Raw genomic sequence first — 144,179 nt, forward strand, 5'->3', positions numbered from 1 at the left:
AGAAGATGTGAAATTTATATACAATGGAATTTTACAAAAAGAATGAAATTTTATCATTTTTAGGTAACTTGAGAACATCATCTTAAGTGGAGTTATCCAGGTTCTGGAAGACAAAAGTCACGTTTTCTCTCATATGTGGAATATAGACCTAATATAAATACAGGAATATTATGAAAAATAGGTTACATTAAGGGGAGGTCACATACGAAAGAGGTCGCATATAAAAGAATGTAGTTAAGATGGTGAATATGGTTGATGTACTCTCTATACAAGAATGAATAAAGAGTTTTTAAACCTGTTGAAATCACTATAAGAAGGGGACTAAAGTAGAAAGAAGAAAATAAAGGAGATGAACCAATTTGGGCTTTAATACATATATATGTGGAAATGTCGTGAGGAAATTCCCTGTATAGTTATCTTAAACAAACAAGAATGCCATTTTTTTTTCTTTTTGAAAATCAGAGGACAGGAGGGTGGAACAGGTTTTGTCAGGGGTGGGGGGGTTGATACCAGTGGGAGAGGGGAGGGTGTGGGGAAAGGGTGTAGGAAGGTTAATATGGTCCAAATACTGTGTGTATATGTAAACAAATGGAAAAATAAGAGCTGTTGAAAATATTCTTGGAATGGGGGAGAGCAGGATAAAGGAGGGTGATGAAGGTAGTAAATTTAAGTATGATATATTTGCTGTATTATAAGAACTTTTGTAAAAGCTACAATGTATACCCAGCACAATATTAAAAATGAAACTAATAAAAAGATACTTCTATAGTTTGTTATTCTTTTTTGTAATATACATGCATTTATACATATATACATATATAATTATATATAAAATATGTATATATAATTATATATAAATATGTATATATAATTGCACATATTGTTGAGTATTTTAAATTTTAATTTGAAGTTAGCATTCATCAAAATGCATATAATAATATATTCTGGATATCAATCCTTTATCCCTTGAATAGCTGGTGAAGATTTTATCCAATTTTGTGTATTGTCTCTTGATTCTGGTAATTATTTCTTTTCATTTTCAGAAACTTTTTATCTTGTTGTGATCTCCTTAGTCAATTCCTGCTCTTATTTCCTGAAAATTGTAACACTATTTAGAAACTAACTACTCACACTTATATCTTCCCCTGTTTTCCCTAAGTTGTCCTACAGAAATTTGAAAGTTTTAGATCTTACATTAAAAGCTTTCATCCATTTCGAATTGTTTTTTGTACAGGATGAGACATAAGGATTTTATTTTATCCTTCTACATGTGGATAGCTAGTTTTCCCAGAACCAATCATTGAAAGTACTGTCTTTTCTCCAGTATGTATTTTTGCATTCTTTTTCAGAAATCAGATGGCTGATACTGGGTGTTTTTTTTTTTCTAGGTCTTCTATTTTTGCTCCATTTGTCTTTGAGTCTGTTTTAATGCCAACATCATGATGTTTTAGCTACCGTGGCTCTGTAATATAATTTGAAGTTTAGTTTAGTTTTTCTCAGTTAAGTATAATGCTAGCTGTAGGTTTGTCATACATAGCTTTTATAATGCTGAGGTACTTTCCTTCTATTCCTAGTTTTCTTAGAGCTTTTATCATAAAATGGTGTTGGATCTTATCAAAGGCTTTTTTTGCATCTATTGAAATGATCAAGTAGTTTTTGTCTTTGCTTCTGTTAATGTGGTTTATTACCTTTATTGATTTCGTGTGTTGAACCACCCCTGCATCCCTGGCATGAAGCCTACTTGGTCATGGTGAATAATCTTTTTGATGTGTTGTTGAATTCGGTTTGCCATTATTTAATGAGGATTTTTGTATCAATGTTCATTAAGGAGATTGGCCTATTCTCCTTTTTAGAGGTGTCCTTGCCTGGTTTTGGGATAAGTGTAATACTGGTTTCATAAAATGTGTTAGGCAGTTTTCCTTCCCTTTCTATTTTGTGGAACAGTTTAAAGAGGGTTGATATCAGTTCTTCTTTAAAGGTCTGATAAAATTCAGCAGAGAATCCATCAGGTCCTGGACTTTTCTTTTTGGCGAGACTCTTGATTGCTGCTTCAATTTCATTTTGTGTTATAAATCTATTCAGGTAATTAATATCCTCTTGGTTCAGTTTTGGATGATCATACGTATCTAGAAATCTGTCCATTTCTTTAAGATTTTCAAATTTATTTGAATATAGGTTCTCAAAGTAGTTTCTGATGATTTCCTGGACTTCCATGGTGTTTCTTGTTATCCCCCCTTTTGTGTTCCCGATTCTACTAATTTGGGTTTTTTCTCTCCTCATTTTAGTCTGGTTTGCCAGGGATCTGTCAATCTTGTTTATTTTTTCAAGGAACCAACTTTTTGTTTCATTGATTCTTTGTATGGTTTTTTTGGTTTCTATTTCATTGATTTCAGTCTTATTTTTATTATTTCTCTCCTATTTGTTTTGGGATTTGCTTGTTCTTGTTTTTCTAGGAGTTTGAGATGTATCCTCTTTAATGTTGTCTGTTTTTGTCCTGAGTTTTTTTTATCCCTTTATCAGTTGTGTTCTTTTTTTCACTTTGGTGTTTATATAGTGCTTCTATGGTTTCTTTTATTTCTTCTTGCACTTTTTCAAATTCTCTATTTTTGTTGTCTTGGAATTTCTTGAGTGTCTCCTGTACATTTTGGTTGACCCTATCCAGTATCATCTCTATAAAATTCTCATTGAGTACTTGTAGTATGTCTTCTTTTAAATTATTCTTGTGGGCTTCATTGGGTTCTTTGGCATAGTTTATCTTCATTTTGTTAGAGTCTGAATCTGAGTATCTGTTTTCTTCATTCCCCTCTGGTGTCTGTACTAATTGTTTGCTGTGGGGAAACTGGTTTCTCTGTTTTTTCTGTCTTCCCGTCATTGCCCTTGGTGTTGTTATTGTCCCTGTCCTGTGTGCAATTAAGTATTTTCTAGCTTGTAATAATAAAAATGGTAATATTTGGAATGGAAGGGTGAGAGGAGATGGGAAGCAAAGAAGTTAAGGAAAAAGGGAAAAACAAACAAGTAGAAAAAACAAAACAACAACAAAAAAGTTTCAAAGACATAAACAGGGAGAGATAGTGTACTAGTCAATAGTAAGCTGAACAGGCGTTAGAGAGACAGAGAGAAGATTGAAAATAAAAAATAAAAAAAAGATAAAAATTAAAAAATTAAAAAATATATAATATCTCCAAGTTCAAATGCAATAAAGTTTCAGTCTTAATAATTTTGGTGTTCGTCCCTCAGCCTGCAATCCTGGAGATGGTGTCTCAGAAGTAGTTCTATCATTGTCTCATCAAAGGGGAACAAAAATTAAACAAAAAAAAGCACAAAACAAAAAAAAAACCCACAAAGTGCCCCAATTTCAAGTGTAATACAGTTTCCGTAAGTTTTTTAGCATGCAGGTGTGGTTCAGTTGTTGTCTCATCAAAGGTAGGGAGAGAGGAAAAAAAAGAGTCTGGAGACTTCTGTAAATGGCTATCTGTGGCTGTGGCTCATCTGCCCGCTGCTGTCAACCTGCTGTTGCCGGAGGCTTTATTTATGCAGATCTCAGGAGTGAGCTTAACACTCACCTGGCCCCGCAGGCTTTGTTTACTCAGAGTTATCCTGGACGTGAGCTACTGCTACAAGCTTTCCCCTTTCCAAGCATACTGGGGAAGGTGACACTGCACCAGCTTTCTCAGGCTGGTGTGTTTATTTACAGTTCATGTGGGAAGTGTCCCTTCCCCCCTCTCCTGTGGAGTTTTCCTCCCACTGCCACTTTACAAGCTTTCCTGCTCCTGGTTGCTGGGCATGTGCTGCTGCTCCTGCCTTTTCCAGCCAGCTTGTGAGGGATTTCCCCTGCCCCCCATTCAGCGCTTGGGGCACCCCATCCTCTTTGCTACATGTCTTTTTTGTTGTTATTGCTTATTATTCAGTTTCTCTTTTTTCCCTGGGTGGGGGTCAGTCTGTCCAGGGGTATAAGATGATCTGGCCCAGGGTTGTCTGTGGGAGTACCATGTACCACTTAGCTCACCTTGTAGTCTGCATCTTCCCAAGCCATCTGGGTGCTAGTGTCTGGCGGCTGCCTATTGCTGCATTTGTTTTAGGTCTACATTCCACATATGAGAGAGCACATGCTGCTTTTGGCCTTCTGAGCCTGACTAACTTTGCTTAAGATGTTCTCCAGTTCCATCCACTTAACAGAAAGATCAACATTTCATTCTTGTTTGTGGTTGAGTAAAACTCCATTGTGTACAAATAGCACATTTTCTTAATCTATTCATCAATAATGGGACATCTTGGTTGTTTCCATAGCTTATCTATTGTGAATAATGCTGCAATAAACCTGAGTGTGCAGGTGACTTTGTAGTAACCTAAGTCACATTCTTTTGAATATATCCATAGGAGTGAGATTGCTGGATGGTATGGAAGATCTATGCTTAGTTTTTTAAGAAGATATTGTTTTCAGTATATACTAGCTTACATTTCCACCAGCAGTGTATCAGGGATGTTTTTCTCTGCATCCTTGCCAACATTTGTTATTGGTGATTTTCTTGATGGTAGCTGTTCTAACAGGAGTTAGGTGGAATCTTAGTGTGGTTTTGATTTTCATTTCCCTTATGGCCAGGGATGGTGAGCATTTCTTCTTTTTTCTTTTTCTTTTTTTTTTTTTTTTTTTTAGCCATTTGGACTTCTTCCTTTGAAAAAGTTCTATTCAATTCAGTTGCACATTTCTTTATTGGGTCATTGGTTTTTTTGGGAATTAAGCGTTTTGAGCTCCCTGTATATTCTGGTTATGTAGTCTGTTGTATAGCTAGCAATGATTTTCTCCCATTCTGTGAATGGCCTCTTGAATTTAGACACCATTTCTTTAGTTGTATGGAGCTTTTTAATTTCATGGAGTCCTATTTTTCAATCCTTTCTCTTAGCTGCTGAGACAACTGAGCTCTGCTGAGGAAGTCCTTGCTTATGCCTATTGCTTCCAGTGTATTCTTTGCTCTTTCATGCACTGCCTTCAAGGTTTCAGGTCTAATATTAAGGTCTTCATCCACTTTGAGTTGAAACTTGAACATGGTGGCAAATATGGATCTAATTTAGTACTCTACAGGCAGATACTTAGTTTTCCCAGCAACATTTGTTGAAGAGGCTGTCGATTCTCCATCACATGTTTTTGGCACCTTTGTCAAAAATAAGGCATAGCTGCATGGATTCATATCCAGATTCTCTATTCTGTTTTACTGCTCTTTGTGTCTGTTTTTGTGCCAGTGCCATGCTGTTTTTATTGCTATTGTTCTGTAGTATTGTTTGAAGTTGTATATTGTGATACCTCCAGCATTGCTCTTTTTGTTCAGTATTGCTTTGGCTATTCTTGGTCTTTGTGTTTCCAAATGAACTTTAAGGTTGATTTTTCAATCTCTGTGAATATAATTTTCACACTTCATCCACAGCAAATTTTGAACTTGTAATATTTTGTCTTAGCCCTCATTTCATTTGTTTTATATTTTATTCTGGCACTTTAACACAGAGCTTACCCTTGCTAGGTAGTTTTTCTACTACTTGAACCACTCTACCAGCCCTTTTTGCTGGGTTATTTTGAAGATATGGTGTCTTTCTATTTGCCCAGGCTTTCTGGGACCATTATCCTTTTTTCTTTTATATTTCTTCTTTTGAGATGGATTATTGGTAACTTTTTTCCTTCATTGTTCTACAACTGTGATTGTACTGATCTCAGCTTCACAAATAACTGGGATTATAGGTGGGAACTTCTGTGCCTGCACCTGTCCTTTTGAATATGGGCATTTCACTCTCTGGTGAAGCAGACCTTTCTTCTTTTTTTCATTTTAGAAATTTGAAAATGTAAATATCAATCTAAGAACTGTTTTCTCATTAGTTTATATAGATTTTAAAGTTCTTAAATTATCTCATAATCATCTTTAAAAAAAATTTCACTGATTTGTTCTTTTGAGTAACAAAAATTTCTTTACATAATTGTTTTCAATTTCATTAGTTTGTGGTGCTAGCACTTATTTTGATTATCTTTACTCAAGGAATAATCTAATAAAAATGGGTAGATGAACAGAATGGACATTTCTCAAAAGAATAAGTGCAAATGATCAACAAATATTGGAAAAATGTTAAATTTCTTTATCACGGAAATGCAAGTCAAAGTTACATTGGGATTCCATCTCACCACAGTTAAACTGTTTATTCTTAAAACATTAAAAAATATGGAACCCAAAGAAAATTTACACTGTGTTAGTGGGAAGGCAATTTAGTATAGTTACGAAGGAAAATCATATGGAGGTTCAACATAAGGAAAGCATGAAGGAGGCTGAATGTAATGGAAATATTGTGTATTCATGTATGAAAATGGAAAAATGAGACATGTCGAAACTACTCTGGAATGGGAGGAAGGGATGAAATAGAAGAATGATGGAAGGTCAAAATTCAACTATGATATAAGAACTTTTGATAATGTCACATTGCATCCTAAATATTGCAATAATATAATAGAAAAGAAAAAATATCTGTAGATAGAACTAATTTCTGATCCAGCTACACTACTCCTGGATATATATATTTGAAAGAAATGGTATCAGGTCCCAAAACACACACCCACACACTATATTTATTGCAAAATTATTTGCAATATATATATATAAATTAATTTTGTTTATAGAGAAGTTGAAGGAACTGTAGACTATCATGTGAAATAAAATAAAGCAGACACACAAAGATAAATATTGCACACTTGTCTCACTGAACAAATGATGTGAAATTATAAGAGGGACTTTTAGAGAATGGTAGAGGGGTGGAGACAAAATGTAGAGAGAAGTATGAGAAATTGTAGTAGGGAGGGAGGACATGATCAATGGGCACATACACAAATTTCACAGTAAAACCAATTAACTTTTACAACTAATAAATGTCAATGAAGAAACAAGTGTATCAGGTTATGGACATATTAACTTCCTTTAGTCATGCCATAATTTAAACATAAATCAAACTATTGTATATCATAAATATGTAGAAATATAATTTGACAATTAAAAATAAATACAAATTTAGAAAAAATTAAAAACATAATTTTTAAGAATACAGGATGACACTAAAATTAGTAATATAATATCAAATAGTATTTCTTGAAGCAGTATGTTCAGTGGAATAACTCATTATTTTTCCTTGTATGGTGGGACACACCAGTAATCTCAGTTACTCAGGAGGTGAGGATTTGTAGAGTCATAGTTCAAGTCCACTCCAGCCAAAATGTTAATGAGACCACATCTCAACAATCAAGCTCCACATGAAATCTCATTTGCAAAGGAGGTGGAGGTAGGCATATCATGTTCCAAGGCCACCTCTAAACATAAAATAACTCAAGCAAGAAAGTTGTGTGGGTGATTCAAGTGGTAGATTGCCTACAAAGCAAGCACAAGGCACTGAAATCTACCAGTACCTCAAAGTTTCAAAACAACCTAATTTTAAAGCACATAATCCATGAAAATATCACTTTGGAAGATCAATCACGTTAAGATTACTATTACTGTTCATTAAGATACTTTTTGTTGAAGTCTGTGTATTCTCCATAATTTTTTCTGTGTTTGTATAACTTCACAAATTTTTTTCCTGAAAAGCATTTTTCATCATAGTTCGGGATCTTTTTATTTAACTGTGGGATAATGAGTACCTTAAACAATATTGCCTGTTATCACTCATTCTCCTTAATGTCCATATATCTTATAGTTTTTCTTTGAGGTGTGTTCATTGCTGGTAGTCATTTAAGACCTAAAAAGAACATCTTACACATAAATATGTTTATATGAAACTATTTCTACATGATAGGTTCCTCAATGTAGACTGGCTGAATAAAGTAGAATGTTTTGATTTTATTTGAACGATTTAGTCTTCATTATATTCCCTCAGATAGTCTTCTTAGATTCAGTTAGGTTAAATCCTCTATAGGAAATAAATTTTTGCCCTAATTTTACTTCGTATGTACCATTGATACCACATTGTACTTGTTTTTGTTTATTTCCTCTGTCAAATGCTTCTTCATTGCTTTCATACTTTTCATATTGCACTATTGATATTCTTGATTGATGATTCAGTGTATTTACCAATATACGATAGATATCAATCTTTTTGCTTCCATGTGTTGCATGACAGATGTGATTAAAATTAAGTTAGGGTTTGTAATTGATTTTGTAACATTTTATTTACAGTGCACTGTATTGGTTCTATTTTACTTTAAAATGTATCAATTTTACTTAAGTTACATGCAGAATTCTGCTTTACACTTCAGTATAATTCTTCTAACTTACTAAAACAAGTTTTAAATTTTTAATGAATTCACAGCTTTGGATAGGAGACTTGGATGAAGGTCTTCTCCAAAAGACAAATAGACAATTTTTAAAATTTGTACCATGGTGATTATGAGGTGCATTCCTGTTGTGTACTTCACAGCAGAGCTTAGAAGAAATTGTGACTTGATGCAAAGATGTGTCTTTGCATAGTGATGAATATATTTTCTAATATTTTGATATCTATTAATTATGGTCAGTCACTATTATACTGTGACTAGGCTTAAAGAAAAATGATGGTTATTATTTTTAGCCATGCTAATTGATTTAATTTTTCCTGGTTAGGGTTACGGAAGATTAAGGCTACAGGATACCATGGAAAGAGGAAAATTTGACTTGAAATTTGCAAAGTAGGATATATAGAAAAATAATTATCATTTAAAATTTTACCACAAACTCAGCAATTTTACAACATATCTGTAAGGACTTAGTGATATTATGTCTTTTATTAAAAGAAGAATGAGCATATATGTGCACATGTACACTTGGAGAGAGAGAAATTAAACAATCGAGATTTTATGTCTATTCCTAAGGCTGAAATAAGGGTGAGAGAATGCAGGTCAACTGTTAAAAGGGCTAAAAGAAGACAATGAATCCATCCAAAAACACTTTTCCACACAGTTTAATTTTATAGTAGAAAGCAGATGGAACAAATTATTTTTGTAATTCTATTGAGGAATGACCTTGCTAGGAGGAAGATAAACATCTGTACAGGACCTTCAGAAAAGAAGACATGCTGACACTGGAGGACCAGAGAACATAAGCTGCACTCCTTGTTTCACAAGTATAAAAAGAAAAGTTAATTTTTTTTGCACAAGTCTAACTATTGACTATTTCTTTAGAAAGAGTAAAACTACAAAATTCTACACCAAAAATTTAAAGCAGGCTGAGGTTTTACAAAATCTATTGATACCGAGTGGATTTTTCACTGGTATTCCATCCATGTAAAACTAGTGAAACTCAGTTAAGTATATTGTTGAGGGAATAACATGAATTTCACCCATAAATTTCAAGTAAACACACATAGGTTTATTTCTCTTTTCCCCGCATTTTTTCTTTGCTTTGAAATGTTTGATGTCGTAAATGTTTTCCTTTAAAAACAAAACTTTACTGGACAACATCAATTGTGAAATGTGTTGTCATGGCAGGAAGGATTCTCACGTCACAGTCTGTTCTTTACTAGACAATGTCAATTGTAAAATGTGTTGTCATGGCAGGAAGGATTCTCACGTCACAGTCTCTTCTTGCTGGCATTAGCAGCATTCCCTATTCCAGGTTTAGATACAACCATTTCCCTTTCTTCTTTTTTTCTCATTTTAGAAAACTTCTGGCAACAAACAGAAAACACCTTGTGATGATGAACATCTAGTCATCACAGAAGCCATCAGGAATCCAATCATGTTCACAGAGTGGTTATAGAACAAGAAGAGATCATGGTGAGCTGGGCGAAGATGCTTGGCTCCTCTATGGTGCATAACAAACTCGATCCAGAAGATGGCTTGATCCAGAGGCTTCACTGGCTACTTGTGGTGAATTCTTGATAACTTCATAGCGTTCTCTTTGTAGTTTAAGGAGAAGCATAGAGACACCAACATTTAAGGGAAGTTAGTTTGCCTGAGCTTATTAAGTCAAGGAAAGTTTCTGAAAAGTGCTCTACAGTGATTCAAACCAAATGTCTTAGAGTTGCCTTATAAGTGCTCTACTTTTGCTTTTGTCCACATATGTTTCATTTCTAATTAGAAACTTATGGATGGCAAATATTTCCCAAAGTAGAAATGGTAGTGAGTGATTCCAAGTCCCATGACTGAAGCAATAGAGTTGCAATTTGAGAATGATTGGAGGCTTTTAAACAGGAATTGTGTCATGGTAGGTGAAATGCTATGTTTTCTATCTCTCACTTTCACTGTACATTTCTGCCTTCTATTTTTTTATTTTCCAGTTGGTAGCCTGAATGATTATTTAATGCCAACCACTCAAACATGATACTGCCTTCCTCAAAATATGCATGCACTTCTCATGAAAGTTATAAAAATCCCAATTTTGTTCTTGGACTTGAAGACTCTGAATTGTTGGAATTAGCAAACTTTTCATCTGTCACTATGCATTTCTCTCAGTACATCTGTGTTCTAGCTGTTTCTTGAACTGTTCTTTTTCAAACTTTATAAGATATTTGATTTTATCTTTCCCTTTACTTGCACATTTTTCCATCATACACTATGAATCTTGCTTTTACCTCATTATTGAGGACTTAGCATGAATGACAACCAACAAAAGGCTTTTCTTATCAGTGTTAGCATAACAACCCTAAACATGGGAAACGATTGTGATACCAAGTCACATTTTTATTGGTATATAAAAAAACTCCTTGAAATATATTATGCAAGAATTTCATAACTGCTAAAATATAGTATATGTGTGTGTGTGTGTTTTCTAAAGTACACTGGTAAATTTTATTGTATGCATTATATATTACTAATTAAATTATTAATAATGACAATTAAACTCAACTATTTAGCAAAAAATTCATGAAATTGAGATATATAATTAAAACACTTTCTTATTTAAGTTCACCATTTTTTCTTATGGAAAATTAGTAATATCTATAAAGTATTACCCTTATTATGAATAAATATGTGCATGCAAAATTATTAGTGTATAATAAAATCACTGCAGTAATTTATGAGCCATTAAGTCTTTGAGGTCAAATATAGCTTTAAAATAACTTTCTTCCTGAAAACAAAACAAATTTCAGATGGATAAAATAAATTCTTTTAAAGTAATCCTCCTTCAAATGGAATGAAATTAGTATTCACTGATGATGTGATCATTTCTATAAATACTAGTTAATAAAGAATAAAGGTAAGAAAGGATCATTAATGACTATCTCCAAGGCATTGTGGGGGTCTGTGTACTTAACATTGTTGTAAAGTTCACTTTAACAGCTGCTTCCTTGGCCTTTACATGAACAATTTTATCAGGCTGATCCACAAACAAAGGAATACCTACCTCAGGGATCCAATGATGGATTCCTTCATAGATTCCATTGTTTCTACTATGAGTTATAAAGCTTTAGTTTTTGTATGACCTACAACTGGGGGAATTTCCACAAAATTATTAATTGTAAGCATTAGGAATAAAATAAGAAAGGTGAAATACGACTTTACAATACATAAGAAGCAGCACTTTCTATAAAAAGTGGTTATTATTGAATTGAAATTGCTTTGAAATTTTGAACAGAAAGTATGTCAAGTCCACTGGAGAGTTAAATGAAGGCTATGAAGAGCAGCTTCTTTGTAGCTTTCATCTTGAAAAATGAAAAATGGTAAGAGGAGGAAAAACACCAGTTTTTATAAATACATAGCATGTGCCAATTTAACAAATTCAGAGAGGAACCTTTTGGAGTATTTTCTGATAAATAAATAGTTAAGTCAATGATTCTGATAAGAAGGGTGTCCAAGGCAGCAGAAAGTAGGACAGTTGTGGTGCTACAGTGAGAAAAATCACAGTGATTCATCATGAGATGCATTATTACCTCATAATAAAGTGTGAATATTGATTTTGATGGAAAATGTGCAGTTCCTAGTAATATAAGACAGGTTATTTTTTGTTGCTTTTGAAATTTCCATGTAGTAGGGGAAAAGAAAATGAAAGCTTCGGGAATATGAGATGAGACAATGAAGGAAGCAACTGAAAAATTCTCAGAGAGGGAATTACACTTGAACTAAAGATACTTTGATTCTGCCATAGAGAAAATGATTGGATACTTTAAAATCACAATTTGCAGTTTATTTTTCATTTCTTTAACTCAAAAAATATGAAGACATTAGTTTTATTTTTTTAGCTTTAAAATACTATATACTCAACTGACTTGTTTTTTATTGAAGGATCATCTTACTGACTGGCTGTTTCTCACATTCTCAATGTATATTTCCCAGAGTATTACCAAGAAGGTCATTCTGGAGGATCCACTTGTATTTTTGAGTGTTGGATCTCAAAGTGTCTGGCTTTTTGCCATCATATCTTCATAGAACCTGCTGATACAGAAAATATTACATGACTAAAATTTTAAGGTATATTAGGTTAGAATTTACAGAAATGAAAAGATCATTTTATTGACCACTTTACACATGACAGACAAGGAAATTAAGATAGGACATTTAATGTAGCAAGAGTTACTAAAAGAAGTGAAGAAAACACAATATTTACATTTCTTATACATATCTTTGTAGTCAACTGAGGATGATGTAGTCATAATTACACTAACTTACAAAAATGTAATAAATGACAAATTCAATAATTTTTAAAATTTTAAGCTATTTATATTACTTTAGTTGGAAAACTGTACCTAATTAAGATAGAAATGGCTACATATTTATGGTGATTTTGTATTTCATTCTAATTCTCATTTTACAAATTTGATATGATCTTGTTATTTTTCACTTTGAGTGACATGGTAAGAAATTTTCTTATGCCTTCCTGTTCCTTATGTTATTTATTAAAGTTAGCTTTCTTTCTATATGCACAAGAAACAAAATGATGTGGATAGCTGTTTGTGAGAAATGACTTCCTTAATGCTAAGTAGTACATACGACTTGCTTTAGATTACAAATAAAGTAATCTATTCCCAAGAAAATTTGAACTGGAAATTTTTATATTAACCCAGAATTTACAATACAGCCAGGTTTGTCTCTTCTTTAAATGTTGAAGAGAATAACAATATGGAAGGTGAAAAAACTCAAAATTGTGATTTTTGATTAATTTTGTTCAACTTTCTGTTAATTCCTTGATAGTAATATTGAGTTTTGAAGACTACAAAGTCTTGAGAATATCTCCTATAAATTAAGATCCTTTTTACACCTACTAAAATAAGGAACTAATTTTTGAATTGACAAGCAAGCCTCCTAAACTAGAATATAAGGGTTATCTTTCAACATTATGTGAATGGTAAAGTAGCTGTGTTTTTAGAAAAAAAATTATCCTTACGTGAGGTACAGAAGTCCACATCACACAGGAAACTAAGACTTAGTTCACAATTACATGCATACCACAAGTGTACGGAAGTGTACTTTTTGTACTAGAGAATAAGTCATTAACACACTTTATGGAGTTGGGGATTTCTGAATTTCTTCTTCTATAAGATTTGCTTTTTCTTGGCTCTTTCCTTGACCTCCTTCATCAAGGAAAAAGAAAAATCATCTAATGTGTTAGAAGCAGAGCTCTTGGGTGGAACACTTTAATGTGCAGGGTATACTTCACAGCCAAGACCAGTCTCCACTTTTCTTGTATATTTCTCTGCTTTAGACATTGGCCAGGTCCTGTTCTTCAAAACAAGCTGTTATATATAGTTATTGCCTCAGGGGTGGTGATCTCTGGCTTAATTTTCTCTAAATAGCCCCTGAACAGTTAGTTGAATCAGCCTATTCTAAAAATTATGGGGAGTATGGAGCTGGGCTTACATTGGACACCTAAACTGCATGATGAAATTCAGCCTGCTTTCAATACCTGCTTAAGGTTATTTGCTGCTCCCATAACTTATTAACATTTGGTTACTTTCTGATAACAACTGTAATATCAAAAGTGCTTTCAAGAATCCTGCATAGGAAAAGAAGCAAGAATAGTGCAAAATTTTATCAAAACTGTGAAGCTGCCTGCAGTTCCATTCTGATACCAACTTCTCACTGCACCTGTGAAATATAATCATTCTATCACAATAATAATGCTCAAATGATCTTCAATAACATATCCTCTGCACTGTTTTATCATCTGTCATATATTTTTCTATTTAAAAGTGACTTATAAGATGAATTAGAGATTTATAACAATTCACTTTTTTTCCTTTTATTGGTAGTAGGGTTTGAAGTCAGTACCTTGTACATAGAAGGCAAGCACTCTACCACTTAAACTGCATCTTCAACCCAACCATTCACTATGGAGACACACAAAGTTTCTGTATTCAAGCCCTTTTCAGAGTTTAACAAATTATGTTAGTATCCAGCAAACAAGCACTTTATCTTACCTTTTGTGGATCTGTGTAAGGGCTAAGTATATTACATTAACCTTTTTTTCTGTAATATTATTGGCTACTGACAGAGATGAAACACCACATCACCATATTCTCCAGAATTCTGAAGAAAGTCTTCCATTTCCTATGAAGAAAGAATTTGCTCCATCACAAAAGATGTTTCTCATAGCAGTCACTTTTGAAAGGATTGCTATAAAAATTAAGTGGACAAATCAAGTATTATTAGGCCATTTTCAATGACTCAGTAACACATGTCCTTTGGAAGGAGATGTATAATATGATATAATGACCTCTCATATGTATTTGTATAAACAAGTGCATATGTTTATGTTTCTGTGTTTTAGAAAGAAAACAAAATTCTCACACACTGATTGCAGTGGATGACCTTTGAAATTATTCTACCCAGATTCTCAGATTATGGTTGTACTAATTGTTAATGTAGGTTCTTTGTTCTAGGAACTAGTTCCTGCTTGTTACTTTGCTTTATCTATAATTCTTACAATTGTACTAAATTACCTTGGATGATTCAGGTAAGATATCTGAAGAATCACTTTTATGTAGCATGATTAGTATTTTACTTCCCTCATAGTTGAGTACTCAGGAAAAGTGATACATTTGTTTTACATGTATAAATACTCATCTCTGGAATACTTTAATCCTTATACTATAATTTCTGAGAGTTTTCACAAATTTGTCCTTTATCGTCCCCTCATTCATGGAGATTAAGAGTCACCAACATTTAAAAAACTGGAAATATGACTGGGATTTTACATAAAATGCTCATAAAAATTCTGCTTATGTCCAGAACTATACATGTCCATATTAGAACTATTCATTACCTCAATTAACATTTTTAACTGCATTGGAACTCTCTGGATTTGTGTGAACGTACTTCTGGGTTTCCCTGATATCATGCTACAAAACTGATATGCCAGTAGAATGAATTCTGTATAACTTGATATGACACTCATCATAGCCTCACTGTGTCTCCAAGGGAGCTTTTGAAACTCGGTGGGATATGTGTTCCATGACTTTGTCCAGTGGAGTACTGATTTACCGAGGAAGATATGTGTATGTGGAAGATTTGAGATTATTATGACTTGTCATTTCCATTCTAGTCCAATTTTAAAAATTCATGTCTTTATAAATAAAAATAATTCCAGATTTGTCAGTTTCCTAACCTACCTTGGAAAAGAAAAATAGAGGAGACAAAGTTTCTATAATTTTTTTCAAGTCTGTAAAATCATCTTTTTCCCATCCTTTTGTTTTGTTCATTATTTTTTTTCTTTGTTTAAAATAAGGCTGAACTTATTCCAATCTAAAAGCTGTAGTTTGTAACCCTAAATGTTATCATACAACAAGTTTTCATAAAAAATAGAAATTTCTGATGCATAATTTTGAATGGAAAAAATCAATCTTAATAGAACAACCACTGCACTATTATTATTCTGAGGAATCTCTGGTGCATCCAAGAATTTTTATAATATTTACTAATAATGGGAATTTATGTATTATCTTCCTTCTGACAGCATCCTTCCTCTGTCTGCTGGAGAATGTTTTCTTCCACTACTATTGTAAAATAAAACATCCATTTAATATGAATCAGTGGCATTTGCAAGCCATTTCCTTTTTGCAATATTCTGTTGTAAATTGGATGGGTTATTGACTAACTATAATATTCTTTTGTAAATTAAAAAAATTCTCCTATTAAGAAAACTCAGAAAGACAATAAATACAAAACTGGATATTTGACCCATAATTTCCATACAGGTACTTCTTTGGTTCCAAATTTGGTTGTTTTCATTTTGCTGTTTTTCTACTCATACACTAAATGTATATTTGTAGCATATATAGAAAATTGCAATATTATTGTATATCCCTTTACTTCTTATAAATATAGTGATATTTTTGTATTGATTATTTTGTTTATCAGTTGCCAACTAAACTCTAGTTATGGCTTAAGTTTTTGGTCAAGGATTGCTACACATTTCTTAACAAATACAAAAAATTTTAATCATGATTAGAATTAGATTAAAAAAATCATGAGTTTTCATATATCCCTCACTCTACTTCAACCATTACAAGCATATGGGGCAGTTTTACTTCATTTGTTTTTCTTCCTAATCTCCTCATGGTTACTTCCATCCATCCTTCCTACCTTCCCTTCTTCCTTCTTTCCTTTGTTTTCCTTCTTTCTTTCCTTTTTTCTTTCTTTTGTTTCTTTGTTTCTTTCTTTTACTACCATATAATTGTTGTACATGGAGGGTACATTGTGACAGTTACCTGTGTGCTTATGATATATCTTAATTAGCATCACCCCCTTGATTGTTCTTCCTCATTCAGCCTCCCCATCTCTTAGAACAATTTCAACAGGTCTCATTGTTCTATTTTCATACATAGATACAAAATACATTCCCCATATTACCCCTCATTGGTCTTTTCTTTTTACCCTCTCCTTTTCACTAGTACCCATCAGCAGACAGGATGTATTTTATCTTCTTGCTTTCACTTGCTAAAGTGCATTATTGATTGTTCAAGGTGATTTCACATTGTCAATTCATACATGTATATATTGTGCTTTAATGAGATTAACCCCCTCTATCACTTACATTTTCTCCATAGCTCTGCTCCTCTATTGTTCCAAGTTTTCAGTGTATTGTGTTATATTATCTTCATATGCAGATGCAAAGTGTTTCACTCTCTAACATTCTCTTTCCCTCTCCCACCTCTCTTTAATCCCCTCAGAAGGACACATTAACACAATCATGTTCCATCATTGACTCTCTCTCTACATAATATATATATGCATGTATATATATGTATATATATATGTGTATATATGTATATATACATGTCTGTATATGTGTGTGTGTGTGTGTGAGTGTATGTGTACATGGAGGATACTGGGGTTTGAATTTAGGGCTTCTCTCTTTCTAGGCAGGTGCTCAACCACTTTAGCCATGCCTCCAGTCCTTTTTTCTTTGGTTATTTGGAAATAGGGTTTTGCTTTTTTGCCTAGGCCAGCCTCCATTTGCTCATTGTATTTTAAGCTTCCCTACGTTGCTAGCATGACAGGTGCACACCACCATATTCAGCTTTTTTCATTGAGATGCAGTGTCAATAACTCTTTGCCTAGAGTGTCCTGGAGCCATGATCCTCTGGATCGCAGACTCCCACATAGATTGGGATTCTACTGTACATATAATTGGGATTGCCACTGTACCTGGCTATTTACTGAAATGGTGTTTTGCAAAGCTTTTCCCAAGACTGGCCTTGAAATGTAATCCTTCTTATCTTCACCTGCCAAATAACTAGGATTATAGATGTGAGCCAAGAGGGCCTAACTACATTCCATAATTTTAGAGAAAATAGTTACCAACCCATATTACTATTCTGAAAATTAACCAACCAGAATCAAAGGACAAATAAAGATCTTCCAAGATAATGAAAAAAAAAAGGTATTCATACCACTAAGTTAGCATTAGAGAAGATACTTCAGGTAAACTTGAACTAAGAAGCGGAATCAAAATAAATAAAATCAAAAGACCCCACCCCCAAGAAACAATTTTCACTAAGAAAGTAGATAATCAGTGAGAATTAAAAATTCAAATATTATTAATTCAGTAAACCATCAAAGTTCTAAGATGAATAAGGGAGAAAGACATGAACATAGATTATTCAGAACAGTGAGAAGAAAAACAAATTGCTGGAAAATAGCATATGCCTTTCAATAATATTCCTGAATGTATATGTTCTTAATTTCTGAATTAAATGAGATAGTCTGCCTAATTGGATTAAAACACAAGATACAACGGGTTTTTTGCCTTCAAAAATCCACCTGACTGGCAAAAACATAAAAAAATGAAAGTGGAAGGATGGAAATTGATATTCCAAGTAAAGATATTCAAAAACAATCAGGAGAAGCTATACTCATACTTGAGAAAGTAGACTAAAAACCAAAATCTTTCAGAAGTGACAAATAACATTACTACAGATAAGGAAAACATCTATAGAGAAGATAAAATTATTACAAATATGTGCACATCAAATGACAGAGCACACATCTGTCTAAAATATACACTACTTTATATAAGAGAGAAATACCCCCTGAAATAACTATTGTGAGTAACTTCAATATCCCATTCTCACCAATAAAGAAATTATTAAGACCAAAAATACAACAAAAGTGAGAGTTTAATAAAACTATACATCATATGGACTTAACAGACATGTACATAGTGTTCCATACAATAGCATATAAGGACATTCTTTTTATGAACACATGTAATATTTTTCAAAATAGATCACATATTATTGTTGTACTAGGGGTACATTCTGACATTTATAAAAATGCTTACACAATATCTTAGTAAAATTCATCACCTCCAACATTCTCCTTTGCCCCCTTACCATCCTCCATTTTAGAATAATTTCAGTAGGTCTTATTTTCCCATTTTCATAGTTGAGTACATAATGATCCCACCATATTCACCCTCCTTCACCCTTTGGTATATCCTCTCCCCTCACACTGGTGACAGTCCCCAGGCAGGACATGTTTCCTTCCTGTCCCTTTTTTTGAAAAATAGACCTTTGTATTTGTTGAAGAAAACTACACAAAGAGTTTAACTATGACATCTCCATGTATTTGTGTATTGTATCCTGAATAGTTTCATTCCCTACATTTTTCTCCTTTCTACCTTAGTCCCCCTCTTATGGTGCTTTTGACAGGATTAAATATTCTATATTCATCCTTATATAGAAATTACATCAAATATAATCACCTTCTTTACTTCCTTCTTTAACCATCTCCCTCTGATTAGTGCCCTCCCCTTAGCAAGACCTGATTTTCATTCTTGTCTGTCATTGTTTAGGTGTCTATTTCTTGTTAAGTCGACCTTTTGCCTTGATGTTGCACCTGCATATGCATTGTGCTTAAGGTGATATGACCTCCTTTCCACTACACTTCTTCACTCTTTGCCCCCATTTGGTGTTGTTTAAAAGTTTGCAGTGTGTTTTTTCCTACACTAGTGCAATGTACTTCATTATTATTTGCTATCTTTCTTTCCTTCTTTTTTTCCTCCCTTGGTCTCCTCTGCCAGTCCCACTTGGTAGAGTATCTGCCTAGAAAGTCTGAGGTCCTGATTTGAAATCTCAGTACTGCAATCAAAAACTCCACATAGATCAAATACCTTAATGTAAGATCCCAAACATAAATGTACTAGAGAAAAACAGGGAAAACAGTTCAAGACCTTGTCACAGTTATTGATTTTTTATGGATGTGGTTCCAATAACTCATTAAACAAAAATAAGAATAGAAAAATGGGTACAATGAAAATATAAAGCATCTGAAGAACAAAGGAAGCAATACAGTGAAGAGAAAACATACAGAATGGAGAAAATCTTTTATAGCTAATCATCTGATGTGATTAATATCCAGTACACATACAGAATTAAAAAGAAAAACTATTATCCAAAAAACAAGTAATCCAATGAAAATAGGCAAATGATCTGCATGGATAACTTTTTCAAAAGAAGAATAAATGGCTAATAAATATATGAAAAATATTAAGTATCTTTATCCATCATGGAAATGCAAATCAAAATTCCACTGAATTATATCTCACTTTAGTTATGATGGCTTTTACTAAAAAACAAGTAATAACAATTATTCCAAGGATGTGGGAAAGCTTGAACACTTCAGAACTGTTGTTGCAAAATTAATAGCACCATTATGAAAAACAGTATAAAGTTTCCTCAAAAAACTAAATGTTGAACAAATATTATTGAGAATATCAGTTCTGGAAATATATTCAAAGGAAATTAAGTCAGCATGCAATAGAGATATTTGTATAAATACATTCATTACACCACTTTTAACAATATCTAAGCTATGGGATCTACCAACAAATGGATAAAGAAAATACGATATGTGTCCAAAATGGAGTATTATTTAGTCATAAATAAGAATATTATGTTGTGTGAAGAAAAATTACTGGAACTTGAAGGCATCGTGTTAAGCAAAATTATTCACAAACAGAAAGGCAGGTATTGCATGTTTTCTCTCACAGAAAAAAATCAAAACAACAAGAAGAATAACAAAATTCTGAATGTAGAAGAGGATAAGGGGACAGGGACTGGGGGTTGGGTGGTGTTAGGGTAAGAGAAGGTGAGGGATGGTGGACATGACCTAAGTATGATATTTATGTGTAAAAATGTCCTGGTGAAACATAATTTGTACATTGATGTATGTTAACAGATATAGTGAAAATGATACTTTAAAAATTCTTCTTTTCTACAAATTCTTAAAAGTATGATGCTAGTTTGCTATTTTTAGCTTTCTCATGAAAATACTAAGCTATTTGCTGACAGAATACTTTTGTACTTGAAAAATTAAATGTTTATTTTCAGAAACATGGTAGAATCTGTTATGTCTGAATTTCACATACTTTATGAAATTTCTCGGGGCTCATTTTGTCAGGATGCTGCGATGCTGAGATCCAAGTTACCCAAGGGAGTGTCACTGAGGTGTCCTATAGGATTGGTATATGTAGAATCACCACTCTGCTAGGGAAAACAATCCTTTTCATTCTCTTAGGTGTAATACCTCATTTTGCACATTCTTGATGTGTCACCTTAATTACTTAAGTACTGCAGGATATTTTCTGTGATCTCTGTAGGATTTTTTGCTAACATTCTCCTTCTCGTATCTCTCTCACTGACCAAGACATCCTGAATGAGGAAATCAGAGTCATTTCCAACAACACTGCAGAGCAAACCAATCAGAACAACATGAGTTGGTCTACCTTAGGCAGGGGTTGAGCAGGTTTGCAGTGGAGTCCTCCAACAAAGACAAGATTTAGTAAAAGTGAGAGAGGGAATTCCAAATACTAGTAGGTTCGAATGAGAACTACATCAGCTTTCTACACTGTCTCAAATAATGTAGTGGGTCACCCTGAATTGAGAAAATAATATGAATAGCAAGATAATGAGGAAATTGTATCTGGAATGTTGCATGGGGCTTGAAAAGAGTTGAAATAATGTAGTCAAGAGGTTTAGTTACGTGTTTTGATAACAGACATATATGTATATTTACATATACATTACTTGGTGTATGAATTATATTCTCTAAAAACTGAAAAACTAACAAATACAAACTTTAAAACTTTTTGATCTTCATAAACAATTACTAATCCTACCAAACTTTCAGAAGCAGCTTTCTTGGGAGTACTGTCTAGTTTTGACAACTTAGCAAGTAATAACTTTTATCTTTTATTCTCCACGTGAACTGGGAGTTTTTTGAGAGTACAATTAAATTCTTATAACTACTAGCATGCCTGGTTCTTATTAGGAGACCGAAAATATAGTGGATATTACATATACGTATACATGAAAGCCACAGCTGTGTATTTTTCACAAATTATTAAAATGATATTTCTGCTCACTTTTAGTTTGTTTCATCTTATTTAATGGAAACATGTTTTGAAAAATAAATGTGCACCCTTAAGCAAGATTTTAGGCTTCAAACCATATGATTTGTAGACATTTATTGAAGAAATGTAGAAATATCAAAAAACTAAAAATCACAGGTTTCTGCATCAGGGATGGAGGCACTAATTACTTCATTGTGAAAGATCTCTCATGGTATTTTTGGTAAATATTTTAATTTCTAAATGTGAAACAGCTACACAGGGGAAACAATTTCTTCAATGTCACATAGATAGTTTTGCTAAAAAATTAAATATAACTCCTTAATATATACAACTGCAGTCATTAAGACATTTAGTGAGGTACAAATCCCTTTTTTTTTTTTTTTTTTGGTGATACTGGGGTTTGAACTCAGAGCCTCACATCTGCTATACAGGCGCTGTACCACTGAACCACTCCTCCAGTCCCTATAAACCACTTTTTTTTTTTGGCAGAACTGGGGTTTAAACTCAGGGCCTTGCGCTTACTAGGCAGACATTCTACCACTTAAGCCAGTTTGCCAGCGTTTTATGAAGTATAATTACTAATGCATTGATGGACAAAAAAAATATAGTAAAAGGTAGACATAATTTTACAGAGAACAATCAGTGGTTCTATTTTCAGGGTTATTATTTCATGCAGTGTTCTGAAGAAGCGATGGTCACAAGGTTCTAAATGTCTCCATGATGTAAGCATTTCCACAGTACTTCTGAGAATAATTGATCATTTTATGTTACATAAAACAACTCATTATATGACAATCTATTTTGAAATGAAAACAAGCTACTTTCAATTGCATGCAAAACTCCATATTTTTAATATCACAATTTGTGTCAAGGATATTGCAATTTACATGCGTTCAGATTGTGTCACAATCCATACTTTTTTCTTTTTATTTTCTTATGCTTTGTTTATGACTTCCAGGGAAATATTGAATAGAAATGACAAGAGTGAACACTTCCTCTTGTTTCAGTTCTTAGAGGAAATATTTTCATTTTTTCACTCTTGAGTATGATGCAATGTGTGGGTGTGTTGTGCAAGGCTTTTATTATGTTCAGGTAGATTCTTCCTAAATCTATGTTATGAGAGTTTTTGTTTCAGAAGCCTTTTGAATTTTGCCAAATGCCTTTTCTGCATCAGTGAAGGTGATAATTTGTTTCTATTCTTTATTCTGCTGATGTGTATCATCACACCCTTGACTTTCGAATGCTGAAACATTGTGCTTATGAAGTATGGCAAGTTTTAATGTGATCGTCTATTCGGCTTTCAGTATTTTCTTGAGGATTTTACATCTGTCTTCATCTGAGTTGGCTCATAGTTTCATTGGCTTGTAGTTTTAATTTTATCCTAACTTCCCTTGTCTGGTCAAGGCTGGCCTCATGAAACTAGTTTGTAAGTATTTTCTGCTCCTTTGTTTTCTGGGAAGCTTTTGAGGTTTTGAACATTTTAAAATCTTTTAAAGAATATACCATCTCTATTTTCTGCTTCATATTTCTGAAAATATTTAATTCAGGAGCAATCAAGTAAAACATAGTATTTTATGCACTAAAATTGTTCCTTAAGATTAAACTGGATATGTGGAAATCAAGGGAAACAATCTTGGTTGAAGTTTCAATCCTGTACATTCTCTTCTCCCTTTTTAAATTCTTCCATTTTCCATATATCTAGTGGAATGATGTCAACTTACAGTATTTAGGGATGGTTTCAATCTCTCATATTTGTTATTCCCAATTCTATCTGATTTTTTATGTTTCATTTTATTTTCCAATATGTACTATTTATTGATGTTTTCTTTGGCTCTATGATAACTTCTATGAGTAGTCTCTGCTTTATTGCACTATGTATCTAAAGCATCCCTTTAGTGAAAGTTTTCAGCTATTTTAACTTATTTTTTTGGACACAATAACTGATAAGCAAACCTGTTCTTCAGGTTTATAAAATTACAAAATATGCTTCATTTTCTCAGCCAGTAGTTGCAGTCTGTGGAGTACCTCTTGACTTTTTAAAAAAAGTTTCCATCACAGTATGCCTGTAAATTATGGATAAAAATGATTTTCTGAACTGTTACAGATAATATAGCAAATTACAATGAAGATAGCATTTTACAATGAGGAAAATGTCAGACTATCTAGCCACTCAATATGGTAAAACTCAAAATAGAATTCCTGTCTTAATAATCTACAGTGATAAATATACAGCATATCATTACTAGTTAACCTGAACAAATTCATCTGTTAGTATGCTAAAACCATATTTTATTCTGGTTAATACCTGATCTACAATAGCTAAGCTATGGAAATAACAAAGATGCCTCACTGCCACTAAATGGAATCAGAAAATGTGGTATTTACACATAATGGAATTTTATTCAGCTACAAAGAATAATGAAATTTTGTTATTCACAAGTAAATGGAGGAAACTGGAGAACATCATCTTAAGCAAAGTTAGGCAGGCTCAGAATGCCAGATTTCATGTTCTCCCTCATATATGTATTATAGACTCAAAAGAAATGCAATAATATTACTGGACATGGGTCGCACACTAAAGGGAGAAATAGGGAAAGGAAAGGAAACCTAAAACTTTAATTTGGTTTATGTGCTCCCTATTGAGGAGTGAATAAAGTAATCTTAAATTGGCAGAAGCCACTAGAAGGAGACAGATGAACCAATGTGGGTTGCAATACACAAGTGCATAGAAGCAATGCTAAGAATCTGTCTGTATAGCTGTCTTTATCTCAAACTAGCAAAAATGATATGACTTTCTTATTATCTCTTATGTTTTCGCTTCAACAAAATCAGAAAAAAAGAGGGTGGAACAGGTTCTGCCTGGAAATGGAGGGCAGGGTGGGAGTAACACAATGTATACACATGTAAGTAAATGTAAAAATGATAAAATAAAAGAAGAAAAGAAGAAAAGAAATTTTGATGGATTTAAGTAGTCACACATGGCTATTGGCTTGTGTGACTACTTAAATTGATTGTACAGAAAAGGTTTATATAAATGTTAAGGTATTTGAGACCCTAAACGTTATGGGCATAGAAGTGTATTGGCAATCCCTACAGTATTTGAAAACAAAATTTTAATCAGAAATCGCATCTACTTACCAACTTGCATTGCAGTTAGCCTTGTCCTAAGGTTCTAACGCCCTGGGTAAAACAAACAGACATTTAGGAAAACTATTTTTAAAAGATAGAAAGAAATACAGTTTATAAAAGTTAGAAAAAAATTATGAAATATTAGGAAGAAGTTTTATCAAGTAGGTACAAATGGCTACCATGAGAAAGCATAAAACACATTTAATAAATTGAAGAAAACACACAGAAAAATGGAAAGAGCCCATATTCATGTTAACAAAGGAATTAACTTTGTTAAAAATGCCCATATGATCTAAAGCAATCTACACCTTTAAGGCAAACCTTATCAAAATACCAATGACCTTATTCACAGAAATAATAAAGAAAATCATAATAAAATTCACATGGAATCTGAAAAGACTGAAACAAACTGATCCTGAACAAAAATAAAACATGGGAAGTATTTCAATTACTGCCTTCAAGTTATACTACAAAGCTATAGTAACAACACTAGGAATGTGCTTGCATAAAAAGTTTCTATAAGACCAATGGCACACAATATAGAACTAAGAAAGAAATCCACCTGTCTATAGACAACAAAGGCACCAAGAACATATCTCTTCAGTAGAACAGTCTTTTCAACAAATGGCTAAAAGAGATAAAGATTCAAAACTATGAAACTATCAGAATAATTAATTCTGGTCATTGAAGTGGGAAAAGAATCACTGATTTAACCTCAAAGTATAAGGAATAGTGTTCCTACCTGTGCCTACAATGTAGCTCCCAGAAAACTATTGCATGTGACTAGATCTTCAAGTGATTTCTGAATGTTTTCTTTTAGTAGTTTCAAATTTCCAGTCTTATATTACTCTTTGGTCCATTTTGAGTTGATTTTTATATAGAGTTAGAGATAGGGATCTCATTTGAGTGTTCTGCCTGTTTTGCCAGCACTAGTTGTTAAAAATGCTTTCTCCAATACATGTTTTTGGCATCTTCATCAAAAATCAGATGACTGTAGCCATATAGGCTTATTTCTGGGTCTTCTATTCCATCCCACTGGTATATGTGTCTACTTTTGTGCCTGAATGATGTTGTTTTTTGTTACTATGGCTCTGTAGTATAATTTTAATTCAGGTATATGGTACTTCCAGCATTGCTTTTTTGTTCAGAATTGCTTTGGCTATTAATAAACTTTAGAGTTTCCATATGAATTTTATGATTATGTTTTCTTTTTTAGGTTGATCTTTATATTTAATAGAAATCACAAGTTGAATTATAGGATTCCTAAATTTGTAGGCAGATGAATGCAATTGCTGTATGAGCGGGGAGGGTTTCTGTGTGAATTCACATTGTATTCACCCCAACAAATCAGGTTGTACCTTACATGATACAATCTTGCAAAATGACCAGAAGAAAGGAATGAAATACAACCATACCAGGAAGTTAGCAGGAAATATACTATGTTATCTGTCTGGATTTTTATGATATTTGTGATTTTAATGTTTTTTCTTCTTTTTTATTTATTTATTGATATGTGCATACATTGTTTGGGTCATTTCTCCACCCTGCCCCCTGCCCCCTCCCTACCCCCCACAGCCCTCGCTTCCAGGCAGAAACTTTTCTACCCTTTTCTCTAATTTTGTTGAAGAGAAGACATAAGCAATAATAAGAAAGACATAGCGTTTTTGCTAATTGAGATAAGGATAGCTATACAGAGAGATTCCTAGCATTGCTTCCATGAACAACTGTATTACAACCCGAATTGACTCATTGACTCATCTCTACCTGACCTCTTCACTACTTCCCCGTCACCTTCCCACATTGACCTCTGTGGTTTTAAGGTTACTGTATTAACTCTTCTGTAGTGGGGATATCAAACACGTTCAAGTTTTGGGTTCCCTACCTATTCCCATTCCTCCCATATATGCTCTCCCTTTAGGGTGTGACCCAAGTCCAACAACATTGCTGCATTTACCCTAGATCTAAAGTCTGTATATGAGGGAGAAGATACGATTTTTGATCTTCTGAGCCTGGCTAACCTTGCTCAGGATGATGTTCTCCAGTTCCGTCCATTCTCTTGCAAATGGTAAGATATCATTCTTCTTCATGGCTGAGTAAAACTCCATTCTGTATAAGTACCACATTTTCTTAATCCATTCATCAGTAGTGGGGCATCTTGGCTGTTTTCATAACTTGGCTATTGTGAATAGTGCTGCAGTAAACATCAGTGTGCAATTGCCTCTGAAGTAACCTGAGTCACTTTCCTTTGGGTATATCCCCAGGAGTGGGATTGCGGGATCATATGGCAGATCTATGCTTAGATTTTTAAGAAGCCTCCATATTGTTTGCCAGAGTGGTTGCACTAGCTTACATTCCACCAGCAGTGTACAAAGGTTCCTTTTTCCCCCACATCCTCACCAAAACCTGTTGTTGGTGGTGTTTTTGATGATAGCTATTCTAACAGGAGTGAGATAGAAGCTTAGTGTGGTTTTGATTCACACTTCCTTTATGGCCAATGATGGTAAGCATTTTTTCATGTGTTTTTTGGTCATTTGAAATTCTTCTTTTGAGAAAGTTCTGTTTAGTTCAGTTGCCCATTTCTTTATTGTTTCATTGATTTGGGGAGAGTTTAGTTTTTTGAGTTCCCTGTATATTCTGGTTATCAGTCCTATGTCTGATGCGTAGCTGAAAAATATTTTCTCCCACTCTGTGGGTAGCTGGTCAATTTAGAGACCATTTCTTTTGAGTGCAGAAGCTTTTTAATTTCCTGTAGTCCCATTTGTCCATACATTGTCTTAGTTGCTGAGCTGCTGGGGTTCTAAGGAGGAAATCCTTGCCTATACCTATTGCTTCCAGAGTATTTCCTGTTCTTTCCTGCACTAACTTCAGAGTTTGGGGTCTGATATTAAGGTCCATGATCCATTTTGAGTTGATACTAGTACACTGATAAACATGGATCTAGTTTCAGTTTTTTGCAGGCAGATAACCACTTTTCCTAGCAACATTTGTTGAAGGGGCTGTCTTTTCTCCATCATATGTTTTTGGCACCTTTGTCAAAAATTAGCTGTGTGAATTCATATCTGGATCCTCTATTCTGTTCCACTGGTCTTCATGTCTGTTTTTGTGCCAGTACCATGCTGTTTTTATTGCTGTTGCTTTGTAATAAAGTTTGAAGTCGGGAATTGTGATATATCCAGCATTGCTCTTTTTGCTGAGTATTGCCTTGGATATTAGCAGTCTCTTGGATTTCCAAATGAACTTTAAAGTAGATTTTCCAATCTCTGTGATGAATGTCATTGGGATTTTGATGGGGATTGCTTTAAACATGTAGATTGCTTTTGATAGTATAACCATTTGTACAATGTTGATTCTACCAATCCATAAGCACAGGAGATCTCTCCATCTTCTGTAGTCTTCCTCTATCTCTTTCTTCAGGGGTTTCTAGTTCTCTTTGTAGAGGTCATTCACGTCCTTTGTTAAGTTTACTCCTAGGTATTTGATTTTTTTTGAGGCTATTGTAAATGGAATTGTTTCCATATGTTCTTTCTCAGTTTGTTTGTTGTTGGTGTATAGAAAAGCTAATGATTTTTGTAAGTTTATTTTGTATCCTGCCACCTTGCAGTAGTTGTTTATGGTGTCTAGGAGTTTTGGGGTAGAGTTTTTTGGGTCTTTAAGACATAGGATCATGTCATGTGCAAATAGGGATATTTTGACAGTTTCTTTACCTATTTGTATTTCTTTCATTCCTTCTTCTTGCCTAATTGCTCTGGCTCAGAATTCCAGCACTATATTGAATAGGAGTGGGGAGAGTGGGTGCCCTTGTCTCATTCCTGATTTTAGGGGAAATGGTTTCAGTTTTTCTCCATTAAGTATAATGTTGTCTATAGGTTTGTCATATATAGCATTTACAATGTTAAGGTACATTCCTTCTATTCCTAGTTTTCTTAGAGTTTTTCTTATGAAATGGTGTTGAATCTTATCAGTCTTTTTCTGAATCTATTGAGATGATCAAGTATTTTTTATCTTTGTTTCTATTAATGTGCAGCATTACATTTATAGATTCACCTATGTTTTACCACCCCTACATCCCTGAGATGAAGCTGGCTTGGTCGTGGTGAATATCTTTTAAATATATTGTTGCATTCTCTTTGCCATTATTTTATTGAGGATTTTTGCAGCAATGTTCATTAAGGAGATTGGCCTACAGGTCTCCATTTGGAGGTGTTTTGTCTGGTTTTGGGATGAGTGTAATACTGGCATCATAAAATGAGTTAGGCAGTTTTCCTTCCCTTTGTATTTCATGGAAAAGTGTAAAAAAGTTGGTATTTGTTCTTCTTTAAAGGTCTGACAGAATTCAGCAGAGACTGAACTTTTCTTTTCTGGTAGACTCTTTGTTGCTGCATTTTGTGTTATAGATCTGTTTGTGTGATTAATATCCTCTTGATTCAATTTTGATTGGTGGTAAGTATATAGAAATTCATCCATTTGCTCAAGATTTTGAAATTTATTACAATATAGGTTCTCAAAGTAGTCTGTGATGATTCCCTGGATTTCCTGTTGCTCTTATCTCCCCTTTTGTTTTTCTGATTTTAGTGATTTAGGGTTTTTTCTCTCCTCATTTTAGTCAGGATTGCCAGGGATCTGTCAAGCCTGTTTATTTTTTCTAAGAACCAGCTTTTTGTTTCATTGATTCTTTGTATGGTTTTTTGTTTCTTTGTTTCTATTTCATTGATTTGGGCCCTTATTTCATTATTTCTCTCCTTCTGCTTATTTTGGGATTTGCTTGTTCTTGTTTTTCTAGGAGTTTGAAATGTAACATTAGGTCATTGATTTGAGTTCTTTCTGTCCTTTTAATACATCCACTCATGGCTATAAACTTTCCTCCTAGGACTGCCTTTCCTGTGTCCCATAGGTTCTGGTAGGTCATGTTTTCATTTTCATTAACTTTTGGGAACCTTTTAATTTTGTCTTTTATTTAATCATTGACCCATTGATCATTGAGCAATGTGTTGTTCAGCTCCCAGTTGTTTGTATGTTTTCTACTATTGTTTTCATTGTTGAGTTCTACTTTTAATGAATTTTGATCAGATAGAATGCATGGGATTATTTCTATTTTCTTATATTTGCTGAGGCTTGCTTTGTGCCCTAAGATAAGATCAAATTTTGGAGAAAGTTCCATGGGCTGCTGAGAAGAATGTAAATTGTTCAGAGGTTGGATGAAATATTCTGTAGACATCACTTAGATCTATTTGAGCTATGGTGTGATTTAGTTCTAGAATTTCTTTATTGATTTTTTTGTTTGGATGACCTATCTATTGGTGATGGGGATTATATTAAAGTTTCCCACTACCACTGTATTGGAGTCTATATATGCTTTTAGATCCTTTAGAGTATGTTTGATTAAATTGGATGCACTGATGTTGGGTGCATATAGGTTGATAATTGTTATTTCCTTTAGGTGTATTTCTCCTTTTATTAGTATAGAGTGTCCTTCTTTATCTTGTTTGATCAATGTAAGTGTGAAGTCTCCTTTCTCTGAGTTAACTATTGATACTCCTGCCTGTTTTCAGGGACCATTGCCTTTCACCTTAAGCCAGTGCATATTTTTGTCAATGAGATGAGTCTCCTGTAAACATCAGATTGTTGGCTCTTCCTTTTTAATGCAGTTTGCCAAAAGGTGTCTTTGATGGGGGAGTTAGCATTCAGGGCTAATATTGATATGTATGTGGTGATTCCTGTCATTTAGTTGTTTTTGTTATTTAAGGGTTTGATTGTGTGCAAATGAATCAATGTTACTCTCTGATTCCTTGTCTTTTCTTCTCCTGTGGTTTGGTGCTGTCTGTCCTCTCATGGTTTTTCTTGCTTTTGTTTTCTGTGTGCAGAATTCCTTGAAGCATCTTTTGTAGTGGTGTTTTGCTGGTCATATATTGTTTTAGTTTCTGCTTATCATGGAGGACTTTTATTGCTCCATCTATTTTGAATGATTGTTTTGCTGGGTAAAGTATCCTAGGGTTGAAGTTATTTTTATTCAGTGCCTGGAATACCTCACTCCATGCTCTTCTTGCTTTTAAACTTTCTACTGAGAAATCTGCTGTGATTTTAATGGACTTACCTTTATATGTTATTTGTTTTTTCTCTCTTACAGCCTTCAGTATTCTTTTTCTATTCTCTGTTCTGCTTGTTTTAATGAGAATATGTCATGGTGTAGCTCTATTTTAGTCAAGTATCTTTGGTGTCCTGGAGGCTTCCAGTACCTGAATGGGTATAACTTTCTCTAGATTTGGGAATTTTTTTGTTATTATTTTGTTGAATATATTGCAAATCTATTTTGCTTTTACCTCTTCTTCTTCAATGCCCATGATTCTCAGGTTTGGTCTTTTGATGGAGTTGGTGAGTTCTTGCATATTCCTTTCACAGGTCTTGAGTTGCTTGACTAATAGCTCTTCAGTTTTTCCTTTCATTTACATTTTATCTTCAAATTCTGAGATTCTGTCTTCTGCTTGTTCTAATCTGTTGGAGTGGCCTTCCATTGTGTTTTGTGTTTCTGTTTCATTATTTTTTCTGATGTTTTCCATATCATGGGTAACTTCCTCTTTAATATTGTCAATTTTTGTCTTTAATTCATTTATCTCTCTATTTATAGTGTTCTCTGTTTCACTTTGGTGTTTATTTAGGGCTCTTATGAGTTCATTTATTTGTTTCCATGTCTTCTCATATTCTTTATTTTTGGTGTCTTGAAATCTCTTGAGTGCCTCTTGTATGTTTTGGCTGACCATGTCTAGTAACATCTCCATGAAATTCTCAGTGATTACTTGAAGGATTTCTTCTTTTAGAATGTTTTTGTGGGCATCATTGGGTTCCTAGTCATCATTTATCTTTATTTTGTTGGAGTCTGGAACTGAATCCTGTATTAAATTATTTTGGGGGACAGAATGGTTTCCATCCCTTTTTCTTCTTCCCATCACTGCCCTTGGTACTGTATAACTATGTTCTTGATAGGCTAGTTAGTGGTTTCAGTCACCTGTTTTCTTTTCCTTGGTTTAACTTTGTTTTGTGGCTGTGTCAGGTTTTTAGGTTAGTGTGTGTGTGTGCTATTTCTGTCCCTGGTCTGGGTGTAATTTAGTGTTAACTAACTCACAATAATAAAACTAACAAAACAAAACAAAAACAAAAAAATATGGAAGCAATGCTAGGAATCTCTCTGTACAGCTATCCTTAACTCAACTAGCAAAAGTGCTTTGTCTTTCTTATTATGCTTATGTCTTCTCTTCAACATAATTAGAGATAAGGGCAGAACAGACTCTGCTTGGAAGCGAGGGGGGTGGAGGGGAGATAGTGGGGGCAGGAGGCAGGGGGGGAAATGACCCAAACAATATATGCACATGTGAATAAATGAATAAAAATATAAATAAAAATAAACCAAAGAAATCAACAGGGAGAGATGAACAAACAAACAAGAAACAAAAAAAACAAACATATAAAAAAAAACTCCAGGTTCGGTTACAATAGAATTCCAGTCTTAGTTTAACTTCTGGTGTTACACTTCCAGCATTCAGTCCTGGTGTTGTTATTTAAGCAGAAACTTTGTTGTAGTTTGCTGGGTGGTTGTATAGTGCTTTTTTTTCTTCTGTCTTTCAGCAGCTGCTTAGTCAGCTCCTCCCTCAGTGAGGTGTCACTTGTCCTCAGGTTCTGGAGATCAGCTCTGTGGCCCACCAGCCATCCTGCTTTGGAGTTGGGTTTTCACTGTGTTGGTTTACTGGGTGCTTATTTGCCTTGCCCCCTTTCTCTGGGGCAAGGTCAGAGATCTGTCAGCTGGCTCCCTGCTGTCAGCATGTTATGTTGGTTTGCTGATTGTTTTTCAATTTTGCAACATTGTTTGACTTTGGATGTTGCCCATTCTCTCAGGAGATGAGTTTTGTGGACTGCTGCCTGCCCTATTTCAGGCAGCAACTAATCACAAGCCTGGTGTCAGCCATTCTGCCTTTCCAGCCCTTGTTTACTGAAAGTTCATGAGGAGATCAGCTCCTTGCTCCTCCTCCCTTCTCTGGTGTGCTTTCAGTGTCCTGCCCACTCTGCTGTGTGTTAGTTTTCAGTTCCTTGTTTATTGTTCAGTTTTTCTTTTTTTTTGAGGTGGGGGGCAGTCTGCACAGGGGGCTATGCAGGTTTATCCCAGGGTTGGCTGAGAGAATAATGCATGATGCTTGGTGCTCACATGTTGGTCTGCCAAATGTCTCCTGAGCTGGCTTGGAGCTGGCATCTGGGAGCACAGGAGCCCTCCTGTTTTCTCAGTATAACATGGAGTGGAGAAGCTTTCTATGGGCTAGGGGTTCAGGGTGTCAAAGTTTTGATTCTCCTTGGCACTGTATTTCTGCCAAATGTGGCTCTGGTGTCTCAGCAAAATTTTTGATTCATGGAGCTCATGCTGTCTGCTTCTGCACTCTAGTCTCCATCTTGGATCCTCCTTATGTTTTGTTACTGAGAAAAATATCATTGGAATTTTAATGGTGATTACATTGAATCTGAAAATGATTTTCAGTAATATGGCGTTTTTCACAATATTAATTTTGTTGATCCATGAATAATCAATTTCTTTTCCACCTTATAATTTCTCCAACTTCCTTTAGTGTTTTACAATTTTCACAATAGAGGTTTTTTGCATCTTTGCTTAGGTTTATTCTTAGATATTTTATTGGATCAGTGGTTATCATTAATAGGATTATTTTCCAGATTTTATTTCTTTTGAAATTTGTCATTGGTATAAAAAAAGCTATACATTTTTATATGATTATTGTGTATCTTGCTACTTTGCTAAAAGTTTCATTAAACCTAACAGTCCTCTAATGGAGTCTTTAGGGTCTTATAAGTAATAGGAACATATCATCTGCAATAGGGACAATTTGATTTGCTCTTTTCCTATCTGAATTCCTTTTATTTTTTCTCTTGCCTTATTTCTGTTACTAAGATTTCAAACACTTTACCAATAGTGGTCAATCTTGTTCCTGAATTAAAGGAAAAGCTTTTAGTTTTTCCCCATTCAATTTAAAATTGGCAATAAGTCCATCTTTTTACAACTGTTTTAGGTTGAGGGATGATTCTTCTTTCTCTAGTTTCTTCAAGGCTTTTATCATGAAGTGATGTTAAATTTTGTCAAAGGTTATTTCTGTATTTTTTTATATAATTGTGTGCTTTTAGTTCTTGAATGTAGTTATGTGCTATATTTTTTATTTTATTTTTATTATCATATTGTTGTATGGAAGTACATTATGACAATTGCAAAAGTGTTTACAGGATATCTTAGTTAAATACACTCCCTCAAAAAACATTCACCCCTTCCATCATTCTCCTTTATGACCCTTCTTCCCATCTTAGAACAGTTTCAATAGGTCTCATTTTTTCATTTCTATACATGAGTACATAATTTTTCCACCATATTCACCCTCCTAAACCTTTTTCTTATATTCTGCTCCCTCACACTGCTATCAACCCCTAGACAAGATCTGTTTTACCTTCTTGCCCTTCACTTTTGAAAAAAGACATTTTTGTTTGTTTAAGATAGCTATACAAGAGTTTCATTATGACATTTACCCCACAATTTTTCTCCTTTCTACCTAAGTCTCTTTCTTATTGTGATTTCAATAGGTTTAAAAGTTCTACAAAAATTCATTTACATCAACCACATTCACTTTCTTTACTTCCTTCTTTTCCCCTTTCCCTCCCATCAGTGCCTTACCTTTAGCATGACCTATTTTTTATTCATCTTTGTTGCTTAGGTATCTGTTCTATGTACTATATTATGTTCATTGATTTACATATGTTGAATCAGGCTTGAATTCCTGGAATGAATACAATTTCATAATGTTGTATGATCTTTTTAGTGTATTGTTTAATTTAGTTTACAAATATCCAGAATATTTTTATCAATATTCTTTGATTATATTGGCCTATAGTTTTATTTTTTGGTTGTGTCATTATCCAGTTTTGATACTAGGATATATGGCTTCATAGAATTAGTTCAAATATTGCATTTCTGTTTATTTTGTGGAATAACTTAAGGAGTATTGGGGTTAGTTTTTGAAAGGTCTGGGAGAATTCAGAATTGAATATTTGTGTTACTGGTCTTTTCTTTGCTGGGACACTTTTGTTGTTGTTGTGCTGAGTGGGATTCCATTGTGGCATTACATAAGTTCTTACAATATATCAAACTTGAATTTGTCCCAACTATATTCTCCCTCATCCTCCCCGCCACATTCCTGGAATAGTCGCAACAGATATCATTTTTCCATAGTATTTGCACTATATTCACCTTATACACCATTTTGCCACCTCCTCCACCCTCCCATCAGTACCAACCCCCCCCCCCAGTCAGGGCATGGATGTGCCACAAGGGAACTCCCTGTGTAACTATCTTAAACAAGCAAAAATGTCATCTTTTTTTTTCTTTTTTCTTATACAAAATTGGAAACGTTTTATTAGTACTTCAATATCATTGCTCATTATTGATCTGTTTAGGATTTTTATATTGTCTTAGTTCAATTTTGGTAGATTGTACATAGCTAAACTTTGCACATTTCTTCTAGATTTTATAATTTTTTAGAATATAAGTTTTCAAAACATTACCCAATAATCTTCTGGATTTTAGTGTTGTCTATTATCATGTAACACTTTTTCATCTCTAATTTTATATTAAAGTTGGTCTTTCTCTTTCCTTTGGTTTGCTTGGCTAAGTGTTTCCCAATCTTGTTTATCCATTCAAAGAGCCAACTGTTTCATTGATCTTTTGTATTTTTCTTTTAGTTTTGTTTCACTCATTTCAGCTCTGCAATTCATTTTATCTTTCCTTTGACTAATTTTGTGTTCAGTTATTGCTTTTCATCATTAGGTTTTTATTTGATATGCCTCTTTTTTAATGAAGGCACTTATAGCTATAAAATTCCCTCTTACAACTCCTTCTTCTGTGTCTCCAAGATTCTGGTATGTTTTGTTTTCATTTTCATTTTATTAAACAAATTTTGTATTTTCTTCCCTAATTTCTTTAATGGCCACTTAATTGTTCAAAAGCTTGTTGTTCCAATGCTCATGTGTTTGTATGTACTGTATAGTTTTCCTTACTGTCAATTTATAGTTTTACTTTTTTATGATTGGATAAAATATGAGGCTATTTCAATTTTCTTATATTTGTGAAGACTTGGCTTTGTGTCTAAATGTTATATATTTTGGAAAATGTTTCATTACTGCTGAGAAGAATGTGTATTCTTAAGCAGTTGGGCAGAATATTCTTTAGATGTCTTTAAGTCCATTTGATCTACCATACCATTTAATTCTGATGTTTCTTTGTTGATTTTTTTCCTCTGGATGGTTCACATTCATAATATAATATATAACATAATATAGCATACATAACATAATATATAATAATTAACATCTTTTCATTTTTCAAGCTATGTTTGGATTTGCCAGTGAATGCATTTCTTTCAGGTTGTAAATGAATGTATGTTGTTTTTTTCAACTCAATCTTCTTGTCTCTATCTTTTAATTATATAATTGGGCCAACTAAAATTCAAAGTTGAAAGGTATATAATAATTCCTGGCATTTTGTTGTTTTTATAATGTTTGATCCTTTTCTAATCCTCACTTATTTATCTATCCTGTAGTGTAGATATTCCCATATTTTTATAGTTGTATTGATCTTCCTTTTTTGTGTGTAATATACCCTTAAATATCATCTGCAATGTAGACTTAGCAGTTATAAATTTTAGTTTGTGTTTTCACGGAAGGTCTTTATTTCTCCATTGGTTTGAAGAATAATTTTGCTTGATATGCTAATCTAGGTTGGCAGTTATTTTCATCATGAACTTAAGTACATTATTCCCTCACCTTCTGCTTTTAAAGTTTCTTTTGGAGGCTTGCCATTATTCTAGTGAGTTTGCCTTTATTGGTGACTTGGTGTTTTTCTATTGAAGTTTTCAATATTCTTTCATTACCCTATAAGCCTCCTGTATCTGGATGCCCATCTCTTTCCCAATATTGAGAAATTTTCTATTATTTTACTGAATGTGTTTCATTTGCCATTATCTTGCAGCTCTTCTTCTCTGTTCATGACTTCTATGTTTCACTTTAATGGTATCCCAGAGATCTTAAATGCTCTGTTCATACTTTCTTATTTTTTGACTTAATTTCTAACTCCGCTATATTATTTTCAAGCACTGATATTCTGTCTTCTACTTGATTCAGTCCAGAGGGAAAATTTCAAGTAAGTTTTTTATAGACCTAAAAATTTCTCCAAATATTCAGTTTGATTTTTTTCAGACCTCTATTTCTTTACTGAATTCCCCTTTCAAATCCTGCACTGTCTTTCTTGTTGATTCAGCTGTTTATTTGTATTATCTTTGAATTTATTCAGATGTTTATTCATTTCCTTCTTGAATTTGTTCATCATTCTTAAATTATTCTTTGAAATCCTTTTTCCAGAATTTCATCCACTTTGCTACCATTAGAATCAGTTACTGTGGAATTGTTGACTTTTTGAGGAGTTATGTTTCCTTTATTCATATTGCTATTATTTCCATGTTAGGATGTACAAATCTTAATAAAGAGATGGGGGCCAAGAAATCGACTGGAATTTTTAACTTCCCATATTTCTTGAAGTATGTCCCAAGGTTTGAATGGTACTAAGTCATGACAGCATTGAGGCATAGACTTTTACAAGTGGATTTTGAATATAGTTCAGTAGCTAAACATCCACCCTATGTGCTCAATACACTAAGCATGAGCCCCAGTACCATGTACAAAAAGAAAATTAATGAGGTAGCAATCACAACTTATAGATAAACCAGCTATGTAAATAAAGCAAAACCAATTAAAAACAACTAGTACCACAATTCAATAACCTTAGTGGAAAAGGAACTGAAGAATATTATACATGAACTAGAACAATACTAATTCATAAGGATAGAAGTGGAAAAAATTAGAAAAATAATACTATAGGATAATACTAGAAAAAGAGAAAACAGAGAAGGGGGAACTAAGGAAGGAAAATGAAGATGAAAATCAAGGAAGAATATAGGAGATACAACTAAAAATAAAATAAAATGAGTCCAACTAGCAAACAAAAAAATGAAAATAAAGAAAAAAATTAACTGATAGGATTGCTCACACCTGTAATCCCAAATACATAGGAAGCAGAAAGGATCCTGGGCTAAAGATAAGGCTCAAATAATAGTGCGTGCTTTGCAAGATGAAGAAGGCCTGAGTTCAAACCCCAGTGCCACCAAATTAAATAAATAAATAAGTGCCTGCCTAGCAAATGCAAGGCCTTGAGTTAAAAACCTAGTACTGCCAAAAAAAGAAAGGAAAGAAAGAAAGAAGAAAGAAAAATTTAAAGAGGGTAAAGATGAGAAAGAGTAAGAAACTAGAGTGAGAAAACTGATGTAATTGAAGAAAGAAATTGAAATTTTTAAATGGGAGGACAAAGGAGAGGGAGGAAGAAGAGAGGATTAGAAAGTAAATATTAGGGCTGGTGGAGTAGTTTAAGTGATAACAGTGCCTGATTAGCAAACACGAGACCCTGAGTTCAAATATCAGTACCAAAAAAAGAAAGAAATTGTATTAAAAAAGAATTTTAAATACATGTGTAAATATTTAAACAGATTGGTCTAATTTAAAAAAAAAACTGTAGAAAGCAATCAAACAAAATTAAATACACCACCAAAACAGGAGGAAGGAAATAAAATTAAAATTTTTTTAAAAATTTTTTAAAAGAGAACAGGTCTCCAGTCCTCTAAGGAAGTCAATCTTTGGGCAAGAGTATAGAATCTTGACTACCTCTTCCATCACTTGTGGTACAATGCAACCTGCTGAGACCAGGGTCCGTGTGCTATTTGGCTTTCTTTTTATTTCCTTTGTGATATTTGCCTAGCAACAAGAGGGTTATTTTGATATTTGTGATATTTGCCTAGCAACAAACAAGAGTTTGTTAGCAGAGTTGACTATAGTTTCTCTGGGTTGTCCCACCACTTAGGACTATCCAGACTATAACTTTCAGTGAGCTGATCCTAGTTTTGGATGCTTCCCAGTGCCTGATCCTGAGGTATGGAAGCCCTATGGGGATGCAGACTTCTGCTTTATGATCACATGCTCCATCATCCATGTCTCCAATGTTTTGTAATTTAGCTCCTTCTTACATTCATTTCTACCTGTTCCCCTCATGGTATTTTCATAGCTAGCTTCCCTGGTATATGAACCCAAGCTGGAAGTGACTCCACTACTCCTGTGACTCCAACCAGTTTCCTCCTGTATGGATCTCTCTGTGTTGAGGTCTTCACACTTCCAACTGAGTCTTTTCTCTGTAGCGAGACCAGTTCTCTAGGCCAGCACTCAGTGGATTAGTAGCTGACTCTTCCTACACATAAGGCAATGCAGGGACTTTTGACTCCTAAAGCTAAGACTCAGAAAGGTGCCTCTCAAATTGCTTCCTGCCACTAAACCATGACCCATTGCCAGAGAGAATTTTCTCATTGCCAGTATGTTACACAGACTCCAGGACACCTGTCTGGTTACCCTGCAATACTGTGGTTTCTATGTCTCACTTTTCTTTTGACTCAGTAACCATTCTATGCTGCCACATACTGTGCACAACAAAGCAGTCATTCTCTTCCTGTATTCCACTCTCCAAATGCTCTATTATTTATATGAGGTTCTGTCTGTTTGCTACTGAAACTCAGTACCTTCCTGCCATCACCCACCTCAAAGGGTGACTGCTCTCCACCTGTTCTGGCCCTGTTTCTCAGAGATGCTCATAATTGGTGGGTGCCACTAGCTCATCATCTTCTTCACCAACACATTATATTCTGGAGGCTAGAAGTTCAGATCAAGGCAACAGATGATGCAGTTATTGTTGAGGGCCAATTCTCATAGATGGCACCTCATGGTTCCATTCTCATATGGCTGAAGGGCATAGAATAACATGTTTTAAATCTAATCAAAAAGTTCTATTTGACCTCACAATTATATATTTAGGAATCTCATGCACAAATATTTTTACATGCAATATTTATAAATAGGATATTTCTTCTAGAATTAAAGTGAACATACTTCCAATGTATAAGGTACAAAACTATTACAGAGAATGGAATAGTAAGTAATACAAACAATATTTTCCTTGTCAAATTGATTTTTTAAACAGATGAGGAAAATGAAAAAAACCACTCATTCTTGGATTGAAGTAAAATATATTTCAGTACAAATTTGTACAAACACAGAGGAGAGAGTATAGTGGAATTATATAGAATTCTAAGGGAAATAATTTTAATGCTTGGTCTTTGTACTTCTTCAGTGTTTGACATGAATAGTGATTCATGGATTAATTATGTACTTTAAATTTTATTTATAAAATAAACATATTGATTCAAGATAGTAACATACAAGTTTTGATAGCATATTATAAATTTGTTTGTGCTACTCAGAATACATGAATGGACCAGGAATTTGTCATGTGAACAATTCATTTGGTCCTTTAGTGGCCTGTTTTTAGGATACCTGTGTTATATTAATAATCTCTGACTAAATATCTCTACATTTATTAAAGTCCAATAGTTGTAAAGCCTAAATCCACACAAATTTGTGAACTTTGTCTTTGTGTCACTATTTATTTTAGAGTAACTAAATAACTTCTGCTGTTTACTTCAAAAGTTTTTGTTTAAAAAAAGGTTTTATTTATGGTGATTTGAAATAAGACTACTAAAATTTAGACAATCTTTCATCACATTATATTTCCTTTCATTGAGTTTAAGCAAGACTTGTGGCTACCTCAACAAACAGATTACAGTGAGTGAAAAACAGTTTAACTGCCTAGGTTCTGTTAGAAAAGGCAATACATTCTCTTTCTGTTTGTTCCTCTATCTTTTCCCTGTGTCCTTTTTTTAAGCCTCTCTCTCTCTCTCTCTCTCTCTCTCTCTCTCTCTCTCTCTCTCTCTCTCTCTCTCTCTTTGCAGTAATATATGTAGGAGTTAGGAGACAATTTATTTACTTTTTATTTATTTATTTATATTTTTATTGTTGTTGTACTGGGGGTACATTTTGCCAATTACAAAACTTCTTACAATATATAATAGTTGAATTCACCCCCACCATTATTCTCCTTTAATACCCCCTTCCCCATTCCTGGAATTGTTTCAACAAGTTTCATTTTTCCATTTTCATACATGAGTACATAATATTTCCACTACATTCAACCTACCTCACACTTTCCTTATCTTCCCCCCTCCCATTGTTACCACCCCCCAAATGGGGCTTGTTTTACCTTCTTGTTCTGTTGTTTGTTTTTTTAAAGGCATTTTTGTTTGTTTAAGATAGCTCTACAGAGGGTTTCCTTGCAAGTTTTCCATAAATATACATATATATACTAACTCAAATTGGTTCATCCCCTCTATTTTTCTCCTTTTTACCTTAGTCCCTTTCATATAGTGATTTCAACAGGTTTAAAAATTCCATGTTCATCTTTGTATATAAAGTACATCACCCATACTCACCTTGTTAACTTCCTTCTTTCACGCTCCCTCTCCTGCTAGTGCCTCCCCGTAGCATAGTCTGTTTTTCATAATATTGCTTGCATTTGTATTGTGTCAATCTCCCACATTTAAGAGAAAACACGCAGCCTTTGACTTTTGAGGCTGTCTTACTTCACTTCACATTATGTCCCCCAGTTGCATCCATTTACTCTCAAACCACATGGTTTCATTCTTTTTTATGGTTGAACAAAAAAAATACATATGTGTGTGTGTGTGTGTATGTATCACATTTTCTTAATCAATTCATCAGTTGTAGGGAATCTGGATTGTTTTGATACTTGTCTATTATAAACAGTGCAGCAGCAAACACCAATGTGCAAGTGTTTTTATAGTGTTCTGACTTATATTATGGATATATCCCTAGCAGTGATATTGCTGGGTCATATAGCAGTTCTATTTTTAGTGTTTTGAGGAGACTCCAAACTGTTTTTCATAGTAGTTGTACTAATTTACATTCCTACTAGCAGTGTATGAGGCCTCTTTTTTCTTCACAACCTTTCTAACATTTGCTGTTTCTTGTGTTCTTGATGATAGCCATTCTAACAAGAGTAAGGTGGAATCTTAACATGGTTTTGATTTGTGTTTCCTTTACAGCCAGGGATGTTGAACATTTCTTCATGTGTTTTTTTGTCCATTTGGACTTATTCCTTTGAAAAAGCTCTGTTCAGTTCATTTTTCCATTTCTTCATTGGGTCATTGATTTTTTTGGGAGTTTAGTTTTTTGAAAGCCCTGTATATTCTGATTATTAATCCCTTGTCACATGTATACCTAGCAAAGATTTTCTCCCACTCTGTGGGTGGTCTCTTCAATTTAGGGACCTTTTCTTTTGTTGAATAGAAGCATTTCAGTTTCATGTAGTCCCATCTGTCAATCTATTCTCTTAGTTGCTGAGCCATTTGAGTTCCATTGAGGAAGTCATTGCCTATGCCTATTTGTTCCACTATATCCCTGTTCTTTCTTTCACTCACTTCAAAAAATCAGGTCTTATATTAAGTCCTTGATTCACTTTGAGTTGATATTTGTGCAGGAAGAAAGGCATGGATCAATTTTCAGTTTTCTGCATAAAGATATCAGTAACAGAGTCTCTCAAAAAAGAAAAATCCAGGAGCTGACATATTCACTGCTGAATTCTACCAGACCTTTAAAAAAGAGCTAATACCAACACTCCTCAAAGTTTTCCATGAAATAGAAAGGGAAGGAACACTGCCAAAATCACTCTCTGAATCCAGACCACTACTTAATGAGTCTGTCAAAGTCTGTAAAGGGTCTGATCATGGAAATTTTCTGTGAAACAAATTGTTAAGATAATTCTAATTTATTTTAGAAATTATTTTTAAAACAAAAATACACAAGTCAGAGCTAACATAGTATAGATATATTTCTGCCTAATAATAACTCTTGCATTAACATTATTCTCAAATAATGTTTTTAAGAGGTGCAGTATGAAGTTGGTATAATAATAGTATAGCAGGAAAATATATAGAATTCACCAAATCCTGTCCTGTTATATTCTCCATTTCCTGAGGCTCTATTCATACCACAGATGTTATCAACATGGAGTTAAATTTAATGAGTAAATGCACCACATCCATAATGACAAACAGATATTGAAAAATCACAATGGCATCACACAGTGTCATCTCCCAAAGTAACCTCAGCCTCATTTCCTCCCCAAAATGTTGGAATTGACCTTTTCAGGGAACAATCATAATACTAATAAATGGGGGGTTTCTTGCCATATTATTTGCTCCATACACACTGTGTTTTTAGCACATTGATCTAGTTTCTTTTGAAGACAACAAATATGGTCTCACATTAACACTCTTAAACTTTCTGCTCTCTCTCCTCCCCTAGAGCTTTCTTACCTGGAACGACAAAAGCCTTGTTTCTTCTTTTTAACTGATGCTTTTGCTTAAATATCATACTTCAGGGAGACTTATGGGGTTCATGGGATAGCTGCTCCAAGCAGTTCTTCTATCATTTTGTATTGATTTGAGTCTTTGCTCTTAAGATATTTAAAATACATTCTATTTAGTATGATGCAACTTTAAGTGCAAAATGTATAAGAAAAATGCATATATCCTCATTAAACATTTGGTGGTTTCATAATTGGTTTGAAACTTCTCTTGAAGTAGACACCAATGTTCTCCATAATGATCCTAAGTTTGGACATTACATTTGCCTAGAGAAATCCATCTTTTATTACTAGTGCATTACATATGGGACTCATACAGTCTGTACTCCTTTTGGTCTTTCTTTTGTGTGGTAGTCATTGATTTATTCTATTAGTGTACAGTATTCCATTACCACAGATTATCCATTCATTTTGTGACTGATGGATATTTGGGTTTTTACCAATTTTTTTGCAATTACCTACAATGCTGTAGTACACATTAGTGTATAAATGCTGGTTTACCTACCCGTAAATTTCTTTGGTTGCATAAGTAAGAGTTTAATTACCGAGATAAAGTAAAACATATACTTATGATTCATTTTGTTGACTTTAAGTCATTTTAACTTTCAAAATTTGTTTTTGTCCATTTGTTTTATATTTTTTTCTAAATTATAATTCCATGTGGCTGAACAATATGTCCTTAAAAATGTGAATGTTTTCAAAAATTTAAAACATAGATTATATACATTATAAATCGATAGTTAAAATATACACACAAGAAATATGAATAGTCAATAAACACATGAAAAGGTGTTCATCATCTTTAGCAATAAGGAAATTGCAAGACCACAATTATATACTACTTAATAAGTTTTAGCAATGATGTGGAGACATTGGACCCCTCTTACACTGATGATAACAGAGTAAAATGTAGTAACTGGGTTGGAGAATAGATTGGTATATATTCATCAACAAGAAATTCCCATGTGAAACACTAATTCTACTCATTAGCATTAAACAAAAGAAATAGAAATATGTATTTACACAAAACATATTCATACTACCCAAATAAAAAGCAACCAAAATTTCCATAATGTTATAAATGAAAGAACTAAAATGTAGTATATTCATACCAAAGAATATTATTCAACAATAAATAGAAATCAAGTGTTGATATATGAAAAAACATACACAAGATTAAAAAACACCATGCTAAGTGACATAACCAAGTTGCAACAGAATAAACATTGTATGGTTCTCTTTGTATGAAATGTAGAGACTAATCTACAGAGACAGAAAGTGGGTTAGTGGTTGCTGAGAGCTGCAAGTTGGGAGGAATTGATTTCTAAGGACTAAGGATTGTTTTGGGGGAAATGTTCTCAAATTATCTTTTGATAAAGGATTCTTAATTAGGTAAAATACTCAATTTACTTGACTTTCATCATTTTTTGGAATTTATGCTTTGTAAATTACATTGTATTAAGTCTGTTATACAAATGATAAAAATTTTAAATTGGAGAAACAGAGAATCCAAGGTGACGACTAGGTTATGGAAACAAAGCTTAAGCTCTGTGACTCCAAAACCTCCCTGAGATGTTGGAGCCACACTTGGGTAATTCTGAATGCCTCTAGCCAAAATAATAACTGCTGTCAAACTAAGTGAGGAAAAAATTGAAAAACTGACTCACAAATCAGCCTTTAATTGCACCTAACAACTGCAACCTGCTGCACAGCCAGCAAGGCGGGTCTAGCCCAGAGGAAACCCTCCTTTACCATGGCGATTTTTTTCCTCTTTTCTTTTTTCTTTCTTTCTCTTCTCCTCCCTCCAACAGGCAGAAATAAAGCGCCAACCAGAATCAAACTTTCAACATCTTGAATCCCTAGCCCTTGGAAAGCCTCCCCACACCATGTTGTACTGAGAAAATTTGGCACCATTTCCTACCATTGCTGCTTCTGTAGCCACCACCACTACTGCTACAGCTTGCTCCAAAACTGCCTGCACATCAATTAACAGAACAAACAGCTGAACACCATGCACCACATGGAACTCCCCTATCCACCCCCAGAAACATAAATCAGCACAGCCTTTAGACAGGCTGGTTTTCCCCCTCAGAAAAACTGAATAACAAGCTTAGAACTGTAATCTAGTATAGACAGTGGAGAGGGCACCAGAGAAAGGGGGAGCAGCAAGGAGCTGGTCTCAGCACCAAACTGTCAGTAAACAAACACAGTGTGTTTTGTTTTTTTGTTTATTTTTGGTTTTGTTTTTTGCATGTTTTGTTTGTCTTATTATTGTGGGTATTTTATTTCTATTTTTATTCCTATTTTCTTTTTTCTTCTTTCTATACTACCAACTTTACCATCATCATCTTCTCATCCTTACTCTCACCCCCATCACTCTCCCTCCTTCTCCTGTGCCAAAATCCATTGCACTCCTTCCCAATTACACTTTCTGCCCCTTCTCATCCACTCTTTCCCCTGCCCATACCTTCCCCTCCCATTCTCCCCTAATCTGTCACCAGACTATCCTCCCTCCTATACACTCACAACCTGCTGACAAACCTAATATACCAAATTTACATAACCACAACTCCCTGCAATCCCTGACACAAGCACTCTACACTACAACAACAGAAGTATACCCAAACACACACAAGGACCAAAAAACCCAGCAGCCCCCATACTGCTTCCCCCATTCACATACCCCACCTCCGGCCTCCCCTTTTAGTGCCATCCTATCCAACTCACCAAATTTCAATAGCTAGCCTAACAAACATTAACCCCCCAACTCCCACTGTTTATAGATATTACCACCAAGTGGTCTTCCATATAATATATAAACTACTGGTCAGTTATTGAACCTGTGAATTAGTTGTTTCTAAATTATACTACAAGGCCAGGGACAGAAATAGCACAGCAACCTTGCTGATAATGAAGACAGCCATAACATAAAAATTAAATAAAGGGAAAGAAAACAAGTAACTAAAACCACCAACTAGCCTATCAAGAACATACTTGCACAGTACCAAGTGGAACAAAGGAAAAAAGAAGAAGGGATGGAAACCACTCTCCTCAAAAAAAATAATTTTAATACAGGATGCAAAGGGAAATGAAGAAAACAGATACCCAGTTCCTGACCCCAACAAAACAAAGATAAAAAACACCAAATAACCAAGTGATGCCCACAAATATACACTCAAAGAAGAAATCTTGCAAATAATCACTGAGAATTTCATGGAGAAGACACTACATGTGGTTTACCAAAATGTACAAGATGCAATCAAGAACTTTCAAGACACCAAAAATAAAGACTATGAAAAGACACAGAAACAATCAAATGAACTCAGAGGAGCCCTAAATAAACACCAAAGTGAAACCAAGAACACTATAAGTAGAGGGATCAATTAATTAAAAATGAAAATAAAAAATATTAAAGAGGAAGTAACCCATGATATGGAAAACCTCAAGAAAAAGAATCAAACGGAAAACAAACAAACACATTGGAAGGTCACTCAGCAGACTAGAATAAGTGTAAGACAGAACCTCAGTACTCAAAGATAAAATAGAAATTAAAGGAAAAACTGAAGAACTGTTAATCAAACAACACAAGACACGTGAAAGGAATATGCAAGAACTCACCAACTCCATCAAAAGACCAACCCTAAGAATCATGGGCATTGAAGAAGGAGAAGAGGTGCAAGCAAAAGGAATGCATAATATCTTCAATAAAATAATAACAGAAAATTTCCCAAATCTTGAGAAAGTTTTGCTCATTCAGGAAGTCTCTAGGAAACCAAACAGACTAGACCAAAATAGAACCTCCCCACAGCATAATATCATTAAAACAACAAGCACAGAGTATAGAGAAAGAATATTGAAGGCAGTAAGATAAAAAATAAATAACATACAAAGGTAAACCCATCAAAAGCATAGCAGATTTCTCAACAGAAACCTTAAAAGCAAAAAGGGCATAGAGAGAGGTATTCTGGGCACTGACTGAAAATAACTTCAACCCAAGAATACTCTACCTAGCAAAACTATCATTCAGAATAGATGGAACAATAAAAATCTTCCATGATAAGCAGAAACTAAAATAATATATGACCACCAAGCCACCACTACAAAAGATTCTGTAAGGATTTCTTCACAAAGAATATGAAAGCAAAAAAAACCACAAGAGGATGGGTGGTATCAAACCACAGAAGAAGAAAAGACAAGGAATCAGAGAGTAGCATTCACTCAGCTGCACACAATCAAACCCTTAAACAACAAAAACAACTAAATGACAGGAATCAACACAAACCTATCAATATTAACACTGAAGGTCAACAGACTCAACTCCCCCATCAAAAGACACCATTTGGCAAACTGATTTAAAAAGGAAGATCCAACAATCTATTGTTCACAGGAGACCCATCTCATTGACAAAAACAAACACTGGCTTAGGGTGAAAGGCTAGAAGAAGATTTACCAAGGCAATGGCCCCTGAAAACAGGCAGGAGTACCAATACTTATATCAGACAAAGTAGACTTCAAATTTACATTGATCAAATGAGATAAAGAAAGATACTTCATACTAACAAAAGGGAAAACACACCAAAAGGAAATGACAATTATCAACCTATATGCACCCAATGTTAGTGTACTCAATTTCATCAAACATACTCTAGAAGACTTAAAAGCACATATAGACTCTAGCACAGTGGTAGTGAGAGACTTTAATACCAACGTTCCTATCACCAATAGATAGGTCATCCAAACAAAAAAATCAATAAAGAAAATCTAGAACTAAATAACACCATAGATCAAATAGACATAGCTGATGTCTACAGAATATTTCATCCAACATCCGCACAATATACATTCTTCTCAGCAGCCCATGGAACTTTCTCCAAAATTGAACATATCTTAGGGCACAAAGCAAGCCTCAGCAAATATGAGAAAACAGAAATAATCTCATGCATTCTATCTGATCATAATGCATTAAAACTAGAATTCAACAATGAAAACAACAGCAGAAAATATGCAAACAACTGGAAGCTGAACAGTACATTGCTCAATAATCAATGGGTCAATAATGAAATAAAAGAGAAAATTGAAAGTTTCATTGAAACTTAATGAAAATGATAACACAACCTACCAGAACCTATGGGACAAATCAAAAGCAGTCCTGAAAGGAAAGTTTATAGCCACGAATGCATATATTACAAGGACAGAAAGATCTCAAATCAATGACCTAATGCTACATCTCAAACTCCTAGAAAAACAAGAACAAGCAAACACAAATCGAGCAGAAAGAAAAAAATAATAAAAATGAGGGCCAAAATTAATGAAATAGAGACCAAAAAAGCACAAAGAATCAAAAAAACCAAAAAGCTGGTTCTTTGAAAAAATAAATAAGATTGGCAGACCCTTGGCAAATCTGACTAAAATGAGGAGGGAAAAGACCCAAATCAGTAAAATCTGAAATACAAAAGGGGATAACAACAAACACCAAGAAATCCATGGAATCATCAGAGACTACTTTGAGAACTTATATTCCGATAAATTTGAAAATGTTGAAAAAGTAGACAAATTTCTAGATACTTATAACCATCCAAAACTGAACCAAGAGGCTATTAACCACCTAAACAGATATACAACATGAAATTAAATTGAAGCAGCAATAAAGAGTCTCTCAAAAAAGAAAACTCCAGCATCTGATGGATTTTCTGCTGAATTCTATCAGACTTTTAAGGAAGAACTAATACCAACTTTACTTAAACTTTTCCAATAGATAGAGAGGGAAGGAATACTGCCTAATTCATTCTATGAAGCCAGTATTACACTCATCCTAAAACCAGACAAAGATACATCCAAAATGAGAATAATAGGTCTATCTCTGTAATGAATATCAATGCAAACACCCTCAATAAAATAATGGCAAAACAAATCCTACAACATATCAGGAAGATCATTAACCATGACCAATTGGCTTCATCCCAGGGATGCAGGAGTGGTTCAACATATGCAAATCAATAAATGTAATAGAGCACATTAATAGAAGCAAAGGCAAAAACAATTAATTATCTCAATAAATGCAGAAAAAGCCTTTGATAAGATTCAACACCACTTCATAATAAAAGCTTCAAGAAAACTAGGAATAGAAGGAATGTACCTCAATATTATAAAGACTATATATATGACAAACCTATAGCCAACATCAGACTTAATGGAGAAAACTGAAAACATTTCCCCTAAAATCAGGAATGAGACAAGTGTGCCACTCTCCCCACTCCTATTCAACATAGTCCTGGAATTCCTAGCCAGAGCAATAAGGAAGAAGAAGAAATAAAAGGAATACAAATAGGTAATGAAACTGTCAAAATATCCCTAATTGCAGATGACATGACCCTATGCCTAAAAGACCCAAAAAACTCTACCCAAAAACTCCTAGACACCATAAACAGCTTCAACAATGTAGCAGGATACAAAATCAACTTACAAAAATCAGTAGCTTTTCTATACACCAACAAAGAGCAAATTGAGAAAGAATATATGAAAACAAAAAAAAAGTCAAATATCTAGGAGTAAACTTAACAAAGGATGTAAATGACCTGTACAAGGAGAACTACAAACCTCTGAATAAAGAGATTGAGGAAGACTACAGAAGTGGAAAGATCGTCCATGTTCATGGATTGACAGAATTAGCATAGTAAAATGGCTATACTACCAAAAGTACTCTTCATATTCAACCAATTTCCATCAAAATCCTAATAAGTATTGCCAAGGCAATACTCAGCAAAAAGCAATGCTGGAGGTATCACAATACCTGATTTAAACTGTATTACAAAACAATAGCAATAAAAATAGCTTGGTAGTGACACAAGTGGAACAGAATAGAGGACCTGGATGTGAATCCATACAGCTATGCCCATCTTATTTTTGACAAAGCCACCAAAAACATACAATGAAGAATAGAGAGCATCTTCAACAAATGTTGCTGGGAGAAGTGGTTATCTGCCTGAAGAAAACTGAAACTAGAACCATGTCTATCACCCTGTACTAGGATCAACTCAAAATGGTTTAAGGACTTTAATATCAGACCCGAAATCTGAAGTTAGTACAAGAAAGAGCAGGGAAAACTCTGGAAGTTATAGGTATTGGCAAGGACCTCCTCAGTAGAACCCCAGCAGCTCAGCAACTAAGAGAAAGGATAGACAAATGGGACTACATGAAATAAAAAATGCTCTGGACAGCAAAAGAAATGGTCTCTACACTGAAGAGACTACCCACAGAGTGGGAGAAAATATTCACTGGCTATACATCAGACAAAGGAGTGATAACCAGAATATAAAAAATTGTACTCCCCAAAAATCAATGACCTAATAAAGAAGATGGCAACTGAACTAAACAGAACTTTTTCAAAGAAGAATTCCACATGGCCAAAAATGTTGAGGTGCATTTCTTCTATTCCTAGTTTTCTTGGAGCTTTTATTATAAAGTGGTGTTGAATTTTCATGTTACACAAAAAACATGAAAAAATGCTCACCATCCATGGTCATAAAGGAAATGCAAATGAAAACCACATTATGATTCTACCTCACTCTTGTTAGAATAGTTACCATCAAAAACACCACCAACAACAAATGTTGGCAAGGATGTGGAGAAATAGGAACCCTCATACACTACTGGTGGGAATGCAAGCTAGTTCAACCACTTTGGAAAACAATATGGAGGCTTCTTAAAAACTAAACATAGATCTGCCATATGACCCAGCAATACCATTCCTTAGGATATACCTGAAGGAATGCAACTAGGTTATTTCATAGGCATCTGCACATCCATGTTTATTGCAGCACTATTCACAATAGCCAAGTTATGGAAACAGCCAAGATGCCCCACCACTGATGAATGGATTAAGAAAATGTGGTATTTATACACAATGGACACAATGGAATTTTACTCAGCCACAGAGAAGGATGAAATTTTTTCATTCACAAGTAAATGGATGGAACTGGAGAACATCATCTTAAGCAAAGTTAGCCAGGCTCAGAAGTCCTAAAATCACATGTTCTACCTCATACGCAGAGTTTAGACCTAAAACAAATGCAGTAATATTATTAGACATGGGTCACATGCTAAGGGGCGAATGCATGCAGGAGGACTAGGGAAATGTAGGAAACCCAAAACTTGAAAGTGTTTGATGTGCCCACTGTAGAGGAGCAAATAAAATATTCTTAAACTGACAGAGGCCACTATGGGAAGGTGAGCTGGAAGTAGTGAAGATGCCTGGTAGAGAGGAACCAGTTCAGGTTGTAATACAAATGTGCATGGAAGCAATGCGAGGAATCTCTCTGTATAGCTATCTTTTTCTCAAGCTAGCAAACATGCTATGTCTTTCTTATTATCTCTTATGTTTTCTCTTTAACAAAATTGGAGAAGAGAGCAAAATAGGTGGGGCGAAAGAGAGGGAGTGTGGGGCAGTGGGGAGATATGGCCCAAACAATGTATGCACATATGAATAAATGAATAAACAATAAAATAATAAATACATAAAATTGGAAGAACAACAATTTGTATTTTCAGCATAAAGAAATCCTTTAAGAAATCAATAGAGACAGTGATTTTTTTTGAAGAAAATAAAAGAGGGACAAATGATATTATTGTGTTAAACTAAGGAACTTCTGCACAGCAAAGTTAGCTGTCAACAGGGTAAAGAGAAAACCACAGAATGGGAGAAAAAGTTTGTAAAATTACTATTTTAAGAAAGCATTGATAACCAAGATATATGTGGAAGGTTAAAAATCACTACAGTAAAAATAAATCATATGATGATTAAATGGGTATGTGATATAAATAGACACCTTTCAAAAGAAGATATAAGAATGGCCAGCAAGTATATAAAAATGTGCTAAAGAACACTAATCATCACAGAAATGCAAATCAAATCAGCAATGAAAGATAACCTTAACTTCAGTTAGAATGTCTATAATAAAAAAGACAACAATAATAAAAACTGGTGAGAATGCTAAGAAAAGGGACCATTGATAGACCTTTTATAAAATTCCTATTTTTTTCTTACAATTTTATTAGCGTATATTAATTGTTCACCAGGGGGCTCATTGCATCTTGTAGGCCATGATAAGAATGTAAATTAGTGTAGCCATTATGAAAAGAATAGGGAGGTTTCTCAAAAACCTGAAAATAGAACTATAATATGATTCAGCTTTACTAATATGGATATAAATCCAAAGAAAAAGAAATGAGTATATCAAAGTGATGTCTGCACTACGATGTTTATTGCAGCACTATTCACAATATCCAAGATATGGGATTGACTGAGGTTTCTGTTGTTGGAAAATGGATAAAGAAAATGTTATACACTTACACAGTAAGTATATAGCCATGAAAAACAAAATACAGTCATTTGCAGTAACAAGGACGGAACTAGAGGGCACTGTGTTATTTCATATAAACTCAGTACCAAAAAATACTGCATGTTCTCATTCATATGTGGAATTTAACAGACTTAATTTCATAAAAGTAGATAGTAGAATAGTGGCAAGCAGAAGATGGTAAGGTGAGTGGGGAGGATGGATAGAGAGAAGGTAGGTAACATGTACCTAGCTACAGTTAGACATCAGGAATAAATACTGTGTTCTATACTGCAGAAGGATTACTATAGTTTCAATGCTTCTTATATACCTTATAAAATAACAGAAGACAGGAATTTGAAGATTCCCAGCAAAAGGAATTACAAATACTTAAGAAGTAAAAATGATAATTACCCTGATTGGTTCATTATATATTATATAAATGCATCAAATTATCATTCTGTACCTAATAAATGTGTACAATTTTAAAAAAAAGATTAATGCAGGCACTGATGGCTCATGCCTGTAATCCTAGCTACTCAGGAGGCAGAGATCAGGAGGATCACAGTTCACAACCAGCTGGGGCAAATAGTTCGTGTGACCCTATCTCTAAAATACCCATCACAAAAAAGGGCCGGTAGAGTGGTTCAAGGTGAAGGCTCTGAATTCAAGCCCCAGTACTGCAAAAACAACAACAAAAAAAGATTAATAATATTTCACAAATTTTAGGTACTTAATTGAGATAATAATTTTCAACTTTATTATCTTTCAGTTTAACAATAATTGGTTGAGAGTAAGAGCACATTTCACAGTGGTTAAATCATTTAAAAATTTCAAAATTAAAATGAAATTCAGTATCACTGTCAACAAAACCCATCTATAAAAGCTGCCTAATTAAAGAAAAGTGCTATGCTCACGAAACATCATTAATGACTGTCTTCAATGCATTGAGCAAATTTGTGCTTGACATTGCAGTGAAGTCCACTGTACAGCTGCTCCCTTGGCTTTCATATGAGCAATGTTATCAGGCTGATCCCCGAACAAAGGAATGCCCACCATAGGGATCCCATGATGGATTGCCTCATAGATGCCATGGGCTCCACCATGAGTTATAAAAGCTTTGGTTTTTGGATGACCTGGCATTAAGTAAAATTATTAATAATATGTCTTAGAAATAAAATGAGAAATACAGAATAAAAGTTATAGAAGATGAAGTATTCTCTAGATAAGAGATTTTTGTAACCATGAAACTGCATTGTAATTGCTTTCAAATCCTAGAGAAAGAAGAACCAAAGTTCACTGAGAAGTAAGTGAAGGATAATGGAAGAGGTGGTATGACTTGAGACTTGAAAATGAAAACAAGACTGACAAATGGACAAAAACACAGAGAACAGCCTTGGTAGAAGAAATAGCACATACAAACATAGAAGAGGGCACAGTAGAACATGTTATCTTAAAGAAATAGTGAAGTCACTGAGTCTGATATGTAGGGTGTTTAAGGCAGCAGGGAGCAGTGTGTTTGTGGTATGGAATCAGAGGCAGGACAGGCTGCACTTCATCAGGAAATGTACTTCACTATTTGGATTGTTTTTGTCATGGAACATGCAAGGCCAGCTGTATCAAAGGAGAAAGTTATTCTTCAGTGACATTTGAAATAGCCCTTCAGTAGGTGAAAGGATAGATTAAAAGTTATAGAAATAAGAGATAGCAAATCCAGGAAGTGACAGAAAAATTCTCTGAGAGTTAATTACGCTGGAAATTATTCTGGCCATAAGAATCCCCTGCAGTAGGTATAGGTGTAAAGTTATAGAAATAGGAGACAAAGAAAATCCAGGAAGTGGCTAAAACATTCTCTGAGAGTTAATCATACCTGCAATGATTCTGGGATTCTGGCCATAAAGAATGTTATTGTGTATAATGAAATGCCAATACTGTTCTTAATCTTCTTACTGCTAACACTAGAAAGTCAATATAAATAAGTTAAGGTTATTTTTCAGTTTTTCATTATAAATTTTTATAAATATATTTCCTTCTGAACTATTATCTGACTGAGAGGCCATTCATCATGTTTTCACTTTTTATTCTCTAGGGTCTTACCAAGAAGGTCATTCTGGGGGATCCACTTGTTCAGCTGAATGTTGGAAACTAAAGTGTCTGGTTTCTTGCCATCAAATCTCCATACAGCATATTGACTCAATCTTATCAATTGAGTCAAATTTCAAATTATAGAATGCTGAAGAGCTTAAGAAATCACATATTTAAATGCCTACCATGTAACAAATAAGGAAATGAAGACAAGGGAACTACTTAAATGGTGATAATAGAGGTAGTACTTTTACCACAATTATTTTTATATTTAGTCAAAAATGACAAACAATCCTGATATTTTGTAAGTAGCACCTTAGGCAAGTGAGTTTATCAATATCAAACACTAGTTTTTAAGAAATTCATAGTTCACTATAATTTATGGGCAACAAGCTATAGAAAATTACTAATGATAAACAGATTGATCTTGCTTCATGATTCTGTATTTTACACTAGTTCTCATCTTTTAAAATTAATATGTTATTTGAGTGCTATGTGAGGAAATTTTATTATAACTACTTTTTTTCACAAGTTATTTTACAATAGACTACTAGACTCTTGGTATCTTCAGGTTCATGGCACCAAGGAGCCCACCAAAGGAGAAAAACCATGAACACACACAATGCATTGAGCTGAGTACTATAAAATTACTCAGATTTACCTATATCATACATACAGTATGTCTGAGCATCCATAACTTAAAATAGAATAGAGTAGGCTACATTACTGTCACAAAAATTTCCTTGTACACATTGATACTGCTTACCAAAAACTAGTTCTTATTTCATGTTCTTTATCTCAAATATTATAGACTCTTGCTTCATTTTTCCCACAACACTGCAAGCTTTCGCTGCAGACATACTGCCTTTCAATTCTACTGCTACTATATGGCACTTATTTTGACTCAGTTTTATGACTCTTCTCAAAACCTTGGCAGATTTCATATATTTAGGCAAATTAACTGGCTTTCAATGCTGGTGTCATTATGCTTTTCCCTCAGCTATAAAGAGAACACTAGGAGGTTATCAGCCAGTGAAGCCTCTGAATCGAGCCATCTTCTGGATTGTGTTTGTCATGTGTCATTTTTTTATTAACTGAATTGTTATAAATGCAGCCCACAACATCTGTTGGTTCAGTATCTCTCCCTGGATGTGATTGGGTTCCTGCTAGCCTGTGTGGCAACTGTGATGCTCATTATCCTAAATGTCTCTTTTGTTGTGGGAAGTTTGCTAAAACAGGAAAAAAAAAAAAAGGAGTACCTGTATCTAGGTTTGTAGTTGAGAAGCCTGATAATGAGGTCTCCTCTCATTTACCCCAGCAAGAAGAGGTTCCGATACCAGATTCTTTTCCTTTTGCAGAAAAACAAATTTTCACAACTTACCCATTGAAATTAAATTTGTTTCAGAGAGACGTAACATTTGTTTAAGAGTTAGTAATATTTTAGGACAAAGAAACAATTTAATTGTGAAAAAATAAGATTCAATTAAATCTATATAAGCATATATAGAAATTTTCTTTTGCAACTTAAAAGTTATACCAAAATATTTACTGTACTTTTCAATCCAGGTTATTCATAGGCACAGGAAAATTTAAAAGTCTACTTATAATATCATTGAGGATTGACAAATACTCAGCCTGCTTTACTTTCATTTGTTGCAGAATTTTATAGTTTTAACTTCTTTCTAAAGAGTATATTTAATAATTAGAATTCTGTTTAAAAAATTCACTCTTCAAGTTGGTTTTAGGAGACAAGGAGCACTGTATGGCACTATACACCCAGCCTCACCATCACTTCTGTCCTACAGAACACAGCAGGATATTTACCTTCCTCCCACTAAAGTTATTTCCCTGTAGAATGTCTGTATAATCAGAAATATAATTAATCCTTCTTTCTCCTATAAAATTTTACTCTTTAAGAAACTATTTGGTTCATGAGCTCGTTTTTGTTTCTCTCAGTCCTTTAAAGAAAGTTGACTTGATTGCTCTCACTCTTATATTCAGTCATTGGGAATAGATGTAAAGACTAAATTTTAGGATGAGATAGCACAGAACAGGAACTCTAAAGAAACTTACTGAATTTTTATTTCCAATATATGTGTAAGTACATATATTTTTTTACAAACCAGAAAACAGCATTACCTATATTCCTTAATGTTATGTAAAAATTTGTGAGTTTCTGGTAGACAAATTGAAATAATGATTATTATCCAATAATATATACTTCATAAAAGCTGGTCTAATTTATCAATCTTTCCTCAGTAATCTATTGTCTCATCCATCTTTCAATGCTAATATGAAAATATTAAATCATTTATGGTGACTAAAGTAACATAATCATTTTCCTTCAAACTTAGACACATTATAACACAATAATTTATAACAATGCAATCAATAGAAAAGTTGCTTAAATTGTGTGGGATAGATAAACTCAATCATGAATATTTCTAAGGCCAACTTTTAATGTACACATCAAGGAACCACTTTATAATCAAAGTGATACAACTTGAGATACATCCAGTTGTCCTTATTGGTAGGAAGACCATTATCCTCGTCTCACAAGAATCATGAATTACAAATCCTACAGCATGAATTCATTTAAATAAAATACATTATTTTAATATGTTAGGGGAATTATATGATGAATTTCAAAGTAATTTCCTATATATCTGGTCTAATATTTTACTATTTTAAAGACAAATAGAACAGATATAGTGTATTGTACATAGTATTGGTAAATCATACACATAATACTGAATTATATTCCATCACACTATAATGCAATACATCTACAAACAAAGGATTAGTATCTTCCTTATAGTGAGAAAACTAGCAGTCACCAAGCAAAAATATTGAGTTTAATATGCAATAAAGGAAGGAGACAGGTACGCATTCATTGATGTGAAAGGGGCCAATAATACATAAAAGCAACAAAAGTCATCAATACTTGAGGAAATGGAAGGCATTAAAGAAAATTCAACATTCTTTCATAATAAAAAAATCTCAACCAATCATGTATAAAAGGAGCATATATAAACATAAGTAAAACCACAAATGACAAATCTATATATACTTGATATTAAACAGGGAAATGTCAAAAGTTCTTTTAAGATCCAGACCAAGAAATGTTTGCCCACCCACATCATTCCTATTAAATATAGTTCTGGAAATCCTAGACAGACCTATGAGGAAAGAAAAAGAAACTAATTTCACTCAAAATGGAAAGAAGGCAAATTATCCCTTTTGCAGACCACGTGATCTTACATAGAGAAAAATCTACTAAGCTCCAACCAAAACCTTTAGAACAGATGAAAATTTCAGTAGTGACTGAGTATAAGATCAATATATGAAAGCTAGTAGCATTTCTATAGACTAATAATGAACTACAAAAATTAATTAAATAAATACCTAGGAATAAATTTAAACAAGAAAGTTTTTTAAATGATGCAATTAAAACTGCAAAATGCTGATTAAAGAAATTAAGAAAGGGCTGTGACATGGCTTAAGTGGTAAAGCACCTACTTAGCAAGAATGGGGCCCTGAGTTCAAACCCCTGCACTGCCAAAAAGAAACTGAGAAAGGCACATAGAAAAATTGGGAAGATATCCCTTGTGTGTGGCAAGAATTCAAATTGCTCTTAAGTGGTAGAGTACCTGAATAGCAAATGTGAGGCCCTGAGTTCAAACACTACCAAAACAAAGAGTTCAAATTGCTGAAATGTACTTATAATCCATAGCAATCTATAGTTTCAACCCAAATCTTATCAAAATACCAAAGACTTCTTCACAGTCATAAAAAAGAAAAGCATGATAAATTTTACATGCACCTATAAACATCGGAACAGAAAGTGATCCTAAACAAAAAGACCCAAATAGGAGGCACAACCACTCTAGAAAACAATATGGAGGCAGATCTTAAAAAAATAGATCTGCCATATGATCCAGCAATCCCATTTCTAGGGATATACCCAATGAAATGTGACTCAGGATACTCCAGAGGCACTTGCACACCCATGTTTATTGCAGTGCTATTCATAATAGCCAAGTTATGGAAACAGCCAAGATGCCCCACTACTGATGAATGGATTAAGAAAATGTTTATTTATACACAATGGAATTTTACTCAGCCATGAAGAAGAATGAAATCTTATCATTTGCAAGTAAATGGATGGAACTGGAGAGCATCAACCTGAGCAAGGTTAGCCAGGCTCAGAAGACCAAAAATCATATGTTCTCCCTCATATGCAGATTTTAGATCTAGGGCAAAGGCAGTAATGTTGTTGGACTTGGGTCACACGCTAAAGAGAGAGCACATAGGGGAGGCATAGGGATAGGTAGGAAACCGAAAACTTGAAAGTGTTTTTTGTCCACACTGCAGAGGAGCTAATACAATAACCTTAAAGTGACAGAAGTCAGTATGGGAAGGTGACCAGGAAGTAGTGAAAAGATCAAGTAGAGATAAGTCAATGCAGGTTGTAATATACTTGTGCTTGGAAGCAATGCTAGGAGTCTCTCTCTATAGCTATCCTTATCTCAACTACCAAAAATGATTTGTCTTTCTTATTATTGCTTATGTCTTCTCTTTAACAAAATTGGAGAAAAGGACAGAACAGGTTCTGCCTGGAAGCAAGGGAGTGGGGGGAAGAGGTGGGGAGGCAAGGGGGAGAAATGGCCCAATCAATGTGTGCACATTTGAATAAAATAATACAGAAAAAAATAAACAAAGTGAAAAAGAAAAAAAGAATCTTCTATAGTGGTAGTTTGGTGGTCATATAGTTTCAGTTTCTGTTTATCATGGAAGACTTTTATTCCTCCATTGATTTTGAATAATAGCTTTGTTGGGTGGAGTATTCTAGGACTAAAATTGTTTTCTTTCAGTGCTCAGAATACCTCACTCCATGTCCTTCTTGTTTTTAAGGTTTCTGTTGAGAAAACTGCTGTTACTTTGATTGGTTTACCTTTATATGTTATTTGAGTTTTTTTGCTCTTTCACCTTCAGTATTGTTTCCTTGTTCTCTGTGCTAATTGTTTTAGCAATAATATGCCATGGTTCTATTTTGGTTATGTCTGTTTGGTTTCTTGGAGGCTTTCTGTACCTGAATGGGCATCACTTTCTTGAAATTTGGAAAATTGTTATTTTGTTGAATATATTATGTACACATTTGGCTTGAACCTCTTCTCCTTCAATGCCCATGATTCACAGGTTTGATCTTTTAATGGAATCACTGAGTTCTTGCATGTTCCTTTTTCAGTCTTTTTTGAGTCCTTTGTCCAAGGACTCCTGTTTTTCATTAATATCTGTTTTGTCTTCAAGCCCTGAAATTTTGTCTTCCACTTGTGCTAGTCTGCTGAATTGGCTTTCAACTATTTTTTAGTTGATTTAAGAAAATTTTTATTCCCATGATTTCTGTTTGATTCTTTTTTCTGAAGTTTTCCATATCTTTGTTAAACTCCTGTTTCATATCTTGTACTATCTTCTTTAATTCATTTATCTCTTTTTCATAATCTCCTTAGTTTCCCCTTGGAGCATGTTGAAGTCCACTTTGAGTTCATTTAGTTGTTCCTGTGTATTCTCATTTTTTTTATTTTTGTTGTCTTGATGTTCTTTGAGTTGTTTTTGTATGTTCTCCTCAAACTTCTCTTCAAGCTCCTTCATGAGTATTTCTATGAGCTTGTTTTTGAGTTCTTCCTTGAGCATGTCTTTATGTAACTCATTGGACTCATTCTTCTGGAGTCATTTCCTTCATTTTCCACTGAATCTTTCATTAAACTGCTAGTCTTTTGAGGGGCTATATTTCCTTGCCTTCTTCTTCTCCTCTTGTTTCTGTCATGTGCCATGTTCCTATGTTATTGAGTGGCAATTTGGGTGTTTTAATCACTGTTATCAAATTCAGTGATTCAATACTGGACCTGTTATTTACCTAATGTGTAGAGAGCCTCTTGGTGATATTATCTACAAGCAGTAGAGTTTAGGGAGAGAATGGTTGTTTGGTAGAGGTAGATATTAAGTATTTAAAGAGATGATGCTAGAGGAAGGGGCAGAAAGGGGGGAATGGGTTAAGGGTGGAAGGGGTGTGAGGTGTGGGGATTATAGGGTACTAAGTCCCTAATGTGTGTTATGGTGTAGATAAGTTTTTGTGGAAGAGGGTGCTATTGTCAGGGATTGCCAAGGGATAGGAAGAATAGGGTAATGTAAAGTTGGTATAATAGACTATTTAGTGGTTGGTGCATATTGAGGAAGTCAGTGTAGTAACAGGAGAGGGATGGGGAGGAGAAGGTAAGGAGAAGAAAAGAAGGGAGAGAAGATAGAAACAGAAGAAAAAGAAAACATGGGGGGAAGAAAGGAAAGTGGAGCAATAGAGGGCTGAATGAATTAGTGTTTGGACAGAATGGAAGGGGAAAGTCAGGAACAATAACATGGAAAAAATGAAGAAAATAAAAGTAATAATTAAAAATTATATATACATTTATATATATGATTAGTTCAATGAATGTTCTGGACTCTTTCCTCTGGTTTGAGATTCAAGTGATGACACTTTTTATAGGGAATTTGACCAAAACATTGTCCTTTCCTAATGTTAGGCTTCATAGCAATGGATGTTGCCCCTCCCTATCAGTTTTATGGGGGATTGGCTCTGGGTTTTTGAGCCCAGTCTTCCTTAGTGGGATGGGCCCTCTGGTGTGGGCAGGTTTTCAGAACTGGTCCCATGAGGAATTGGTAAATGAGCAGTCACCAGCCCCTTCCACTAACAGGGCAAGGTTGTGCGGTAGAAATAAGCTTTTCTTTTAGTAAGACTGTCAGTTTCAGTTTGCTCCCAGTTTCTCCAAGGCAGTGCAATGCATAGCTTTCATCACAATGCTGCTAAATTGCCCCACAAGGGGTAATTCAATCCATTTTCTGCCTCTCCTCCTCCAAGCAGAGAGGAAATGCTCCCTGTCTGTATTTGGCCACCAGTTTTGTCTGGGGGGATGCAATCAGCTCCTCAGCTGCACTAGAACATGTGGTTCCCTCTAACACAGATAATGTGTCTCTCTTACCTGGCAGGATTACAGATTCACTCAGGTGAAAGCATGTCAGCTACAAGGCAGCACAGACAGGCAGAAATCAGAGGTTCTGTGACCATGCATATTTGTCAGGTCCAGGTTTTCCCTGATGCCTCAGCTCCCTTTCTGTTATTCTCTGTGTTGCATTTTTGCTGACAAGATTGCAGGCACATTGATGTGGAAACAAGTCAACACAAGCAGACAGCAGTCAGAAGTTCTGTGTCTGCACATATTACAGTGGGTCTGGGTCTTCCCAGATTCTTGCAGGTCTCTTTCTATAGTTCTGTATTGTGTTTTAGCTTTACTGACTCAGGTTGGAAAGAAATGAGAGAAAAGAAAAAGAAAGAATGAAAATGAGAGGAAGAAAGAAAGGAAGGAAGGAGGGAGGGAGGGAGGAAGGAAGGAGGGAAGGAAGGAAAGAAGCTTCCTGACCTGTGCCTGACTGTGCCCAGCCAACAGATATGCAGGCCAGCATCTGCCTGAACCTATGTGCAGCTGTTGTGCACTATAAAAATCTAGTTTAAGGGTCAGTCAATGAATATTATGTGCCCACATGTGCTGGTGGTATCTTGGTTTGCATAAAAAGCAGGATGATCTGTGGAGAGCAGATTATGAGAAGCTATGAGAACTGGACATCAGCAAGGCGAGCTGCAGCTCAGCTGCTTTTCCTAAAATATTTATCTGTAAACCAAGATTTGCGCAGCCCCAAGCCACAGAAGAGGAAAATGCAGAACAGCTGCTTCTAGTTGTTTACATTTAGAGAAGCAGGAACACAGGTTTCTCCTGTTAAAATGTCATGCCCCTCCCTGAGAACCCCTGCTCCAGCCTGTTTACCACTGGATAAAAAAGACTCCCTGAAGGAGGACACCAAGCTTTTGCTTTGGGAGCTTTTGCCTTTGATTTGAGGCTTGTTGTTTTTGGCTTTCTGAGAGGAAAGGCTTTTTGGATGTGGGAGGTTTTTGGAAGGGAAGATTGCTGGAGGGAGATTGCTGAAAGGCGAAAATGAATAACTGAAGGGAGAATAATTGCTAAAGGGGAACTGCTAGAAAACCTAAGAGACAAGACTTTAAGAAAGCTAAAGAGAGAACATGGGACAGTGCAAGTCTGCAAAGAGAACTTTATACACAGGTTTTAAAAAAGCTAAGCTAAAGAAAAACTAAAGAGAATACCAGAGTTTGAACTTGGCCACCACCATGGAGGCACAGGCTCAAGATAGGTCTCAGATTTTTGCCTGAGGCCAGTCTCTGACTGCTGACCTTCTACTGCAGACTCCTGAATAACTGTAATTATTGGTGAGTGCTGGATCCCCACAGGAGAAGGAACAGGCAGACCTCGTGAGCTCCTGACCCAGAGACCCTGCCAAGAAGCTGGAGACACATCTGACTGAGGTAAAGCACCAGGGAGAGCCAAAAACACAGCACTCTAAACACTTAGATCATGGAAGGCTTATCCACGCCATGATCTAATAAAAAAAAACACCAGGCCTGCCAAATCCCCACCCCATAGGTCTGCAGAGCCAAGCCGCTCCTCCATTCTGCTGGCTCTCAACCCCTCGAGCTGTGCCCCACAGCCCTGCCCCCCCCACCAATGGGATACCCATCCCCCAGCCACTCCAGCCTCCAGCCCACAGACCCACACCATGCTGGGATACCCACCTGTCCACTGCGCCACTGGATCCATGACCACCAGGATCCCTGCCACCCGTCCATGCCAGAACCCAGCCTGGAGCCAGTCCCACAGCTCACCGGGATACCACCCAAGTCCACAACCCTTCAAGCCCTGCTGATCCCCAGCTACGCGTGGGACAACCAGACCCCTGCCCCTCGGACTCCCCACGCCCATCAGGCCCTGCTGGGCTCCAGCTCTGTGTGGAAGGACTGGAGCTCCACCCTGCTGGGACAGGCACCAGCCTGTATTGATTTTGAGGAGAGTAGTTTCCACCCCTTCCTCTCCCCATTGCTCCATTTGGTGCTGTGCAACTATGTTCTGATAAGCTAGTTGGTTCTTTTGATTGCCTGATTTCTTTTCCTGATTTAATATTTGTTCAACTATGATATTTTTGATATATTGTGAGAAGATTTGTAAATGCCACAATGTACTCCCAGCACAATGAAAAGATAATAAGACAATATTCAATGTTCTTAAAGAAAAACTGACAACCAAAATATACGATGTTCAGCAAAGATATCCTTAAGAAATGAAAGAGAATTAAATTATTTCGCAAATAATCTAATGGCATTCATGACCAAGAGAATAGCCTTATAAAAAGAAGTTTAAAAGATTCCAACATCTGGAAAGAAAAGGAGGAAAAGATCATCATGAAAACACTTAAAAAAACAAAAAAAGGGAAAAATCACCATTAAAACAGACACATCAAAGAAAGAAGAATCAGAACTTATTACAGAAAATTGCCAAACCACAATAACAAGTACGGAGAGACAAAGAAAGGAAAAACTAATATTATACATCACAGAACTATTTATAAAATACCAGAAATAGTTGCTACCTATCAATAAAGTAAAACCTTTAAAGTAATTAAACTAAATTCTCCAATCAAAACATATAGGCAGAATAAATAAACAATACTTTACCATAACTTCACTTTGTTTTTTTTTTTGTTTTGGTTTTTTTTTCTTTTATTATTTATATGTGCATACAAGGCTTGGGTCATTTCTCCCCCCTGCCCCCACCCCCTCCCTTGCCACCCCACCCCCTCAATACCCACAGAAACTATTTTGCCCTTATTTCTAATTATGTTGTAGAGAGAGTATAAGCCATAACAGGAAGGAACAAGAGTTTTTACTGGTTGAGATGATGATAGCTATACAGGGAGTTGACATCACATTAATTTCCTGTGGGTGTGTGTTACCTTCTAGGTTAATTCTTTTTGATCTCACCTTTTCTCTATTTCCTGGTCCCCTTCTCCTATTGGCCTCAGTTGCTTTTAAGGTATCTGCTTTAGTTTCTCTGCGTTAAGGGCAACAAATGCTAGCTAATTTTTTAGGTGTCTTACCTATCTTGTGTGCTCTCGCTTTTATCATGTGCTCAAAGTCCAGTCCCATTGTTGTGTTTGCCCTTGATCTAATGTCCACCTATAAGGGAGAACATACGATTTTTGGTCTTTTGGGACAGGCTAACCTCACTCAGAATGATGTTCTCCAATTCCATCCATTTACCAGCAAATGATAACATTTCGTTATTCTTCATGGCTGCATAAAATTCCATTGTGTATAGATACCATATTTTCTTAATCCATTCGTCAGTGGTGGGGCATCTTGGCTATTTCCATAACTAGGCTATTGTGAATAGTGCCGCAATAAACATGGGTGTGCAGGTGCCTCTGGAGTAACCTGTGTCACAGTCTTTTGGGTATATCCCCAAGAGTGGTATTGCTGGATCAAATGGTAGATCAATGTCTAGCTTTTTAAGTAGACTCCAAACTTTTTTCCAGAGTGGTTGTACTAGTTTACATTCCCACCAACAGTGTAAGAGGGTTCCTTTTTCCCCTGCATCCTCGCCAACACCTGTTGTTGGTGGTGTTGCTAATGATGGCCATTCTAACAGGGGTGAGGTGGAATCTTAGTGTGGTTTTAATTTGCATTTCCTTTATTGCTAGAGATGGTGAGCATTTTTTCATGTGTTTTTTGGCCATTTGAATTTCTTCTTTTGAGAAAGTTCTGTTTAGTTCACTTGCCCATTTCTTTATTGGTTCATTAATTTTAGGAGAATTTAGTTTTTTCAGTTCCCTATATATTCTGGTTATCAGTCCTTTGTCTGATGTATAGCTGGCAAATATTTTCTCCCACTCTGTGGGTGTTCTCTTCAGTTTAGAGACCATTTCTTTTGATGAACAGAAGCTTTTTAGCTTTATGAGGTCCCATTTATCTGTGCTATCTCTTAGTTGCTGTGCTGCTGGGGTTTCGTTGAGAAAGTTCTTACCTATAACTACTAATTCCAGAGTATTTCCTACTCTTTCCTGTATCAACTTTAGAGTTTGTAGTCTGATATTAAGATCCTTGAACCATTTTGAGTTAATCTTGGTATAGGGTGATATACATGGATCTAGTTTCAGTTTTTTGCAGACTGCTAACCAGTTTTCCCAGCAGTTTTTGTTGAAGAGGCTGCTATTTCTCCATCGTATATTTTTAGCTCCTTTGTCAAAGACAAGTTGGTTATAGTTGTGTGGCTTCATATCTGGGTCCTCTATTCTGTTCCACTGGTCTTCATGTCTGTTTTTGTGCCAGTACCATGCTTTTTTATTGTTACTGCTGTGTAATATAGTTTGAAGTCAGGTATTGTGATACCTCCTGCATTGTTCTTTTGACTGAGTATTGCCTTGGCTATTCGTGGCCTCTTGTGTTTCCATATAAATTTAACAGTAGATTTTTCAATCTCTTTAATGAATGTCATTGGAATTTTGATGGGAATTGCATTAAACATGTAGATTACTTTTGGGAGTATCGACATTTTTACTATGTTGATTCTACCAATCCATGAGCATGGGAGATCTCTCCACTTTCTATAGTCTTCCTCAATCTCTTTCTTCAGAATTTTATAGTTTTCCTTGTAGAGGTCTTTCACATCTTTTGTTAGGTTTACACCTAGGTATTTGATTTTTTTGAGGCTATTGTAAATGGAATTGTTTTCATACATTCTTTTTCAGTTTGCTCATTGTTAGTGTATAGAAATGCTAATGATTTTTCTATGTTGATTTTATATCCTGATACCTTGCTATGGCTATTGATGATGTCCAGAAGCTTCTGAGTAGAGTTTTTTGGGTCTTTAAGGTATAGGATCATGTCGTCTGCAAATAGGGATATTTTGACAGTTTCTTTACCTATTAGTATTCCTTTTATTCCTTCTTCTTGCCTAATTGCTCTGGCTAGGAATTACAGTACTGTGTTGAATAGGAGTGGAGATAGTGGGCATCCTTGTCTGGTTCCTGATTTTAGAGGGAATGGTTTCAGTTTTTCTCCATTAAGTATAAAGCTGGCTGTAGGTTTGTCATATATAGCTTTAATAATGTTGAGGTACTTTCCTTCTATTCCTAGTTTTCTTAGAGCTTTTATCATGAAATGGTGTTGGATCTTATCAAAGGCTTTTTCTGCATCTATTGAGTTGATCAAGTGGTTTTTGTCTTTGCTTCTGTTAATGTGGTTTATTACATTTATTGATTTTCATATGTTGAACCACCCCAGCAACCCTGGGATGAAGCCTACTTGGTTGTGGTGAATAATAATTTTGATGTGCTGTTGAATTCGGTTCGCCATTATTTTGTGGAGGATTTTTGCATCAATGTTCATTAAGGAGATTGGCCTGTCGTTCTCCTTTTTGGAGGTGTCTTTGCCTGGTTTTGGGATAAGTGTAATAGTGGCTTCATAAAATGTGTTTGGCAGTTTTCCTTCCCTTTCTATTTCGTGGAACAGTTTAAGGAGGGTTGGTATCAGTTCTTCTTTAAAGGTCTGATAGAATTCAGCAGAGAATCCATCAGGTCCTGGACTTTTCTTTTTGGGGAGACTCTTGATTGCTGCTTCAATTTCATTTTGTGTTATAGGTCTATTCAGGTGATTAATTTCCTCTTGGTTCAGTTTTGGATGATCATATGTATCTAGAAATCTGTCCATTTCTTTTAGATTTTCAAATTTATTTGAATGTAGGTTCTCAAAGTAGTCTCTGATGATTTCCTAGACTTCCATGGTGTTTGTTGTTATCTCCCCTTTTGCATTCCTGATTCCACTAATTTGGGTTTTTTCTCTCCTCATTTTAGTCTGGTTTGCCAGGGGTCTATCAATCTTGTTTATTTTTTCAAAGAACCAGCATTTTGTTTCATTAATTCTTTGTATGTTTTTTTTGGTTTCTATTTCGTTGATTTCAGCTCTTATTTTTATTATTTCTCTCCTTCTATTTGTCTTGGGATTTGCTTGTTCTTGTTTTTCTAGGAGTTTGAGATGTATCATTAGGTCATTGATTTGGGATCTTTCAGTCTTTTTAAGATATACACTCATGGCTATAAACTTTCCTCTCAGGACTGCCTTAGCTGTGTCCCATAGGTTCCAGTAGGTTGTGTTTTCATTTTCATTGACTTCCAGGAACTTTTTAATTTCCTCTTTTATTTCATCAATGATCCATTCTTCATTAAGTAATGAGTTATTTAGTTTCCAGCTGTTTGCATGTTTTTTGTCTTTACTTTTGTTGTTGAGTTCTACTTTTACTGCATTGTGATCAGATAGTATGCACGGTATAATTTTTGTTTTCTTATATTTGCTGAGACTTGCTTTGTGCCCTAGGATAAGATCTATTTTGGAGAAGGTGCCATGGGCTGCTGAGAAGAATGTATATTGTGTAGAAGTTGGATGAAATGTTCTGTAGACATCAACTAGGTCCATTTGATTTATTGCATATTTTAGATCTTGGATTTCTTTATTGATTTTTTGTTTGGATGACCTATGTATTGATGATAATGGGATGTTAAAGTCTCCCACAATCACTGTGTTGGCGTTTATATATGCATTTATGTCTTTCAGGGTATGTTTGATGAAATTGGGTGCGTTGACATTGGGTGCATACAGGTTGATAATTATTATTTCTTTTTCATCTATTTCCCCTTTTATTAGTATGGAATGTCCTTCTTTATCTCGTTTGGTCAATGTAGGTTTGAAGTCTACTTTGTCAGAGATAAGTATTGCTACTCCTGCCTGTTTTCAGGGGCCATTGGCTTGGTAAATCTTCTTCCAGCCTTTCATCCTAAGCCTATGCTTATTTCTGTCGGTGAGTTGGATCTCCTGTAAGCAACAAATTGTTGGATCTTCCTTTTTAATCCATTTCATCAAGCGGTGCCTTTTGATGGGTGAATTAAGTCCGTTAACATTAAGCGTTAGTACTGATAGGTATGTGGTGATTCCTGTCATTTAGTTGTCTTAGTTGTTTGAAGGTTTGATTGTGTGTACCTAAGTTGAGGTTACTCTCTACTGTCTTGCTTTTTCTTTTCCTGTGGTTTGGTGCTGCCTGTCTTTTCATGGTTAAGTTGGGTTTCACTTTCTGTGTGCAGAATCCCTTGAAGAATCTTTTGTAGTGGTAGCTTTGTGGTCACATATTGTTTTAGTTTCTGCTTATCATGGAAGACTTTTATTGCTCCATCTATATTGAATGATAGTTTTGCTGGGTAGAGTATCCTGGGGTTGAAGTTATTTTCATTCAGTGCCCAGAAGATCTCACCCCAAGCTCTTCTTGCTTTTAATGTTTCTGTTGAGAAGTCTGCTGTGATTTTGATGGGTCTACCTTTGTATGTTACTTGTTTTTTCTCTCTTACAGCCTTCAATATTCTTTCCTTAGTTTCTAAACTTGTTGTTTTAATGATGATATGTCGTGGGGTAGTTCTATTTTGATCTGGTCTGTTTGGTGTCCTGGAGGCCTCTTGCATCTGTATGGGAATATCTTTCTCTAGATTTGGGAAATTTTCCATTATTATTTTGTTGAATATATTACACATTCCCTTCACTTGCACCTCTTCTCCTTCTTCGATGCCCATGATTCTCAAGTTTGGTCTTTTGATGGAGTCAGTGAGTTCTTGCATTTTCTTTTCACAGGTCTTGAGTTGTGTAATTAATAGTTCTTCAGTTTTTTCTTTAATTACCATTTCATCTTCATGTTCTGAGATTCTGTCTTCTGTTTGTTCTATTCTGCTGGATTGGCCTTCCGTTTTGTTTTACAGTTCTGTTTCATTCTTTTTTCTGAGGTTTTCCATATCCTGGGTGGTTTCCTCTTTAATGTTGTCTATTTTTGTCCTGAGTTCATTTATCCATTTATTCATTGTGTTCTCTGTTTCACTTTGGTGTTTATACAGTGCTTCTATGGTTTCCTTTATTTCTTCTTTTACTGTTTCAAATTCTCTATTTTTATTGTCTTGGAATTTCTTGAGTGTCTCCTGTACATTTTGGTTGACCCTATCCAGTATCATCTCTATAAAATTCTCATTGAGTACCTGTAGTATGTCTTCTTTTAAATTATTCTTGTGGGCTTCATTGGGTCCTTTGGCATAGTTTATCTTCATTTTGTTGGAGTCTGTATCTGAGTTTCTGTTTTCTTCATTCTGCTCTGGTTCCTGTACTCATTTTTTGCTGTGGGGAAACTGGTTTCCCTGTTTTTTCTGTCTTCCCATCATTGTCTTGGTATTGTTACTGTCCCTGTACTGTGTGCAATTAAGTATTTTCTAGCTTGTAATAATAACAGTGGTAATATTTACAATGGAAGGGTGAGCTGAGATGGAAAGCAAGAAGTTAAAGAAAAGGGGAAAACAAATACACAGACAAGAGGGAGAAAGCAGAACAAGGTATCAGACAAGAAAGTTTCAAAGGTATAAACAGGGAGTGTTAGTGTACTAATTGACAGTAAACTGACCAAGACATTAGAGAGGCAGAGAGAGGATTGAAAATCAAAAATAAAAAAATAAAGATAAGAATAAAAATAAAAAATAAGTTAATGAAAGAAATATCTATATATAAAAATGAATTAAAATAAAATGGAAAATAGAAAATTTAAAAAAAAACAACAAAAAAAACCCTCCAAGTTTAAATGCAATGAAATTTCATTCTTAATAATTTGGGTGTCCGTCTCAGTCTCCAATCCTGGAGATGGTGCCTCAGATGTTGTTCCATTTTTGTCTCATCAAAAGGGACACATAAAGTAGAACAAATCTACACACACACACACACACACACACATAAAAAAAAAACTCACCAAGTGTCCCAAGTTCAAATGCAATACAGTTTCAGTAAGTTTTTCAGCATGCATGTGTAATTCGGTTGTACTCTCATCAAAGGTAGGAAGAAAAAGAAAAAAAAGTGTCTGGAGATAGTTTTGAGAATGGTATCTGCAGCTGTGGCTTGCCTGCCCACTGCTGTCAGCCTGCTGTTGCTGGAGGCATTATTTATGCAGATCTCTGGGGTGAGCTTTGCACTCACCTGGCCCCGCAGGCTTTGTTTGTTCACAGTTCTCCTGTGCGGGAGCCTCTGCTACAAGCTTTCCCCTTTCCAAGCACACTGGGAAAGGTGACACTGCACCCGCGTTGTCAGGTTCATGTGGGAGGTGGGTCTTCCCCCTCTCCTGTGCAGTTTTCCTCCCACCACCACTTTCACAAGCTTTCCTGCTCCTGATTACTGGGCAGTGCTGCTGCTCCTGCCAGCCACCATGTTTGTTTACAGTTCATGTGGGAAGTGGGTCTTCCCTCCTCTCCTGTGGAGTTTTCCTCCCTCCGCCACTCTCACAAGTTTTCCCACTCCTGGTTGCTGGGCGCGCGCCCCCACTCCCGCCAAAGCCTCTCCGGCCCACCCAGCTTGTTTATTTACAGTCCCAGGAAGGATTCCCTTCCCCCAATCTTCAGTGCTCAGGGCGCCCCACCCTTTTCCCATGTGTCTTTATTGTTCTTATTGCTTATTACTCAGTTTCTCTTTTTTCCCCAGGTGAAGGTCAGTCTGTCCAGGGGGCTATGCTGCTCTGGCCCAGGCTTGTCTGTGGGAGTACCGGGGTACCGTGAAGCTCACCTGGTCCATGTCTTCCGAAGCCGTCTGGGCGCTTGTGACTGGCGGCCCAGGGGCCTTCCTGGTTTCTCCATTTAACATGAAGTGGAGATTCTCTGCGCTGGCTGGAGGTGTGGAGGGGTCAGAGTTCTGCCTCTTCTCAGTGATTATGCCTACAAAGTGTGTCTCCAGCGTTTCTCCAAGATTTCACTATAAGAGGCTCACTTTCTGCTTCCTCCCTCTAGCTGCCATCTTGGAATCCTAATAACTTCACTTTGTAATGAAAGTACACTGAGAAAATATATTCCACACAAATGGACATCATAAGCAAGACAAGTGGTTTATGCATACCATGAAAAATATATTGTAAGGCAAAAATTATAAAAGGAGATGAGGAAGATGACTACATATTGATAAAATAATCAAATAAGCAGAAAATATAACAATTATAAATACATAAGTATCCAACACAGGCCAAACAAAAATGTAAAACAAATATTATTTGATCTGAAAAGAGATATAGACTTTAATAAAAAAATTGTTAGAGACTTTAACATCCCAGTTTCATCAATATGCAGATCACACAGACAGAAATGCATATTGGAGTTGAACCATACTGTACTGCAAATGGAACTAAAAGAGATTTAAAGAGCATTTCTGCCAGCAGCTACAAATTACAAATTTTTCTCATTAGCACATGGAATATTCTCTAGGATAGACTATATGTTAGGCCACAAAGCAAGTCTCAACAAATTTTATAAAATATAAATCATATCTTATATCTTCTCTGACCAAAACAGAATAAAACTAAAAGTCACCCAAAATAAGACCACTGGAAACTATACAAATACATGACAATATTTTTAAAATACACTCCTGAACAACAAATAGGTCAGTTGGAAACTGAAATGTAAAAGCAGAAAATTTCTTGAAACAGAAGAAAATGAGAACATAATATGGCTAAGCCTATAGGATTACAGTAAAAGCAGTATGAAGAAGGAAGTTTATGCTAACACATTCCCACATCACAAAGTAGATTTTTTCAAATAAACAACCAAAAAGTTATTTGAGGAACTAAAAAAATCAAGAAAAAACAACACCCAAATGCAGTAATAGGAAGGAAATAATAGAAATGGAAGAAATAAACAAAATTGAGATTAAAATACACCAAAAGTCAGTGAAATAAGCTGGATTTTCAAAAAGATAAAATTGTCAAGTATTTAACTACATAAAGAGAAGACAAGAAATAAAATCATATGCAAAAAAAGAACTATTACAACTGGTACTACAGAAATAAAATACATAAATAGGGACAGTTGCAAAAAACTACATACCAACAATTTGTAAACTAAGAAGAAATGGATAAACTCCTGCACATTTACACCCACTGAGACTGAGCCATAATGAAACAGAAAACCTAACTGGAAAAATAAGGAGCCATGAAATAGAATCCATAACACAACATCTCCCAACAAAGAAAGCTTAGCTATAAGACTAAATTACATGAAAAATTTTGAGAACTAGCATAAATCCTCTGCAACCTATTTCAAAAAAGTTTTAAAAGAAATAACTCTGCCAAACTCATCCTATGTGGCTAAAATTATCCTCATACCAAAATCAGGCAATGTAAAACAAAAAATTAAAAATTGTAAACAAATATCCCTAATGAACGTCCACGTAAAATTTCTCAACAACAAAAAACTTGGTGCACCTCAGGGTAGAGCACTTTCCTAGCATGCATAAGCCCCTGTGTTAGATCCCCAACACCAGAAAACAAAACAAACACAAAAAATTTAAAAACTAGTAAACCAAACCCAATAGCACATAAAAAAGACCATGTAGCATAATCAAGTGGGATTCATCCCAAGAATTCAAGGATTACTTGATGTGTATTAGCCAATGAACACAATACATAGTATCAATAAAACAAAGGACAAAAACCATATGATCATCTTAATTGACATGGAAAAACAGTCCATAAAATTTAATATTTTTTCATGATTAAAAATTTCCCTAAGACTAGGAAGTAGTGAAGAGGCCTGGTAGAAATGAACCAATGTAGGTTGTAACACACATGTGCATGGAAGCAACACTAGGAATCTCTCTGTATAGCTATCTTTACCACAAACTAGCAAAAACATTATGTCTTTCTTATTATCTCTTATCTGTTTTCTTCAAGAAAATCAGAGAACAAGAGTGTGGAACAGGTTCTGCCTAGCAGCGGGGGTAAAGGGACCCAAATAATGTTTTCCCATATGAGTAAATGTAAAAACTGTAAGGAACTGCTGAACAGATACTTCACCATGTGTAGAAAAGAAAGATTTATTGGGGCCAGACTCCCAGGCTGTCTCTCTTGGGTTCAGAGTGTAGCAGCTCGGCTGGAATGGGTAGTAGGCTTTATAGGAGGGACCATCCATCAAAGGGGGGAGGGTGTCTGTTTCAGAGAACTGGTTGTTAGGCCCTGATTGTCAGGGATCACCAGGTGGAACTGCTCCGTACAAACAGCTAGTTGAAGAACAGGAAGTTTTCTGTGGTTTTGCAAGCAGGGAGATTTTGCAAGCAGTTATGGGCCAGGGGGCCTGGTTAAAGATTACATAGCCTCAGAACTTTCTTCCCAACTATGGACATCAGGGCCTTTTGTTGGTAATATGGGTGCTGATTGATCAGGCTGATTCCTGCTGAGTGGGGACATCAGGGAGAGTCTGGCTGGAATGTATGAGGTCCCCAGGGACTGGAGGCAGGCAGTTTCCCCTAGGCTTCATTTGAAGATAAGGCCAGTTTTTGGTAGGCCAGATAGGGTTGTAGTAGCATCTGGTGGAAGGTCTGCCTACTGAGCTCTCCTAGGTGATCCTGGAGGCATCCAAAAGGCAAGGGAGAAAATGGTTGCCAAAGGTCACAACTGGCAGAGCAGGCCTTTGATATATCAAAAGTAAGGAAGATAGAAGATTGGCATCCCTTAGTTGGATAGAAGGTGGAGTTAAGCAGATTATGTGGGTAAAATTGACCTGCCAGTCTTCTCCAGGTATAGAGTCCCAGAGCTGATGGACTGAGAAGGTTGGGGATGATTCGAGGTCAGCTTAGGAGAGACCTGGGCACACGTGGGGCATTGCTGAGTAATTTCAGTTACATGAGTGGCAAGAGAAGGGTGAAAGAATAAGGGTTTTGTGGATGGCCTTTAGGATTTGTTTAGCCTGTGAGACAGGAAGGATAAACTTTTCATTCAAGAGGAGCCATCCCTGTGGTCCTGATGTGGCTCCCAAGTTGGTGAATTTGGTTCTCTTTTCTGGAGTATATGTAGGGCTGACTCTCAGGGAGGTTATGAAGACCAAGGGAGGAGTCTGGGTGCTGGCCCTCTTTGCTTTATTGTCTGTAAAGGCATTACCTTGGGCTATTTCTGTTGTTTCTGGCTGGTGTCCCTTGCAATGGATAACTACCACCATAGGGGATAGGTAGGAGGCTTTGAGTAGTTTAAGGATTAGTGACCCATTGGTAATGGGAGTTCCCTTAGTGGTGAGGAAGCCCCTTTCTTCCCATAAGACTATATGGTGATGTATTATGTGATAAGCATATTTGAGTCAGTGTAAATGTTGGCTTTTTTGTCTTTAGCTAAAGTGAGGGCTCTGGTCAGAGATATAAGTTCTGCCTTTTGAGAAGTGGTGTCCCAAAAGGGACGGCTAGATTCAATAACTTCCCTAAGGGACACTACATCATAGCCTATACATCTCTTGCCCTCTGAATCTAGTGAGGAGCTGCTATCTATCAACCAGGAGATATCAGGATCAGATAGGGGTGAGCAGGATAGATGAGGTTGATAGTATGTAAGAGTTTTTAGAGTTTCTAAGCAGAAGTGTTCTAAGGGCATGCCATCAGGAAGCAAGGTGACAGGGTTAAGGGGAGGGCAAGTCTGTAGGGTAACATGGATTTTCTATGAAAGTGAGATGGAAAAGCTGTCATCTTGAGGGAGACAGGTTGGAGAGACAGTGGTGGGACAGGAGGTGGAGTCAATTGGTGAGGGGACAGGACAGTTGTGGGTCTCCCAAAGGTGAGTTTAGAGGCTTCCTGGATTAGTAGAGCTGCTGTAGCCAAAGCATGCAGGCAGGGCTGCCAGCCTTTGATAACCAAGTCAAGCTGTTTGGATAAGTAGGCTACAGGGGCAAAGGTGGGACCCTTCATTTGTCCTAATACTCCCATGGCCATCCCTCCTTGCTCAGTGACATAGTTTGAAAATCTATATCTTTTAGATTTGGGAGAGAGAGAGCTGGGGCCTGAAGGAGGGCCTGTTGGAGTTTGAGAAAGGGAGTTTTAATGGGTTTGGCAGGGTCAAGGAGCTCAGTTAGAGGGCCCCTTGCAGCCTCATAGAGAGGCTGGGCCAAGAGACCAAAATTGGGAACCCATGTCCTGAGATAGGAAGGAAAGTATTTCTCCTTTTGTAGATGGGACCACTAATGATCTGATGTGGGCCTTGCAATCTACTGTAATTGTTCTGGAAGCTGGTGTAAGGAGAATGCCCAGGTATTTTACCTGAGGCTGGGGAGAGTTGAGCTTTTGAGGGTGAAACACAATAGTCCCATTGTGCTAGGAAATTGAGTAATAAGACAGTATGGTTTTGAAAACTGGTGAGAGTTGGGCTACAGAAGAGGAGATCATCTACATACTGGAACAGAGTACTAAGTTGGAGGTCAAGCATGGATAGGTCCTGTGCCAGAGCACTGCCAAAGAAGTGGGGACCATCCTGGAAACCTTGAGGAAGGACTGTCTAAGTTAGCTGTTGGGCCAGTCCTGAGGCTGGATCCTCCCAAGTAAATGCAAGAAATTGTGACAATCTGGGTGGAGGGGGACAGTGAAGAAGGCATCCTTGAGGTCAAGAACAGAAAAGTAAGTGGTGTTTGTGGGCATTTGAGATAGTAGCATATTGGGATTGGGAACCAAGGGATGGGTAGGATGTATAGCTGAGTTAATGATTTTTAGTCTTGAACCAGTCTGTATGACCCATTGGGTTTTAGGACAGGGAGGATAGGGGTGTTAGATGAAGAATGTGTAGGCTTAAGAATTCCCTTATGTAGGAGCTTGTCAATGAGGGGCTTTAAGCTCCACCTATGTTTAAGAGAAGGAATGGGTAAAGGGAAAACCCAGTATATGGCATGAGAGTAGACCAGTAACTTTTGGCTGGTGGAGAATATCATCCACCCCCACCATGGAGATCTGTGAAGGATAAAGCTTACCTGAAAAGTTAGTAGGACTTTCCTACCTACTACTTGGAAAGTTACCCTGGGCTCCTCCAAGGTGATCTTGAGGGGGGGCCAAGGTCCCAGGGCCATGTCAGTCTTCTGCCTCCAGGCCCAAGTGGTCCATGAGGCCTTCAGTCTGGTGGGAATGGGGATGGGAGACTGACATATCTTGTGGAGGCAAAGAAGGGCAGTCGACACTCCAGAGTCCATTCTGGCCACATTGTGGACAGGGTCCTGGTGGCAGGTGAGGTGAAGGGCAACTTTTTGCTCCATGTCCCATCTGCTTGCATTTGAAGCAGGCCCTTTTTGAAGACAGAGGAGGTGACCTCAGGGCAGCTGCCAAGAGCTGGATCTTATGGTGGTCTCAGGCCTCCTCTAGGTTGTTAAATACCTTAAATGCTATTTTCACAAGATCTCCTTTAGGGGTTTGAGGACCATCCTCTGCCTATTTAAGTTTTTTCTGAAATCAGGGGAGGATTGGGAAATAAAGTGAGAGTTGAGAATAAGCATTCCTGCCCTTGAGGAAGGATCAAGCTTAGTATAGTAGGTTGGGGTTTCTGTCAGGTATCTAGTTGGATGCTAGATAACTTCTCTAAGGTTTATCAAAATTAACTTCCCTGTGGGAAGCAGATTGTAACCCTGCAAGGAGGAAGGTGAGCATATAATTTTGGGCAGTCAGCATGGTGGGATCTTGATAGTCCTAATGTGGGTCCACACATGGCACTGCCATGGATCCCACCAAGAGAGTGAGATCAGTACAATGTACATTATCGTCATATTCCTGGGCCACCAGTCAAACTCTTTCCTTCTCATCCAGATTTAGGGTAGAGGAAAGGATGACATATATGTCATGCCAGGTCATGTCATATATTTGGGTTAGATATTTGAATTCTTTAATGTAGGAGGCTGTGTCATTAGAGAAGGAGACAAGCCTTTTCTCTATCTGTGAGAGATCAGTCATGGAAAAGGGCACATGGACCAAGATAATACCATCAGCTCCTGCCACCTCCCAGAGAGGGTATAGATGAGCTGTCTGGGTTTTGGAAGAGGTGTGGGAATGTGTATGAGATGCTGGCAGAGAAGAGAAGGGTGAGGACATTGGAGGGGTCAGGGGAGATGTAGATTTGGGGGGCCCAAAGGCACAGAGTCAATAGTGACCACCGTGGAAGGAGAATACAGTGGTGGTGGGTTAGACGAGCCAGCGAGGGATGAAGGAGGTGGTGGGCCAGAGCAGTGGGAGGATGGGGTAGAAGAGGTCAGGGTGAGGGTTTGCGAGAAGAGGAGTTGGAAGGTGGGTGAACTGAGTCAGTGAGGTCACAAGTAAGGGAGGAATCTTCTGAAAGGGGTCAGTGGGAGGGAGAGACAGACTTTGAGGAGGGGTTTGTCATAGGTGAGAAGAATTTGGAGGGTGAGGCAAGATTTAATAAGGAAAGGTTGAGATTGAGAGAAAGAGAGAGAGGGAGAGTGGGAGGGAGAGAGAGAGAGAGAAGGAGAGATCGAAGATAGAAAAAAGCTTGGACATATGGGAGCTCGGACCATTTATCATTGCAGTGGCAGAAGTTGTACAGGTCAGTAAGGGTGTGGAAGTAAAAAATGCCATTTTCAGGCCATTGGGACTGATTATCTAATTTGTATTGAGGCCAAACAGTGTAACAGGAAAAGATTAATCACTTGGGCTTAATACCCTGTTGGAGACCAAGGTGGAGAGTGTGAGAATGAGAGAAAAAGAGAGAGAGAGAGAGAGTATAAGGATGAGAGAGAGAGAGAGAGAGGGAGAGAGATAGAGAAAGAGTGTGTGAGAGAGAGAGAGAGAGAGAGAGAGAGAGAGAGAGAGAGAGGGAGAGAGAGTGTGAAAGAAAGGTAGGTGCCTCGGTGAGTTTACTTGTCAGCCTAATGTAGAGCTAGGTCAAGATCTAGCCTCCCTAATGTGACTCAGGCAAGGAGAGCAGAATTGTCCAGTTGCCATTTGGTCAAAGTAAACTGGAGGGACTGTTGAGCTTTCACCCTAGGTGGAGGAAATGAAGACAGAGGAGGAAAGCAAGAAAAAGAGAAAGAAAGGGAGAGAGTGAGAGGGAGGGGGAAGTGTCTCCTTAACGTGTTCCCAAGGGAGGCATCTCCAGCCTGGGTCACTGTTTGAAGAGAATGCCCAACAGGTTAGCCAGGTGTCCCTCTGCTAAGCAGTGGGTGCCCCAGCAGGCATGGGAGGCATATCTGGCATACAGCTATGACTTCTGTATCCATGAGAGAGAGCAGGCAGCCCCAAGAAGGGTGACACTTACCAAATCTGAGAAGAGGAGTAGATTAAGTAGAGAGTAGTGAAAGGCAATCTAGTGGTGGGTGGGAGAGCCAGCAAGCCTAAATGGCTGGGGATCTGAAGTCCATAGGTATGTGGTGTCAATTCAGCAGTCTGAGTCTGGGAGAGGGCAGGACACAAAAGCCAACCAGGTCAGAGGCATCCTGTTAACTTATCCCAGATTTTGGCACCAGATGTAAGGTATTGCTGAACAGGGACTGCACCACGTGTAGAAAAGAAAGATTTATTGGGGCCAGACTGCTGTGCTGTCTCTCAGGTTCAGAGTGTAGCAACTTGGCTGGAATGGGTAGTGGGTTTTATAGGAGGGACCATCCATCAAAGGGGGAAGGATGTCTGTTTCAGAGAACAACTGGGTTGTTGGGCCCTGATTGTCAGTGATCACCATGTGGAATGGCTCCGTATGTACAGCTAGTTGAAGAACAGGAAGTTTCCTGCAGTTTTTCAAGCAGGGAGTTCACAAGCAATTATGGAACAGAGGGCCTGGTTAAAGATTACATAGCCTCAGGACTTTCTGCTCACCCTAACAAAAACAATAAAAAAAAAAAAACCCTCCCTAAAAAAATAGGTACAAAAGGTACATGCTTCAACCATAAAGGCTATACATGAAAAACTTATAGCCAATATCCCACTGAACAAGTTAAACCTGAAAGCACCTCATGTAAGATCTGGACCAAGTTTCAGATGTCCATATTCACCACTTGTTGAAAATAATATTGGAAGTCATAACTAGTGCAATTTGGAGCTGTAATATAGAGCATCTAAATTGGAAAGGAGAAAATCAAATTATTCTTATTTGCATATAACATAATTTTATATATAAATACCTGAAATTTGTTAAGACTGATAAATTTGGTAAAACTGCTGGATACAAAATCAATACATAAGAATAGTAGCATATTTATACATCAATAACAAACTTTTTTGAAAAAGAAATTCACAGGATGCACATAAGATTTGTTAGGAAAAATGCTGCTCACAAAGAAAGTTCAGGAGAAAAGTCTGACATCCAAGAGCAAGGTTTAATGGCAGGCCCACACTGCCAGTCTGGCTGGGGAAAGGTGGCAGAGCACAGACTCTGGGCTAGGTGTGGCTTTTATAGAAGAGGGAGGTTAAGGAAGTTAGCACATGCACAGGAGTCTCCAGTAGGGGTGGAGCTTCTCTCAGAGCATGGGAATTTCTGTTTAAGGGTAGGGCTGTCATTGGGAGTGGCTCCATTTCTCAAATGAGGCCTGAGGATAAAATGGCCACCGATTCACAAAATGGTGACATTATTGTTCTATCATTCCATTTTTTCTTTAATAATGATGAGGGTAGGGGCTGAGGATCGGGAATTGGGGCAAAGCATTGGACTCTAAGCTGCTTCCTGCTGGCTGTGGACGTTGTGTGGGGCAACATCCTCAGACTCCTGTGTCCTGGTAGGGTCCTCACAGCAGTCCTCTGGACGGTTTTGGAGAGGTTTATACCCCTGGATGTACAACTGGTTAAACTTTTGATTAGCAGTAGCAGACATGCAGTCTAAGAGAAATCTTTGTATTCTTTTTATGATACAAGGGAGGAAGCTTAAAAATAGGAGAGCAAGAATGATAGACATCAGGATGGGTATTAGCCAGGAGAACCACTGTGAAATGTCATTCCCTAGAGGATTCCAAGAGTCCCCCAACTCCCTTCTCTGTTTTTCTAACTGTTCCTTGAGAGGTGCTGCCACTGGGGGATCCCATTGAACTTGACAGCAGTGGGTGTTGTGAGCCCAGATGAGGGCTGGTCCATCAAAGTCCCAATGGAGAGGGTCGAATATCCTGTAGGAGAACTAAACTGTTTGATGGATTGTCCTTATCCCTCCTATTTGAAACAATCTTTAGGACAAACCCTTCTTTACAAAATTCTTTCTCATCCAAAAACATTCCTTTTTCCTTTAACTTCTCAAAAAAAAATACATTTAATACCTCTCTATACCCTTTACAGTTGTTTACTTTGTAACTTGTATTTTAAAATTAACTTTTATAGAATTTAAAATTTCTTATTGGGGCTGGAGCAATCATAAGGAATTTATGATAGGCATAAGGTCTCGTGTCCCTCAGGCTTGAGGGGATATTGTTTTTGGGTGTGGAAACTGTGAGGGATCTTTGAGCTTTATTTGAATAAGGAGGGCCATCCTGGATCTCCCTACACTCATCTCATCAGTCCACACTGTGCAATTTATTTGTTCCTAAAGGAGGGGGCAGGAGAAATAGCTGCCTAGTGGGAGGAGAATTTGAGCTTTTAGTTGAGATAGTAAATCGCATCCCATCAGGGACACTGGAGTTTCAGGAACTATGAGGAAAGAATAACAGAAGAGGAGGTCTCCCCAAGAGCAGGCCAGAGGCCAGGTAAAACAGTGCTTTAGGGGCTGGCCAGATTTGCCCCAAATGATATGTTTTGTCATTTTACTGGGGATCCGGAGAGAAAGGTAAGACAGAGAAATGAGCTCCACTGTCTAGCATGAAAATGACCTTTCGCTTTTCTGCCATTATGGCTACCACAAAGCTCCTCAATATCGATGCCAAGAAGTGTTGCATGGACAAGAGGCCGGGCACTTAGACCTCCAGTGGTTACCTTTGCAGAGAGGGCAGGGTCCCAGTTGGGGGTGGGACTGTCTCCCAGGCTGCCCCCTCCTTAAGCATTCCCTACAGAAGTGCCCCTCCTGTCCACCATGTTAGTAAGTTCAGGATGCAGGCCCCAGTCAGGTGGGGACTTCTCTGAGAGCAGCAATTAGGCTATGATGTCTCTTATCTTTTTCTCTCCTGTTAGTAAGTTCCCAGACATACAGAGATACAGACATAGCTATACATACAGCTAGTAGTATTAGTTGATTCAATGACTTTTTCCTTTCAGCCACAGATTTTGAGTTTTTTATGAATATCTGGGACTGACTGAGTTAGAAATTTATCTTTGAGGAGAACTTCTCTCACCTGTGACTCTGGGTCCACCGTGGTATGCTTTCTGACAGCATCCTTAAGATGCTATAGAAAGGTAAGGGAGTTTTCTTCAGGACATTGCTGTAAGGCAAAGTTGTTATTTTACATTGACACCTGACACTCTGGAGAGCAGGTCTCTGAACTGTTCTGGGCCTCAGTTTCCTCACTTGAAGAATGAGGGATCTGGTCTAGGTTAAACTACTTTCTTCCACTATGAGATGTCTGAAGTGACATTAATGCCACTTATCTTCCTTACCATTTTTTTTTTAATTTACCAATGCTGGGGAATTGAACCCAGGGCCTTGCACATGCTGGGCAGACACCCTCCCACTGAGCTATGTCCTCATCCCCAAATATTTTTTTTTCCTTTGGCTGTACTGGGACTTGAACTCAGGACTTTATGTCTGCAAAGTGGCACTCTACTGCTTGAGCCATATCACCAGCCCCTTTTAGTATGGATCTGTCAAGGGGACTGCCTGTGCCCCTGTAGGTATAGGCATGTTTATTCCCTCATTTTTAGGCTCCACTAGTATTGGGGCTCATTGTAAATGGTAATCATTTCCAACCTGAGTGGCCTGGGCCAGAACCCATTGCCTTTCTAATGAGAAAAGAGTCTGGTCTAGTAGAGGCATAATATCCTTTCATGCCAATTCAAAGGTTTGGATCACAGAGATAAACGCTTGAACGTATTTGTCTGGTCATCAATATAGCTGTCCAGATGATTTTTAATTTCCCTTAGATCTGATAGCTGGAAGGGGACATAGACTTACCCTCTTCCTACCATTGCCTGTTGAAGGGGGAAGCACCCATTTGGAGGTTCTGAATATTAAGATGGCCTAGAAGGTAGGGCAGAGGGTGGAGCAGTAGGGGTGGGGGGACTTGTCATTGATAAGGGGCCTTTTGGTTCTCCTTTCCATGTTTATCCTGTGGCTTACAAAGAATGGCCAGTGTTTGAGTACCTAGATAGTAATCATGGAGCCAATCTGGATGGTCTCAGAAATGAAAGAAAATTTGTATAGGGGATCTCAGCTCACTTTTCCTTTTATAAAAAAGGTCTAGTTGGAGCATGGTATTGTAATTTAAGGAACCCTGTGAAGGCCACTTCTCTTGGTCACCCAAGGCATACTGAGGCCAGGCCTTAGTACAAAGCTTCCAACATTTACAAGCCAGAGACTGGAAGGGGCAGGTCTCATCTAGAAAGAACAAAATGCTAGGATCCTGTCTTTTAGCTAAAAGCTGGCAGCCTCTTTAATAAAGGCTACCTTTTTAACAAAGGAATACATCGTCTGTAGAGTTAGAGAAAGGCATTCAGAGGGCATCCTTGGGCAATAACAATACCACAGGGATGACTAGTGCTAATATTTGGAGGGAAAATTTATGCTGAGCCAGAAAGTATAGAAAATTTTAAATGAGAAGTTTAGAGACCACAGTAACGCCCATTTTGTTGTTCCTGAGACTATAACTGTTGTACCCAGATCACAAGACCCCAAAAGACCACTCAGGAGTCTGAAGTCACATGCAAAAACAAAGAGCCTTTATTCAGGCTTAAGCTCGGGCTCTCCGACCTCACCAACACAGCAGATCTGCACAGAGAGCCCCAAGCCTCACCTCAGCAGGGTTTTTATTGGGGAAAGGCAGGAGGCAGGACTTCTCATTCTAGGGGTAAACAGGTTGGATGTTATTCAGGTGAGGGGGTCTTGGCATATTGGAATTGGTTTTTACTCCATTGTGTCTTGGTCATCAGGAGTGTGGCCAGAGTTATTCTTTTTTATGGTCACCTTGGGCAAGGGCCTGCTTTGCTCAATTAGGATTGGATCAGGGCTGAGGTGGTGCATTCCAGAGGAGGGTTCATGCCCAGGTTATGGAGCATTCCAGGCGAGTGGTGGTGCTCAGGTCAGTGCTAAGGAACAAAGGAGCCTGAGCCTGAAATGACGATGTCCCTGTTATTTTTTAAACGGGGCCCCACATCTGTTATTTTTTTCCTAGTTGGGGCCCAACAATAACCTTGAGATAACAGCTTACAAGCTCCCCCAGAGCTGGAATCGCCTTGAGGCCAGAGTTGGCAAGGAGCTGCTGGCTGGATACCATGATGGGAAAGTCCTCAGGAAGATAAGAAGAGACAGGCAGGGCAAGAAGCACAAGGAAGTCTGCTTACATGGGGAAGGAGGAGGTTCGGGAGAGGATTTGGTTGGTTTAGAAGCTGATTTAGAGGCTAATAGAACTTGCACAGGGGAACAGGAAGTACAAAGGGAGGGTTTGGTGCAGAGATAGGAAAAGGAATGAGCAACCCTTAAATTAGCTTTTTATTGCACATAAAAAGCTGGAGAAGTCTCAGCAGGGACTGGAACAGGCACAGCTGTGGGTTTGCCTGCCAGAAAGCCGTTCTTCCCCCTTTTTTTTTCCTCACTTCCTTTTTCTTGATTGAGAAAAGCAAAGACTCAATGTAGAGAACTGCAGAACGAGTTGAGCAAGAATCTAGGATGTCCTGGACCTGCCATATTACAAAGACACAGAACTTTAGACTCCTGCCTACCTGTGCCCTGCCGGAGCTGACCCAATTCCATCCAAGAGAATCTTCAACCCTGCCAGGTAGGAGGACAACACATCACCTTCCCTTGAGGGAACCACATAGTTCAGTGGAGCCTGTGGGCAGATTGCACCCCCCTGGACAAACTGGTGGCCACATAAATGGAGGGAACAATTCACCCCTGTCTGGCAGGGGTGGGGCAGAATGCTGAGCTGACCTAGCCTGTGTGGGGGCAGGGTGGAATGCTGAGCTGACTTAGCCCATGTGAGGGTGTAACCAAATGCTGAGCTGGCCAAGCCTGTGTGGGGTTAGAGTGGAAAGCTGAGCTGACTTAGCTTGTGGGGGGTGAGGCAGAATGCTGAGTTAACCTAGACTGTGGGAGGGCAGGGAGGAACACTGGGCTGCTGGAGCCTGAGTAGTGGCAGAACAATACAGCTGCAGTCTGGTGAAATCAACAACATATTTGACCACCATGGAGAAAACTGGTTATGAGCTGAAAAGTGATCAATTAAAAAGCTTAATTTCAGCATGCCCTGTGGGACTGGCAACTGCTCACAAATCAGCTCATGGCAGGACCATTTCAGAAAACCCACTTGCAATTCATGGCCCATACCACCAAGGAAAGCCTGGGCTCAAACACCCTGATGCATTTTCCCCCAAAAGCTGTATGACAGGGAAGGGCAACATCCATTGCCACACTGCCCAGCAAACCTACTATATGAAGGGACAGAGACACTGAGAGAGCCTCAGTCAAAAGTGTCAGCATCTAGATTTGAAATCAGAGGAAAGAATCCAGAATGTTCAGTGAACTGTTTTTTTTCTTTTTTTCTTTAATTTATTATTATTATTATTTATCTTTTTTCCCTTTATTGTTGTGCTGGGTGGAGGCACACTGTGGAATTTACACAGGTTCTTACAATGTATCATATCACACTTGAATTCTACCCCTCCACCATTCTCCTTTGTCCCTCCTTTCCCCTGATTCCTGGAATAGTTTCAACAGATATCATTTCCTCATTTACATACAGTTTTTGCATTGTATTCACCCACCCCCCCACACACACACACACACACTCTCTTTTCCCATCACCTCTCCCCCTCCCACTAATACTAGCCCTCCCCCCCTGGGCAGGACCTGTTCCACACTCTGATTTTGTAGAAGAAAAAAGATAAAAGATAAAAAGAAAAGCATGACATTATAGCTTGTTTGAGATGAAGGTAGCTACACGGGGAGTTACCTTGTAGTATTTCCATGTATATATGTATTATAACCCTAAATGGTTTATCGCTTCTAATTTTCTTCATTCTATCTTAGCCCTTTACTTATGGTAGTATCATTGGGTTTAAGATTTCTATATTAATTCTTCTATAGAAGGTATATCAATTGTATTCAAGTTCTTAGTTTCCCTATTCCTCCTGTGCATGACCTCCCTGTACTGTGACCAGTGTTTCATATGCATTTGTATTAGGTTTACATTCCACACATGAGAGAGAAAATGCAATTTTTGGCCTTCTGAGTTTGGCTATTTTCATTTCAGATCATGTTCTCCAATCCTATCCATTTGCCTGCAAATGACAAAATTTCATTCTTCTTTGTGGCTGAGTAGAATTCCATTGTATGCAAAAACCACATTTTCCTAATTGATTCATCAGTAGTGGGGCATCTTGGCTGTTTCCATAGCTTAGTTATCTCTTGTCAATAGTGCTGCAATAAACACTGTTGTGTACAGGTGCTTTTGTTGTAAGCTGACTCACAATCTTTTGGGTATATCCCTTGGAGAGTATTGCTGAATTGTATGGCAGATCTATTTTTAGTTTTTTAAAGTATCTTCCATATTGATTTCCATAGGGGTTGTACTACCTTACATTCTCATCAGGAGTGTATGAGGGTTTCTTTTTCCCGCATCTTCACCAACATTTGCTGTTGTTTGTTTCTTGATGCTAGCTATGCTTATGGCAATGAGGTGGAATCTTAGTGTGGTTTTGATTTTCATTTCCTTTATACCAGGGATGGTGAGCATTTTTTCATGTGTTTTTTAGCCATTTGGACTTCTTCTGTAGAGAAGGCTCTGCTCAGTTCATTTGCCCATTTCTTATTTTTAGTTTCTTAATTTTTTTCCTTTTTTTTTTTTTTACAATCTATTATCACCTATCTCTCTCTTCCATTCTGACCAAATATTAATGTGGCTTAGCCCTCTCTTGCCCCACTTTCCTTTCTCTCCTCCTAACTTTTTTCTTCTCTTTTCTTCTATTCTCTCCTTTCTTCTGCTTTCCCTTGTCTCCTCCCTGTACCTTCCCCACCCCACTGTCCCTACCTCCTCCACACTCACCATTCACTGAATGGTCTATTATACCGACTTTATGCATTACCCCTATCTTTTCTATCCCTCTGCAATCCCTGACAATAGCACCTTCCTCCCCAATGACAGACCTACACCTCAACACACTTAGGGCTCTATTTCCCTTCAACCTCCACACCTCACACCTCTTCTGTACCTTATCCAATTGCCCTTCCCTGTCCCTTCTTCAATTACCCAAGTAACTATCTCTATCTAAACAATGGTTATCTCCCCATTCCCCTCTGATGATAGACAGTAAAGTAAAGGGGGTTCTTATATATTATGCAAAAAACTGCTTTGGCCTTGAATTTTGGAATTTGTTATTGCTTAGTTATACCTCCAGGTCAGGGAACAGAAATATTATAACAACTTAGCAAACAACTAAGCTAGTCAGAGGATAAAAATTAAATCAAGGGAAAGCAAACAGGTGGTTAAAACCCCCAATTAACTAATCAACAGCATAAGAGCAAAGCACAAAATGGAAACATGGGGAGAAAAAAAAGGCAGGGGAATACAACTCCTAAAAAGACTAGCAATAAAACATTTTAAAAATTACCATAATATAAAAGTTGATGGAAGTGAAGGGAATGAATCCCCAGTTGCTAATTTCAGAAGAATGATGATAAAAAATGTTCGAGGAGCTTAAAGAAAACTTGCAAAAACAACTCAACAAATATCAAGAGAACATGGATCAAAAACTAGAGAAGACACAGAAAACATTCAATGAACTAACAGAGGATTTTAACAAACTCTAAAATGAAACTAAACAGACCATAAAAAAAGAGGTGTATGAAAGAAAAGACAACACAAGATATGAAAGAGAAGGATAGCAAAGATTTGGAAAGTCTCAGGGAAAAAAATCAAACAGAAATTCTGGAAATAAAAAGTCCCTTAAATCAACTGAAAAATACACTTGAAAGCCACTCCAGCAGATTGCAATAAGTAGAAGGCAGAATTTCATTTATTTGAAGACAAAATAGATATATATATAAAAACAGAAGAATCATTAGGCAAAAGAGTCAAAAACTGCAAAAAAGAATACACAAGAACTCTGTGACTCCATCAAAAGACCAAGCATAAAAATCATGGGAATTGGAAAAGTGCTCCAAGCCAAAGGTATATGTAATATATTTGACAAAATAGTAGCAGAAAATTTTCCAAGTCTCAAGAAAGAGATGCCCATTCAGGTACAGGAAGCCTCTAGGACACCAAAAAGACATGACCAAACTAGAACCTCTTCACAGCATATTATTGTTAAAGCAACTAGTACAGAGAACAAAAAAAAAATATTGAAGACTGTGAGAGAAAAAAAATCAAACATATAAAAGTAAACCAATCAAAATAACAACAGATTTCTCAATGGAAACCTTAAAAACAAGAAGGGCATGGAATGAAGTATTTTGAGCACTGAAAGAAAACACCTTCAGCCCTAGGATATTCTAACCAGCAAATCTATCATTCAGAATTGAAGGGAATAAAAACCTTCCATGATAAACAGAAATTAAAACAATGCATGACCACTAAACCACCAATACAGAAGATCCTGAAAGAAATCCTTCTCAGAGAAGATGAAAACAAATATAACAATGTAAGTTTGGGAACAAACCTCAAGAGAAGATCAGACAAATAATTACAGGGCAGCATAGAATTAGTTACACACACACACAAACTTTTACAAAAAAAAAAAATTAATGAATATTGATGGGCTCAACTCCCCATCAAAAGACACTAGCCAGCAGGAAGACCCAACAGTCTATTGTTAACAAGAAACCCACCTTGTGGAGAGAAACAAACATTGCCTTAGAGTGAAAGGGTGGAAGAAGATTGACCAAGATAATGGTCCCCCAAAACAGGCACTTCTTATATCAGATAAAGTAATTTCAAACCTAAACTAGTTGGAAGAGACAAAGAAGGTCACTTCATACTAATAAAAGGAGCAATATAAGAGGAAATAACAATTGCTAACTTATATGTGCCCAATGTTGGTACACCCAACTTCATTAAACATACATTACTGGACTTAATAACACAGATAGACCTCAATACAATGGTGGTGGGAGACTTCAATACTCCTCTATCACCAACAGATAGGTAAACCAGACCAAAAAGAAAGAAAAAATGTACAAAGAAACTCTAGAATTGAATGGCACCATAGATTTAGATCTATGGACCTGCCAGGTATCTATAGAGTATTCCATCCTCTAACAGAACAATATAAATTTTCTTAGCAGCTCATGGAACTTTCTCCAAAATAGACCATAGTTTAGGTCACAAAGCAAAACTTCACAAATATAAGAAAACTGAAATAACCCCACATACTGATTATAACACAATAAAACTAGAATTTAACAACAAAAGAAACAGCACAAAATACTCAAACACCTAGAGGCTGAATAACACATTGCTCCATGATGAGTGAGTCATTGAAGAATAAGGGAAGAAATCAAAAAGTTTTTGGAACTTAATGAGAATGAAAGCTAAACCTATCAGAACCTATGGAACACAGAAAAGAAAGTCCTAAGGGGAAAGTTTATAGCCATGAGTGCATATATTAAAAACAGAAAAAGAACTCAAATACATGACCTAATGCTGCATTCTAAACTCCTAGAAAATTAGGAACAAGCTGAATTCAAAACTAGCAGAAGGAGAGAAATAAAAAAAAAATGAGGGCCAAAATCAATGAAATAGAGATCAAAAAAAACCATATAAAGAATCAATGGAACAAAAAAGCTGGTTGTTTGAAAAGATAAACAAGATTGACAAACCCCTGGCAAATCTGACTAAAATGAGGGAAAAAGAACTAAATTAATATAATTAGAAAAAAACAAGGGGAATTAACAATAAGCACCAAAGGAATCCAGGAAATCAGCAGGGATTATTTTGAAAACCTATATTCAAATAAACTGGAAAATCTAGATGAAATGGACAAATTTCTAGGTTCATATGACCATCTGAAACTGGACCAACCAGGATATTAATCACCTAACAGATCTATAACATACAATGAAATCTAAGCTGCAATAAAGAGTCTCCCAAAAAAGAAAAGTCCAGGATCTGACAGATTCTCTGCTGAACTCTACCAGACCTTTAAAGAAAAACTAAGTTATGGGAATAGCCAAGATGCCCCACTATACTGATGAATGGATTAAAAAAAATTTGATATTTATGTACAATGAAATTTTGCTCAGCCACAAAGAGGAATGAAATTTTGTCATTCTCAGGTAAATGATGGAACCAGACAACATCATCTTAAATGAAGCTAGCCAGGCTCAGAGGCCAAAAACCAGATATTCTCTCTCATATGTGGAATATAAACCTAATACAAATGCAGCAATAGTATGAAACACTGTTCACACTAAAGGGAAGTCACATATGGGACAGGTAGGGTAAAAGAAGGAAACTAAGAAGTTGAATATGATTGCTACATTACCTATACAAGAATGAATTTAGAACTCTTAAACTGACTGAAACTACCACAAGAAAGGGACTAAGGTGGAATGAAGAATATTACAGAAGATGAACCAATTGGAGTAATAATACATATATACATGGAACTACCACAAGGAAACTTCTTGTCTAGATACCTTTATCTCAAACAAGCAAAATGTTCATTTTTTTTCTTTTTATCTTTTTTCTTTTACAAAATTGGAGAATAGGAGGACAGACCAGGGTGTGTTGGGGGGAAGATTGGTACCAGTGGGAAGGGAGAGATGGTAGTTAAAGGGATAGGAGGGTGCAAAAAGTGTATACACATGTATGTAAATGCAAAAAGGATACCTTTTGAAACTATTCCAGGAATTGAGGAGAGGTGGGGATAAAGGAGAGCAGTAGAGGGGTGAATCCTAGTATGATATATTTGATGCATTGTAAGAACCTTTGTAAATGTCACAATGTACCCCCCACCCAACACAACAATGAAGAGTATAAAAAGAATTAACACTAACATTCCTCAAACTTTTCCACTAAATCGTAGGGGAAGGAACACTGCCAAATTCATTCTATGAAGCCAGTATTACACTCATCTGTAAACTTGACAAGGACAGGACAACAAAAAAAGAGAGAGAGAGAATTGTAGGTCAATCTTTTTAGTGAATGTAGATGCAAAAATCCTCAATAAAATATTGCCAAACTGAATCCAACAGCATATCCAAAAGATCATACACAGTGATCAAGTTGATTTCATCACAGGGATTCAGGGGTGTTTCAACCTACACAAATCATTAAATATAATACAGCATATTAACAGAAGAAAAGCCAAAAAACACATGCTCATCTCAATAGATACAGAGAAAGCCTTTGACAAAACTCAACATCGTTTCATGATAAAAGATCTGATGAAACTAGGAAAAAAAGAAATATACCTCAACATAATAAAGACTATATATGACAAGCCTATAGCCAACATCATATTAAATTGGGAAAAACTGAAAACATTCCCTCTAAAGTCAGCTAGGAGACAAAGGTGTCCACTCTCTCCACTCTTATTCAACATCATCTTGGAATTCCTATCCAGAGAAATAAGACAGAAAGAAGAAATAAAAGGAATACAAATTTGAAAGGAAGTAGTTAAACTACCCCTATTTGCAGATGAAATGATCTTGTATCTAAAAGATCAGAAAAACTCCACCAAAATGCTCCTAGACACCATAAACAGCTTCAGCAAAGTTACAGGATACAAAATTGACCTACAAAAATCAGTAGCCATTCTATACTCCAATAATTAACATATTGAGAAAGAATATTGGAAAATAATTCTATTTACAATAACCTCAGAAAATAAAATACATAGGAATAAACTTAACAAAGGATGTAAAAGATCTCTACAAGATAACTATAAACTATTGAAAAAGACTACAGCTGGTGGAAAGATCTCCCATGCTCATAGATTGGTTGAACCAACATAGTGAAAAGCAATCTACATGTTCAATGCAAATTCCCAAAAAAAAATTCCAATGACATTCATCACAAGATTGAAAAACCAACCCTGAAGGTCATTTGGAAGTACAAAGACCACAAACGGATAAGGCAATACTGAGCAAAAAGAGCAACACTGTAGGTATCACAATACATGACTTCAAACTATACTACAGACCATAGCAATAAAAACAGCATGGTACTGGCACAAAACAAACATGAAGACCAGTGTAACAGAATAGAAGAGCAGATATGAACTCAGGTAGCTACACCCACCTGATTTTTCACAAAGATGCCAAAAACATAGATGAAGAAAGGACAGCTTCTTTAACAAATGATTCTGGGAAAACTGGATATCTGCATGCAGAAAACTGAAACAAGATCCAAATCTGTCACCCTGTACAAGTATCAACTTAAAGTAGATTGAGGACCTTACATAAGTCCTGAAACTTTGAAGCTAGTGCAGGAAGACCAAGGAATACATTGGAATTAATAGTCATAGGCAATGACTTCCTCAATAGAACTAAGTAGCTCAGCAACTAAGAGAAAGGACTGGCAAATGGGACTACATGAAATTAAAAGGCTCTGTACAACAAAAGAAATGGTATCTAAATTGAAGAGGCTGCCCACAGAATGGGAGAAAATCTTTGGCAGCTATACATCTGACAAGGGATTAAGAGCCAGAATATATAGGGAGCTCCCAAAAACTAAAGTCCCCCAAAATTAATGACCCAATGAAGAAATGGGCAAAAGAACTGAACAGAGATTTCTCAAAGAAAGAAATCCAAATGGCTAAAAATCACATGAAGAAATGCTCAGCATCCCTGGCCATAAAGGAAATGCAAATGAAAATCACATTAAGATTCCACCTCACTCTTGTTAAAATGGCTACCATCAAGAACACAAACAACAAAGGTTGGTGAGGATGTGGATAAAAAAAACCCTCATACACTATGGAAAACAATATGGAGGCTTCTCAAAAATATAAACTAGAACTGCCATATGAACTAACTATTCTACTTTCATGATATATCCAAAGGAATGTAAGATAAAGGCACTTGCACACCCATATTTATTGCAGCACTGCTCTCAGTAGCTAAGCTATGGAAACAGCCAAGATGCCCCACTACTGATGAATGGATTAAGAAAATGTGGTACTTATGTACAATGGAATTCTATTCAATCACAAAGAAGAATGAAATGTTCTCATTTGCACATAAATGAATGGAACTGGAGAACATCATCTTAAGTGAAGTCAGCCAGGTTCAGAAGGCCAAAAGTCATATTTTTTCTCTCATATGTTGAATATAAATTAATACAAATGCAGCAATATTCTTAAAAATATTGCTAAGGGGAGGTCACATAGAAGAAGGAGAGGGTAAAAGAAGGAAGTTAAGGTGAGTATGGCTGATGTACTCTCTATATAAGAATGAATATAGAATCTCTAAACTGTTTGAAGCAACCATAAGAAAGGGAGTAAAGTCCAAAGAAAAACAGAGGAGATGAACCAAATCATATATTCATGGACGTGCCACAAGGAAACTCCCTGTGTAGCTATCTTAAGAAGGCAAAAATGCCACTTCTTTTTCCTTTCTTTTACAAAATTAGAGAACATAAGAGCAGAACAAGTCCTTCCTAGGGGGACTAAAGTCCTTGGGAGGAGGAGAGAAGGTGGGAAAAGGGTGTAAAAGGGTGAATATAGTGCAAATACTGTGTACACAAAATGTAAACAGAAAAAAGATGCCTGCTGAAACTATTCCAGGAATCGGGGGGTAGATAAAGGTGAATGGTGGAGGGGATGAATTCAGGTATAATGTATTTGATGTACTGTAAGAACCTTTGTAAATGCTACAAGATATCCCTACCAAGCACAACAATAAAATAAATAAAAGAAAGCTAACAAACCTATAGTAGGCAGAAATAATAACCAAAAATGTCCAAAGGATCTGAGTAGACATATTTCCAAGAAAGATATGCAAATAATCATAGGCAAATGAAAAATGATTAACAGCATTATAGAGAAATTTAAGTAAAACCACAATGCAATATCACTTTGTCCCTTTTACCATAGTTATAATCAAGAAGATAAATAATAGACCAATGGCACAAATGTGAGAAAGAATACTCATACACTTATGGGGATGGAAATTGGTATAGTCACTTTGTAAAACAGTCTGCTAGCTCCTCAAAAGTTAAAGATAATTATCATATGATTCAACAATACCATGTTTAGTTATTTACCAAAGAGAAATAAAAACATATCCTCATAAAATTAATACATGAATGTTAATAAATAGCATCATGCATTGTAGTCAAAAGTTAGGACCAAAACAAACGTCAATCATCTTGGGAATAAATATGCAAATGTGGTCTATGCTATGAACTATGATTTGGCTGTTAAAGGAATAAATTTCCAATAGCTGCTATAAATGGGTGATCTTTTTAAAAAAATTTTGTGAATATGTAAGCCAATCACAAATACCACATGTTTCATGTCCAAAATAAGGAAAGCCATAAGTAGAGGAAGCAGATTAGCAATTGCCTAGTACAGGAGCATGCACAATTGCTAACAGTATAGAGCTTCATCTGGGATACTAAAATGCTCTAACTTGATTACAGTGGTTGATTTATAATTCTGAGATTGTACTATGAACTTCTGAACTATGTACTTAAAACTGGTGAATTGTAAGGTATGTGATTGATACATCAATAATGTTTGTATAGGAAAAAACCTATTGAAACATGATAGTCAAATAATCCTGATTCAGCAATGTTGTTACTGTATTTCTAGTTATATGTCTAGGAAGCTACATAATAAAGGAATGTCTCACTAGCCACTGTTCTCAACACTATTCTAAAATCTCTACCGTATCATCTTAACTACAGAAAAGCACCTGTAATCATGAGTCATTATACACATTCACATAAACATGAGTTTAGCTACCTTTCGATTTTTCTACTTGGCATCCAGATACTCTGAGTATTCATGTATGTGTTTACTTTGGTGTGTACAAGTTATACTTTAACAAACTGATGATTTCTCCTTGGTCATAAGCAGGAGCAGAGTAAACACAACCTGAAAAGGAAGTACTGCTTTTTACCAAGATGGCTATGAAAACAATTGCAGTTCTGCTCCTGCTACAGTTGAGTAGTTACTTCGACTCTGGAAGCTGTGGAAAGGTGCTGGTGTGGCCAATGGAATACAGCCATTGGATCAATTTAAAAACAATCCTGGATGAACTTGTGCAGAGGGGTCATGAGGTGACTGTTCTGGTATCTTCAGCTTCTGTGTTTTTTGATGCTGAAAAGTCATCTGCTATTAATTTTGAAACTTACCCTTCAGCATTTTCCAGTGATTATGTGGAAGATCTGTTCCTGGAATCACTCAAGAAAGTTATATATGAGCTGCCAAAAGAATCATTTTGGACATATTTTTCAGTGTTGCAAGAAATTGTTTGGAAAGATTCTGATTATTTTCTGGAACTCTGTAAAGAGGTAGTTTTAAACAAGAAATTTATGATAAAATTACAGGAATCAAAATTTGACATAATTCTAGCAGATGCCTTCAGTCCCTGTGGTGACCTGCTGGCTGGGCTACTTAAAACACCCTTTGTGTATAGTCACCGCTTCTTTCCTGGCTACACACTGGAGAAGTACAGTGGAGGACTTCCAATCCCTCCCTCCTATGTGCCTGTTGTTTTCTCAGAATTAACTGATCAGATGACATTCATGCAGAGGGTAAAAAATATGATGTACTTGTTGTATTTTGATTTTTGGTTCCAAATTTTTAATGAGAAGAAGTGGAATCAGTTTTACAGTAAAGTATTAGGTAAGTCTTATTTTCAGTTGGTACTATGAAGCTGTACGTTTGCTATTTCTTTGAAAGTGAGCTTGAAAGAATATAAAATCAGAGGAATTTATGTTTCATAAAGGTAATGAATATATGAACTTATCTGTCAAACACAAAGCATTATAAAAAGCTTACATTATAGTGTCTGTCAGAAAGTTTCAGTTACCACTTGCACAGGACACTCCAGGAAAGAATATACCCCCAAATTAAAGTATATAGAATTTCTCTAAGCAATTACATATCTATTTTACTATCCATTCTATTTCATCTTTAAAAATAGTAATTTTAAGCTTTACTAAAAGTCTTGATGAAGGTAATCATGTAGGTTGAGAACACATATTTCTAGTACAATTATCTATGTACCATTGAGGAATTTTTTCATCTTATGTAGATCAATTTTCTCATTTAGAAATTAAAATATTTTCTTGCTTTACCTAACGAATTCCTTCACAGTTGGGAAAAGTATTCTGTCCATCACACACACACACAAATTTATGATTTCAGGGTTTTAGTGATTCCATATTCCTTCACTCAGGGTTTAAAATTCATTTGTTTAAACTGTATAATGTTAAAGTGTGAGCATGCAAATTATTAGCCTATATGTTTTAAACTATGTCTATTTAAAAAAATTAAGGGTGAATATAAATCTTTCTTTCTATATTCCAAAACTTTCTTAGCACTATTTGTAAATATATTTTTGTAACAACTACGTATTATAAACTTATCATGAACCGAAAGCAGTAGTAGGAATAGGAATGCAGCTATACATAAAATTTCTCAGTTCAGAGAACATAAAATCAAGTTTCTAGCTTGCAAATTACACAAGCTAAATGAGTACTGTTGGGAAAGGTATTTTTATGAGTATGATATAGATAACAGCATTCAAATATGTGTTTATATTTGTGTCTGTTACTTTGGCAGATTTAGAGAAAAAATAAATGCACATTTATGTCTGTGCTGGCTTATTTGAACAATTGCTTACAATTGTGAGATACTGGGTGAGCTATAGATATAGTCTCTCACTGTGACTTTTATATATCTACTCATATTTATGAGCAACATATGTGTTACAAATATGTATTTATGTATATTTTACATACATAAATATAGTTGTTTACACACATATATGTATTTTATCAAAGCACAAGCACTTTTTTTGTTTTTCCTTTTTCTTTTATTATTCATATGTGCATACAAGGCTTGGTTCATTTCTCCCCCCTGCCCCCACCCCCTCCCTTACCACCCTCTCCGCCCCCTCCCTCTCCCCCCCCTCAATATCCAGCAGAAACTATTTTGCCCTTATTTCTAATTTTGTTGTAGAGAGAGTATGAGCAATAACAGGAAGGGACAAGGGTTTTTGCTGGTTGAGATAAGGATAGCTATACAGGGCATTGACTCACATTGATTTCCTGTGCATGGGTGTTACCTTCTAGGTTAATTCTTTTTGATCTAACCTTTTCTCTAAGTGCTTTTAAACATCTTTGACTATATTACTGAAAGTTCTTCCTGAAAGTCACCTGGCATATTAATGTTCACCGGACAATTTTCTCATATTCTATAGCTTTTGTATTCTTTTTCTCCTTCAGGAAGACCCACTACCTTGTCTGAGACAATGGGGAAAGTAGATATATGGCTCATTAGAACTTACTGGGATGTGGAATTTCCTCGCCCAATGTTACCAAATTTTGATTTTGTTGGAGGACTCCACTGCAAACCTGCCAGACCTCTACCTAAGGTAAATCTACTCCTGTTTATTCACTTCTGATTTCCTTTATTTTAAACAGGAATGATCCTATTTTATTCATTCAAAATGTTTGTCTCAAAGTAAGAGAGTCACAAAAAGTGAAATAAAGAGATCTGTTAATAGAAATTATTACATAGCAATACCACTGCAAGTGTGTGGATTTCATTTTCCTTACACAAGAAAGGGAAAACCTGTGAGACTTTTAAGAATGCATTCAGTTATATCAAGGTCTTCACTATTCAACACATTAAAAATGTTAGTCTTTCATTCAAAGAATATTGATAAGCTACTAGCTGTTGTCACAGGTAAGTGCTGTACATGCAGAGAAACAAAGTAGACATAATCTCTTCCCCAAAAAACCTTACATTCTACTTTGAAAGGTAGACTGCAAACAGGAAATAGAAATTGTGTGGAAATGTTACAAAGACCTGCCTATACTAAGACTATAAGGGACCTCAGGAAACTCTTAGGGAATGTTCATCTCCACTCCATTGCTTTCTGGAAGAAAAATTAAGAGGAAATGTGTGCTGCACACCAAATAAGGAGCATAATTTTCACATATTTACAGACCACCCATTAATTTCTATTTCATTTCTATTTGAAACCTCCCTTAGCTTATAATTACAGAGAAAATCTATAAGCATATAGAATGTTATTCCTAATGAAGGAACAACAGAATTATGTATATTTTAACAAATATTACAATTTTATGATACAAAGAGACAACAAAACTTTTTACTCCAATACTAACTAATTTCTTAAGAGACCCCTTTTATCTACCTTTGGATTGATAACAACATAAATCTAATCTTATTCAGAATTTAAAACTCAGTGTCTGTTTTCAAGGTCAATTTTTGAGGCTATGTATGGCAACTCACAATTTCAAAAGCAAAGCTAAAACTAATGAAATTCTATGTAGTCCAACCTTATTCTTAATAGATCTCTCCTTTCACATTAAGTGTAAATGACAGTGTCAATAAGAAGGGTAGGCAGAGAGATACAGAGGGAGGAGCAAGGAGAGATAGTGGTCTAACCATGGTAATAGGAGAAGTAGAGATTGTATGGAAGTTACAAAAAAGATTTTAATTCAAGTCAATCATTGCGAAGTACTTACTTTCTACTAATTATTAAATTCTCCAAAACTTCTGTGTATTTGGAAGAATAGGGTATTTAGCAAAATGCATCAAGAATCTGAAAAATGCACATTTTAAATGTTATACATTTCAAAATAGCTGAAAGAGTGTTTGGAATGCCCTCAACCTAAACACTGAGAAATATTTCATTTGCTGAATATGCTAACTACCTTGATTCAGTCATTACATATTGTGTACATGTATCAAAATATCTCACTATATCCCATAAATGTGTGCAACATTTATGAGATAATTGATTTTTAATTACAAAAAAAGAGAAAAAGAAAAATGTATATTGCCATTTGTTTGATGAGAAACTCATGCAATTATACAGAAAAATAATCAAGATGTATATAATATCCACAGCAAAATTACTCATAAAAGAAGCATTTAAGTAATTCAGATATAGAAGGAATAATTTTAAATGTATACTGTGCCTGTAATACTATCATAATCATTTTATCAAAGAATACTTAACTATACTGTCAGCCTTAATATAGATTTACTTGGAAAATAGGGAGCAAAATGAAAAATATTATAAGAATACAATTTTATTGCAGGATTAAAAAGTATATATGATAGGATTGCAGCTTCCTAAATATATGTCATATATATCCTTTCTGTGTATGTGGGAAGGGTGTTGATGGAATAGAACCCAGGGCCTCACATATGTTAGGCAAGAGCTCTACCATTGAGGTATACAACTATCCCACATATACACATTTAATTATATGAATAGAATAAAGGACGGTATACAAATTATTTGCTATGTGTATTTGCTGGGGTCAAAACCATGCACATTGAAGCATATACTCTATCACTGAACCATATCCCCAGCACCAAAAGACATAAATTTTAAACAAGGAATATCATTGCATTGAGATTATAAGTAAATCTTATTATCTTTATTAAATTTTTAATACTTTTCTGATTTTTCTTATAATGAACATTTTACATTTACATAAGATGATATAGAATGAGAATAAGCAGACCATGTTAGTGATTAATCTATAAAAAGAGGTTGTACTGGTTAATAGTACAGGAAAATAAATTCCATTTCTTCCAGGAGGCTTTAAGAAAGCATCAAATGAGATGACACATTGAATAAAATGTTAAATATGAGTGACTAAATAGTGCTGCAAGTAAAGAGTCATATTGAATAATTGGGTGAACCATGTGAGTCAAGGATGTTCTTTCTATAAAACTTTTCTGAAACAAAGCTTAGCCAAGGATTAGGAAGAGACATATAGTACATAGGTTGGCAAGTTGTGGTCAATATTTTATAGAAAGAAAAGAGGAAAGAATCAATTGAAAACTGAAAGAACAAAAATTAGCATGTGGTTTTACAAGATTTCCAAGACATTTTTGGCTCTCCATTTCATTTTTTGGCAGGAAAGTTTATTAAGTTGAATTCAATTTGGCAATATAGAATGCAAGGATCAGGAACCACATATTAGAATTATTCTCAAACAATTCCAGAAAAAAAATGTCTTTACCAGGAACCTTCCTAAAGTATGGAGTTACTTTAGAGGGTGACCTGATCGCCAATGGAGAATCTCCCATTAAGGTAGTAGGTTTTTCTACAGGACGCTGTGAGGTAACGACAGGAGTACCTCAAAGCCAGTTATACACAGACATTCTATTGGAACATCAATTTTACAATGTGACTTCAAAGAAAAATGTGTCATAAACAAACAAATGCAGAAATATGTTCACTCAAACACCTAGCTACTCATTTTTTTCTTGTACTTCTTAAAATTGCTTTGCTAGGTGGGAGTACATTGTGCATTTACAAAAGTTCTTACAATGTATCAAACATATCATACTTGAATTCACCTCCTCCACAGATCTCCTTTATGCCTCCCTCCCCCAATTCCTGGAATGGTTTCAACAGGTATCATTTTTACATTTACATGCATGTGTACACATTTTTTGTACTGTATTCACCCTCCTACCCCCTTTCCCAGCCACCCCTCCTCACCTGGTGCCAACCCCCTCCACTCCTGCAAATCGTGCTCTGCCCTCCTGTTCCCTGATTTTGTAGAAGAAAAAAGAAAAAATGAAATTTTTGCTAGTTTGAGGTAAAGGTAGCTACACAGGGAGTTTCCTTATGATATTTCCATGTATATATGCATTGCAACCCCAATTGGTTCATCTCTTTATTTTTCTTCTTTCTACCTTAGTCCCCTTCTTATGGTGGTTTTATCTTATTTCAGAATTCTATGTTCATTCTTGTATAGATTATATCAACCAAATTCATCTTCTTAGTTTCCTTCTTTTACCCTATCCCTCTCCTATGTGACCTCCCTTAGTGTGACCAGTTTTTCATAATATTGCTGTATTTGTATTAGATCTATATTCCACATAGAAGAGAGAACATGTGGCTTTTGGCCTTCTGATCCTGGCTAACTTCATTTATAATGATATTCTCCAGTTCCATTCATTTACCTACAAATGACAAAATTTCATTCTTCTCTGAGTAAAATTCCATTGTATATAAATACCACATTTTCTTAATCCATTCATCAGTAATGGGGCATCTTGGCCATTTCCATAGCTTAGCTACTGTGAATTAGTGTTGCAGTAAACACGTGTGTGCAGTTGCCTTTGTTATAACCTCACTCACATTCCTTCAGGTATATCCCTAGGAGTGGTATTGCTGGATAATATGACAGTTCTATTTAGTTTTTTGAGGAGCCTACATACTGTTTCCCATATGGCTGTACTAATTTACATTCCCACCAGTAGTATATGAGGGTTCCTTTTTCCCTACATCTTCACCAACATTTGTTGTTGTTTGTGTTCTTGGTGGTAGTTATGCTAACAGGAGTGAGGTGGAATCTTAATATAGTTTTGATTTGCATTCCCTTTATGGCCAGGAATGGTGAGCATTTTTTCATGTGTTTTTTTAGTCATTTGGACTTCTTCCTTTGAAAAGGCTCTGTTCAGTTCATTTGCCCATTTCTTCATTGGGTCATTGACTTCTTGGAAGTTTAGTTTTTTGAGCTTCCTGCATCTTCTTGTTATCAATCAGTTGTCTGATATATAGCTGGCAAAGATTTATCTCCCACTGTGTTAGCAGACTCTTCAATTTAGTGATCACTTCTTTTGTTGTACAGAAGCTTTTTAATTTCATGTAGTCCTATTTGTCAATCCCTTCTCTTAGTTTAAGAACCATTTGGACTTCTGAGAAAGTCATTGCTTATGCCTATTGCTTCCATTGTATTCCCTGCTCTTTCCTGCACTAGCTTCAAGGTTTCAGGTCTGACATTAAGGTCCTTAATCCACTTTGCTACCTACTCACTTCTACTACTAGAGCATTAATAGGACTATTTCACAGCAAATCCAAACCACATTTTCAGACTTCTGAATTTCAGTGATTCTTAAACTCCCAACTGTAAAGAATTACTTAGGGGGAAATTCCAACAAAATTTAAGCCAAGCTATAAAGAATATTACAGTAGAGAGAAACATAAGTAAAAAGTGTTCTCAATTACATTTAAATTTCTATTCATACTCACAAAGAAATGAAAGACTAATGACAAAATTTTACATTTTTACAGATAAACTGCCTAGAAAAAATAAGTAATACAGATGAATAATTAAAGGTGAGATTAGATCTTATAGTATGTTGCCTTCCAAGAATACATACTAGATACTAGTAAATAATAATGTGATAAATGAAGGTTATAAGTACAAGGATTTTTTTTTTGAGACAGGGTTTTAACTTATAGCCCAGTCTGGCCTGAAACTCATGATCTTCCTGCCTTAGTCTCCAAATGGGTACAAGGATTTCTAACAATTTCTACCTCACTAGAACTAGATAAAAATTATTCATAATACTTGTTATTATGAATAAAATAAATAAATAAATAAAATAATATAAAATTAAATAAATAAATAAATAAAGCAGACTTTATTAAGAATTATCCCAATACATGTAAGAACTACTATCATGGTGGGGGGGTTGTTGAGAGTAAAGAAACATCAAGCTTGCTTCTGAATTCAACAAGGAAAAGAAAAGATTTATAGCCAAGCATCAAGGTAGGGATCAGTGAATGAAAATTTACTAGAACAAGGGTTGTTGGAGAGCCTGGCCAAGCCAACATAACAAAGTTCTTAGTTAAGACAGGACAGGGTGTTCAGACATCACTGAGGAGTGGTACCAGATATATAGGTTAAGGATTCTAATTATCCTGACTTAGCAGGATTGTTGCTAAAACTGGACATTGCAGAGAACAATAGAGGAGCCCATAGTCAGGACCTAGAGGAGAAGAGAGATCAAAAGTGCCCAACCACAGATACTTTGGTCAAGGAGAGAATCTTCACCAGTTCTTTCCCTCAGTCAATGAAAGCAAGAACCAGTCCTCTTTCCTCTGAACAGTAGAAATCTATTTGCTCATCTAATTACCTTCTGTTTACTAAAGACCTGCTCAGCATTTTGTTGAGACTTGGTACAGCAGAGACTGTGTGCACCATGGTGTTAGCAGTCAGATATATAATTAAGTAAATTTCCTTGAAAACAAAAGAGAAGCAAAGATTAATCATTGGAAGCCCAATGTGTGATTGAAGAGAACAGTCAATTGAGAGTTCTAGACTTTGTCCCAAAACATCTACAGTTAATAGAGTGGAAATGGTTGAGACCATAAGCAAATTTCTTAGTATGTAGTTTAAGATCTATTTGATGATGGCAACAATATCAACTCAGAGTCGTGGTTATTTCTCAGATATTAGAAACACACTTCTTCAGCTGGTGGGGTTTCTTTAGAAAGTCAAAATAACTATCTGGAAAGTCAGAATATTGTTTTTTATAGGCTAATTTTGGAGGACAGAAGAAAAGCTAGAAACTTTATGCCTATGAGTTAGAGCCACATACTGGAGGCAAGTGAAACAAAAGACTTAGTTAGTAAAGAGCAGGCATGGTGGCCCATGCCTACAATTCTATCACTCAGGAAGTAGAAATTGGAAGGAGCATAGTTCAAGATCAGCACAAACAAAAAATCAGAAAAACCTTGTCTGAAAAATCAAGCAAGTTGTAGTGGCTCATGGCTATAATCCCAGATACTCAGGAGGTAAAGATAAGAGGATTGCAGTCTGAGGCCAAATCTGGGCAAAAGCAAGAGGTCCTATCCAAAAACAAACTAAAGGAAAAAGGGTAGGGGCATTGCTCAAATGGTAACACACTTTCTTAGTAAGTCAAAGGCCCTTGGTTCAAATCCCACTTTTGCAAAAAAATAAAATAAAATCTGGTAAGAACAAATACGTGACTCACTGAGATTTGTAAGTTAATATAAGACAGTAAGATAAAGTATGGTAGGTCATTGAAACATAAAATTTATATGCAATTAACCCCATTTCTGACCAATTATAAACAAGTAAGGTTATTCTTCCTTACAAAATGAATCTGGTTTCATTGGATTAGTATGATAATTTACCTCACACAGCAAGAATGATTACTGGCCATACAGTCTTTTTTGAGTTTTCCTGCTAAATCTTTTTACAAAGGACCTTAAAGTACATTTCTAAAATCCACCCAAGAATTGAGAGCCATTCCAGAATCAGATTTCACCTTTAGTACCAGTAGATTTTGGGTAAATTCCCCTTTTCTTGAGGTCCCCCAAGATCTCTTTAGTTCTCTGGACCTGACAAGAAATGACATTGCTTACCAATGTATAAAATAAGGAACCTTGTAAACCAGGCACCAAGCCATTTTTCACAAAGAGGAGTTGTTAAGTATTGACTCCATAAATTCAACTTTAGTTCTTAAAATTTCATACTATGTACTTCATTCTCATTATAACATTCCAATCAAAACAGTGGTAATAAAACCAATGTTTGCTATTTTTATTAGGTGCAAGAAATACACATTCTTATTGAACTCATGCAAATAATTGTATTGCCATGAAAAAAAGAACATGTAGCATAGCAAAGATGAGGGAGAAATAAGTAAGTGAATGTTTACTTTCTAGTCACAAAAGTATAACCAATTCGTTATTTATTAAAATGTTTAAAGTGAAAAGAAAAGAAAGGTATCTTGAAAATGAAACTTTAAAAAGCAGCAGCTGCAAAAGAAAGGCCATAAAAATTTTAATCCATCTTCATCCAGTAATTCATTCTCAACTAATTAATTTTTCTTTCAGTTTGATCTAGAACTAACAGCTTCATGAGACTGTGAACTTCTTGATGACCGCTCATTTGATAAGAAAAATTCTATAATATGTATATTCTTATAGAGCTGCTTCATCATACCATATTTCTTTAGGCTTATGAGCAGAACCAAATATATTAAGATTAAAACCTATATGTCAAAAGTATATGAATGCATACTTACATGGCACTAATTAGTGCTTCAGTGGTTAATCATACTTGGAAATGGGATAGATATTTAATAAACACATCTGACTTAATTTGACTTAGTATATGTCTAAGGTATCAAGTTACCAAAAAGATTTTGAAAGCAGGTTTTAGGAAAACATAATACTTAAGAAAGCTGGCCATCTCAAGTTATTTCCCTGTTAGTCCCATATGACTGGTAAACCTATGTAGAATAAATATATATGCCTATATTATACCTTCATTGATAATTTTTAAAAAGCTGTTTCAGTAAACCAGTAATATCAAACTAATTTTATTTATCAAAGATTTACTCAATTCATGCATGTGCACATGAAAACATTTCATTTTTTCTATATTTGGGGAGTTTTAGCTATATGCATGTAAGTGCTCATTTAACTCTAAGTCAGTTAGAATAGAAATTCATTCACAGATTCTTTAAGATTAATTAGTAGTCCTATTTCAGTAATCCAAAAATAATATTACTTACACATAACCTACATATATACAGAAACATATATACATAAAAGAATGAACAGACACAGAGATTGTGTAGATTTTGTTCTAAAATTTTAGTCCTGAATCAGGCAACACTGCTACAAGGCTCACTACTTTACTTTATATTATGTTTCATCCACATTGTGCTTCTGACAAAGATGAGAAGTTAAGACTATCTGCTCAAGGAGGAGTAAGTTTTTGAATGAATACTCAAGAGTGTTTTCTTTTCATATAGAGGGCTTACCCTATGGAGGCTGTGGGCTGTATTTTAGACTAAAGAAACAGACATTTTGCAGCTCTCTAGATGTTTTCTAATCTAATCTGAGTGGATAATACGTTCAATCTATTTGTAATTAACCTTTTTCATTTCAACATCAAATAGAAATTTTGGGGGACCCTGAGTCCTTTGAAGCCCATCTATTGGGTGAGAGGAAAAAGTGACTGTAAGAGCCTAGAGGCTAAAGTGGGAAGTGAAAAGTGTGACAATGGAGACAAGGAAGAAAGAGAGAACTTCCAAGGGGGCACATCAAAGCGTGCAAGGGGACTGAGAGGAAAAATGAATGTGGTAATGGAAGAAGAGGCAGAGATGATGGAAGGAAGAGGTTTCAAAAAAATAGGTTTGGAAATATATTAAGTTTTCCTAATCAGCCATAAAGTTCCAACTTATCTATATAAAATCACATCACCAAGAAAGAAGCAAGGGCGCACTGGCTGAAAGTCACCAAGAGATTGAAAAGAAGTTTTTGTTTGACTGTGGTTCCCACAGGAGAAGTAACACACAGACCTCAGAATGAACCAAGCAAAATTTTCTACCCCAGTTCCCAGGGAATAATTTCCATCCCAGAAAAAACAGTCACTAAGTAGGATTTCCAATGAATCAGGTATCATTCAATCAAACAAGCCTATAAACAGCACTAGTTTCTACTTGTCATGGTCTATATTCCTTCAAACTGAGACATCTAGGAAACTAACCTAAGGTCTTTTTCTCTTGAATTCTAATTTAGTTTATACAGAAGAGTGAGATTCAGAACAATCAAAATCTGTTTTCACCAGCTTCTACAGATGTTTCTCCAGAGCTGCAGTTCAGAAGTTTCACTAAGTAACTGATAGCCAATGAACAACGCAGGAGTGAAGACAAAACCTTCACATATTCATACTTACTGTCCTGGTTGAGAGGTTCAGAACTCCAATGAAAAAGCTGACCTTTTCTGAGATGTAGCATCATAAATATCTATGAAAGAAAATTTTTCTGATATTTGTTAAATATAGGGTTAAAAATATGTAGTATATGCATACAAGTTAGTATTACTAAGCCTTTAAAACTTGGAAATTGGGACATTTAAGAACCTTGATGACATTACACTAAGTAAAATGAATCAGTCAAAAAGATAAATACTATGTTAATCTACTCATATGAAGTACTTAGACTAGTCAAAATCATGGAAACAGAAAGTAGAAGTATGGTAGCCAAGGGATCAGGGAAGGGAGAAATTTTTTTTGTTTTAATTTCTATAAATTTTGCCATATGAAAATGTTCTGGAGATGGTTTGCATAAGAATGTGAATATGTACATCACTTCTCAGACCTTTGGCTAAGATCAAGTGTAGAATGTGAATGTGTGCAACTTCAGTAAACTGTACACCTTAGAAATGATTATAAGTCTTTAAATGTATATTTTAACTTAATTTTAAAAAGAGACAACACTCTAATTTTAAATTCTTGGTAATCCTTGATACGAAGATTTGATAGAGGATTGTGCCAATACTTACAATAGTCTTTATGCTGCTGTTTCTCTTTTGTGATGGATCAGTTTTTCTTTACAGGAAATGGAAGACTTTGTCCAGAGCTCTGAAGAAAATGGTGTTGTAGTGTTTTCTCTTGGGTCAATGATCAGCAACATGACAGAAGAAAGGGCCAACATGATTGCATCAGCCTTTGCACAGATCCCACAAAAGGTTAGCTAGAATGTTTTAATGATGAACAACTACAAAATGAGTTTTTTAAATTCTGTGAAGAGTCTGATTACAAAAATTTTCTGTGTGAAAGGTAAACTGTTGCAGTAGCTGTAATTTATAACAAATCAACTTTAGCACAAAAATGTAAGTGACAGATGCTAAAATAATCAGAAGATTTTTTATTAATAATAACTTTGGTATTAACATTGTGTACAGAAAGAAATACATTTACCAGATGTAGTGTGAACTTGGTGCTAAAATGGTGTTATAGGCAGATATTCAAAAATCACCACATTCTGCATGGTCATTTCTTCCTTTTTCTTCCAGAAGTACTGAGGACTCTGTATACAACACAGATGCAATCAGAATAGAGTTAAATTTTAATTAGTAACTGCACCAGAACAATAAAAACAAGCAGGTACTCAAAAGTGAGAATTGCATCATATATCATATTCTTATATAATTTCAATCTCATTTTCTCTCTTAAATGTTAGATAGGGTTTATTCATACTACTCTTTATGGTGCTATCGTGAAAAAGGAAAGTCAGGGCTTAATAGCCTTGAGTCCAGGTACCCGACAACCAAAAAGATGTTGAGAAAGAAAAAACAGTCCACCCTGTGAGCTTGGTCCTATTAATGTCTGAAAAAAGGAAAATGTAGGAGAAAGGGTGGAAATAGAACCTTGTCCCTAATGTGGACCCTGTGTATTAAAAATGTCCCCAAAGAGCCAACACGAATAAAAAGAGAATGACACCAGGAAAGCAATACCATTTGTAATAGCTCCAAAAAAGTTAAAATACCTAAGAATAATTTTTTGTGCATAGCACTGGGGATTGTACTCAGGACCTTGTGCTTGCCAAGCAAGTACTCTGCCACTTGATACATGCTCCAGTCCCTCCTAGCAATAAAATTAATAAAGGAGGTGAAAGACCTATATATTGAAAATTATATCACTAAAGAAAGAAACCAAGGAAGACATTAGAAGATGGAAGGACATCCCATGCTCAAGGATCAGCAGACTCAATATTGTGAAAATGTGTATACTATCAAAAGCAATCTATATGCTCAATGCAATATCTCTCAAAATTCCAATGACATTGTTCCCCAAGATATAAAAGTCAGCCCTAAAATTAATATGGAAGCACAAAAGACCTCAAATAGACAAACAATCCTGAGCAAAAAAGAGCAACACTGGAGGGATCACAAAAACAGACTTCAAACTACATTATAGAATAATAGTAATAAAAGCAGCATGGTGCTGGCACACAAACAGACATAAAGACCAGTGGAATACTATAGAAGATCCAGACACAAACTCATGCAGCTACAGCCATTTGATTTTAGTCAAAGGAGCCAAAATGTGCTTTAGAGAAAAAGCCTTTTCAACAAATAGTGTTGGGAAAACTGAATATCCACCTGCAGAAGACTGAAACTAGATCCCAGTCTCTCACCTTGTACTAGTATCAATTCAGAGTGGTTCAAAGATCTGAAATGATGAAATTTCTCCAGGAAAAAAATAGAGAATATAAAGGATCACATAGGCATAGGTACTAACTTCATGAATCGAACTCCAATAGCTCAGCAATTAAGAGGAAAGATTGACAAATTGGACTACATCAAACTAAAAACCTTCTGCACAACAAAGGAAACATTCACTGGATTGAAGAGACAGCCTACAGAAAACCTTTGTCAACTATACATCTGACAAGGGATTAATAACCAGATTATACAAGGAACTCAAAAAACTAACTTTATAAAGGATCAACAACCCACTGAGTAAATGGGCAAATGAACTGAACAGGTAATTCTCAAAAGAAGTACAAAAGGCCAATAAATACATGAAGAAATGCTCAGCAGGCTTGGCCATAAAGGAAATGCAAATCAAAATGACACTGATATTTTACCTCACCCCAGTCAAAATGGCTATCCTCAATAACAAAAATAACAACAAATGATGGCAAAGAAGCAGGGGAAAAAGGAACTCTTTTATGCTGTTGGTGGAAATGCAAATTAGGACAACCACTGTGGGAAGCGGTATGGAGGTTCCTCAAAACACTAAAAATAAAACCACCATATTATCCAGGGATATCACTCCTGGGCATACACCCGAAGAAATGTGGTCCAGGATACGATAAAGCCACTTGCGCACCCATGTTTATAGCAGCACTATTCACAATAGTCAAGCTTTGAAAACAGACCGGGTGCCCACAACTGATGAATAGATTGAGAAAATGTGGTGTATATACACAATAGAGTATTATTCAGACATAAAGAAGAATTAAATTATGTTCTTTGTAGGTAAATGGATGGAAATGGAGAACATCATGTGAAGTGAAGTAAGCCAGGCTCAAAAGATTAATGGTCACATGTTTTCCCTTGTATTTGGAAGCTAGATCTACAATATAAATGCACATATAAATACATATATCATCTCATACACACATATATATATATACATATTTAGAGAGAGAGAGGACATGATTGTATTAGTGGGTCTGCCTGAGGGGACTGTGGGAAGGCAAGAGAGGAAGAGAAAATATTAGAGAATGAAAAATATTAAAATATTGCATCTATGTATTCAGATTATATAATACAATGCACTATAAGCTTTTGAATAATAGGGAACCAAAGCAATAGAAAAGGATTAAGTAATAGTGAGGGGTTACTCTGATTAAAGCACAATATATACCTGTCTGAAATTACAAGGCAGAACCCCCTTGAACTGTCAATACACACTTTAAAAAATCAAGGACAGGAAAGTAAACAGGTCCTTTCCATAGGAAGGGGTAGGGAATAAGGAAAGGGTGAATGAGGGTGAATATGACAGATGTACTTTGTATTCATATATGAAAATAGAACAATGAAACTTGTTGAAACTGTTCTAACAAGAGGGTTGGGGTGAGAGAACAATAGAGAGGGTTAATAATTAAGATATATTCTAAGCACATACGTAAATGTCACAATGTAGCCTCCCTATAAAACTATTATATGCTAATAAAGTATGAATGTAAAAAGATTTTTTAAAGTGATAAGTAAATTTCCTCAAATAGGACTGTAATAAAAAGTTGATATTACACTCAGTAGATTAGAACTAATATAAAAGATATGTAAAACAAAATAAATGTACAGGTCACTAATACAATTTGTAGATTAGAACTATAATAGCTCAACTTTTTAAATACTAATACTTGATATCAAAACACACATTTGCCTAAGCCACAATTCATAAAATATCAAGAGAGCATGTAATAACTTGATTACATATGAAAAATAAATACAGGAAAACAGTGTACTCTATTCCTAACACCTTTTCAGTTGTTCCCATTTTTTATCATTTCTTTTTCTCATTTCCTTATCTGTCATGTATTAGGTAGATTATTTCTTAATCTCTTCATAGTTCTAATATGAATAATTGAAATTTGATTCAAGTAATAAAGTTTTTCTCTACCCATAACAGGTTGTATGGAGATATGATGGCAAGAAACCTGACACCTTAGGGCCAAATACTCAGCTGTACAAGTGGATCCCCCAAAATGACCTTCTTGGTAAGACTGGAGAATAAACCATGAAAATATGGCATCAGCCAATCTGTAGATAACAGTTCAGTAGTAAATAAATTTATGAAAATTTATTATTAAAAACTGAAAAATAACTTCTTTATATTTACTTTTAAGTACTAGAGGACAGGAGAATTAAGAACAGAAGTTGGCATTTCATTATACACATTTCATTATATATTCTTTATGTCCAGAATTCTAGAATTGTTATTTCATGTGTAATTAAGTCTCACAGAATTTTTCAGTCACTTGCTAGATTTTTCTCTTTGTCTCCTATTGCTGCAACTTTACACCTAAAGCAGAACTATTTCAAGTTTCAAGGCAAAATGAAACTCTTTTATTATAACTGCCTCTGCATTTTCCATGCCAAAAAAAATCATAAAGTAGTACACAGTTCATGAGGAAGTGCAGCCAGTCCTACCTTTGACTCCAGCACACAAATACACCACTTTCTGCTGCCTTGGTCATCCCATGTATTACACTCAGTGGCTTAGCTATTTTTTTTATGAGAACACATGTTCTCTAATGTCTTCTCCTATAAGTTTACACATATTACTTCTTCTACTGAGAATATGTTCTATCTTTTATTCACTTAGCAACTTGTTTTGATTTTACAAGTTTCAAGTCAGACAACCTCTTCTGGGCAGCCTTCACTTACCTCTCAATGGACTTAGGTGCTTCTTGCTTGAGATTTGAAAGCAATTTCAATGTACTTTCATGGTTTTAATAATGTTATTTAGAAAACATTTCATTTTTCAGTGCTTTCTATTCTGTTTTCTCATTTTATTTATTATAATCAATAATTTCCTTAAATTCTCCCCATGCCAGGTCATCCAAAAACCAAAGCTTTCATAACTCATGGTGGAACCAATGGTATCTATGAGGCAATCTATCATGGGATCCCTATGGTGGGCATTCCTTTATTTGCGGATCAGTATGATAACATTGTTCATATGCAGGCCAAGGGAGCAGCTGTTAGAGTGGACTTTACCACCATGTCAAGTACAGACCTTCTCAATGCATTGAAGACAGTCATTGATGACCCTTCGTGAGTATATCTTTTTTTTCAATTAGGTAACATTTGAGACAGGTTCTCTTAACAATAGAAATTGATTTCATCCTATTTTGAGTCTAGTTTTGAAGAATTGAATTGATTTAACTACTGTGAAGTATGCTTTTCCTCTCAACCAGCTATTTTAAAATTTCAAATTAACACAAGTAGTTATTAGTAAAACAATGAGATACTAAAAAAAACTTTTACTACATAGCTAAATCTAACAAAAATAACTTTTACAAATATGAGGAAATCCACAGAAGAAAATAATAATGAATTTGAAAAATATGTTAAAATACTTCAATGCAATATGTTATCTAAAATTTCTGAAACTATTATTTTATTGGAACACATTTATTGAGTAGAGTATAATAATTTGTTACATGTGTATAATATATAGCAACAAAATCAGGGCAACCATCAATCTCTACTCTTCTAGTACTCTGAAGACCTATCAGAAGTTTTTGTTGACCATACTCATCTTTTTGTACGAAGAACAGTATTTATTCCTCCTATCTATCTGTAGGTTGGTACCTGTTATCTGACCTCTTTCTATTCCCACTCCCTCCCTCCCTTCCCAGACTCTAGTTAGCACTATTCTGTTCTCTCCTTCTATGGAATCAACTCTTTTAGATTCCACATGAATATGATAACAGATAATATTTTTTTCTTTTGGTTCCTACTTCATTTGACTTATATTCCAATTCCATTCTTGTTACAGCAAATATGGTACATTATGACTATTGTGAATAGTGCTATAATATCCAAGGGAGCACAGGTATCTCTGATACAATGATTTCTTTTTATTTTGGGGGTGGGGTTATATACCCAGTAGTTGGAAATCTGAGTGCTATGGTAGTTCTATTTTCTATTTATTCAGGAAACTGCATTCTGTTTTTTATTGTGACTTTACTCGATTACATTCCAATCAATGGTCACTGAGAGGTCCCATTTCTCTGCATCCTTTCCCACAATTGTTAAATTAGTTTTCTTTTTTAAATTTTATCCTCTTTAGCTGAGGGAAGACAATATATCATTGTTATTTTTATTTGCATTTTTCTGATAATTAATGATGTTGAGCATTTTTTTCATTTACTGTTTAGGCATTCCTATTCATTTATTTATTTTTTGGGTTTTTTTTTGTTTTTTTTTTGGAGCTAGGGATCAAACTTAGGTCCTTGCCCATGCTAGACAGGCACTCTACCACTTAACACATCCCTAGCTCCTATATGTTCTTTATAAAATGTCTATTCAAACTATTTTCCCATTTGTTTCCTTTTTAATTTACCATACATGAATAGTGCAAGGGGATTTCAATGTAAATAATAACTTGCTTTTTCCTTTTGAGATTTTAAAGTTCTTCACGTATTCAGTGTCTTAATCCCTTCTTACATGATAGCTTCTAAGTATTTTCTCCTTCTGTGAAGGTTTTCTCTTTACTGATTGCTGGTTTGGCTGTGCAGAAGCTTCTTATTTTGATATAATACCATTTATCTATTTTTGATTTTGTTGCTTGGACTTTTGGAGTCTCATCTTAAAAATCCTTGCCATAGTGATTTTTAAGTGGTTTCCTTTATGCCTAAAATAGAAATTTTGTTCCTCAGTATTTTTATCATTACATTACTATAACATATTTATTACAATTTATGTACCATAAATTTCATCTGTTTGAAGTGTAAAGTCAAACAACTTAAATATTTTACCTAGTTAATAATCCCTCACCAACAGATAATTTTAAAATATTTTGTTACCCCAAAAGAAACATGCACCTCACAAGTGAATCATTCCTCACCTCCAGCACTTGGCAACACTGATCATTTTTCATTTTTTTTTTTTTGGCAGTACTGGGGCTTGAACTCAGGGCCTCATGCTTACTAGAAGGCAGTTCTACCACTTGACCCACTCCACCAGCCCTGTTTTGTGTTGGGTATTTTTGAGATCCAGTTTCACAAATTATTTGCCCAGGCTTATCTCACACCAGGATCTTCCTGATCTCTGCTTCTTGTGTAGCTAGGATTACAGGTTTAAGCCTTCAGCACATAGCACCACTAATCAACTTTCAATGTGCACAGATTAGTTCCTTATTGAAATTTCTTATATATAGAATCATACAATGTTTGGTCTGCTGAAACTGGGTTATTTCACTTACTGTGATGTTTGTGAGTTTTGTCCATGTTTTAATATGAATCAATATTTCCTTATTTTTTTTAATTGTTGTGCTGGGTACGGATACATTGTAACATTTACAAAAGTTCTTAACAATATATAAAATATGTCATACTTGAATTCACCCCCTCCACCATTTTCCTTTATCCCTACTTCCCCCATTCCTGGATTAGTTTCAACAGGTATCATTTTTCCATTTACATACATGTATATACAGTATTTATACTATATCCACCCTCCCCACACCCTTTCCCACTCCTCCTTCCCCTTTCCACTGATACCAAATCTTCAAGTAGGACCTGTTCTTTCCTCTTGTTCTACAATTTGTAAAAGAAAGGAAAAAAATGACATTTTTGTTTGTTTAAGAAAGGTATACAGGGATTACCCTTGTGACATTTTCATGTATATATGTATTATAGCCCAGTTTGGCTCATCAACTCTATTTTTCTTCTTTCTACCTTAGTCTCCTTCTTATGGTGGTTTCAACAGGTTTAAAAATTCTATATTCATTCTTGTATAGAGAGTACATCAACCATATTCATCTTCTTAACTTCCTTTTATTATCCTTCCCTACTTGTTGTGACCTCCCCTTAGTGTGACCTGTTTTTCATAATTTTGCTGTTTTTGTATTAGGTCTATAATATGTAGCTTTTGACCTTCTGAACCTGGCTAACTTCACTTAAGATGATGCTCCCCAGTTCCATTCATTTGCCTGCAAACAACAAAATTTCATTCCTTTGTGTGGCTAAATAAAATTCCATTGTATATAAATACCACATTTTCTTAACCCATTCATAGTAGTGGGGCATCTTGGCTGAATCTATAGCTTAGCTATTGTGAATAATGCTGCAATAAATATGGTATACAGGTGCCTTTATTGTAAACTGACTTACATTCCTTCGGGTACACCCCTAAGAGTAGAATTGCTAGATCATATGGCAGTTCTATTTTCAGTTTTTTAAGGAGCTTCCATGTTTCTGTTTATTGCTGAATAATATTCTGTGACATGGATATGCCAAATTTTAGTTTTTCCAAAACATGTACTTAAAATTCTAGGAACAAAATAAACATAAAACAATAGAACTGCCTAGAGTTGCTATCCCATGTGGCACATCTCTCTTTGAGAGATGACATTTAGGCAAACACACCAATTAAGAGGTAGAAGAAAGTTTGGGGGAGTTCCAGGGAAGAATGCTGCAGAGAGGAGAGAGAACAGAAAGTTCAAGACACTAGGAGAGAACATGTTAGGTGGCTTCAAGGAAAAAGTAGAAAACCAATGTGCCTAAAACAGAATGCTCTTGGAAAATGATAGGAGAAAACATTTTCAGTTTGTGACTTTTTGTGGTCCACTAGTTCAAACTAGTTCTAAATATGATTAGAAGGGAGATATTTGAACAGAGTGTCATCATAATCTGACCTGTGTTTTAAAGAATAATAAGTCTGGATAGTAGGTAGAAATTAGAGAGCAAAGAGTAGCAGGGAAGAGTGGAAACAGACTGGAAAGGAAGCATTTCACTACCATCACACAATTCCTCTTCAAAAACTTCAAGATGATCTTTCTCAAACTGTACATAACCATCTTATTTAAAGCACTTCTAATGGTTTATTAACATTTGCTTTACTGGAAAAGATTTACTTCTCCATGTAACTTTCCATTTTCAATTTGGAAAGTATATCTCCATCAAAAAAACTCCAATTTACAGCCAAATTTTCTAAGATGAGCTAAGGAAAACACAATACTTCTATTGCTATTCTACCGCATTTACCTAGCTCAAGTTTTATGACACTTTCCAAGCACCTTTGATGGACTTCATATGCTTAGGCAAATTAACTGGTTTTAACGTTGGTGTCTTTCTGCTTCTTCTTTAGCTATAAAGAGAATGCTATGAAGTTATCAAGAATCCACCACGATCAGCCAATAAAACCTCTGGATCGAGCCATCTTCTGGATTGAGTTTGTCATGCGCCACAAGGGAGCCAAGCATCTTAGGGTTGCAGCTCACAACCTCTCCTGGTTCCAGTACCACTCCCTGGATGTGATTGGGTTCCTTCTCGCCTGTGTGGCAACTGTGATGTTCATCATAACCAAGTGTTGTCTCTTTTGTTGCCGGAAGTTCTTTAAAACTGGGAAAAAGAAAAGGGAGTAGCTGTATGTAGGTCTGTAGTTGAGAGGCCTTCTCTCACTTACTTCAGTAAGAAGAGGTTCCAATGCCAGATTCCTTCTTCTGTGGAAAGACAAATTTTCATTGCTTGCCTCAGGTCACAGCTTATTTTCCAGAGCTTTAATGCTTACTTAGAAGTTAGAAATATTTCAGGCCAAAGTAGTGGGAAACTGAGAAAAAAAAGTTAACATATAACTTTATGAGTGGCCATTGAAAATTACTGCTGTAAGGGGGGTGGAGGCAGGAGGGAGAAATGACCCAAGCCTTGTATGCACATATGAATAATAAAAAAAAAAGAAAAAAGAAAATTACTGCTGTAATTTTGAAGTCATTCTAAAATAATTAAACTTAACTGTGGTTCATAAGTTATGCATGGGCACAAGGCAGTAATAAATTCCATCATAACATCAATACTGTTTTGTGAATACGCAGCCTATTATTTTTTATTTTGGTTACAGAAGTTTGTAGTTTTAAATTTTTTGAACAACATATTCCATAAGTGTGTAAAAAGATTAGCCCTTCCATTGGTTTTAGAAGACCAGTAGTGCTGCTTGACTTTTACTGTGCATCCAGCCTCAGCATCACTTCTTTCCTAAAGGGCCTGGCAAGATGTTTACTGTAACACTGATCTAATTAGGAATGTCTTTGATTTCCCTGTTCATTCTCTTTTCCTCTCTGTCCTTTAAAACTGTCACAAACCAGCTGACTGGGGTCCTACCGCTCCACCTGGATAGATATTGTAGTAGGCAAAAAGAACCTCCTCCAGTATTCTGTAATGTTTGGTGGGGGTTTGTCATCCTTAGCAAGCAGTGGCAGCAAGTGTCTATGAGCAGCAGCTGGTGGCACCCTTTAGCATCACAGCTTCTATGGCTCAGGGGTCACTGCCTAGGGTGCTTGAGAGCTAGGACAGCAGCACAGGCTTTCATACATCAGGGTTTAGGGCTGATGCAGCAGTGAGGGATCCTGCATCCCAGTGTATCATCAAGGTCTGGAGTGCTTGATAGCTCTCATACTCAAGAGTACTGGCCTCACAGTCTGGATTCAGGGCAGAAAGTTTACAGCCCTCTAGGACCTAGCGGTCAGTATGAACACGGCTTAACAGCACTGTTGGCAAATGCTATCATTCCTATCACTATTCTGATTGGCTCTGCTGATGTTTGTTTCACTCCAGGGGCAGCTCTAACTACCCAGCTACAAATGTTCCCACTACTGCAGAGGACCACAATTGGTTGCAGATATTCTCACTGTTAGAAAAGACCCCATCAACCAATGTCTTCTACAAAGCTGCTCTTTTCAATGGCTCTGCTGCTGTTCTCATCAGAATGGCTCCAGCTGCCCCACTGCTGCTCTCACCTCCACTGTCATGGGCCTGATCAGCCATTGATCACCCTGATACCACTCCCACAATGGCGCCCACTATGAGGAAGCTTCCTGCCTCTGCTGATGCTCTCACTGGAATGGCTCTGGCCACCCTGACACCAACTCTTCTCTTCCATTCATGTTACCAGTTAAGTCAGTCTACTAATTATGGAAAAAAAAAAAAAGACTACTCTTGAGAAGCCTTTTATTCGGCCTAATGTTCTAACACCAAAGGGCAGCAGGAGGGTGTCCTATAGCTGGCTTCCAAAGCTGAACAGCCTGCTTATATAGTTAGAAAGAGTATGTGCCTATACCAGTCATGGAAATCCCCTCATGAAAATGAAGGACTGTGTTTCAACCAGTCACAGATCTACTGGTGGGCAACCAGAGGAAATAAATGCTCCCTTTGGCCTTAATGAAAAGTGCTGTAGGATCATCTAGGGTTCACCAAGGCTGGTGGTGGTAAATGCTTGCTGGGGCAGTGCTTTCTGGAGCCAGAGTCATGCTTTGAGTTCAAAGTGGCCAGTGCTGGCTTAAGGGTGACCATTTGCCTGGTTGGCAGTCCTTCACTCAAAGAATTTGTGTCCTGAGAAAGGACCTAATAGCTGTGATTTAGAAAATTATATCTCTGTACCCCCAATATCTCAGCACATTTAAACTCAAACATGCACTTACAAATAAAGACAGTGTTGATATTAATGTATGTTAATCATATTTAATAGTATTCTAGCAATGCTTAACTCTTGTCCCAGTGCCCCACGGAGAGGTGGGTCCCTACTATCTGTTTTACCACTTGAGCCACTCCTTCAGCCCTCCTACTATCTGTTTTAAAACTATTAACCTGGTTAGTCTCATTATCATGTTCAGCCTTTGAGAAGAGATATAAGCTCTCAATTTCAGGTTGTGATATTATTGAACTAGTACTAAGACACTGAATTTTCTGTCCTTCCCAATGTACCTGTACATATACAAATCCGCTTTTTTCAAAACAAGTCACAGTATCACTTCGCTACTTTACAGACATGTACAAGTCACTAATTTTATGGTAGACCTTTGAAATGATTATTATTGTATAACATATACTTTAGAAGATCATGTCTAATTGTGTTGTCTTTGCAACAGCCTGTTGTCCCATCTCTCCCATAATAGTTAGATGAAAACATTGAGTCATTTGGCATAACTACTAATAATATGATCATCATGTTCCTTTAAACTTAGGTACACAATAACTGACTATAGTCAGTAACAATGAAAAGAAAACAAAATTTACATAAATTGTATAGGGAACAGTTAAACCACAAGTACTGTGAAGGTCTTCCTTAAACTATATATCGGGGATGAACCTTATGATACAATCATCTAAACTTGAGAAATACCAAATTGTCTTTACTGGTAAGATGACCATTATTTATTCTCACAGCAAACATTCTCAAACCCAGGCATTAATTTATTATAAAAATAAATTAAAACCAAATTTAATTAGAGGAATTATGAGAGTTTACAACAGAATTTTTAATGCGACTCATCAAATAATTGACACATTTTTTTAAAAATTAAACTAATACAACACATTGTAGTTGATATTGTAAAATCATGTACATAAGCTTGAGTTAGTCATCAAATCTATTCACATGAAAGAATAATGTATTGGAATCCAACATATAATGGATAGTAGAGTGTAATACTCCTCAGGCCCAAGAATATTACAAATCACCAACTGAAAATATAAAGTCGAGGAGGGTGGGGAATGGGGAGGGGGTGGGGAATGTGGCACAAATAATGTATACACATGTAAGTAAATATAAAAATGATAAAATAAAAGGAGGAAAAAAAGAAAAGAAAATATAAAGTCCAAGATGTGTGTATATATACATGAAAAATATGAACAATTCACAGAGTAAAAACAACTAATAATATATAATAGATGATAAAGTTACTGATGCTTTAAAAATTGGAAATTAAGTCAATAAATTATTTTCCCAGAAACCATTTGAACCAGGATGAGACTCTGAGGAAACTATTTCAGTGTCTTGCAGTCTGGATATGAAATACCTCCTAAAGCCTCATGTGTTGAGGCTTGGTTCCAGAGGCAGTAATGTACAGAGCTGTGGCTTTGAGGGAGTTATTAGATCATAAGGGCTCTGACCTAACCAATGGATTATCCCATTAAAATTAATAGATTCATAATTGAATGGATTCACCTAGGGAGATGATGAGAACTGTGGAAAGTGGGGCCTAACCTGGGGTCACTGAGGGCGTGACTTTGTCCCTACAATATATATTGGTATATACCTTATCCCTGGTCCCTTCTTCTGTGTCTTTGCTTCCTGGCCAACATGAGGTGAGCAGGTCTACTCCACCCCACTCCCATTAACATGATGTTCTGCCTGACCTCAGGCCCAAAGCAATGGACCCAGCTGACCATGGATGGAAACTGAAACCATCTGACATGTTTTCTTTCTTAAATAGTTTCTCTCAAATATGTTGTCACAGTGAGAAAAGGCTGACTATCAAACTGTGGTAGTGTAATATTAAATAACCATGTCAAATAGAATTGAAACAACTCTTTAACCCTGCAATTCTACATGTAGAAATCTGACATTCATAAATACTTGTGCATGCACATATTCCCTCTAGAACTTAAATGGCTGCCAGTGAGTGAGTGTACTATCAACTAAAATTATAAAGTCTAGCCAGGCTTAGTGGCATGCTCTTGCAATGGAAGCTGCTTGGGAGGTTGAGGCAGGAGCACCACTTGTGCCCAGGAATTTGGCACCAGTCTAGGTGACATAGTGAGACTCAATCTCAAGAAAAGTCATATGATACATAGCCATTACAAAGAACAAGTAGATTATAGGCAATACCATTGAATTCTCTCCTTGTCACACTGCCAAACAAAAAATAAGTTCCAGAATGTTTTTAAAAATTCTTCTTAGGAGCCAGGCATGATGGTGCATACCTTTAATCCCAGTACTTGGTAGGCTAAGGCAGAAGAACAACAAGTTCAAAGCCAGCCTGGACTATATAACATGACCCTGTCTCAAAAAAAGTTCTTCTTTGGAATAAAATAAAACATATGTACAAATACAGAGGAAACAATCTGGAAGAATACACTGAGTTCTAAGGAAAAGAATCTTAATGTGTAGTCTTTGTACTTCTACAATGATTGCCCTTTCAAAACAAGGTAATAATAAGTTAATTACATGATTTAAAAATTAGTGAAATAAACACACTGATTCCCAATACCAAGCGCTAATATTTAATATCATATTGTCAGTTCTGGTGCCATTTCAGATACTTGAATGGACCAGGAACCTAGCATAGTATCTATTTGACCCATTTATGGTCTGATTTTAGGGCACTTATTTCATATTGAAAATATCTATAAATAAACATTCTACAATGAATTATTCATTTCAATAGATCTGAATCTGAATTCTCATATTTTCATGATTTTACTGTGTTTTAATGTCAATATTTAATGAGTTTTACAAAGATTAGTGATCTCAGATCTTAGATATGTGGCAGACTTTGACAACAGTGTTAGTTAAACGAAGGCCTTCATTATTCAACACATAAAGAATCAGTTATTCATTTAAAGAATATTTATAAATTAACTGGCATGCCCTGAAGTAAGTGCTTGATACAAAGAGAAACAAAGTAGTCACTGTTTCTGTTTCCATACTCCTTATCTTCTACTTGGATAGAAAGACTATAGCAAATATTAAAAACTGCAAGAAAAGGAAAAATAACAATGCAACAGATTATCCAGTGGGAATCATAGATAGTACCACAGAGTCACTGCTGAACATCATGCAAGATACATGAAGGGATTTGGGGGAGAAGACACACACACACGCACAAAAATTAGATGAAGTAGTATGTTAATCCATTTTTACATTGCTATAGTGACATAGGTGATGTGGAATTCTTTATAAAATTAAGGTATGTTTTGGCACATAGTTATGTTCTAAACATGGAAACATAAAACTTCCTGCTGAAAAGTTTTGAAGTGTCAAAGGATATCACATAGCAAGAGACAGGTGGAACATGTTTGTATGTGCTTCTTATGGTCTTTCTTCTCTTACATATCCACCAGTATTCAATCATGGGGACCCTACCCTGATGATTTTATCAAATCTTTACTGTCTCCCAAAGGCCCCATCTGTTTTTATATACATGCTATTATCTTTTTAATTTAAACATAAGCAAAGGTGGAATAAAACAGTATCAGTGAACTTCGATGAACCCATTACTCATACTAAACAAATTATCAGTTTTATGCTCTTCTAGTTTCCTTTTTTTTTTATTATACTGTGTGGGGGTACATTGTGGCATTTAGAAAAGTTCTTATAGTTTATCAAATATGTCATACTTGAATTCATCCCCTCCACCATTCTCCTCTATCATCTCCCTCACCATCCCTGGAACAGTTTTACATTCCTTCTGGTATATCCCTAAAAGTGGAATTGCTGGATCATACGGAAGTTCTATTTTTAGCTTTTTGAGAAGCCTCTATACTATTTTCCATAGTGGTTGTACTAATTTACATTCCCACTAGCAGTGTATAGGGCTCTTTTTTCCCACATACTCACTAACATTTGTTGTTTGTGTTCTTGATAATAGCCATTCTAACAGGAGTGAGGTGTAATCAACATGGTTTTGATTTTCATTTCCTTTATAGCCAGGGATGTTGAGCATTTCTTCATGTGTTCTTTAGTCATTTGAACTTCTTCCTTTGGAAAATCTCTGTTCAGTTTATTTGCCCATTTCTTCATTGGGTCACTAATTTTTGGGGAGTTTAGCTTTTTGAGCTCCTTTTATATTTTGGTTACTAATCAATCCCCTCTCAGACATATAGGTGGCAACAATTTTCTCCCATTCTGTGGATAGCCTCTTCAGTTTTTTTTTTTAATTATTGTTGTGCTGGGTGGGAGTATAGTATAGAACTTAAAAAGGTTCTTACAATGTATCAAACATAACATACTTAAATTCACCCCCTTCACTGCTCTCTTTCATCCCCTTCCTCTATTCCTGGAACAGCTTCAACAGGTATCATTTTTGCATTTACATACATGTGCATACATTATTTGCACCATACTCATCCTCCTACTCTGTTCCCCATGCCCCTACAGAACCTGCTGTGCTCTCCTGTTCTCCTATTATGTAGAAGAAAAAACATAAAAAGATAATACAAGAAACATGGCATTTTTGCTAGTTTGAGATAAAAGTAGCTATTCGAGGAGATTCCTTGTGTTGTTTCCACACACACACACACACACACACACACACACACACACACACACACACATATATATATATATATATATATATATATATATATTAGAACCTCAATTGGTTCATCTCTACCAGTTCTTTTCACTCTTCCCTTATCCCCTTCCCATGGTGGCCTAGGCCAATTTAAGATTACTATATTCATTCCTGTACAGTAAGCACATCAACCACATTCAGATTTTTGGTTTCCTTCCCTTGCCTTATCCATCCTGTGTGTGATCTCCCCTTAGGGTGACCCATGTCCAGTACTATTGCTGCATTTGTTTTAGGTCTATAATCCACATAAGTGGAAGAAAATGCAAGTTTTGGCCTTCAGAGTCTGATTAAATTCACTTAAGATGATGTTCTCAGCCACTGCCACCACCCCCACCACCAGCTCCAAACCTGCCTGCATGTCAATTGACAGAACAAACAGGTGAGCACCATGCACCACACAGGAGTCCTCTAACCACTCCTAGGAACATAAACTAGTGCAGCCTTGGGCAGACTGATCCCCCTCAACAAAACTGGAAAACAAACAGTGAACTGTAATCAAACACAGAAGTGGAGGGGGCTTGTGGGATGCTGAACCTGCACCAGAAAAAAGGGGCAAGGCAAGGAGCTAAACTCAGAGCCAAACTCTCAATAAATAAACACAGGAAAGTGAGCAAAGGCTGAGAATGGGTGGGTGATAAGCCACTCCTCAAAGCAGGGCAGGGAGTGGATCACAGAGCTAATCTCCTGAGCCAGAGAGCAGTATCCAAAACCAAACTTCCCTCCAAAACTGAAAAATAGTGAACAGTAACTAGCACAGACAGCAGAGGAGATGGATGGCACTCTGAACCTGCCCCAGAGAAAGGAGGCAGGGCAAAAAACTGAACTCTCAGTAAACAAACACAATAATATGCTACCTCCAAAGCAGGGAAGGTAGTGGATTGTAGAGCTGATCTCCTGAACCAGAGGGCAGCATTCAAAATTGAACTGCCCCAAACAACAGCTCTGACCACCCTGCCGCACCTCACAATTTCAATTAAACTGGTAGAAAGAAGAACGAAACACTACTCACAAGTCAATCACCTGGTGAGACAATGTCAGAGCTTCTGCTTATATGCCAATACCACAATTTCAATTAAACTGGATGCTGGAGGAGCAACTCCTGGACTTAAACTAAGACTGAAATTCTATTGTTTCTGAACCTGATTTTTTAAATTTATTTTTTGTTTGTTTGTTGTTATTGTGGGTTTTTCAATTTTATTTTTATCCTATTTTCTTTTTTTTCTTTCTGTACTATCAAATTTACCATCACTATCTTCTCATCCCTACTCTCACCCCCTTCACTCTTCCTCCTTCTGTACTAAAATCTGTTACCTTCCTTCCCAACTACTCTTTCAGCCCCTTCTCATCCACTCTCTTCCCCTGCTTTCACCACTCCCTCCCATTCTCCCCCAATGTGTCACAAGACTACCCCTCCCTCCTACACGCTCACCACCTGCTGACCAACCTACAATACCAACTTTTAACAACCCCAATCCCCTGCAAACCCTGACACAAGCACCCTACACTACAACAATCCAAATACAAAAAAACACAAACAAGGGCCATGAAACCATCAGCCCCCCTACTGCTTCCCCCACTCACCCACCTCACTTCCCACCTCCTCTTTTAATGCCACCATAACCAATTCCCCAAATTTCTATAGCTAGCCTAACAAATGTTAACCCCCCAACTCCCACTGTATATAGATATTACCACCAAGGGTCTTCTATATAATATTTAAAATACTGGTCAGGTATTAAAAACTGTGACTTAGTTATTGCTAAATTACACCTCTAGACCAGGGACAGAAATAGCACACCAATCTAGCTAACAACCAAAACAGTCACAACACAACTTAAATCAAGGGAAAGAAAACAGGTGACTAAAACCACCAACCAGCCTATCAAGAACATAATTGCAAAGCACCAAGTGGATCAATGGGAAGAGGAAGGGAAGGAAACCACTCTCCTCAAAAAAATAATTTAATATAGGATGCAGAGGGAAATGAGAAAAAAGGATACCCATTTCCTGACCCAAACAAAACAATGACAAATGACACTAAAAAATGCAGCAATGCCCATAAAAACATCCTCAAAGAAGAAATCTTGCAAGTAATCACTGAGAATTTCAAGGAAAAAATACTAGACATAGTTAACCAAAACATTACAAGATGCACTCAGGAAATTTCAAGACACCAAAAATAAAGAACATTAGAAGACACAGAAACAAATAAATTAACTCAGAGGAGCTTTGAATAAACACCAAAGTGAAAGAGAGAACACTATAATTAGAGGGGTAAATGAATTAAAGATAAAAAAAATTAAAGAGGAAGTGACCCAAAATATGGAAAGAAAAAAATCAAACAGAAACATAAAACATAGTGGAAGGCTACTCCAGCAGACTAGAACAAGTAAAAGACAGAATCTCAGAACTTGAAAGTAAAACAGAAATTAAAGAAAAAAACTGAAGAAATGATAGTCAAACAACTCAAGAGCTGTGAAAGGAATATGCAAGAATTTACCAACTCCATCAAAAGATCAAATCTGAGAATCATTGGCACTGAAGAAGGAGAGAGGTCCAAGGAAAAGGGATTCATAATATATTTAATAAAATAATAACAGAATATTTCCCAAATCTCAAGAGAGTTTTGCCCACTCAGCTACAGGAAGCCTCTAGAACACCAAACAGATTTGACCAAAATAGAACCTCCCAACACATACTATCATTAAAACAACAAGCACAGAGAATAGAGAAAGAATACTGAAGGCTGTAAGAGAGAAAAAGCAAATATCATGTAAAGGTAAACCCATCAAAATCATAGCAGATTTCTCAATGGAAACCTTAAAAGCAAGAAGGGCATGGAGTAAGGTGTTCTGGGCACTGAATGAAAATAACTTCAAACCTAGGATACTCTACCCAGAAAACTACCATTTAAAATAGATGGAGCAATAAAAATCTTTCATGATAAGCAGAAACTAAAACAATGTATGACCACCAAGCCACCACTACAAAAGATTCTTCAAGGAATTCTGCACACAGAAAATGATAGTAAACAAAATCATGAGAGGACAGGCAGTACCAATACAGAGGAGAAGAAAAGACAAGAAATCAGAGAGTAGCACTGATTCAGTAGCACACAACCAAGCTGTTAAACAACAAAAACAACTAAATGTCAGGAAACACCACATACCTATCAATATTAACAATGAATGTCAACAGACTCAACTTCTGCATCAAAAGACACCTTTTGGCAAACTGGATTAAAAAGGAAGATCAGACAATCTGTTGTTTATAATAGACCCATCATATTGACAGAAATAAACACTGGCTTAGGGTGCAAAGCTAGAAGATTTATCAGGCTGATGACCCATGAAAATAGGCAGGAATAGCAATACTTATGTCAGAGTTAATGTAGACTTCAAACTTACATTGGTCAAATTAGATAAAGAAGGACACTTTATATTATTAAAAGGTGCAACACATCAAAAGGAAATAACAATTATCAACCTATATGCACCCAATTTCATCAAACATGCACTCTAGAACTTAAAAGGACATATAGACTTCAACATAGTGATAGTAGGAGACTTTGATACTCCCCTATCACCAATTGATAGGTCATCGAAACAAAAAATCAATAAAGAAACTCTAGAACTAAATCACACCATAGATCAAATAGACCTACCTGATGTCTACAGAATATTTCACCCAACATCTACACAATTACATTTTTCTCAGCAGCCCATGAAACTTTCTCCAAAATTGATCATATCTTAGGGCACAAAGCAAGCCTCAGCAAATATAAGAAAATAGAAATAATCCCATGTATTCTATCTGATCACAATGCATTAAAACTAGAAATCAACAACAAAAACAACAGTAGAAAACAATTGGAAGCTGAACAACAATTTTTCAATGATCAGTGAATCATGGATGAAATAAAAGAGGAAATTAAGAGGTTCTTGGAAGTTAATGAAAATGAAAACATGACCTATTAGAATCTATAGGACACAGCAAAGGCAGTCCTAAGAGGAAAGTTTATAGCCACGAGTGCACATATTAAAAGGACAGAAAGTACTCAAATAAATGACCTAATGTTACCTCTCAAACTCCTAGAAAAAAAAAGAACAAGCAAAACCTAAATCAAGCAGAAGGAGAAAAATAATAAAAGTAAAGGCTGAAGTTAATGAAATAGACACACACACACACACACAAAACCCACGCAAAGAATCAACAAAACAAAAAGCTGGTTCTTTGAAAAAATAAACAAGACTGAAAAACTCCTGGCAAATCCAACTAAAATGAGGAGGGAAAAGACCCAAATCAGTACAATCAGAAATACAAAAGGGGCGATAACAACAAACACCACAGAAATCCAGGGAATCATCAGAGACTACTTTGAGAACCTATATTCCAAAACATATGATGGAGAAAAGACAGCCTCTTCAACAAATGTAGCTGGAAAAAGTGGTTATCTGCCTGTAGAAAACTGAAACTAAATCCATGCCTATGGCCTTATGTTAGTATCAACTCAAAGTGGATTAAGGACCTTAATATCATACCCAAAACTCTGAAGTTAGTACAGGAAAGAGCAGGGAATACCCTGGAACAAAAGGTATAGGCAAGGACTTCTTCAGTAGAAGTCAAGCAGCCCAGCAACTAAGAAAAAGGATGGACAAATGGGACTACATGAAATTATAAAGCTTCTGCACAACAAAAGAAATGGTCTGTATACTGAAGAGACCACCCACAGAGTGGGAGAAAATATTTTCTGGCTATACATCAGACAAAGGAGATAACCAGAATATACAGGGAGCTCAAAAACTGAACTCCCCCAAAATCAATGAACCAATAAAGAAGTGGGCAACTAAACTAATCAGAACTTTTTTAAAGGGAGATGTCCAAATGGCCAAAACTCACATGAAAAAATCACCATCCCTGGCCATAAAGGAAATGAAATCAAAACCACACTAAGACTCCACCTCATTCCTGGTAGATATAGCTATCATCAAAAACACCATCAACAACAAATGTTGGCAAGGATATGGGGGGAAAGGAACTCTCATACACTGCTGGTGGGAATGTAAGCTAGTACAACCACTTTGGAAAACAATATGGAAGCTTGCTAAAAAACTAAACATAGATCTGCCATATGAACCAGCAAAAACAATCCCAGGGATATACCCAAAGGAATGTGACTCAGATTATTCCAAAGGCATCTGCACACCCATGTTTATTGCAGCACTATTCACAATAGCCCAGTTATGGAAACAGCCAAGATGCCCCACTACCAACGAATGGATTAAGAAAATGTGGTATTTATACACAATGGAATTTTAGCCACAAAGAAAAATGAAATTTTATCATTCACAAGTAAATGGATGAAACTGGAGACATCATCTTAAGCAAAGACTTAGCCAGGCTCAGAAGGCCAAAAATTGTATGTTCTCCCTCATATGCAGATTATACACCAAAAAAAATAGTAGTATTATTGGTCATGGGTCACATGCTAAGGGGAGAACACATACAGGAGGAATAAGGAAAGGGAACGAACTGTAGAGGAGCTAATAAAGTAATCTTAAACTGACAGAGGCCACTATGGGAAGGTGAGCAGGAAGTAGTGAAGAGGTCTGGTAGAGATGAATCAATTTGGACTGTCATACACATGTTCATGGAACCAATGCTAGGAATCTCTCTGTATAGCTATCTTTTTCTCAAGCTAGCAAAAATGCTATGTCTTTCCTATTATCTCTTATGCGTTCTCTTCAACAAAATTGGAGAAGAGGGCAAAACAGATTCTGCCTGTAAGAGGGGATTGGAGGAGAAGGATGGTGGGTCTGGGGGTAAAGGGGAGAGATGGCCCAAACAATGTATATGAATAAATGAATAAACAATAAAAAAGATGATGTTCTTCAGTCCTATCCAATTACCTGGAATGACAAAATTTCATTCTTCTTCATGGCTGACTAAAATTCCATTGTGTATAAATACCACATTTTCTTAATCCATTCATCAGTAGTGGAGCTTCTTGGCTGTTTTCCATAGCACTATTGAATACTGCCGCAATACATATGGGTGTGCAGGTGTCTTTGTAGTAACTTGACTTACATTCCTTCAGGTATATCCCTGAGTGAAATGTTTGGTTCATATGGCAGTTCTATTTTTAGTTTTTTTGAGAAGCCTGCATACAGTTTTCCATAGTGTATGAGGGTTTCTTTTTATCCACATCCTCACCAACATTTGTTGCTGTGTTGTTGATGGTAGCCATTCTAAGAAGAGGTGGATCTTGACATGATTTTTCATTTGCATTGCCATATAGCCAGGGATGCTGAGCATTTTTTCATGAGTTTTTTTTAGCCATTTGGACTTCTATCTTTGAGAAATCTCTGTTCAGTTCTTTTGCCCATGTCTTCATTGATTTGGGGAGAGTTTAGCTTGGGGAGCTCCCAAGGTTCCAAATTTAGTACAGCGAGGCAAGCAACCAGCAGATGATTCTGAGGCGAGAATGTGGAGGCAGATAATCCCAAAGAGTATGAAATACTGATTAAAGTCTTGGGGACCATACAAAAGACTTGTGAAAAGGAGAGAGAGAATCAGATTTCCTTTATCATAAAAAGACCTAAAGTGCAGTTTTAGATTGTATTGTAGAGGGGCAAGAATGGAAAGGGTAAGAAGTTAAGTGGTTGTTGAGAATTTTAGCCAACAGATAATGAAAAACTAGAGTACAATGTTAATAGAGATGACTATACTACTGTCATCATAATAATACCACCCACTTACTGTTATGTGAAAAAATGACCATCTAACAACATAAATACTTGAATTTTTTATGGATAATCTTGTTTGTGTAACTACTTTTCAGGAAACATCTACATTACATTCCAATCCTTGATTAAATGTAATATATATTGACAGGAAGTGTGAGTATTCCCATTCATGAATGTTTTAGTAGTTCATATTAACCTATCTTGTGCTGATTTATTTAGATATCATATGAAATGCATTTACTTCTGAGGGCTCTTTTTTTATTAGCTAATTTTACTAATTAATCTCTTTTGGCCATACTGAGGTAAAATACTGACGTTATGCTCACAATAAATAAATAGGACAAGAACTATGTCTATCTACTCAATTTAACAACCAAAAACTGATTAACAGAGAAAACCAAAAGAAGAGGTAAGTCATTCTTAGAACCTGGATTCAAATCAAGGAAATACTTCTTCTTTTAAACATTAATCCACTGATTATAAAGTCAGTATCAACATCTGGTAAATATTCTTGATTATTAGCTTTGTCTGGTTATGTTCCTGAACCTAGTCATAGACGTGCTTCCTATCTCTGGATTTTGATATTATTTTGAACTTTGTACACACAGGCTTATTAACAGTTGCATTCTGGATAATTCAAGGCCCATATCCTAAAATCATACAGGGTTTGGGAATGGTTGTATGTTTTGTTTTTCCATTTTACTTTTCTTTTTTGCTTTTGGGACTTAACTCAATCTTTAGGTTACTTTCACATCTTTAAATCCTTTGCATCCAACAAATTCTAGTACATAAATTAAGATCTCTATATACTAAATAAATACTAAATAAAAAGTGTATTTTCTTCCACTTCCATGTGGACCTTGTTTTCACCACTTACATTAAAATTTCCGTATGTTAACATATTTGACTATCCATCAGCTATTATGAGAATGCTATGAATATATCAAAAAAAAGTTGTCATGATTAGTCTATAAATGCCCTGGATCTAGCAGTCTTTTGAATGGACAAAGGAAGTAAACACCTACAGCCAGCAGTCTGCAACCTTAGTTCCAGTACCAATCTTTTGATGTGACTCTGTTGCTGTTGGCTAGTGTTGTGATCATAATCTCTTTCTCATAAAATGTTGCTTGTTTGATGGTCAAAAGTTTGTGAAGACAGGAAAGAAGGAAAAGAGTAACAGAACTCTTTGAGATTTAAGAGCAGTAGCTGTGATAGGCATACCGTACCATTTAATTCAACTACTGTGGACCAAGGGGTGTCAAGATTATCCATCATATTTTACAAGACCTGTGCCTTCCTGATTTACTCAAATATTTCACTCTTGGCTTAACATTAAGTAATATACTAATTCTGATTTGGGAAATTGTCAAGTAATTTTATTGCTCACTTATGTGTAACTTCATAATTTAAGACTCACTAGAGCCTTAGCCTATTGATTTGAGATCAGAGGGCTGTTTTCGTGTGGATTTTCAGAAATACCTATGGCTTGAATGAGACTGTGATAATGTTTCTGTCAAAAAAAAAGCAGAGCATGGCATTAAAATGTGGCACAACAGATTATAGTAGGAGAGAATCCAGTATAAACTGAATAGAACTATAACTACAACAAAAGTGACTGAGGTTTTAAAAGGAAGAACAAAGAAAAAAAGCAACTATTAGAAAATGAAAAAATGAAAGACTAAGAAGGGACTAGTAGGTTTGTAGAAATGGAAAATTACACACTGGGCAAGTGGAAAATTACTGGAAATGGCTTGACAGGTTGTATAGAACATGCTTATTTTGAGTTGGATCCCATTTTCTTGCATAAATGGCAGTTAGGGACACCTTTTGGGACACAACCCATTACTGCAGGCGGAAGCTTTGATCATGCTTAGCACAAGTTTAGTCAAGTTCTTTATGCTGCATGGGAATTTACAGTTCACTCCTCATAATACCTGAAACATTTCTCTATGGAAATATTCTTTGCTTCAGAAATTCTGAGCCAGACGCTGGTGGCTCATGCCTGTAATCCTAGCTACTCAGGAGGGAGAGATTAAGAGGATCACAGTCCAAAGCCAGCCCAGGCAAGTAGTTCTTGAGACCCTATCTCAAAAAATACCCTAAACAAAGAGCTGGCAGAGTGACTCAAGTGGTAGGCCATAGCAAGCATGAGTCTCTGAGTTCAAACCCCAGTGCTGCCAAAAATAAAAAGAAGAAAAAGAAATTCTGAATGATCCTAACAAGTTGTCCACCTAAAACTATGCAACCCAATAAAATTTATGACAAGAAAGACAAAAGAGGCTTTTTGTACCAGGCCTTGAATATGCAGTTTTCTCTATAGAGTGAACTGTTGTAATTTATTTGTAAGACATAAAATTAGGGACCACTTCCTCTGAGTTAGGAATGACAAGTAGGACCCAGCAAGTTTAGTCTAATCCTTCCAAATAATAAAATTAGATTTTCCTCCTCCTGCAATATGCAACAAGATCTCCAATTGCTTAGACTTACCTGCTCATAACAGATACTTCCAACTACTTTAATAGCTGGGATTTTGATGGTATGAAATGTTGAAACTTATGTAACTTATTTTTTATCAGTCCTTCCTTTATATCATACACAAAAATAAATTGTAGATGGAGTCAAGATCAAAATATTTTATGTAGCAATTTTTAAACCCTATGCTGTAGAAAGTATTTTAAATGTCAGTGTCTCCAAACCTTGTCTTTAAATATTGATAACAATAGCCCAGGAATTCACAATAAAGCTTGTGGAACAAACTATTGAGAAGAATAAAACCAAGTTAAGAGCAGTTTTTTTTTTGTTTGACAAGATATGTGCTGAAAGAGGTGGAAAAAAGACTTCACTGGCATTTTTGACAATTGGGAAAAAAAGTTTTGACACTACTAGAGTTTGAATTCAGGGCCTCATGCTATCTTGGAAAAATCTTTATAGAACTCTTTTATACAAAATTATATTTAGCTATATTCATTACTGAAACTAATAATAATATTCAAAAAAGGAGTAATGTCCAAAATATACATAAAGATAAATACTATATAAGACAGAAATATACAATGATTACTTCCTTTACTAAACTTTTAATAAGAAATCATGACACTTAAAAGCAAACAAAAAAAAGTAGCAGATAATGAAAAACATAAACAATGAATGAGTGCTGAGTGAATACTTACTCTACCTCTTCCCACATCATGTCCCAAACTGTGTAATAAATCTTTGTCTGCCTTAAAAAAAAAAAATTCATGAGTGCTCCTGGGTTATAATAATGTATTTTTAATAAGGGGGAAAATATGCATACATATACATATTAGTCTGAGGCCATTATGAAGTTCTATGTGTACTATCCAACTTATATTTCAGTCCATATGTTTTCTTAATCAATTAACGTCTTCATATTTGTTAATGACTGTCAGATTTATGCTGCTTGCAATTCTTAGACCATATAGCAAGATATGTAAACATATGACCTCTCATAGGTGAACAAAGAGTTGTTTTTAATTTTGAGGTCTTTCTACAAAAAATATATTTTATATATTTATACATATAGTTAGAAAAAATATTAATATGAAGATATCTTTAGCAAAGTCATAAACTCTCAATACATATATTTCAATAACTGCATCAATTTCCAAATTTCATTTTTTCTATAGTGATTTTAGCAACTTTCAATGTCTCTGCAATTAAAATCTAAACACTAAAATCACAGGGAAAAGATCCAAGATGCAACTGGGACACAGCCACAGACTGCATGAGTTCCCTGAACCAGGGACTATGCTGAGATGCTGGAGACATGCTTGGCTGAGGTAAAGCACCAGGGAGAGCTGAAACATCAGCACTCTGAACCCCTACTCATGGAAGGCTTCTCCACACCACAATTTACTAAAAGAACAGCCAGGGCTGATGCCAACCCCTCCCCATAGGCCTGGGAAGCTGTTGCTCTGCAGGCTGTGGGATCTCCAATCCTTGGGCCTGCTCCTTGGCCCTGCCAGGGCCACACTCCCCCAAACACCCGACCCTCAGACCCACATGCTTTCTGCCGGACAGAGCCCCTAAGGCCTGACAAGCTGGCAATCCACACACACACATGATCTCCATGCAACAGGGCCTGTGCTCTTCAGGCAGGCCAGGCCCATGCTCCAAAGGCCCACTAGATCACCTCAACAACAGGCCACTGCCCACAGTCCCGTGGAACCCCACCCACCTGCCACCCACCACAGGAGGGCTCCAAGCCTGCCTAGGAGACACAGACAGGTCTAGATGCTAAAGGAGTAACAGCAGAACTACTAAGATTGAAATTCCACTGCTCCTGAAGTAGTGATTTTTTTTTCCTTTTCATATAATTCTTTTATTTTTTATTTATTTTTTTGCTTGTTTGCCTTCATTTAAAGGTTTAGCTGTCTGGTTTGTTCTTTGAACATCATCCATCTCTCCCTGATATTTTCCTTGGTACTCCCTTTTTTTCTTTTTTTCCTTCTACTTTTCCTGCTTTCTCTATATTCTCCTTCTTCCTTGATTTTGTTAGTTTCACTACTGTAACTCAGCCAACACTAAATTACACATAGTCCAGGGACATAAATGGTACCAAGTGGAAATACGGGAAGACAAAAAAGGGATGGAAACCATTCTCCCCCCCAAAAATAAATTAGTACAGGATTCAGAGGGAAATGAAGAAAACAGATACCCAAATCCATACTTTAACAAAACAAAGACAAACTATCCAAAGAACCCAAGGAAGCCCACAAGAACATCTGAAAGAAGAAATCCTGCAAGCAATCACTGAGAATTTCATGAAGATGTTATTAGACATTGTCAACCAAAATGTACAAGAAGCACTCAAGAAATTCCAGGAGGACAAAAATAAAGAATATGAGAAAACAAAAAAACAAATAAATGAAATCATAGGAGCCCTAAATAAAACCCAAAATGAAACAGAAAATATCATTAATAGAGAGATAAATGAATTAAGGATTGAAATTGACAACACTAAACAGGAAGTGACCCATGACATGTAAAACCTCAGAAAAAAGAATGAAACAGAAATACAAAACAAAATGGAAGGCCATTCCAGCAGAATAGAACAAACAGAAGACAAACTTGAAGATGAAATAGTAATTAAAGATGAAATGGTAATTAAAGAAAAACCCAAAGAACTATTAGTCAAACAACTCAAAATCTGTGAAAGGAATATGCAAGAACTCACTGACTCCATTAAGAGACCAAACCTGATAACCATAGGCATTGAACAAGGAGAAGAGGTGCAAGCAAAAGGAATGCAGAATATATTCAACAAAGTAATAACAGAAAATTTCCCAAATTTAGAGAAAACTATGCCAATCCAGGTAAAGGAAGCCTCCAGAACACCAAACAGACTTGACCAAAATAGAACTAACCTACAACATATTATCATTAAAACAACAAGTACAATGACTAGAGAAAGAATATTGAAGGCTGTAAGAGAGAGAAAAAAAATAACACACAAAGGTAAACCTATCAAAATCACAGCAAAGTTCTCAACAGAAACCTTAAAAGCAAGAAGAGCATGGAGTGAGGTTTTCCAAGCACTGACTGAAAATAACTTTAATCCTAGGATACTCTACCCAGCAAAACTATCATTCAAAAAAGACAGAACAATAAAAGTCTTCCATGATAAGCAAAAATTAAAACAATGTATGACCACCAAGCCACCACTACAAAAGATTCTCCAAAGAATTCTGAACACAGAAAATGAAAGCAAACAAAACCATGAAAGGGCAGGCAATACCACAGGAGAAGAAAAGGCAAGAAAGTACAGAGTAACATTGATTCAGCTACACACAATCAAAACCTTAATCAACAAAGACAACTAAATGACAGGGATCACCATATATTTATCAATACTAACACTGAATGTTAATGGACTAAATGCCCCCATCAAAAGACACCATTTGGCAAACTGGATTAAAAAGGAAGATCCAAAAATCTGATGCCTACAGGAGACCCACCTCATCAACAGAAATAAGCACTGTCTGAAAGTGAAAGTTTGGAAGAAGATTTACCAAGCCAATAGTTCCCCAAAACAGGCAGAGGTAGCAATATTTATCTTGGACAAAGTAGACTTCAAACCTACATTGATCAAACAAGATAAAGAAGGACACTCCATACTAATAAAAGGGGAAATACACCAAAAGAAGATAACAATTATCAACCTATATGCACCCAACGTCAATGCAACCAATTTCATCAAATATACTGTGAAGAATCTAAAAACATATAAACTCCAACACAGTGGTAGTGAGAGACCTTAACAACCCCTTATTACCAATTGGTAGGTTATCCAAACAAAAAAACAACAAAGAAATTCCAGAACTAAATAACACCATAGATCAAATGGACCTAGCTGATGTCTACAGAATATTTCATCCAACTTTTGCACAATATACATTCTTCTCAGTAGCTCATGGAACTTTCTCCAAAATTGATCATATCCTAGGGAAAAAGCAAGCCTCAGCAAACATAAGAAAATAGAAATAATCCCATGCATTTTATCGATCACAATGCATTAAAACTAGAAATCAAAAACCAAAACAGCAGTAAAAAACGTGAAAATAATTGGAAGCTGAAAAACACATTGCTCAATGATGAATGGGTCATTGATGAAATAAAAGAGGAAATAAAGATTCCTGAAAGTTAATGAAAACGAAATCATGACCTACCAGAACCTATGGGACCCAGCAAAGACAATCCTAAGAGGAAAGTTTGTAGCCATGAGTGCGTATCTTGAAAGGACAGAAAAATCTCAAATCAATGACCTAATACTACAGCTCAAACTCCAAGAAAAACAAGAACAAGCAAATCCCAAAACAAACAGAGGGGAAGAAATAATTAAAATAAGGGCTGAAATCAATGAAATAGATACAAAAAAATCCATACAAAGAATAAATGAAACAAAAAGCAGATTCTTTGAAAAAATAAAGAAGATTGACAGACCCCTGGCAAACCTGACTAAAATGAGGAGAGAAAAAACCCAAATCAGTAAAATCAGAAATGCAAATGGGGGGGGGACAAAAAACACCACAGAAATCCAGGAAATCATCAGACTACTTTGAGAGCCCATACTCTAAAAATTTGAAAATTTTGAAGAAATGGACAGATTTCTAGAAACTTACAACCACCCAAAACTGAACCAAGAGGATATTAATCACCTGAATAGATCTATAACACAAAAACAAATTGAAGCAGCAATCAAGAGCCTCCCAAAAAAGAAAAGTCCAGGATCTGATGGATTCAGTGCTGAATTCTATCTGAAGTTTAAAAAAGAACTATACCAACTCACCATAAATTGTTCCACGAAATGGAAAGGGAAGGAACAGTGCCTAACTCATTTTATGAAGCCAATATAACTCTCATCCCAAAACTGGACAAAGACATCTCCAAAAAGGAGAACTACAGGTCAATTTCCTTAATGAATATCGATGCAAAAATCCTTAATAAAACAATGGCAAACAGAATCCAACAACACATCAGAAAGATCATACACCATGACTAAGTCGGCTTCATCCAGGGATGCAGGGGCGGTTCAACATATTCAAATCTATAAATGTAATACAGCACATCAATAGAAGCAAAGATTAAAAACCACTTGATCATCTCAATAGATGCAGAAAAAGCCTTCAACAAATTCCAACACCACTTCATGATAAAAGCTCTAAGAAAACTAGGAATAGAAGGAATGTACCTCAACATTGTAAAGGCTATATATGACCAACCTACAGCCAACATCATAATTAATGGTGAAGAACTGAAACCATTCCCCCAACAATCAGGAATGAGATGATAGTGGGGGCCCACTATCCCCACTCCTTTTCAACACAGTACTGGAATTTCTAGCCAGAGAAATTAGACAAGAAGGAGAAATAAAAGGAATACAAATAGCTAAAGAAACTGTCAAAATATCCCTGTTTGAAGATGATATGATCCTATACCTTAAAGACCCAAGAAACTCTACCCAAAAACTCTTAGACACCATAAACAGGTATAGCAAGGTGGCAGGATACAAAATCAACTTACAGAAATCACTAGCTTTTCTATGCACCAACAATGAACAAACTGAGAAGGAATATATGACACAATTCATTTACAATAGCCTCAAAAAAATCAAATACCTAGGAGTAAACTTAACAAAAGATGTGAAAGACCTCTACAAAGAGAATTATAAACCCCTGAAGAAAGAGATTGAGGAACACTACAGAAGATGGAAGGATCTTCCATGCTCATGGACTGGAAGAATCAACATATCAAAAATGGCTATACTACCAAAAGCAATCTACATATTTAATGCAATTCCCATCAAAATCCCATGACTTTCATCACAAAGATTGAAAAATCTTACCCTAAAGTACATTTGGAAACACAAGAGACCGGGAATAGCCAAGGCAATATTCAGCAAAAAGAGCAATGCTGGTGGTATCACAATACCGACTTCAAACTATATTTCAAAGCAGTAGCAACAAAAACAGCAAAGTACTGGCACAAAAACAGACATCAGGACCAGTGGAACAGAATAGAGGACCCGGATATTAATCCACACAACTATACCCACCTCATTTTTGACAAAGGGGCCAAAAATATACAATGGAGAAAAGACAGCCTCTTCAACAAATGCTGCTGGGAAAAGTGGTTATCCATCTGCAAGAAAGTAAAACTAGATCCATGTCTATCACCCTGTACTAGTATCAACTGAAAATGGATCATGGACCTTAATATCAGACCTGAATGCTGCAGTTAGTACAGGAAAGAGCAGGAAACACTCTGGACCTAATAAGTATATGCAAGGATTTCCTCAACACAACCCCAGCAGCCTAGCAACTAAGAGAAAGAATGGACAAATAGTACTTCATAAAATGAAAAAGCTTCTGCACAAAAGAAATGGTCTCTAAACTGAAGAGACCACCCACAGAGTGGGAGAAAATATTTGCCAGCTATACGTCTAACAAAGGACTGATAATCAGAATATACAGGGAACTTAAGAAACTAAACTCTCTCAAAATCAATGAATCAATTAAGAAATGGGCAACTGAACTAAATAGAACTTTCTCAAAAGAAGAAATTCAAATGGCCAAAAGACACATGAAAAAATGCTCACCTTCTCTAGCCATAAAGGAAATACAAATCAAAACCACACTAAGATTCCACCTCACCCATTAGACTAGCCATCATCAAAAACACCACCAACAACATGTGTTGGCAAGGATGTGGGGAAAAGGAACCCTAGTCTACTGCTAGTGGGAATGCAAGTTGTTGCAACCACTCTGGAAAAAAATTTGTAGACTTCTTAATAATCTAAACATAGACCTGCCACATGATCCAGCAATCCCAATCCTGGGGATATTGTAAGCCGTTTACCGGTGGAACCTGGGTGACAGAGGCCATAAAAGAATGGGGAGACTACTGAGTCCTGCTCAATAGCCACTTTAATGAAGCATACTACTGCTTTTATAAACTTTTTACACAGAGAGTTTGTTCAGAAACAGCATGCCAAGTATTACATGTCAACGTTACATTAGTTCAAGGAAGCACAGTTAAAATTAACTGTTCCCTTTTAAGAGGGAAACAGAGAAGTAGGAGAAGCACACGGTCAGCATAACTTCTTATTTACATCTGAAGGACACGAAACCATCTGGGAACCTTGAATACTGTTTTTCTGGATGTCTGGCTTTCTCACAAGGCCAGATACCAACTCACACAGGCACAGTCTGGTCTGAGACTTTTGCCTCAGTTCCTTGGAGCTTTCTCACAAGGCCAGATGCCAACTCACACAGGCAAGGTCCCACTGCTGGCTCTGACAGACATACCCAAAGGAATGCAACACAGGTTACTCCAAAGGCACCTGCACACCCATGTTTATTGCAGTGCTATTCACAATAGCCAAGTTAAGGAAACAACCAAGATGCCCCACTATTGACGAATGGATCAAGAAAATGTGGTACTTGTACACAATGGAATTTTACTCAGCCATGAAGACAAATGAAATCTTATCATTTGCAAGTAAATGGATGGAACTGGAGAACATCGTTCTGAACGAGGTTAGCCAGACCTAGAAGACCAAAAATCATATGTTCTCCCTCATATGCAGTCTTTAGATCTAGGGCAAATACAGCAATGTTGTAGGACTTGGGTTATGTCACAAGGGGAGAACATATATGGGAGGTATGGGGTTAGACAGAAAACCCAAAACATGAAAGCGTTTGATGTCCCCACTCCAGAGGAATTAATACCGAAATCTTAAAGTGACAGAGGTCAACATGAGAAGGGGATCAGGAACCAGTGTAAAGATCAGTTAGAGATGAACCAACCTGGGTTGTAACCATTTGTACATGAAAGCAATGCTAGGAATCTCTCTGTATAGCTGTCCTTATCTCAACTAGCAAAAATGCTATGTCTTTCTTATTATTGCTTATTTCTACTCCTCAATGGAATTGGAGAAAAGTGCAGAAGAGGTTCTGCCTGGAATGGGGGGGGAGCAGGAGGGAGAAATGACCCAGACAATCTATGCACATGTGAATAAATGAATAATGAAAAAAATAATAAAAACCACAGGTAGTCACATAGAATAACAGATTTGGAGTAACTTTGCTCATTTTTATAATCTAGAAGCACCACAGATGATGGAGCCAAAAATCAAATGATTATAAACTTAATTTTGAAAACAAAACATGAAGTTGAGTCCATCCATAACAAAGATTGAGTATATAAATTGGAATTTTCTGAATTAATTTCAAATAAAATGAAGTCTTTGGGGATGGGGATGTAGCTTAGTGTTTAGTGTTTGCCTACCATGCATGAGGCCGTGTGTTCAATCCATAGTACTGTAAAGAAAAAAATGTAGTGTTTATTAAAGGATAATACAAATATGCCAATGAGTTTTCTACCTGTATTCTTTAGTCTATAGTACGCTTCAGTATTTTCTTTAACATACATCTTCTTAAAACCCGACAACCACCACAAACATTACTGAGTAGCAATAAACAAAGAAGGGGGTTTTTAGATAACGTGGGTCTTCCTACCTTTATTACTACTACTCTACTTTCAAAGTCACTCAGCATACTCTATTGATGAAACTAAACATTCAAGTGGTTGGCAAAGGAGAATATTTACAGGATTCAATTCAACATCACAAAGGTCTACTTAGATCTGAGAGACAATAAACTGAAAACTGTTACAGCAGATAGATTTTAAAGTTCACATTTGTAGCATCCCAAATGTCGTGTGTACTCTTTGGCACTGCACTATAGCAAAATTTGCATGAGTAAGAGGTTTATATTTTTTTTGAAAAACGAAGTTATTGAACCAGGGATTATATAGTTTCTAGTAAAGATGAGCTTAGTGTTGGCCCAATGTGTTTATAGCTCCACTGATGATCATTTCCATGATATTAAATGTATGACAATTGACATCTTAGCAGGTTTGATTTTTTGTTTTGGTAGTATATTGTACAGCATTAGTTAGACTATATTCTGTTGGGCCAATACTTAAAAAGAGCACCACTCTATTCATAAACACCCAACAAGCCAGCACTGCAGTGGTCAGTCATTTGGTGCCTCTGTCATTGAAACTACTAATTGTTACTAATCCAATGCACAAGTCTCAAACTTCCAATGGTTTGACTTATTTTTCAACTTTACAACCATGTGAATGCAATACCATTCAGCAGAGATCATACTTCAAATTTTGAATTATGGTAATCTCTCATAATACTGAGTAGAGGCAAGAGACAGTACCCAGTGATGTGTGTAAACAATTTATACGCTGCAGTGTGCTGCATTAGTAAGCAATGATGCTGAGTAGGTTAGATGTATTAAATGCATTTGAACTCACAATAGATTTTATCAGGAAGTAACTGCATTATAACTAAGTAGTATCTGTATGTAAAAGTATATCATTAATTTGACAAATTTCTAATTACAAATTGGCCATGCTTTTTAGTTTATTATCCATTTACTTTTCCGCTCAGGTGCTAGATTCATTTTTTCTTATGGTATTTTCTACTGACTATAGTGTAGAAAAGTCAGCAAGGTAAGTAGTTTGCTATTTGTTGGAGGGGGGGTACCCCGGAATCTAGAGTTATAGATGACAGTGACAGTGACCCAGTTACAGGCAAAAAAAAAAAAAAAGTCAAACAAAGTAGCAAAAATTAATCAGGAATCAAGGTCAAAGCTGTGTTTTGGAGCTGATAATGCAAACATGAAAGCTTCAAGTGTAAGGATAGAATGTGTTAACCAAAATAACAGTGAATAATATTATTTATCTAGAAATAAAGTAGTATGTCATAATAAACTGCAAGTATATTCAAACTGGTAGAGTTAATGAGAAGTTTGTAAAGGCAAAAATGAGGATTACAGACATAGCTGGGCAGATTTTCTTGCAATCTTTTTGTATAGGTTGTGGTAGCCTTTCTGAAAAGACTGTGACTATTACAGAGTCTTATGTTATAACATTTCCTTTCTGGCTTGCTTTATTTATTTATTCATTCACTCATTCATTCTTGGTTAAGGTTAACACAATCAACTCCATTTTGATTCTGATTAACTTTTACTTTTTTTTTTTTCCAGTGACAGGGATCAAACCAAGACAGGTTCATCTTTGAAAACATTACTGACCAACCATCCTATAGTTAGGTTTTGATTGCTTCTCATTTCCAAGATGGACCTGTGCTGGTTGTTTTGTCTGTTCTGGCACCATGTTAAGCAGAAGTGACTCCTGACTAGAAGTCAGTTTCAGAACCCCTTTACTCACATTTTAGCCTCAAGGAGGGATAGAAGGAGTAGTGACTGTTAGGCTAAGTTTACCTTGAGAAATCAAGGAGGGAGAAAAATAAATGATTCCACCTCTGTTTACTAAAGTATATCTTATCAAGTTGCTCTAAACTACAGATTGCTTTAAAAAGCTTCTTTCAATGTAGAAAACAAGATTTAAAAATGTTTTAAATAAAAGATGTGAGAACACGCAAATTCTATCATTTATTCAGTTTCAAGTAATTTTTGTTCTGTTTGATCTTCATTAGCTGTTTCATGAATCCATCTTTTTCTTTAATGAAGATCTGTAAATGTTTAGTCTATTGATCTTACAGAAACCTGTGTTCAAGAGTAATTGTGTCTTTTCCATGAATCAGATTGCAAATTCTCTCAGAGAAGAATCAAGACTATGAATGACTATGATAATATTGTAAGAACTTTTGTAAATGTCACAATAAAAATATTTTATTGTGTCAGCACAATAAAAAAAATAAAGAGGTGAGAGATTTAAAAAAAAAAAAAAAGACCATGAATGACAAAAGACGTAGAAAAACCATGGTTAAAATTGAGAAAAGTTCAGTAATTTTTTTAAGATCACAATCATGGCTGCCAGCATCACACCAATACCATCAGTTTTGTAAAATTTCATATAATTTTTAGAATATTCACACCAGTAACATATCCACCTAAATATAACTTAAAGAAAACTTAGCATCACTTCACTATTTGACAATGCTACCTACATAAGCCAATATGTCAAGTAAGACTAATTAGTTTATTATCTCTACTAAAGACACACATAGCCTTTGAGGATCTCAAAGGGCCCAACTAGAAAATCTCAAAATCAAAAAGATTTAATTTAGAATTTTGATTCCAGATAAATGTACCACTTTGTCAAAAAAAAGTTTAAGATATTTGATCAAAACAGGATCACAGATCATTGTAAAATTTTAGTCATTCATTTAATCAGAGTTGGGCTGAGGTTGTGGCTCAAGTGGTAAAGCACTTCCAACACAAAGTCCTCCTCATTTCAAGTCCCCATACTGGAGTGGGGTTCAGGGAGGAACTACTGGATTTAACCAGAGTGAATTAACCATAGTATTATAAGTCAGATTTAACCAGAGTTATTAAGTGATATAAAGTGACTAAAAGACTTTAAAAGCAGGTATTTTAAAACCTCAAATTCAAATCCATTAAGACTTAGTATTCTTAAGTAATCAAAAACCTAATACAAAACAAAGCATAAGAAATTGTCTTCAAAAAACAAAATCTTTGTTTCCTGGGCCAATTACCAAAAAGTAAGGAAAAGCATGCATTGTGATTACTTTTTTTTAGAATATGTCCGTAGTTCCCTGGTGATCTAATGGCTAGGATTCATCACTTACAGTGGGCTCACTGAGACAACATGGCAATCAAACCTGATGAAAAGGTACTTGAGTATTATTAGGCATGAGAAGAGTATGAGTCCAAGGTTAACAGCGCATATATTATGGAAAATGCAAACAAGATAGTACATTGAGTAGGGAATGCATGACTCTTAGAATGCTAGAAGACTGTTTGGGTACATGGAAAATCCTAACTACATCAAGAAAAGCTAAAAGAAAAGAATGAATTTATTCTAGTGCTTTAAAGAAACTATTGTTGGTGTCAGGGCACAAAAGTAGAGTCAGAACTGGGGAGAAAAAGAGCTTATAGGAATTGAGTAAAGAGTTGAGGGGTAGTTGCCACTTAAATGTAAAACAGGAAAGCTGTAGTGCAAAAAATGAAGCCTCAAAAAATCATAGTTAAAATCAAAGTTCTTACAAATTTTACTAAAAGCAGATCAGTATTAAGAAAACTTTCTTGCTTTCAACATAGAGAATTAGATTCTGGTTTTATATTCATTCATGATTGCTTAATTT

The 144,179-nt window shown here is 36.0% G+C and overlaps 1 protein-coding gene and 2 long non-coding RNA genes across 8 annotated transcripts; 2 read left to right on the plus strand and 1 right to left on the minus strand.

Annotated features, from left to right (window-relative positions):
* Nucleotides 1–9,347: 9,347 nt before the first annotated feature.
* LOC141410967 (uncharacterized) lies at nucleotides 9,348–79,402 on the minus strand. 4 transcript variants are annotated; one of them, XR_012435793.1, is made up of 5 exons: nucleotides 78,857–79,402; nucleotides 24,924–24,965; nucleotides 14,350–14,479; nucleotides 12,202–12,364; nucleotides 9,348–9,891 (listed from the first exon to the last, which is right to left on the minus strand). It is a non-coding gene; the product is annotated as an uncharacterized lncRNA (long non-coding RNA). The 4 variants fall into 4 exon arrangements; XR_012435792.1 differs by having other exon boundaries at nucleotides 11,340–12,364; XR_012435794.1 differs by having other exon boundaries at nucleotides 11,340–12,367.
* On the plus strand, nucleotides 35,704–73,260 carry LOC141410968 (uncharacterized). The gene is made up of 3 exons (XR_012435796.1): nucleotides 35,704–35,864; nucleotides 63,103–63,222; nucleotides 71,293–73,260. It is a non-coding gene; the product is annotated as an uncharacterized lncRNA (long non-coding RNA).
* A 4,408-nt stretch (nucleotides 79,403–83,810) lies between the features above and the next one.
* Nucleotides 83,811–118,133, plus strand: LOC109678427 (UDP-glucuronosyltransferase 2B31-like). Of its 3 annotated transcripts, none has more exons than XM_074042074.1 (7): nucleotides 83,811–84,434; nucleotides 94,681–95,454; nucleotides 97,062–97,210; nucleotides 107,006–107,137; nucleotides 110,595–110,682; nucleotides 111,523–111,742; nucleotides 115,784–118,133. In XM_074042074.1, exons 2-7 carry the CDS (start codon nucleotides 94,731–94,733, stop codon nucleotides 116,058–116,060), a joined length of 1,590 nt encoding a protein of 529 aa, XP_073898175.1. In that variant the 5' UTR covers nucleotides 83,811–84,434; nucleotides 94,681–94,730; the 3' UTR covers nucleotides 116,061–118,133. The 3 variants fall into 3 exon arrangements, with proteins under 3 accessions (XP_073898175.1, XP_073898174.1, XP_073898176.1); XM_074042073.1 differs by having other exon boundaries at nucleotides 83,812–84,434; nucleotides 94,684–95,454; XM_074042075.1 differs by lacking the exon at nucleotides 94,681–95,454 and having other exon boundaries at nucleotides 83,824–84,434.
* Nucleotides 118,134–144,179: the final 26,046 nt, after the last annotated feature.

This window comes from Castor canadensis, chromosome 9, assembly GCF_047511655.1.
Source record: "Castor canadensis chromosome 9, mCasCan1.hap1v2, whole genome shotgun sequence".
Taxonomy (NCBI): domain Eukaryota; kingdom Metazoa; phylum Chordata; class Mammalia; order Rodentia; family Castoridae; genus Castor; species Castor canadensis.

Excerpts from the sequence above, each read along its gene's own strand:
- LOC109678427 (XM_074042074.1), top strand. The coding sequence starts at position 94,731 with ATGGCTATGAAAACAATTGCAGTTCTGCTCCTGCTACAGTTGAGTAGT. Across the intron at positions 95,455-97,061 it reads GTTTTACAGTAAAGTATTAG|GAAGACCCACTACCTTGTCT; the intron begins GTAAGTCTTATT and ends TTTCTCCTTCAG. Across the intron at positions 110,683-111,522 it reads CCCCCAAAATGACCTTCTTG|GTCATCCAAAAACCAAAGCT; the intron begins GTAAGACTGGAG and ends TCCCCATGCCAG.